The sequence below is a fragment of the Epargyreus clarus genome, unplaced genomic scaffold (genome assembly GCF_041222505.1).
Source record: "Epargyreus clarus isolate Ecla_fem2 unplaced genomic scaffold, WU_Ecla_fem_2.2 ptg000011l, whole genome shotgun sequence".
NCBI lineage: Eukaryota > Metazoa > Arthropoda > Insecta > Lepidoptera > Hesperiidae > Epargyreus > Epargyreus clarus.
In genome coordinates this window covers 366,147-509,811 of record NW_027332219.1, presented here as the reverse complement: position 1 = coordinate 509,811, position 143,665 = coordinate 366,147, and the positions used below count along the sequence as shown (strand labels likewise).

Genomic DNA, 143,665 nt, shown 5'->3' with positions numbered 1-143,665 from the left:
ATTGATACAATACTTATATCTACTGTAGACTGTGATTGAAATAGAATTTGATAATGGTTTAAATAAATGATTTGAACTGTGTACTGATTTATTATTTACAGTTGACAGTATTTTTATTATTTATATTAAATATAGAAGAAGCAGGCGAGTATGCAGTCCACCTGATGGTAACTGGCTACTGCTGCCCATGGACATCTGTAATCAACCCAGATAGGATTAGATATTCCTACCTGAGATCGGCCACAGACGCACCGCTACTCCTAAGGACTAAGCTGGAACGCCTCGGAAAAGTCTGTCTCCCTTACCACACCCTTCAAACCGGAACACAGCAGCGCCTAACACTGCTGTTATTAGGTAGAAATAGGTGTGGCGGTGGTGCCGCCGGAGTCGAACCACAAGGAGTTGTACCATCTTCATAATTCAAATGGATTCAAAATAACCAAGTCCAATATTACAATTATTAAAGTATTAAACTATGTCAGTTAACTAATATTTATAATTATAATAAATCCTCATTTGACTTCTGACCTGAAAGTTATAATTTATACCGCTGATATCCACGTCACGAAGACAGCATGATTTGATTCATAACTTCCATTCGCCAATTGATTTTAGATAAATCTTCCGATATATGATAGCTATTTGAGATATATGACGTGTTAATAGGAAGAGCCTACGTACTTCTGTGTGCGGGTTTTCGAGTTTTACTAAAGAACCCTGCATAATTACAAATTGTTAGGTAGCGTATATTATTCTCAGTAAATTAAGCTATCTTTGTGTGAAAATTTCACCAAAATCGATGCAGCCCTTTTAGAGATACGCCTATACAAACATACAGGTGGTCAAAATTTTATTACTTTTTTGTTTTGATGTCATGCAAATAAGTTTCATTAAAAGTTTTAAAATCACAAATAGTTAATACAATTTTACTTACTTCTTTTAAAATATTTTCATTATAAACTTTTTAATTAATTTAGATTTTTAAATGTTTTTTTGTAAGTTATGTTTATATGTACTTGTAGTTCATAATAAGTTTATAATCAAGTTAGCTTTTATGTTTTTTTTACATACCTGCATATAGGAGTAGCGGACAAGCATGTAGTCTAGCTGATGTTAAGTGGCTACTGCCACCCTCGGACGTCTCTAATCAACCACAGATATATTTAGATTGCTACTTGAGATCGGCCACCGATGTATCGCTACCCCCTAGGACTAAACTGAAATGCCTCGGAAAAGTATGTCTCCCTTACCCTTCAAAACAGAACACAGCAGCGTTTAACACTGCTGTTATTAGGCTGAAATTAGTGTGTTGTGCGGCTGGACTCGAACCACAGAGGGTTTTACCTTTCTACGTTCCTACCACCTTCAAATCTTTCATCTTCAAAAAAACTTTCACCGTGTTATCGATCCTCACAATATTTGCTGATAAACAATAGTTAGATCCGTGTAGTCTCGTGCATGTTGCAACATTCTGAATCGTGCGTAGAGATATTGAGCCGACACGAGTTGGGAGATTCTGCGAATACAACGAATCATGAGACTAAGTTAAAATAAAAATAATTATTTAAAGGGTTAAGAATGTTACTGTTTCTTTTAGGGTTCCGTACCCAAAGGATAAAAATGAAACCCTATTACTAAGACATCGGTGTAAATCTGTCTGTCCGCCTGTCTGTAACTGTACTGTAATAGATAGACACATGATTTTTTACAGAAAAAGAAGCACTTTCTATACTCACAGAGAATGTATAACGGAGGCCGCTATAACAACAAATACTAAAAATAAAAAACTTGAATACAAGAAGTCGAATCATACTCACTCTACCAGCTCTCTCGCTGAAAATGCCCTTCAATAACTTACCGTCACTTTGCAAGGCTTCTTGTTTATTGAGAAGATGCGAAGGAATAACAATCACACAATCAAAATTCACATGCACACACATTAAAAATGCATACAGACATAATAATGTAAATACTATATAGGTACATACGGTAAGAAAAGATTTACGAAACGTCATCCCTTAATTTATTTGTAATTTAGGAATGAACTCTTGTAATTGAAATACAATATTAACAACTCTATAAGTATCCTTAAAGAATTTCATACTTTTAAAATTAATTCATTAGCATTCTTTCACACAAAATACTATCAGAATGGCCTCGTATTACTCAACAACGCATCCGACTTAGCGCACTTTACATTTCTAGATCTTAGTGCCAGCGCTGTAAACTATCCGAGAATTTGCCTATAAAATGGCTAATCTATTTCACACAACACAAAATAAGTATTACATTTAAACGATTCTGAAAAAGATTGGATGTCGGCTGACTTACATATAAAAACACCATCTTAGTCCTTAAAAGCAATGTATCTGTGATCGGCTTCAAGTAGAACCTTTGCACTATTTGAGATTAGTATGAGTTGTCTAGATATCACAGGTTAACCCACCTTTCTACCAATACGAACTTGGCCAACGCGGTGGACTATTTTCTTATAATATAGGAGTAGCAGACGAGCATGCAGTTCATCCGATCGTAAGTGGCTACTGCCGCTCATGGACATCTGTAATTAACCCCAGATAGTTAGATATTTAGTTAAATATTCTTACCTGAGGTCGACCACAGCATTCGACACAAACAAAGCTGGAACGCATCGGAAAAGTATGTCTCCCTTACCACACCCTTCAAACCAGAACACAACGGCGCTTAACATTGCTGATATTATGCAGAAATAGGTGTGACGGTGGTGCCGCCGGAGTCGAACCACAAAGGGTTCTACCTTTAAACTATCACTATGGCCTAATCTGTCTCATTCTGAGAGGAGATCCGTGCCCAGTAGGACAGTAATGGTTTAATGATGATACAAAAATAAAAACGCATTAGGCTTTCAAACTCCAGACTTTCATTGCAGTAAAACTAACACGAGGATCTATTTACCAACACGAACAGTATGGAAATACTTTCGCAATAATAACTTTAAGTACGAACTGTGGATTGCAAATCGATACCTATAATCGATCATCGGCCCTACGATCATTACACCGATCTTCTTAACAGCTTCAACCTATTTTGAAAGTAATGGCTTGGAATAAGCAAATCTAACAAAAACTATTATGACTTCGTGTAAGTAAATATATTATACCTACAAATTATATTATGGTTAGGTGTGTCTTAAGTGGTGATAGTCTGCTAGTTTTAAATTCGTTCTCCTTAGGTTTTTTTATAATATAGGAGTAGCAGACGAACATGCAGTCCACCTGGTGGTAAGTGGCTACTGCCGCCCATGGACATCTGTAATCAACCCCAGATAGGATTAGATATTCCTACCTGAGGTCGGCCACAGATGCGCCGCTACCCCTGAGGACTAAGCTGGACCGCCTCGGAAAAGTCTGTCTCCCTTACCACACCCTTCAAACCGGAACACAGCAGCGCCTAACACTGCTGTTATTAGGTAGAAATAGGTGTGGCGGTGGTGCCGCCGGAGTCGAACCACGAAGGGTTCTACCCCCTTCAAAAATAAAAAATAAGTGTGACGGTGGTACCTCTCCGACTGAACTCACCTTTCATACCACTACAAACCGAACTTCATATAAAATATAGCCTATGTTACTCGTGGATAATATACTCGTAGCTTTCGAATGGTGAAAGAATTTTTAAAATCGGTCCAGTAGTTTTTGAGCCTATTCATTACAATCAAACAAACAAACAAAGTTTTCCTCTTTATAATATTAGTATAGATCTAAATATTATCTAATTCATATATTTGATATCTTAGTATTTTGACATGTACATTGTACAAGTTATGATATTAAAATTGCAACGCTAATCATCGATGGTGTTTGATCGAGCGAGCACCATTACGAGCGAGCAAGTGGAACTGATAGCGAATTCGTGCCCGAGGAAATTATGAACACTCAGTTTGTGTTGGTACAAGTTATATGTTTCGAGCGGTTTATGTTTTGTATTGAAATTCAAAGGTCTGATTTCACTTTCAATGAATATCTGTAAATTATGAATATCATTAATTCTGTTAAAAATGTAGATTAAGGAAATACATTATATATGCTTGGGTTTTAATTGCACCTCTCAAATAAAGCTAAGTTTTACATTTTACCAGTGAAAATCTTAAAACTACTAAGTAGATTTGATGTGGTTCCATTGTAGCTATCCAAAATTAAAATATTTTTAAAGACAATGGTTTGGAAACGAGTATCCAATGCATAGTAAAATATTCAATAGTAATTTCAGGTGGCTAGTTTCTGCAATTCATCTAGAGACGGCGCTTTCTGAATCACGCAATCAAAGTTTTCTCAACATTTTGCATATATACATTTATACAAACTCCGAACCGAGACTGTTACACCGTTGGCGGGAGCTCCCTCCCGTTTGTAAAGTACAAGTCACATTAATCATGACTCGTTCGCTCTTATACTTTAGGCCATCGATAACAAATCGATAGCGGTGCAGAGATGACAGCGCATATTGTGCAACAGACGAGCTGCTTGGACTATGGCAGTCGACATCTGTTAACGCCTTTAAACGTAGTAAAATTTGTAGCTCGACTGCACCTTACTTCTGCATTTTTGATACTAAAGTAGTCCACCATGTAGTCCATCTGATGAAGAGGTTACCTGTGGTGCAATCGAGAGATGTATTAGGTAATGATTGGCCAAGTACGTTTCGAACTCGCAGATGGATGGTTCCGTGCCACAAAGTTAATTATTTTATCTAAATATATATAACTCAAAGGTGACTGATTGACAAAGTGATCTATCAACGCACAGCCCAAACCACTGGACGGATCGGGCTCGCTCGATCGGGGAAAGGATTTTGTTCAATTCTACCCCCAAGGGGATAAAATAGGGGATGAAAGTTTGTATAAATCTTCTTAGTTAATAATATTACTTTGTAACGCGAGCGAAGCCGCGGGCAAATGCCCGTTTTTAGTATATGTACATTTTCTTATTAAGTAAGACATAGTAATAAAATCCAAACTATATAAAATTTAAACTTCACTAGCGCAGTGGACTATGAACTAATCCTCCTAATTCTGAAAGACAACCCAGCAGTGGGACAGTAATGGGTTGGTGATGAAAGGTGCCGCCGACCGAATACCAAGTGGCCGTTTGCCCAAATTTATTCTAAGGGCTAGATAATATAGTTGGCATAACCATCTGTGGTTCGACTCCGGCGGCACCTCCGCCTCACCTATTTCTACCTAATAACAGCAGTGTTAAACGCTGCTGTGTTCCGGCATGAGGGTGTGGTAAGGAACTTATCCGGGGCATACCAGATTAGTCCTCAAAAGTAGCGGCGCTTGTAGCCTTCTTCAGGTAGGAATCTAATCTTATTTGTTGACTTTGTCCATGGGTGATAGTAGCATCTTACCATCAGGTGAATCATGCTCGTCTGCTACTCCTATATTATTATAATTAAATAGACCAAGCATAGTCGTGTTCAGGTTTGCTACTCGCTTGTGAAATTGCACTAGTTCTGATAAATTTCACAATATGTAACTTGAGCAGATTCACGAAACTCCGAGTATGGCACGAGGATATCAATCACAGTTTGCAGAAACAAAGATTATCTATTCTAATGTTTAGTAACGGGAAAGTGGGGACGAGATATGGCTGTCATGAATCAGCTGTAAAAGGTAAGTATAGGTGGTAGAACACTTTGTGGTTCAACTCCGGCGGCACCACCGCCACACCTATTTCTTGAAGGGTGTGGTAAGCGAGACATACTTTCCGAGGCGTTCTAGCTTAGTCGTCAGGGGTAGCGGCGTATCTGTGGTCGGCCTCAGGTAGGAATATCTAAACTGGGCTTGATTGCATATGTCCAAGGGCAGTAGTAACCACTTACCATCAGGTTGATTGTATGCTCGTCTGCTACTCCTATATTACGTATAAAAGATGATGTGTTGATTTGGAGGGAGACACATTTCAACTTAGTCCTAAGGTTCCAACTTAGCGATGCATCTGTGACCGACCATAGATAGGATTTTAATCTTACCTGGCATTGATTATAAGTATAAGTTCTGTAGTCACTTACCATTATGTGAACCGCATGCTCGTTTGCTACTCCTTCTAACATTAGCTAACTATCTGCAAAAGCCCCTTCAAAATCGGCCCAGTCGTTTGGTAGTTAGATAGACAAACAGACAGACAAAAAAAATCATGATATTTTTTTGTTATAATTATCGTACGAGTAAGTATATACTTTTACCGGCAAATAAGTATAAAGCCGTTATTTTGACATTACAAACAGACATTTCCATTTAATTTATTTGTTGAGGTAGAGTTGAATACAGATGTCCATGTCTAACAGCGACAGACCATCAGATGGCATTACGTTTGCTATTTTGCACAAAATCATACGGGCACATACGTCACTCCTCAGTTCCAACCCACAAAAATCGAGCAATTGACCATAAGGTCTGTGGTTACCTAATTAAGGTCACAGCGATGCATATTGCATTGCCGGAGGTCAGTGGCTCTATGTAATCATGGATTAAACAATGATCGTAATTATAACACCGATGGTTATCATCTGATTGATTTGTTGTAGGGATGTACCCGTTTCTTATACGTATCGATAAATATTAATTATTTTTTAAGCATTTTTTAAACAAGCTTTTTTGTAAAGTCATTTTGTATTTCGTAATCTACTAAGAAATCGTTTCATTTAACACCCATATTATGGAGACGCATAAAAAATTGGTCCACCATATAGGTGATTAATTTATCTAATCTTGTATTGTCATCGAAATGAAAAGTGTATGCGTAAATTTAAGTTCATTGGTTGGAATTAACTGGTTTAAATCTCAGTTGTAAGATTTAACTCACACACATATGAACGTACAAGGCAAGTTAAATGAAGGTTCTAAAGAATAATCGTCTCAGTTAGAAATTGGTATTTCCTCGTTTCAAATGTCTCAATTAATTATATTTATAAATGTCGTAATTAACGTTTAATTTATCGATAAATTTAGTTATATAAATAAAAAAAGCACATAATATTTTGTCTTATTAGATAAAGTATTACATAGCTAATGTGTCAGTAGTATTTTCATATGGAGTAAATTTCACTAATTTAAGTATCTAAGATACGAGGCCTACCAAGTTAGTCCTCAGAAAGTAGTGAATATATGGCCGACCTCAAATATGATTATGTGTATCCATAGAAGGATCCGGTACATACCGCTGCATTATTTCTTAAAAAAACATTACAAAATCAAAACTAAACTAAACTAATCTATCGATAAATCGTTACACAAACTCGATCCGTAACGCTATTTTGACAGGCGATTAGAATCCGAGCGATAATCGATCGATCGGTCGGCGAATTGGGGCAAGGTTGTGGCCGAAAGAAAGGATGGGTGTGCACGAATTCGTTGTTACATCTATCATCTGCATTATGGAAGTACTATTAATTTAATGTTATAGATTTTCTATAAGAAGTTGTATTAATCATTGTTACAGTTTTATTGTCGCAGGCAATTTGAAGGTAGAAACCTTAGTTATATAATGCGTCGGGATGCAGCAGCCAGGATACAGAAAGACCGAATTACTTATATATATGTATTTAATCAAAACAGAATATTACATGTTTCGGATTAAATCTAACCTAAATTAAAACTAACTATCCTAAGTGACTTGCTGGGGCAATGTTCGCGCCCAGAGTGAATTCCCACGTTCGGGACTATACGGTGGAAACGGAGCGGTGGTGCGGAGTCAGCGTTCCCACGGCACGGCGGCGGTGCAGGATCGGATGTCTTCTTCATAATTTTGTATACGGCGAATTCCTAACTATGGTGATTAAGGCCAATATATAACACCTTCATCAACACCAACCCATTTATGTCCTCTCTTAATGAGAAGGTTTGGGCTTCAAATACCCTTGAAAACATTTTATTTAGATTTCTTAAGTATGCAGATGTGCTCGCGATGGTTTTCTTCACGTTTTAAAAAGTGAACAATTATTTTTTAATATGCACATAACTTTGAAAAATCAAAGGTCTGTTATTTGAACCCGGGCCCTTCGATCAAGAGAGTTTCTTAATCACTATGGTATGGTATGGAGTTTCTGTATCACTGCTAGTCACGCCTATTTCTGCCTAATGACAGCTGTGTCAAGCGCTTCTTTGTTTCGGTTTGTAAATAATTGAGACACACTAATCCAAGACTTTCCTACGTTGTTTTCAGGGGTTTATCATCTTTTGTTAACCTCAGGTTGGATACTAATCTTATCGGGGGTCAAATATATATGTCTTTGGGCGGCAGTAGCCACTTACCATAATAAGATGGTGGTAGAACCCTTCGTGGTTCGACTCCGGCGGCACCACCGCCACACCTATTTCTACCTAATAACAGCAGTGTTAGGCGCTGCTGTGTTCCGCTTTGAAGGGTGTAAGGGAAACAGACTTTTCCGAGGCGTTCCAGGTTAGTCCTCAGGGGTAGCGGCGCATCTGTGGGCGACCTCAGGTAGGAATATCTAATTTTATCTGAGGTTGATTACAGATGTCCATGGGCGGCAGTAGCCACTTACCATCAGGTGGACTGCATGCTCGTCTGCTACTCTTATATTATAAAAAAAACAAGAATAGATTCCTACGTGAGGTCGGCCACACATGTTCGCTACCCCGGAGTTGAACCACAGAGGGTTCTATCAACTTAAGCACCCACACAACTCAACCACGTGTTGCATCATCTCTCAATACTTTGGATAAAAATATTTTGATTTCATTATATTCGATTTATTTCAATGTTCTATGTCCGACTTCAGGTAGGATTCATGTTCAATTAACTCTTGATCCCGGAAAACGATCTTAAGTTAAGGATCGAACCACAGATTACATCATCTGACAGAATATATTTGATCATGTTATTGACCGCTGATGTAACAGAATTGAACTAACTATGGATTAGTGATTGACAGAATAGTAATTATTATGCTAATGTTAATAATTATATTGTGAGATATACTTATAGGAGGCGTTCCTACTTAGTCCTCAGGGGTAGAGGCATTTGTGGCTGACCTTAGGTAAAACTAATCCTGTGTAGTGATTATATAGATGTGGTCAAAGCTGGTAGAACCCTCTGTGGTTCGAATCCGGCGGCACCACCGCCACACCTATTTCTGCCTATTAACATCAGCTTAATATTGATTGCGTTCTGTTGTGTTCTGGTTTGAATGGTGTGGTAAGGGAGACATCTTTTTTCGAGGTATTCCAACAGTTCTCAGTGGTAGCAGCGTAGCTGTGGACGACCTCAGGTGGGAATTTGGTGTTGTCTGACGTTCATTGCAGATGTCAATGGACGGCAGTAGCTACGTAACATCAGGTGGACTGCATGCTCGTCTGCTACTTAATACTGCTACTACTACTGCTTAATACTGCTGTGATTAGGTATTAATAGGTATGGCGGTGGTGCCGCCGGAGTCGACCCACAAAGAACTCTACCACTTTTGAGCTTTCAGAAACAACCTTCAAACTGTAAAGTATAACCTAATAGGTGTATAAAGTAAGATGTATACAAAATTTAACGCCAAAGGAAAAGTAGGTCGTCTATATATAATTAAAGCTCTCAAAATTACCGATCCTCCGTGAATTCTTACGAAATTGTATTACTGTTTAAGCTTTATCGCCTTGTTCTATGCACTGAGAGAAAACGATAAGCAAGATGCTATACTAGTGTAACGTGACAATGTTACTTAGCTCTGTCAGTTAGAACAAGACAAAAAATTCCGTACCACTTATTTTTACAAACTTTTTAATTTTGATGTGAAACATCTATAGCCGCACGTAAAACCGATTTCTGGCGTGCCGACGCATGCCGTGGCGACGTCGATGGTATATATATACAGTCTATATGCAGTAGTGTGTACGGTGTGGCGACGCGTCGCCATGCGCAATAACTATTACCGAAGTCACTGATTAAACGAATTAAGTAGTCACGATTTGAAATAAATTCGTAATTTTTTGTATTTAATGAAAATAAATGTTTATTCAATAAATAGTCATCGTTATCTGGAAAAAAATCGTAATATTTTATTTTATCATTATGACATATTTAGTTCCTATCACAATATGTTCTTTTCTGCATATTACTTTTACAAAATAATGTCGATGTTTCACATCTGCCAGGCGTCCCGTGACGACTCACATTTTTTTTTGTATTTGTTATCAAAGAAGTCATATGAGGCAAATTAGGCAGCAGGAAATTAACTGTGAAAATTTAAACTGTTTAACCTTTTACGGTTAATAAAAGCGAAAAATGGCGAAAGGTAGCGGTTTCTTGTATGGCGACCCCCATTTATTTTAGAAACACTTTCAGTATTAAAAAGTTCTAGACATTTTTTGATTTGGAGAAATGTAAATTAATAATATGTTATGACTTTTAATTCATAAATTACAGTATTATTAGGGTTAATAAAATAAAGTAAACATGACTGAAATAGAATACAGCCAAAACCTCATCCAAATTGGATGAGTAGTTTTACAGAAAATCGCGGACATACATACAAACATAGCACTCGAATACAGAACCATCCTCTTTGAAGTCCGTTAAAAATTAGATATAATTTTAGCAATAAGCAGACGTAATAATGTATTTCTCGTTCATAGTTTCTCGCTTCTCTCCTCTCTTGTACCATGAAACAAGTCCTTTCGTTTCGGATTTGATCACGACTTGTGATGACAGTGTCGTGTGTCGGTGTCGGTGTATCGGGATTAATCTCAGAAATGTCCTCTGATCGAACGTAGGAAGTTTAAACGTTTTAGTAACTTTTCGTGAGCGTTTAACATTCTTGATGTTTCAGTTGATATTCTTTGTATTATGTTATAATAGTCTTTTGTCAGTAACGCTTCGTGGTCTTACAAATTAAATGACTCTTTCAGTCACCAATTCTAAACATGAGTCGAAGGTATAGAACCCCTTTGTAGTTCGACTCCAGCGGCACCTCCGCCACACCTATTTCTGCCTCATAACAGCAGTGTTAACCGCTGCTCTATTCTGGTTTGAAGGGTTTGGTAAGGGAGACATACTTTTCTGAGGCGTTCCAGCTTAGTCACCTGTGGCCGACCTCAGGAAGGAATATCTAATCCTATCTGGAGATGATTACAGATGTCCATGGGCGGCAGTAGCCACTTACCATCAGGTAGACTGCATGCTCGTCTGCTACTCCTATATTTTATAAAAAAACAGAAAATTGTGAGACGAAAGGTGGTAGGACCAGACGGTTCGACCGGGAAGGTACCAACCAGTGAAGTAGTTCTGCGTTTCGATGGAAGAGGAATGATCATCGACCAGTGACGACCATCTTAGTCCTCAGGAGTGACAATGCATTAATCAGCTTCAGGTAAAACCCCTGTTCTGTATGGTATTGGTTACAAATGCCCAGATGCTGTGACTTCAGCAGTTCTGACTAATAACAGTAGTGTTAAGCGCTGCTGTGTTCTGGTTTGAAGGAAGGTTACGAAGACATACCCGAGGTCAATAAAATCTTCAAGGGTAGCCAACCTCAGTTAGGAATCTAATCTTATCTAAACTTTATTATAAATGTCCATTGGCGGCAGTAGCCACTTCTGGTGGACTGCATCCTCGTTTGTTACTCCAATATTATATAAAAAATAGAAGACCGGTGCCCAGCAGTGGGACAATAATAGGCTAATGATAATGTATGCCTTATCTACTGTACCTTTTTATTTATTTTTAAAATGTAAAAAATACTTAAAAATAATAATTTAATTTAATTAATTTTGAGTTAACATTGCCTTACTTAAAAGTTACGATCTAGGCCGGGGGCTATTCACATCGGATTATTAAATTAATTACATTTCGATAAATCATTTGCCCGTCAAATAATCGTAGAATCGGATTTAATTGAGTGTATTGGATCAAGGCTTCGACGTATATGGCGAATCTCTCAATTATCCACTTATTCATATTTCGACATCCGAAGAACTTTTATAGAGATTATGGCTGACTGATACTAACCGACGATATCGTCATCAATGACCCATTACTGTCCCACTGCTGGGCACGGGTCTCCACTGAAAATCAGAAGGATTAGGCCATAGTCCACCGCACTGGCCAAGTGCGAACCGAAGATAGATTACGTTGATTCAATTTACTTTCAATGGATTTTGTTAAAATTGTAGTAAGTAACAAAAGAGATTTAAAAATAATCAGAAGGTTCTAGGTTCGAATTGCAGGCACCTTTCATTTTCACAGTTATGTGGGTATTACAAATGTATTATCATTTGCTTAAAACGGGAAAGAAAGAAATTGTGACGAAATATGCGGGGCTGAGAGACACAGAAATAAAAAACAAAAGTTTTCAAGGCGTTGTGAAGTTTACCAATGCGCATTTGGACCTAAATTCTGTCATTATGAATGGAGATAAGCCCAGCAATTATGGCACATGAATGGGTTAATTAATTTGCTCGATACAAGTAATCAAGTAATTTTAAGGTGGTAGAACCCTTTGTGGTTCGACTCCGGCGGCACCACCGCCACACCTATTTCTACCTAATAACAGCAGTGTTAGGCGCTGCTGTGTTCCGGTTTGAAGGGTGTGGTAAGGGAGACAGACTTTTCCGAGGCGTTCCAGCTTAGTCCTCAGGGGTAGTGGCGCATCTGTGGCCGACCTCAGGTAGGAATATCTAATCCTATCTGGGGTTGATTACAGATGTCCATGGGCGGCAGTAGCCACTTACCATCAGGTGGACTGCATGCTCGTCTGCTACCCTTATATTATAAAAAAAAAAAAAAAAATCCGGCCATCTAGTATTGGTCATATACTCGTACATAGATTTATCTAATCAACATCTACTATAGTATGAAAGCTACGTTAGGTAGATCCTAACGTGGTGCTTCATCAGGAGGACTGCATGTTCATTTAATTAAAAAAATCTACCATCAAAATAAAATAATAGGTTAATAGTCTTCTATATAAACGCACCCGCAAAACAGCATACATACGGAGCAAGCAAACAATAGGGAAATTTTACTTTAAAGGAAATAATAGTAGAGTAGGTCTAAACTCCAGTCTTGTTTCAGATGCCTATGAATTAGAACAATTTGCTTTTACATTGTTTTATATGCGTTTTGAAACGGTGCAACTGAAGAATTCGTGAGAAAATTTGTAGTTACTCCACCTAATTGTAGCATGAAGCTCTGTATTAAGGTTCTGAAGGTGGTAAAACCCTTTGTGGTTCGATTCCGGCACCACCGCCAGACCTATTTCTGCCTAATAACAACAGTGATGAGCGCTGTGTTCTGGTTTGAAGGGCGTGCGATGCTTGCTATTTTAAATGTTACAATCATTCTATTATTATATAAAAAGCAGTGATAGCCTAGTGGTTAAGAAACTCGGCCTCTCGATCGACGGGTTCGAGGTTCAAATCCCAGGCACGCACCTCTGATTTTTCAAAGTTATGTGCGTATTAGAAACTAATTATCACTTGCTAACGGTGAAGGAAAACATCGTGAGGAAACCTGCATACCTGAGAGATGTATAAAAAAACATCTCAAAGGTATGTGTAGTCTACCAATACGCACTTGGCCAGCACGGTGGACTATGACCTAATTCTTCTCATTCTGAGAGGAGAGCCGTGCCCAGCAGAGGGACAGTAATGGGTTGATGATGAAGATATCAGTCTGACCGGGGATCGAACCCGGGACCCTGTGCGCCTCAGACCGGTGACCGCTCCACGCGGATCTTAACAACCATTACACTAGTTATTTCCCATTCACTATCTCGAATAATTTTATGGCACTTAATTAATATTAAGTCCTTCCTCTGATTGATCACGATCCACTTACAAATAAAATGGTCATAATACATAATAAACGTGTAAACCCAATAATATTCCCTATAAGTAATCAACATTTAATTAAACAGAAATATTTCATAGAGATGTCACGCGCTGTTAAGGACTTGCTTGATCATCGCATTGTAACGAATTTTCCAAAGTACATGCTTATTAAAAACTAGCCGACCCGAGCCTACTTCGTTGGATCCTTGGTTGGTTCCTTGGGTGTTAATTATATTTTTGTGATGCAATTATGTTGTGAGAACTAATAGAGAACATTTTTTAAGAACATTATTTTCGTCTATATCGAGACGTTTAGTCAGCGCACGCCGGTAAAGCATCACATTTTGCCCAATTTCCGCTGACTTGATATACATATGCCATTATTTTTCTCTGAACAAAATGTTCAGTCACAATAAAACATAGCCTAAAGTTCTCCTGAATAGTGTAGTTTTCTAATTGTGAAAGAATTTTCACGATCGGTTTAGTATTTCCGAAAATTGGCCCTTACAAACAAACAAACAAAGTTACGAACATTATATCTTTATAATATTACTCGTAGTATATTAGATTAATTATCACCTCATTTAACGATGGAGGCAAATATCGTAATAAAATCTATACAACTAAAATTCTCAAAAAACCTTTCTGAATTCATGTGAAATCCAACATTCTGAAATTCGCCACCATGTTTTTTAAAGCTTCGAGTATGCAGTCTACCTGATGTAAACTGCCGCCCATAGACATCTACAACTTTACATAAAACAACAATTCCACCTGAAACCAATCACACATGCGTTCCCACTGAGGACAAAAGTCATCCATCATAACCGAAACTCCTGATGACCTAAACTCATTGAAAGAAGAACCTTTCCCAGAAGTGGGACTAAAATGACTTGATGATGACAACTTTTTAGCTAAAGCAATAAAAATATACTACTTAAGTACTACTTCATTTTCAACAATCGTTCATAGCTTATATTTTATTCGCTCTCGGTGAAACATGTAAGGCGTAATCGTTACACATACCGACTTGAATGTTACGTTTTTTGCTCGAATATAGGTCAAGATGAGGTGATAATTATTATGTTAAGCGTTAACTAATCATCGTTGGTATGAAATAGTTAAAAATATATTAAGTTCGTCACGCATTTGGTTGTAATAGCTTAGTGGTTGAAAGTCGGTTATATATTAAGGTGTCCAAGGTTCAAATCCCAGGCCTTGGATTTTCAAAGTTATTTCCATTACACATTAATTACCAATTGACATAACGGTGACGGAATACTATCATTATGAAAATTGTACGTCTAATTCTCTTAGTCACCTGATGGTAAGCTAATGCCGCCCTGGGATTCCTGTCTATTAAAAGCAGTATTTGATACTGCTGTGTTCTGGTTTGATGGGTGTGGTAAGGGGTACATACTTTTCCGAGGCGTTCCATCTTAGTACTCAGGGGTAGCGGCGCAATTGTGGCCGACCTCAGATAGGAATCTTATCTTAACTGGGTTTGATTACAGATGTCCATGGCGGCAATATCCACTTACCATCATGTGGACTGCATGCTCGTCTGCTACTCCTATATTATACAAAATAGTGATCTTACCAGTACAATTTGAGTATTGAACCGTTCCTTATCATCTCGTGAGTCCGTGATGTAGAGCACGCCTCTTATAAATTTACTTATAAATTACTTAATAACACCTTTGGAGGTTGCTTTAGTTAGACTTAAAAGGAAAGGACTGCAATACTTGAACCTTATACGTAGAATGTTTGCATGTATGGAGATTAGAAATGAATTATAATAATTTATTTAGTAAAGATTGAAGATGGTAGAACTCTTTGTGGTTCAACTCCGAAGGCACCACCGCCACACCTTGTTCTATTTTATAACATCAACGATCTTTTGCCCGCGGCTTCGCTCGCGTTACGAAGTAATATTTTCATCCCCTATCCCTTTGGGGGTAGAATTGATCAAAATCCTTTCTTAGCGGATGCCTACGTCATAATATCTACCTGCATGCCAAATTTCAGCCCGATCCGTCCAGTGGTTTGGGCTGTGCGTCGATAGATCACTACGTCAGTCAGTCACCTTTGAGTTATATATATGTATTTAGATTTAGATATAGCTTTGTTGTGTTCTAGTTTGAAGGGTGTGGTAATGTAAAATTTATATGAGGCGTTCTAATTTAGTCCTCACCTTTTCTGCCTTACAACATTCACGTAACCCTATGTTCTAGTTTAAAGAGTGTGGTAATGGTGAGAATGGTGAGCCGTTCCAATTTAGTTTTCAGGACTGGCACTGCATCTGTGATTGGCCTCAGATAGACCCTCGGTCTATATTAAGTTGGTTACAGATGTCAGTGGGCGAAAGTGGTCGCTTACCATCAGATATAGTCGATGCCCATTTGTTTCTTCAATGTTATACAAAAGAATATCATTGTAAATAGTTTATTTACATATTAAGATGTACTTGTTATATATTGGCCTTAACCAACAATAGGCATTCACCTTAACTAAATTTATCAGGAAGAAATCCGATTCCTCACCGCCGTGCCGTGGGAACGCTGACTACGCACCTACGTTGCCACCTCATAGTCCTGAACGTGGGAATCACTCTGGGTGCTAATATTGCCCCAGCAAGTCACTTAGGATAGTTAGTTTTAATTTAGGTTAGATTTAATCCAAAACATGTAATATTCTGTTTTGATTAAATACGTTTATATAAGTAATTCGGTCTTTCTGTATCCTGGCTGCTGCATCTCGACGCAATACATAACTTACGGGTTTCGTAGCTTTGTAGTCTAGTGGTGTAACTTCAGCCTATTCTACAGGATTCAAATCCTTCCACACACATAGGATAACTTAGATCGGTCACAGCATCCAATGAAAATATTGTGTGCTAGTTAAAAAAATGTTATTATTTTATGATAAATTATTACGCTAACTTATTTATACTTATCGGAAAAGTTTTAATACATACATTTTTCTCACAGATGTGTGAAATGTAAGTACATTTTGTAGAATACTTTCGCTCCAAACATTCTTATTCTCAAATCCATGCCCAGCAGTGGGACATTTTTTTCTATTAAATGGAATTAGCGAAGGAGTATTTTTTCCACCTGAAAGTATATCACCCTTATATAGCCCTTTGACATCTTTAATTAACCCTTAATAGAAGCCTTAACTGAGGTCGGCCACAGATGCGTTGCTACCCCTGAAGGCTAAGTTAAAATACCTCAACTAATAGTATCTCCCTTAACACACCCTTTGAACTAGAACACAGCAGCCCTTTACTGTTGTTATAAGAAATAGGTGTGACGGTGGTGCCTCCGGTCGATCCACGAAGGATTCACGCCAATTGTCTGAAAATTGATGGTACAGGCAATCGAAAAATGCATATCAAAAGGTAATAGAGACTCAATACTCTATGTAGAGCAACATTCACTCACGAGTAAGCAGATGCGTCTAATGAGTGTGTCGGTATAAAAGCCTCCTCGGCGCTTGTCCATCATCAGTCAGATAGAGCCTCCGATACGAGCAACTTGGTAGAAAGTGGTACAAAAATAGGTAGAGTTTCATATATAGAATTTGATAGATATTCAAATTATCAATGTTATTGTTTATAGAGATATAAATAGTGTAGAAGATTGAGGGATTGAAGGTTTAAAGAGTGGTTTAGGCTTTCAAGTATTTAGAAAAAAAAATTGGCGTTTATTTATGTACCTACATAAATATGTGTAATATCAGATAACAATTAAATTGATTCTAACATATTGTAGATATATATAATAAATTTCGCTCATTAGTATATATGGTATATCTAAATAATTTTACAATAAATAACTCAAAAATATATTACTTTTCAGGTATACGACAAATTTTATATAAACTGTAAAAATGAAGGCAAGTATTTATCATTCAATTCCTAACATCATAATAAGTTTTTTAATTGTTATTAAATCAATCATAGACAACACAAAAAGATAATATTGTAATCCTATTTCAGTTCCAAATATTGTAAATAATATTAAATGTTTCATGAGTCTTATTAATAAATAAACTAAATAAAAGTACTTTAATAACTTGTTATAAACAATTAATTTCAAGAACAACATAATATTATAATCGTATTTCAGTACTAAATAATGTAAAATGTTAAATTACTTGTAACTAGAAATAATTATATTATATCCATATTACACATTATATGATGTGTACCATTAATTGCTTAGGTACTTACTTTAATATGTGATATTTTTAAATTGGTTTAATTTGTTCAAACCACTTTTCAGATCCTGATAGTCAGTGCGTTACTGGTTGTGGTCATCGCCGAACCTCCCGTCAACAGGTAAGTAAACATAACATTGTAAGTCTAACAACACTGTAAGATATATAACAACTGTTGTTGTAACATATCAAACATTAATAAGTGATGCTATTGAAGTAGAATTTGGTGCTGTTACCTCTACTTATTACATGGAAGGTGGTAGAACCCTCTGTGATTCGACTCCGGCGGTACCACCGCCACACATATTTCTGTCTAATGACAGCAATGTTAAGCGCTGCTGTGTTCTGGTTTGAGAGGTGTCCTCAAGACTAGCGGTGCATCTCAGGTAGGAGATCTTAATCTCATCTGAGATTGATTACAGATGTCCATGAGCAGCACTATCCACTTAGGTTTTGATCCTTGGCTACCCAAATCTATTCTTTTCAAAACACGTCTGTTCTGTGTGTTGATATCTGAGAATTTATCTTTGAATATGGTCCTGTACCCTTACCAGGAGTTTTTACGTCTCCACAAATATGACTGTTTTGGTATTTGTTTACGTATTTGCCCATACAAATTCCAATCAGCGCCCCTAGCGGATTGTGTCAGAACTAGGAAATCGTATTGGCCCATACGTAAACAAATACCAAAACAGTCATATTTGTCGAAACGTAAAAACTCCTGATAAGGGTACTGGCATCCAAATGGGACTTTGGGCATAAAAAGCGCCTTATGTAGTGATTTATATTTTCGTTTCGCAGCTACCTACCTCCCAACCGCGGTTCAGGTGGTTTTGGACCCCCTTCAGCTACCTACGGTGCCCCAGGATTCGGAGGTCAAAGACAGACTAGTGCTTCATTCGGGTAATAGTTATATAGTTTCTACCATAACCATAACTAGGAGACAATATCTAATATTCTCATAATCAATATCTCTAATAATCTCTTATCTAATAATCTCTTATTTTTGCCAATTTGACAAATATTGCGCCATGACATGGGGCTCTGTAAAAAGACCCTTTCCTTCAAAGACGGTGATGCATTGGCGACTCCTCTGGTGATGCAAATGTCCATAGGCGACGTTGTCTACTGTCCGTCAGTTAGCACGTCTGCTTTTTTGTTAGGTTCAACCTTCGATCACTAAAAAGATCCTATTAGTGATCGAAGGGTTCAACTATAAAAAATAGAAAAGTGACTTCTGTAGTCAACTTCAGAGTGACTTGAGGTCGGCCACAGATGCATTACCCTTCAGGACTATACCTACTAAAAGGTCTCTTCATCACCGCATCTATTATATTCTATCTCGAAGCGCGAAGCCTTCGGTTTATGTAGACCTCAAATCTACAAAAATATGCAACATCAGCCGCTGTCCGAAGTTGGATGGGTGACCGCCAGTGGCATATAATTTTACAGTATATCACTGGTTTCGGATTCGATACCCGGCCAGACCGATAAGTCGATAATGAATTTGGATTTCTGTTCAGGGTTTGGGTGTTTGTGTATTCGTCTGTGTGTGTCCGTAGCACGCACGACACAAGGAATCTTAATGTGGGGCTGTGAGTGTAGAAAGCTACTATAAAGGTATATTTTTATATTTTTTAGTGGTCGTCCATCCTCATCATATGGAACGCCCTCTGCTGGCCGCCGATCACAATTCGGCGGATCATCGCAATTCGGATCACAATCCCCCTCGCAGCAATATGGTGCGCCATCTCAGCAATATCGCACGCCGTCGCAGCAATATGGTGCGCCGTCTCAGCAATATGGTGCGCCGGGTCAAGGTCAGGGCTTCGGCTTCGGGTCTGGACAAGCGCCGTCAAGTCAATATGGAGCGCCCGCGGGACCTTCTCAGCAATATGGTGCACCTGGATTTGGATCTGGTGGTATGTTTTTTTTATAATAATTGTGACAAACTACCATGCAGTCAATTTAATGGTTAATGGCCACTCATGGACTTTTGTAACCAATTCCATATAGAATAGGTTTTCTATCTAAAACAGATCATAGATACATTGCCACTTTTGAAGACTAAGATGGCCTCATGTGTAATTCAGCGAATGCTCCTTTCCACGGAAACGCAGTAACTAAGTACTTGATGCCAGAAATAGGTGTGGTAATACCCTAGTCATTCCTAATACTCTTTCTACTTCTTCGTTCTACCACCTTTGGAACACCTAGATTTAAAGAGAATCTCGTATTGAGGGTTTGTATCCCAAACATCTCTAATTTTTGGCTAAAAATTGATTATATGCTTTAACTGTGGAGGCAATTGTGAAGAGTTCTTAATGAGTCTACCAATATGCACTTTTCTATTGGAGAATGGCCTAGACCGTTCTCATTCTGTACCCAGATGGGTAGATGATAATGAAGATAGTTGCAAATTTCAGGACTTGTTCTTCCAGGTGGTTCCGGAACATCAGGATACAACGGTGCTCAAAGCAGACAGTATCTGCCCCCTGGTGGCGGACGAGGCAATGGCGGCTATGATGATGGTAGCACTGGTGTAAGTAAAAAGAATAAGAATCTAAATAACGATGGTAAAACTATTCAAGCTTCTATTCATACTGTATAACAGTTTAACACTGTTTTGATCTAGGATGTAGTAACCTACAAGGTACCCAAGTTGTACCCAGGTAGCAAGTAGTATAAAGATAGCTACTCTGTTCTATTTATACAATCTATATGCCTTAGAATTTTCTTAGCGAGGTTAACTATGCATTAATTCTACTAAAAGAAACTAAAAAGACGCAATGAAAAGTAGGTTTCATTTTTAGGACTTGTTCACAGTCGATAGTCGATACTCACAATTTCATAAAAATAACAAAATATGTGGCAATTTAAAGAAAATGTACCTTTCCCTCTTACAGGAACCAGCCAACTACAGCTTCGAGTACATGGTGAAGGACGATGCATCTGGTAACGACTTCGGCCACCGGGAAGCGAGGCAGGGCGACAGGGCTGAAGGGCTCTACTATGTGCTCTTGCCTGATGGCAGGAAACAGGTAAGGACATGTAGTCCGATTTTTTGGATTTTTGATAATCGTAACTGATCTATAAAGTTAGGCAAAGTGAAGCAATTGACAATTCGATGTATAATTGGTAAACAGATGAAGGCAATATCAAAGAAGGTACACCACATATGTTTTAGCGAGAAGTAGTTATATGTTTCGATGAAAGGGTGAGCATGCCGGCTGCCATACATATGAGGCGACCATCTTTGTTCTCAGGTGAGGTAACGCATCTGTGATCGGTTTCAGGTAGAAGCCCTGTTCCATGTGGACTTGGTTACAGATTTACTACTTTAGTCTTATGAACAAAAACTGCTAAGAAGAGCTTAGGCCTTAGTCCAACTCGCTGGCTAAATGTAGATTGGTAGGCCTGAAGCCTATTTGAAGTTATATGGAGTTTGATATCGATGTCAATGCGCAACAGTAACCACATACCATCAGATGGACTGCATGCTCAATTATAGCTAATTTTTGATGACATTTTTTTATTTAAAATCTTCCAGACGGTGGAGTACGAAGCTGACCAAGGCGGATACAAGCCCAGGATTTCGTACGAAGACACCGGTTTAGGAGGAGGGTACGGTAGAGGAGGTCAGGGCGGTTACCAGGGTGGTCAGGGTGGATACTCCAACGGTGGTCAGGGTGGTTACTCTAACGGTGGTCAGGGTGGCTACTCTAACGGTGGTCAGGGTGGCTACCAGTACTAAGAATGTGAATTTGTTAAATCAGGTAAAGTAAACATTGTCCTTAATTATAATTACTTAATATTAGCACCTATTTTAGCGGCTAATAAATGAGCTAGTATTATAGCCTAGTGTAATACTTGCTACAATCTTAGTAAAAAGGCAATAATGGTTTGTTTTTCTACGTTCAATAATTAAGTTATTATTAAGTGATTATGAATAAGGAATCTATAGAATTGGTTTGGATTTAACTGATCTTAAAAACAGGTTTGGAGGTCAATCGCGAAAAACTGTCAATTTGTTTCTCTAGAAAAATAATCTTAAACTTAACATTGATAATATAACTGAGGTCATCTACATAGACCAAACTATATGGGAAATCGTATTTTTTTGTTTTAAACTAATGCTACCTCAAATTTTTTAATTTATTTTAAATTTGAACGTAATAAGGCTCTGAGACGCAATTACTCGATTAAACTTCGACAGTTGTCAATCCCACCAATCCACTCTGGACTAGCATACTGGACCAATGTGTCCATACATCCCTTAACTACTTGGTAATAATATACGGTTTAAAATCTTAACCGATTTCTATAGAACAATGTTTGTCTTCAAAATTTAGCAATTTTATTAACACGAGTCTTAGCAACTTTCGGTGTAAATTCTAATAAAAGTGTAAATTATTTTAGCTAAAATGTGCTAAGTTGTATAAAATAACTTATTCTTTATGTTTTAACGACGACTTTTGCCATGTTTAAGGACTTTGAGCCATATTTAAAGACTTAAGTTAAATTAAGTGAAGTACAAAATCGGAAAATGATTTTGATTCCAAATGCGTTTTGGTATTTGGGAGAGGATGACGTTTTTCCCAAATCGATTTAAGTTTTATTTTTTCATACGAGCGAAAAAATGTTTTATTAAGAGATACTTCTGATGTTGCTATTTAACGCTCGTATGAAAGTATATTTAAGGATTTAATGGCCAGTACTGCCAAATGTCTATAGCTTCTAGATTCTATATAATTTCCTTCTTCATTTCTTATGCTAATCTTGCCCATTTCGCTTATCCAGTACTCATGTATCACCGAGTGTAAATAATTATATAATAAATCATTTAATTTGTATCTACTTATTTTATTTCCGAAATTATCCACAACAGTATAATAGATGGCGCCACCCGTCATCTAAATCACGGTATTGATGTTTTTTAAATATCTTGCATTTAAAAACAAAAGATGGCTGCTTTTTTGACATGATGTCGTAGATTGAAAGATCTTTTTTGATAAAAAGAAAAAGAAGAAGTCATCTATTTTATAAAATTGAAAACTAAACACTTCTTCATAAATAAAATTACTAAAACGCTTTATTCTAAAATAAATTAAAATTAATCAATGAGATATGGCTGACTTACATTTGAGCAGACCGCCTTGGTTCCCAAGTGGTACGGCTTCTGTGTCGACTTCAAGTTTTTTTTTATAATATAAGAGTAGCAGACGAGCATGCGGTCCACCTGATGGTAAGTGGCTACTGCCGCCCATGTACATCTGTAATCAACCCCAAATAGGATTAATTATTCCTACCTGAGGTCGGCCACAGATGCGCCGCTAAGCCTGAGGACTAAGCTGGAACGCCTCGGAAAAGTCTGTCTCCCTTAACACACCCTTCAAACCGGAACACAGCAGCGCCTAACACTGCTGTTATTAGGTAGAAATAGGTGTGGCGGTGGTGCCGCCGGAGTCGAACCACAAAGGGTTCTACCACCTTCAAATACTAAAACTAGAACCTATTCTATAATAATATGGAACTGGTTACAGATGTCCATGGGCGGCTATGACCACTTGCTACTTTAGGATTTAAATACGTTGTTACAATCTACTTATAACCATTCGAAGTAACGTAATCTAGACATATCGTGTAAGGACTTGTTTTTTATCGAATGCTGTCCACCCAATCGTAAGTGGTAAACATAAAATCTATTTTAAAGCACAAAATATAATCTTACCTGATATTTGTCTCAAATGATTCTGTTCTTACAATCCTTCAAAAGAGAACACAACAGCGTTTAACACAGCTGTTAGAAATAAATAACAATAGTGCCGCCGGAGTCGAACCACTAATTCTACCACTAATTAATTATTTAAATATCAAACCAGAGTAAATTATACTTTCATCACGGAAAATAAGTATTTACAATACAATGCATTAGTTAATGCGCTGCAAATCGACAATGGTCATTGTTAATAATATATAAAGTGAATATAGGTATTTATATTTAGTCAGAACAGAAAACTTTCCGTGTCAACTTCAGAGGAATTTTTATATCAAAAAGCCTCACAGCATCAAAATGAATCTGTTTTTAATATTTTTCACGATTTTCGCGTGTGCGGTAAGTAAAAATGTCCTTGATTAAGAAATAATTTCTTATAAGCTTTTTTAACTTGCTTTGTTAGTTTGTGAGGATCGAATATTGCAACTGAATTTTCAACCAGTTAACCCCAAGTAATTAAACTTTTTACATACATTTGGTTTCAATGTCAAAGCGTAATTAGTTTAATCGCATTATTTTAAATCCAATATGGCGGACGTTCCAAGATGGCGGACCCATTATTTTTTATGTTCCTATACATTTAATTTGACACGCAATTTCTGAGGCAAATACTTCTATATTTGTTTTTAAAAACCTTTTTTAATATACATGTGTTTTACTTAGATGGGTTTTGTTTAATATTGTATTAAACAATTACCAAACAAAGTCATAATGAGACATCGGATTATATGCAATTGCATATGCAAATGCATAAAACACCACTTTTTGGCGTTATTGCATATTTTAGTACTTTTTCTAATTATCATAGTTATATGTAGTATTCAGTATTGTTTTTATGCTTTGTTACTGTAAGATTACAGTAGGGTGATGCCCCATTTATATTATTTCCCGTCCAATAAGTAAACTTAAGTAATTGTTGCGAAGAAGTTTTAATCCTAACTTAATAGTATGGATTTCCGCAAATCGGACAATTAGCTATATTAAATTAATATTCATTGTATGTTTATATTTTAGTACGCGTATCCCGCTCAGGACGAAACTAGAAGCAATATTGAAAAACGGGATACTCTCTTAGATGATGACTCGTGGCTAATAGACCTAGTGACCACAGGACTGAGTAAGTAATATATCTAGAAATAATTAAAATCTCTTAATGTGTCGACTCCGCTTTTCGTCAAGAGTTGGAGCTATTTCTGAAACACGCTATCGAAGTTTTCTCGGCATTCCGTATATATACAAAGGCCAAACTGAGACTATCGAATGGCCGTTTCCGAAGCATGGTCATCTAATCTAGCATACTGACATACTTATATAGGCCTCCCTAACCAGGTTTTGTCAGTCATCGCATAACTGTGCGACTACAGTTGAAGAATAACTTTAAAATACTGGATTTCATACAATTTGCTTAAGATCGTTCAGTTAGAGTATTGGAAAGAGTGTAACTACTGCCGCCCATATATCACATAAGTATGCAGTCCACCTGACAGTCGCTTCAGCCCCCAATCAACCTTAAGTAATCAACCTTAGATAAGATTTGATTCTTAGTGAACTCGATTACGGTTCGGGTTGAAATGCTTTGTATCAGTGCTTCTCTCCTACCACACCCTTCAAACTAAAGCACAGCAGTGCTTAACACTGCTTGAAGGTGGTAGAACCCTTTGTGGTTCGACTCCGGCGGCACCACCGCCACACCTATTTCTACCTAATAACAGCAGTGTTAAGCGCTGCTGTGTTCTGGTTTGAAGGGTGTGGTAAGTGAGACATACTTTTCCGAGGCGTTCCAGCTAAGGAGTAGCGGCGCATCTGTGGCCGACCTCAGGTGGGAATATCTAATCCTATCTGGGGTTGATTACAGATGTCCATGGGCGGCAGTATTATGTAAAAAAAGGACTATTAGACTACGCCCTTCAAACCAAAGCACAGCAGCGCTTAACACTGCTGTTATTAAACAGAAATAAATGTGGTGTTAATTCCTCCGGAATCAAACCACAAGGATTCTACCACCTTCCAAATCTTTGAACCTTTCATTCTTTGTTACAGAGGTATACCCTCTTCTAATTTCAGGTACTGGCCTGTCTACCTTAGATGATTACTTGCCCGGACAATTACAGGAGAAACTGAAGATCGCTGGCAAAGAGCTTACAAAGTCCCTGCTAAAGTATTACGCTGCAGGATTATGAAGTACTTAATCGTTTGAACGTATTATATTGCTGCAAGCCTTTTTTGTGTTTTATTGCTTCATACTACCAATCCTTCTACCCTGCTTCAGACCTACTGCTGGGCACGTGTGTCTACTCATAATTTTTCTTAGTATAGAAAGTAGCCAACAAAAATGGCGTCAATGTGATTGTTTAGAATAGCAAGGTAGCTAGCTAAGCTAATATTAATTTAATTTGGCCTACGGTCAATAGATGGCGTTGTACGAATTTAGCTTATTCACTGATTCACGCTGTTAAGATCGTTTGGCGGAACTATAAGGGTCTCCGGTCAGTTCCACCAGGCATTGAGCTCTCAGTCGAATAAAACGTATTCCCTAGAGTGTTATTTGTGAGATTTTTTGGGAGCTATCTGTATACTGATTTTAACTGATAACTGTGCATTTTTATCAACCAGATAAGGCAAAAGTGGTTCCTGAGGTCGGCTACAGGTACATTACTCGTTGCTACTCGTAAAAACTAAGTTGGATCGCCTCGTATCATCTGTTTTCATTACCACACGCTTCAAACCAGAACACAGCAGTGTTAGACACCTAAACCAAAGAGAATATAATCACTACGTGACCTAAACCTACACTTTCTTCAGTAAAAGCCCCATACAGTAAAATTAGCATTATTCTTTTGTTATGCAGGTCATGTATACACACAAAGACGAATTTAGATTTATATTATTTAGATTTCTGTCATGGGTCTGTGTCTATCAGAACCCACTCATGTCAGACCGGTATAATAGATATGGCAATGGTCCCTCAAGAGTCGAACGAAGGTTTCTGCCATATTTGAAGAACATGGAGTAAGCACTATGCTGTGAAAACTTATTTGACGTTATAAAACATTTTAGGTATGTTATATCGTTCCATTATTTGAATATAATTAGAACGTTCCTGACGGGGGTTTCCCATCACAAACGTTTTTAATGATAATACAATAATGATGGCAAAATGGCAAAGACAATGTTTAGTAAAATTAAATAAAAAAAAATCAACGTCCCTATGTTTCAATTCCGTAATAATGAAAACAATAAAAAGAGGTACATAATGAAACAAAATTTGAAATGTTTATAATTAATTAACAGTATGTCTTTTTTTGATAATTATCGTTCAATTATTACAATAACAATACATATTCAGGTGTGGATCTGTTTCACTGATGCAGCTCGGCTCGTTGTTATATCTGAAATAAAATATATAGGTGTTTTAGTACAATTAACATATACATTTACATTATACATTACGTATTTTACAAAATAGTTTTGGAGATAGAAACAGCCAACTGTTATTTATAACTGTTATAATATTCATTACAATAGTTATACCGTTATGAAATATATTTGTAGCAATTTAATGTTAAGTAGTAGTTGCCATCCTTTGACATTTTAGCTTACTATATAGTATTTGATTACAGATAGGTACATTCCTACCTCTTAAAAAATAGTCTATAATAAAAACCCGACTGCCTGTATAATAATATGTTTGCAGAGACGAATATAACGACAGAATATGTTAAAATCCGATAAGCCGTTTGGGCTGCAGGGCGTCCCAAAAAATGAGACTTACATACATACGATCGAATAACGCTACCATCCGCAGAGAGGTAAAAAGGTATCATCTATACATATGAATAAAATAGGAGTGTCTGATTTTAATATAGAAATAACCGCTTTTTACTACATGAATATGAATGAAAACAAAAAAAAATTGGTGTATGTATGTACAAAACTTTTTTAAATAACATTTTTTTAATTTTTTGTCTGTCTGTTTGTTCTGGGTAATCTCTGAACCGATTACGACGGGTATTTTATTGGCACGTAGCTGATGTAATAAGGAGTAACTTAGGCTATATATTTTAGAACTAGCTGTGCCCCGCGGTTTCATCCGTGTTATTTCTTTTTAACGCGGGTGAAACCGCGGGGCACAGCTAGTGAGGAATATAATTAAACTAAAACATAATTAAACTAAAACATAAAACATAAAGATAAAATATCAAATATTGATAAAGTGCTAAATCCATACTATTCGATAATATGGGGTATATTATCCAATAGTATGGATTTAACACTAACATTTTAAATATAGTAGTAGTTGGTACCGTGGTGCCATAAAATAATATAGAGTACCCACGCATTAATCCTAGAGATGTCTCTGCTATCAATGTGAAATTTGTTCTGCTTTACAACGTACATGAGTGAAGCTTCGTACACACCTCGACCGGGACCCACCACTATCTGTAAAGAATACCCTCTTTCAATATAAACATTTATTTGAAGATAAACCCTTGTGATTCGATTCCGGAGATATTCCACCTACTAGTGGTCTGGTTTGAAGGGTGTGGTAATGGAGACATACTTGTTGAGAAGTTTTAACTTAGTCCTCAAGAGTAGCGGCACATCTGTAGTCATCTAGTTATATAATAATGTAGGCAAAAAATAAACATCTGCTCCATATCAAAACAACTTGCAAAATGGTTCTAGATGTATTGACGATCAAAAAGAGTTCTGTAAAGTATTTACTTTGAATAACATTATTTTGATTTGATTAGAACACTTTTAACCTTAATCTGATAATTCTCGTTATCAGGTTGCATTTTGTTTCCGAATTTGCCGACATAGTTATCTTTATCCCTCGACGCTACAAATGAGAGAAGTCCACTGTTCGGCCTCTGACGTGTCACCCATTCTATTGATGTTAATGTTCGGGGAACGCATTTTGATCTGAAATATGAAAAAATACTGTATATTATGTTTCCTTGCATCATGAGTGTTATAGACTCACACATAAACGATTATATTAATATTTAGATCAATAACAATACGTATTATTTAAAATGTAAATTATTGTTTGGCTAACGGTTATTTATAACTGTTATAAGTAGCAGTTATTTTATATTATTATTATTTGACTATTATGTTGTTGAAACTGTTATTTTTATCAAGTTATTGTAAGTAACCACAATACTCATCCTACCAATACAACTGAAGATTACAAATAAAAGTATGAATCATAATTTAACTACATTTAAGTCCACAGCAAGTTACAAACTAATATATTTTGTACTAAACTAAATCAAACCTGACAATTTCAGTGAGTGAGTTGATGTAGTCCAATAAGGCCTTTGCAGTACGATCATACAACGGCTCGGAGCTAGAGACTTGCTGCCACGATAAACAGGCACACCAGGGTGGTTCTACCCCCGCTTCGCTGCAAGACCGATTCTTAGGGATCTAAGAAATTAACAAGCATACAAATTGAAGTGAAGGAAACAGACTCGTGTATATTGAAAGGAGTCTAGATTTAACGATGCCTTTATTGTAAGTAACTTAATATTAATCTAACACTAACTTATATTAGGGTGCCTTAGTTCCACACAACATAATAATAAGGCAATAAGTAATTGTGGATTCCAATAGCGTCAGTCCTCTGGAAAAATTGTTAAAAATTAACGACGTCATCAAATTCCTTGCTTATATAATAAATGAACCAGTTCCAAAAACGTGAGATAATACACCATGCCTTATACAACAAAAATATCGATTAAAATGAAATAACGAATCCTATAATCTAAGTTAAACTATATTTGTATTTTTGTACATAAGTAATCACGAAAATTACCCCTTCCAAAAGCGTCAGTCCCCTATTCAAATCAGCTCCAACAATCTTATATGGATTCCAGTATTTCCTTAGACCTACCACGTCTAACAAAGTAGCGTGTATGTCATGAGGAGTTGTTAGTACTTCTGCGTTGGATTCTAGAATGTTCTGTACTTCTGGTCGGGACTTCTTCAATGATTCAGGTAATAAAATAGCCATTAGAGGCAATCGTTCTTCCAACTTGCCTTGAACTGTGTCTCGGACTTTCGCGTATCTAGAGAAGAAATCCACTGACTTTACTAAACCAATTATAAATATGATATATATGATAATTTGAGTTTTTTATAATAGCTATAAAATTGTTATTGTTCAGGAATATCATCATAGAACTGTAAACATGGGTTTTCTCTTTACACATGATATATATACTCTTCATATGATTTACATAGCATTATATTATGAAATTAGGAGTGTAGTTATCCACACGACATTTCCCATTTAAAGTAAATTGATGATTCATTAAATATATTAAAATACACACAGGATTTTGAAAATTCAACTTGTTCGGGAATTTGAGAAGAGATATAAAATCAGTAGAGATTCATCAGTATATTGACCAGATTCAAATTACCCATTACCTAGGTCCATGGTCTCCCATGACCACTAGAAGAGTGTCCTCTGCTCGCCCAGACTGTTTAAATGTCTTCAGAAACTCTGCGACGTCGTCATCAGCGGTAGATATTACATTAAAGTCGTCATGCGTTATGTCTGCTATGAAAGTGAAGCAAAATCGTTTTCCATTTAAGTTCAAGAACTGGAAAGGAAAACTGATCTTTACTACGGACCGTTATACATAGGTATAGTCCGCGTCAAACTGCTAGTCCGCTCTGAAGTTGTAAAGCAGGTGTAGTTATACAATTTGCTATTGCGACGCGATTCATTTCTATATTCAGAGCGGACTAGCAGTTTTACGCGGACTATACCTAGATTCTGATTTTAAATATAAGATGGGAAGAAATAGCTTCTGCTATTTTCCGATTTTATATGTCTATATGAGTGGCAATTGTTTTTCATTTGTGTATGTTATTACGTAACACTCCAAATCCACTATAGGTGTATTGTTACCTCTAAAATTTACGTTCCAAACCTTCTACATGAATCTCCAACCATAAGCTTGTTTAATCACAGCCATTTCATTGACTTCGCGCAAAAACAGCGCTATACTGTTATATACATACTTTAAGAATGGTATAAAACATATTTTAAAAATATTAGACACTCAAATATTCTTATTACATTTATATTGGACCTGGCATATCATTATATCCTGGATGGAGTCATTGCCTTGCCTGATCAGTAATATTAAGCATCAGCTTATACTGTGGAGTATCTCCAACACAGTACTTATCCTGCTTCCCCGTCAACCATTTCTTGCCATTGTTAGATTCTTCCAGATAGAATGCTCGAAGGTAATGGTCAGCTGGCTGTCGGAGGAACCCATTGAAACGGTACTGAAAAGTGCCTATCCAGGGCATATCTTCGAAGTACGCAGTACGGTACCTTAAATGAATAAATATTTAACAGTAAAACAAAATTAATTAATAAACTAACTTCGGTAAAAAGAGGTCTTCCCCTAATCGCACCTTTTTTTTGTTGACGAGGGGAAACCATCAAAAGGTACGCGTACTACGCCGTGGGAGCGGCACGGGGTTATGTGTGATTCTTACCGCACTAAAACCCCCCCCCGGTGGCCGTCCTCGGCGCTGCGTAGAGGACTCCGGGATCTCCAAAGGAACGCAACCGGAGTCCACTTGGCGCGTTGCCCCGTCGGGCTCCGCCCAGGTGAGCTTGAAACTCACCACACCATCTGGTGTTCACGACTGTATGCGACCACATATACCGCCGTCGATACCGGGGTTGCTGGCCGAGTGAGCTGGCTTCGAGCTTCCCACTCTTGCCATCCGCAACCCCGGAAGCCCCCTTTTAGTCGCCTCCTACAACAGGCAGGGGATACCGTAACCCTATTCTAGTACCGGAACTCCAGGGACAAAGCACCTATGCCTGCATTAAGTTCGACTTGAAGTTTGTATATAAACGCTTTCTACACTCACAGCCCCACACTAGGATTCCTTGTATCGTGGGCCCTATACACACAGAGACAAATACACAAACATCCAGAAACAGAAACCTGAATTCGTCATTTAGAAATCTGTCTGGCCAAGGATCAAACCCGGGACCCTTTATGCGTCAGATCGGTATGATGACCGCTCCGCCACGCGGGTCGTCGGGTATATGAGCCAGATGTTTAGAAAACTCGTGTAGCACTATCTGTTGCCGAGTTGCAAAAATTCGCCCTATAACTCTTATATCGATTGAAAGAGAAGAACTATTATTATTGAGTAGTAACTCACCCGTCATCCCTCAATTTGTAGAATATAAACGGCATGGAGTCTATATATCCTTTATATTTGAACTTCCTAAGATCAGGAAGTTCCAACTCAGTCTTACCAGTTAGTAAAGGAAATAACGCCGCTGGGGTACCATCGCCTACTATGTTGTACCTAAAATTAAAATATTTGATTTTAGCTCAACTTTTAAAATTTATCTAGCTCTCTAGCTATCTAAATATGATAATTATATCTGTCTCATTAGAGAAATTGATATGAAAAAATTATTAACAGATTTTTCTCTAAATACCTATGTATTTAAAATTGGACGCGTATAATGATTATAGATACAAATTAAAATAAAATTAATAAGAAATATAGATTATATTAAAAACCCTAAAGCCAAGAAGTATTTGGTATTTTAACAAACCCTTTAAGCACAGTAGCTTTTAACACCTCCGTCAGTACCCTGTAACTTTTAGGCATGCGTCGTATGAAGCCGTTACGAGATGTCGAGTCGAAGCCAAGAATCAGTACATTGAGGCTATGCTCTCTGCCTTTTGATGGTACCCTTGGTAATGTAGACCTGATCCCAGTACTATGACCTTCCCAATTTGACGTTACATTACTGTAATTGAGAATCTAAAATAAAAAGCAGAACTATAAGGAAACACAAATAATTACATTACTATTACATTAATAATCTCCATACTTTGAGTATAACGCAATATTGCATAATTGTTGGTGTGATGTGAAATATGATTATTTTATATAGATTTATGATGGCACTAACAAATGCCAGTTAGAATATTTTTCTTATAATTTTCTGAATCGAAATATGATGTCAGTTTAAAAGATACTACTAAAGGTATTACATTTTTAAAACAATAGAATATTTATATAATTTTATGCCACAAATTATATATATTAATTTGAAGCTGGTAGAACTCTTTGTGGTTCGACTCCGGCGGCACCACCGCCACACCTATTTCTATCTAATAACAGCAGTGTTAGGCGCTGCTGTGTTCCGATTTGAAGGGTGTGGTAAGGGAGACAGACTTTTCCGAGGCGTTCCAGCTTCGCCCTCAGGGCTAGCGGCGTATCTGTGGCGGACCTCAGGTGGGAATATCTAATCCTATCTGGGGTTGATTACAGACGTCCATGGGCGGCAGTAGCCACTTACCATCAGGTGGACTGCATGCTCGTCTGATACTCCTATATTATAAAAAATATATATACAGGGTGAATTTTTAAAACGGGCCTTCAGGGCCAAATCCGAAACTATAAGGATTAGCGAAAAATGCTGAAAGGAGTTACGAGGCCGATTTTGATAAAAACTAAAACTGCATCATTAGTTTTTTTTAATATTTTTTTCCTTAGCCGGGAATCGAACGAGTTCATTTTGAAAAAAATGACACCTCTATATTATTCCATAATCTGATAGTGTCGCTTATAAGGATCAAATTCTGGGAAGTAATGTTATGTGACAAATTAAAGGAAAAGGAAAATTTTGAAGAAAATACATACATTGCCATACTTATCCTTAAGGATTATACATAACAAATGATTTATGTATAATTCTTTAGAAATAGACATAAGTCATACCATTGAAGAATTTGTTGGTTTATCAACTAATTATTCGATGTTATGACTATGACATACGGCTTAGTATGAGAAAGTAATAGTTTGGCAAATAAATTACCGCCGTTTTTAGGATTATTTTTTTAATGAAAAAGGATAACTGATTAAATAATAAATTCTTATTGTTTGTTGTTTACAACTTCGTTTCAACGTTAAATATGATTTTCTATATTTCTTTTTTTAGTAATCACTCGGATTTGACTCTAAAAAGTAATTCTCGCAAATTGTCAACTTTACATCTGTATTAAACGAAACTCCGCCCATAGCAAGTAAATCTATTTTATTGGTCCTAAAAATAACCTTAGCTAAGTCGGACATAAAAATATAAATTATTGGGAAACAAAACGTCCATTTCGAATCATTAGAAACATTGAGCCAAAAAAAATGTTAATAGACGAAATGTTTAAATTAATGAATGGCGGGAACTTAAATGCCAAATTAATATGAAAAAATATGTATGTATAAATAAATGCTTTCACTCTGTTTTTGAACCTGATTTAGACACCACGCAGATGTCTGATTGCAATACCGTTTCTACTTCTACAATCATTAGCTCCATTCAATTTTCAGTAGAGACCGTAGATAAGTATTTAAAGGACTTAGATATAAACAAGGGATCAGGCCCAGATAATTTACCACCAATCTTTCTGAAAAAATGTCACAATAATTTATCTTTACCTTTGTTCATTCTGTTCGATTTATCTTTGAAGACCGGCAAGATGCCTCAGGTTTGGAAGCAATCCTATGTAACTCCGTTATATAAAAACGGTGATAAACAAAACATTGCAAATTATAGACCTATTTCAAAACTTAATTCAATAGCCAAATTGTTTGAAAAGATTACATAGGTCAACAATTTTTTAAATTTTTTTTGTGCATGAGTTTTACTTAATATATTCTGATAATATAAGCAAATATATATAAAAAAATGAAATTACAAATCGAAAATATTTGCTTTTATAGAAATTAGAGCAATTTAACATTTTTTTTATTTTCGAGTCCAATAAAGTCGGTCTTGGCGCATTAACGTTGTCAAAAGAGTGGCAAGGGGGCGGAGTGTAGTGTTTCTTGCATCGCTCCTTGTGTACGAAAGTAAGTGATTGCTTATTTCAGTGGAATAAAGTAATTCATTTTTTTTTCATTGTATCAGTCTGTACAAAATGACTTCGAGAAGTTGTAAACGAGACGCCGACTCATTTCGTTATATTTGTGGCGAATTTATGAAAGTATGAGAGAAAAAGTACGATTTATGTACAAATTTAGAGATTTCCGAGGCATACTAACTTACTTCCATCTGTATACTGTATACCTGTTAAAAATCGAGATAAAATATGGGCCTCACATATTGTGTCATGTAACACTTGCAGAAATATTCTGGACGGTGAGTTTATATTTTTTTTTTTTATTTTAATAATTATTTTACAATAACTTTAATTAGGTTATAATACGGTACGTTTTATTGTAGGTTGGTATCGAGGTGGAAAAAAAAGTTTGCAAAAATTTGAAGGATCCTCAGTGATCATCGCATAGATTCTTATTTTTGTATTGTGAATTCACTAAAATCAAAGAAAACATGCTATCCGGATCTACCAACGACTGTTCATTAATAAATACTTGGATTCTATTTTAAAACTTCTATTATAAGAATGTTTATGTTTAATTAATTGATGTTTGTGTATCTTTTAATAAATCAACTGTGTCCATTTTTCATGTATAGGGTCTTTCATTGAGCATTTCCTATCTTTAAAATTATATAAAACAAATTGTGTGTGATATATTATCGATTTTTTTATTCGTTTGAAGGACTTATTGCTGCAATTATGTGTAGAATATAACATCGTTCAAATGTCCGCACGGCTTTTATGGTTATGGTCTGCAAAAGGCAGAGTTCTTATAGGCGACGGGAAATCGACTGTCTCAGATTCTATTGCACACTCTCACGGACAGCGGCGATGTTTTCGGCAGATCTTCCGTTTCGTTGATATACGGATGTTAGTCAATCATTTACTGACCCAGTAGACGTCAATTTATCCACCAGATTGCGAATAGTCCTTTCGGTAGGACGATTATGGCGACCACGCGGTAGCGGACGATTGTAGCACGCGTTGCCCGAACAGAATAGCTTTTTTATACAAAAAAAATATTATTTGTTCGTGTTGTTGAATGCTATAATCGTTCATGGTAATGTGTCAATACAAACTGAATAACTTAAAACTAATTTGACAGATGTAGCTACAATAAGATGACCGTTATCAACTTTCAAAGTTCGGAAGTCCTTGGTAGGAGACCCTATATTTTCATTGATTTGAATTTTCCAATTTGTACACATAAAAGTAAATTCAGAACAATTTTCTGGCCTTTTTCTTATTTCTAGGTATAAAAGCAATAAAAATAACGTGTGTATAACCCATGCTCAAAAATTCTGTAGACCGGTGTTATATATGACTGTATCTTTCCATTTTTAAAGCCTATAATTATTGATCAGCAGCATGGATTTATAAGTAAAAAATCAACAGAGAGCAATGTGTGTGAATTTGTGCATCACGTTACCTCCGCCATGGAAAGTGGTTTTCAGATGGATACTATATATACCGATTACTCGAAGGCATTCGATAAAGTCAGACACTCGGTCTTGGTACGCAAATTAGAATCAATCGGTATACACGGAGATCTCCTACGCTGGATTGCTTCGTATCTGCGCGAGCGAAGCCAAGCCGTGGCAATTAAAGGGTTTTGTTCATCTTTTCTCCCTGTCACTTCCGGTTTGCCTCAGGGATCTCATCTTGCTCCACTCCTTTTTAATTTATTTATTAATGACATAATCAACATATTTAATCACTCCAATATTTTATTGTACGCAGACGACATGAAATTTTTTAAAACAATTAAGAACCTCACTGACTGCAAAAAGTTACAAAAAGACCTTGATAAATTTGTAATATATTGTAAAAATAACTATTTGGAGCTAAATGTTAAGAAGTGCAACATAATAACTTTTACTAGAAATCGAAACTATGTAAAATTTGATTATAACATCGACCATGTCACTGTAACTCGTGTAACTGAGAACAAAGACTTAGGGATAATCTTGGACAGCAAGCTGACATTTAATGAACATTTAAATTATACTATATCCAAAGCCCACCGTATGCTAGGTTTTATTTTAAGAGTCAGTCGAGACTTTAAATTAAGTTCAACACTTTCGCGCCTATTTGACTCATACGTCAGACCTCTGCTTGAGTATGGATCTGTCGTATGGAACCCGCAATACAAGGACCAAGTAAATAGAATAGACAGAGTTTTTAATTTATATTTAAAACATCTTAAGTTTAGATTCAACAATGTGCCAGTGCTTACACCCCTTACCCTTAGACGAATTGAGAGAGACCAAATGTTTTTGTACAAAATATTAAATAATTATATTGAATCCCCTTTCATGCTAAGCACTATTGGTTTGAGATGCCCCCGAATTCATTCTCGTTGTAGAAGTCTGTTTCACGTACCGTTGTGTAAAAAGAAATACACAAGTAATACTTTCATATATCGTTCCTCAAACTTTTATAACAAACATCTACAAGAATTGGACATATTTAATTGCTCAATACTTGCATACAAGCGGGAACTGAAACAGACTCTTGAAAATTGCATTATGTAACAAATTACTTTTTCCTTTCTTTTTTTTTTTTACTTGTATATATATTTTGTTATTTCAATATACCTACTCCTAACAGTGTAAACAATTACATTTATAAACCTTTATGTATTATTTATTAGTGGAAACTTTGCTGATTTTTGTTATGTCTGTGTGAAAGTTACTGTATGTATTAAATATTGTATGTTTCCCAAATAAAAATAAAATAAAAATAAAATGTATTTTCTTAAAATTGAGGCTTTTCCTTTAGTTTGTCATTTAGCATTACTTCCCAGATTTTGATCCTTATAAGCAACACTATCAGATAGTGGAATAATATAGAGGGTGCATTTTTTTTCAAAATGAACTCGTTCGATTCCCGGCTAGGGAAAAAGTTATTTTAAAAAAGTAATGATGCAGTTTTAGTTTTTATCAAAATCGGCCTCGTAACTCCTTTCAGCATTTTTCGCTAATCCTTATAGTTTCCGATTTGGCCCTGAAGGCCCGTTTTAAAAATTCACCCTGTACAAGGGACTCACTTGTTCCTATGTTTTCCAATACACACCACCTTCACGTGGTCACTCTTGATCAACGTATAGCCTTCGTCACCACGCACTTCAACTGGTTCGGCCAGAATGTACTTCTGATCACTCTGATATATAATATCGCTGTAGGCACACACTATACCCTTCATCGTTTTTAATATTGATTTCACCACTCTACACTCCGAATTCTGTTACGAAGAAAATTAATTTTATTGTACCTATGACATATCACACATCACATAACACATTAGCTTATATTATCAAAACACCTACCAGTAGACTGTTTATTTTAACTATTGCCGCAAGCTTGCCAAACCTCCACAAACCGACACAAATTTGAATGTGCAGACAGAGCGTTTGACTGTAAGTTTTTAATCGCTTGTACCCATTCCTATTGAATGTCTGTTTTTTATTAAATAAAAAGGAAAAATGCCGCAAGCGTTTGTGACTTGTCCACACGTTTATAGATGTTTTTATTTTGCGACAATTGCTAAACGAAGAATATTAATGTTTAACAGCCTGGTTACTATATAAGCCCGTAAGATATAATTTTTATACCTACGTAACATTTCACCCAATCAGTCCCCTGGCACACAACTTTGGGCATTTCCCTGTCGAATTGCATCACTTCCTTTGCGAATGGGTCTAACCTAGGAATCTCACATCCAGTGCCTATATCCTGTTTTAAAGCGTCTTGTAATCTCCGTTCTATATACCTGACAAAATAATAGTATACCTCATAGAAGAACAATACTACAGTATACCTACATAACAACTGACAAATATAATATGACATTTAACAAAGACTATATTATAATATAGTTCAGTACAAAACATTTAATTGCAATCATAACCCCTAAAGGGGTCTAAAGTTTTAAAGAAATAAAAAATCAAAATTACTTACTCAATAACAGATTGTCTGAAACGAAATTAATTTATGTGCGTTAATTTATAAAGTAATGAAAAATATGTGTAAAATCGACAAAATTTACCACATTTTTTAAGTATTTAACATTAAATATTACAATAATTATTAAATCATTTTACGATTATTTAATTATTGGGATTGTTATTATTTAATACATTTTTAACGATACTGCACAAGCACTGGAGTTTCTGTCCCTACTTTTTCTTCATATCAAAACTATCCGAAGCGGTGGTAGCTTTGTGTAGTTAAAAAAAACGTATATATGAGGTTTCTCAATTCAACCGTATATATATACGAACGAATTGAGAAACCTCCTCCTTTTTGAAGTCGGTTAAAAAGAGTTCTATATAAGTACATTTTGAATAAATGAGATTTAAATTGAATATTAAGACGACGTCGATACAAAACTTACCTTTCATTGATGTCCAGCGTATGTTCTGTATTTAAGTTGATTAAACACAAGTAATACAACAAACACAACAAGATGGTAAATAAAATACACGCTATATTCATTTTCGATCGAATCCATAATTTTAGCATCATTATTGATCTGTAGAAAAGAAAAATTCAGTGATAGCGAATAACTTTTAACTACTTTTTAAGAAGTAGTAAGTAAATGATGGTAAGTGGTTACTATTGTCCATGACATCTGTAACCTGAAGAAGAATTTAGATTTCTTTGGTCAAAATAATAAAATATTTTCTTTATGCATTCAAACTAATTTTAATTTAGCAAATTACTTCTAACAAATTATGTGTTAAATCAGGGTACGCAACTCCGTGCCACACTAAAACACAACAACACACAAAGCAGAACTTTAAAAATATTATATTTTAGAAGTAATTTATTAATTGGTCTTTTACCGAATTAAATTTGAGACAGACAGGTACTGTATTTAAATAAAGAAATCTTTTAATATAGTTATTATTTATTCAAATTACACTTACAGTTTACATAGGAAACTTCACTTCAACTTAAAATTATATTTAACATTATGACTTCTTATTATATTCTTACACTCATCGAGTATTTATCTAAGCTCTTGGCCAGTGTTTCTCAACATGTAGGTCGTACCCCTGAGAGGATGGGGGACTCAAGAACTTTAATTAGAAAAATGCTAAATGGTTTAAGAGCAAAAATACTATTGTATTAACTTTGTACCCGTATTAAAAATACTTGAACTAAAATTAACTTCCATATTCATTAAATATATATTTTTTAATTATTATACTAAAAATAAATAGTGTTCTTAACATGGTGACAATTCGCGTTCAAATTGAAATAAAATAATTTGTTTTAAAATATTAAAACTTATGTACAAATAACTTACACGTATTTATTATTTTTCTTTTCCCCATATCTCGACTCATATGAACCCCTAGGGGGTCACAAACCACAAATTTAGAACTACTGGCGTGTAACATCGAAATATATTTCAAATATTTCCATTCATTCAAGCATAACGCAATAAAATGCTTATTAATCGCGAAACTAAACTATTTATTAATAGTGCGTATAAAGATTTCCTGCCTACTTATCAGCAATTAGAACATTATGTGATTCAGAGATTATTATTTTTATTTGACTCATTCTGAAGAAAAACAGCTAAAGTAGTTATATAGAGGCATAAGATTTATAAAGGGAATAATCTCTGATATAGTCCGCGCCAAACTGCTAGTCTGCTCTGAAGTTGTTGCAAGCCGGTTATGGCGACGCGATTCATTTCTATATTCAGAGCGGACTAATAGTTTTACGCGGACTATACTACTAACGTCCGTTATTAAAAATCAATCTATCTATGTTTTGCCTACTAAGGATCGCAATTTGAAAATGTCTAGTATGTCAAATGGCATGTATGGGATTGGAAATGTCAAACGACTTACTTCGATAGACAAAACATTAGATAGATAGATAATTAATAAAGTTAATAACACATTAAAGGTTTAATATATTAAAGATTTCGTACAAGAAAAAAATAGTAAAATAGATTATGTTATATCTAATGAATCTTATTAGTTCGAAATCTCACTATTTGCAAAACAAATTACAATGTATCTATGTTTGTAACAACAAAAGAACAAAACAATGTACCAAATTTTAATTAAAGTTGATGTTTACATGTGTTAAATTACATCTAAATATATATAACTCAAAGGTGACTGATTGACATAGTGATCTATCAACGCACAGCCCAAACCACTGGACAGATCGGGCTGAAATTTGTATGCAGGTAGATGTTATGACGTAGGCAGCCTCTAAGAAAGGATTTTGATCAATTCTACCCCCAAGGGAATAAAATAGGGGATGAAAATATTACTTCGTAACGCGGTCGAAGCCGCGGGCAAAAGGTCGTTCTTTATAAGCGATCATACCTTATTGGGCCCCTTAGAGGATGAATTTACATAAATCCATTAATGACGCTGTCTATATAAAATAACAAACTTTCATTCCTTATTTGGCCCCTCAAGGGATGAATATTCAAAAATCCATATGCAGCACTGTCTTCGTTATATATTTAATAATTAATCGGATTTCAATAATCAATCTGTTTTACTAATATCGACCTTTGGTAAGCAAAAAGATCAATTCTATTATTGATAATAGGCAAGAGCCGATTACTTTCTATATATCATCATCATCATCAACTGGGCACGGGTCTCCTCTTAGAATGAGAAGGATTAGGCCATAATGTCCCGCGCAAGTGGGAATTGGTAGACTTCACATACCTTTGAAATGTTTTATTTTAGATTTGTCAGGTAAGCAGGTTTTCTATATATACTGACTGACTGTTTTTATCGTTCTCATGAAAGTACTTCAAGTTTTAAAGTTTAAATTAAATTGAATTTCGATTGAATATTGAAATAAATCGTTTAATTCACACTTAATAGGCTTACAAAGCTTGCATTTGTTTCAGAAATCTGTTTACTAAAAATTTTCATACACGATGCTACATACATATTTAAAACTTATGAATATATTTATTCAACGTCATTTTTTTCATTACATATAACTTACTTAAAAATGCATAAATACTTCCGTTTTTTTACATCTTAAAACGCAAACCTGTATTACTTTCCAAATAATATTTATGCGCGATATACTTTATCTAAATAATATTTACATAAGAAATATACGATACAAATATATAATACACTAGCTGACCCGGCAAACGTTGTTGCCATATAAATTAAAAAAAATGTTAGGAATGAACAACCCTTATCACTTAGGGGTATGAAAAATAGATAGTAGCCGATTCTCAGACCTACTGAATATGCATATAAAATTTGGTGAAAATCGGTAAAGACGTTTCGAAGGAGTACGGTAACTAACATTGTGACACTAGAATTTTATATATAAGAACCTTTTCCTATGGACTAAATTGTAAATCTAAACCATTCTCGAGTCCCTTGAACACACACAACAAATTTCATCAAAATCAGTCCAGTCGTTTAGGAGGAGTTCAGTGACATACACACGCACATAAGAAATATATAAATATATAAAGATTCAAAATTTCAGCTCAATCGGATACCGGGGGGGGAAAGGGTCAAATTTACCAAAATTTTCGAGACATACAAGTTAACTAAAATAAAATCCTTTAAAAATGAGTCAAGTTTACAATTTATGTAATTTTAGATATAGGTTAAAGCAAATTATAATGTCATGAGATTTTAGTATATAAAAATATAATTTAATCTAAAAATTACATAACACTTCACTTTCTTACACTTCTTTGGCGTAATAAAGAAAATATTTGACGCATTCAAACAAATTTTAATTAAACAAACATCCAATGGACGAAAGTAACTAAGAATAAATTATGTGTTACATCGGCTCTCGCAACTCCGACCCACGGTAATAACATACAGTCTGATTTATTTTCTTTAACGTACCAAAAGAAGTATAACTTCAATGAATATATACAATTATTATAATTTATCAACTAACACATAAGTAGAATAAGTACACAATATACTTTGAAAGTAGACCCCTTTGTGGTTCAATCAAGGGCACAATGTTATGAGGCAGAAATAAGTATAAAGATCATACTTATTTCTGCCTCATAACAGCAGTGTTAAGCGCTGCTGTGTTCTAGTTTGAAGGCAGACATACTTTTCCGAGGTGTTCAAGCTTAGTCCTCAGGGGTAGCGTCGCATCTGTGGCCGACCTCAGGTAGGAATCTAATCCTATCTGGGGTTGATTACAAATGTCCATGGGCGACGATTACTTACCATCAGATGGACTGTATTTCCGCCTACTCCTATTATAAACAATACTGTTTAGTTTTATAACAAAATCTTATGAAAATATAATATAATTAAGAAATACCTAATTAAATGCACAAATTATATTTCTATTTCTATATCACATATTCTTTGTGATCCATATTCAAAGTTCGATCTATTTTGAGATCTGTCGCTCTGAGATTTAAACCTATATTTTCTCACATTATTTTATTAATAATTTAAAACAATACTTTTAGAAAAAAATACCAAAAATATTTTTTGATGATTTTTACCTAATCTCATTTTTCATATTTTCGAAAATCTCATTTTATTATCAACAGTTTATTATTTAAGTAGCGAATAAGCTGATCAATTGTATTAAAGTCACACTTTGAGAACCATTGCATCTCTCAGACATATCTTACTAATACTAACACTTTGAGAATATTATGTTATCTCTCATACAGAATTCTTCATCACATTTCCTTTACCATAAAACGCAAAGTCAAAAACATACACAATTTTGAAAAATCTTATCCGAGAATCGAATCCCAGATCTCACTCCTCTGAACATTCACACAATTTACTTACTAAATACTTTCGCTTTGTCAAATTTGTATTATTTTTGGTTTAAACCAGCCACGATTATATATTACTGGACTAGAAAGTTACTAACTAAACTAACTTAAGTTACTTAACTAATTAACTTAATTCTATTCAATCGTTACAATAACAATACATATTCAGGTGTGGATGTGTATCACTGATGCAACTCGGCTCGTTGTTATATCTGAAATAAAACATATCAATTTATTAGTTATTTTTAATAAATTTTATGTATATAAATATTGGAATCATGTTAAAGTTGAGCTAACCAAAAAAATTAGTTAAGTATTTATTTTTATCATGTTTAACTTAACCTAGAAAAAGTTAGCACGCATTTTAATATGTATGTATAGCAATACAACATTGCTTACTATAGTCTACTACTGCTGGGGCCAACTTATTTATTTATTTATTTATTCAATTAAGGCTCACCAACGCAGAAAACACAATAACAATTCACAAAGATAACAAGTAGAGAATAAAAGGTCGTGTCCCCACAATTATAGGTGAGCACGGCATATGTAATAAATAGACGCCTTAAAAGATTATACAATACTACTAATAGTTTAAATTTACACAAAATATTGAATCAACTTAAGTTTCTCTATACAAAATGATATAATACAAAATATTAAAACAAATCATACATAACGTTATTCAAAATTAAATAATTATTCAAATTATGTATATAAAATTAGATTAATATATTTTTTTATTAAAATATACACGTGTTATGCAATATATATATTTAAACAATAAAAACAATTTTTATTATAGATTTATTTTAAATTTAAGTAGTGTGTCCCCAAATATGTCTATGGAATCTTTAGAGGCCGAAAGTGCATTGTACTGTCTTAGCAATCTGTTAATAGGTGAATTAGTTCCCAGTTTCGAATAAGTGCGGCTTGGTTCAAATAATCAAACTTGGTGTAATTTGATTTATAGAGGGAAAGAGTGAGAGAGTATAAAATTTTAAAATATCTCCCTTTCACTTCGCCTCTCATACACACGCCCACACGCACAGTAATAACGTAAACTGTTAGTTTTAGATATTTTATATTCTAAACATGTAGTTCTAAAGAAAGGTTTACTTTTCACTCCAAAGAAAATTTTAAATTTTATTCTCAACAATGAATGAATTAATTCAAGGTGTCCTTTTTTAAATATATAATTAGCACTTACGCATTGGTTCTGGAGATGTCTCTGCTGTCGACTCGAAATTCATTCTCCTTCACGAAGTATGTGAGAGAAGCTTCATACACACCCCGACCGGGACCGACCACTATCTGTAAACAATAATATATTAACTTATAACTTCCTTTTTATAATATAAGAGTAGCAGACGAGCATGCAGTCCACCTGATGGTAAGTGGCTACTGCCGCCCATGGACATCTGTAATCAACCCCAGATAGGATTAGATTTCCCCCGCGGCCCTTACACAGTGCAGACGTGTTTTCTGTGTCAAATAATTTCAAAGTGACAAATAATAAACTCAAAAAATTCTTATGGACTACCAGGAGTGCATACTGTTAACAGTGCTGTGTTATAATAGTAATAGTGACTGTGTAAGCGAGAGCGCTGCCGAGATAATTGCATGTGAGTTGGCCCCTCTCATTAACGCAATGAACAATTAACACCAATCCCAGGACGATCTCCGATTATCGCACTCGCTCATCTATCATCTGTCCTTGTTGTGCGCATACGCCGCTTCTAAGTACGGAAGCCACGCCCCCATCGTTCAAATCAGATCATTTAGGCCTAAGCAACGAACACTCCAACGATGTCGGTGCAACGCTCTCCACCGAGTGCTACTATAAGAAATTTAAACCCTCCAAATGCAACTACACACTATAATTCAGATTCAGCGCTTGATATTACAAGCAAAGCAGTCTCGGAAGAATTGTACCTAAACGTAACAAAACGTCAAAAACGTACGTTCGAAGAGTTTGATTATCCATCGTCATCTTTGCCTGAAATTAAAAATCTTTTCTTGAACATGAGAGACCAGCAAGATCAGAAATTTGAGGTCTTAAATAACGCACTAATGACTATAATGACACAAAACCAAGACATCAAGAATTCTATAACTACTTTAACTCAACAGAACAATCAACTTCAATTAGAAATAAAAGAACTCAAAGATGAAAATAAACAATATAAAACTCGTATAAATAAATTAGAAATTCAGCTTGACATGATTGAAAAGAAATCGTGCTCCACAATGATCGAAATTCACAATTTGCCAATAGTAAATAATAATAATAAAAAAGACCTAATCTCCGTTGTTCAAAACATTGGGATGTCCATAGGGCTTGATTCTCCAATTCAAGAGTCGGAAATTAAAGATATTTATCGAAGAAAGACTGAGGCTGTTGTAGTCGATTTCACCACGACCATTCGTAAGGAAGCGATGTTAAAATGCTACAAACACTTCAACAAATTAAAAAGGGAACAAAATCTGCCGCAATTACAAACGGAACATATTAATATACTAGGTCCTTCACATCATATTCGTATATATATATATCCGAATACCTTACAAGTAAAACGAGACAATTATTTTACACTACTCGCCTAAACGTTAAAAACAAGAAAATATTTGCCACTTGGACTTCAAACGGTAGGATTTTCGTGAAGAAGTGTGAAGATTCAAGCCCTGTTCGTATTACTGAAGAATCTGAACTTAACAAACTTTTATTGTGACTAGTATTTCAGTTACTTACAGCATCAAATTACCTATTATTACTTTTAATCTTCTTTTTATGTTTTAGCATGCATGTTATTTTTAAACTTTTTATTTTGTGTCTTTTATCTAATAATGATTACTACCACAATAACTTAAAAAACATACGAATTACTCTTAAAATTCATACACTTCATTATTACCACTTAATAAATCATAGTTTATCTCCACTGTACTCATTTTTACAATCACACACATATATCCACCACAAACATAACTTACAGACACTTAAATCACAATATCACTTCACAAAACATTACTTAAAACATATACACACTACAATTACACAACATTTATCAATGCGGAGCAAACATACAGTACATAAATACTTCCCTCAAAAAAGACATCAATCCCAATTACTATCAATTCTTGTTATATTTCACGTTACGCGGCCCAGTACTTACCAGATCCAAACTTATTCACTTATAAAAACCCTATCGTCACATGTGTTTCGTGACGACTTGTACAATAAATATACTAATCACTCCTACTGATAATGTTAGATGTTGAGGCACTAAACATAGATCTGGACCAAGTACAGACAGCCGAACACGTGAATTGTAACATCGAAGATGTTCAAAAGTATATACCAAAAAATAGCCGTCTTAACCTCATTGCCCAAAACATACGTAGTATTACATGTAATATGCCCAATTTCATAACGCTTCTTGCGAGATCTCAAGTTACATGGGATGTAATAGTTCTTTCTGAATGCTGGATCCCTACCTCCAAATATATACCCCATATCCCCAACTATAATTATATTACTACAACTAAACATAAAACTCAGAACGAGGGGGTTGTAATATACTATAAAAGTAGTCTTAACATTACCTATGAGGAACCAAACGTTAATGATGCCAACTGTCTACTATTAAAAGTGAATAATGAAATATGTATCATAGGAATATACCGCCCACCAAGTGAAATAAATACTACTAGCTTTATCAGTTCCTTGGACTCTCTGTTACTAAACCTGAAAACATACAATTCTATTTTAATTTGTGGTGATATCAATATAGACATTACACCTATAACTACCGATAAGCGATCCAATGAATATCAAAACATGTTGGCTAGCCATTGTATTCTCCCAGGCCATAATACCCCTACCCACGGACGCACGTGCCTAGATCATATCATGATTAAAACTAAGTCAGATGCTATATGTTTTGTATTTGAAACATCGATTACTGATCACGAAAGCACAGCCGTTAGTCTTAACCATAAATCAAGCGTAGAATACACTAGTTGTATAGGATATCGTATTAACTATGAGAAGTTAGACCTCGCTATTCAAAATATAAATTTCCAAACTATATTAGACTGCCATGATACTAATTCAGCCACCGATCTACTAGTAGGTTCATTATCCTCGGCTATCAAGAACAGTATGATTACGAAAAAAACCCCAAATAGAAAACGAATTTCTAAACCATGGATCACAGTTGGATTGCTAAGGTGTATGAGGCATCGAGACAACCTTTATAAAAAATTAAAAAAGGTACCTGGCAATGAAGTTCTATTATTAAGCTATAAACGCTATCGTAATTACTGTACATGTTTGCTAAAAAAGGCAAAGAGAAATTATGAGAGGGAAGAAATTGAAAATTCAAAAGATAATAGGAAAAGACTGTGGGATACAATAAAAAAAATCAGTGGTTCTAACCGAAAAACAGATCACTCCAATTCTTTGTTACTGCCTGGTCAACAAGAAAGAAGCTTAAACAGTGTAAATAGTTATTTTGTGAGTGTTGGTAAAAAGCTTGCCGAAGAAATTCAGACTTTTTCTCATTTAAATACTACAAATAGTAATATAAATTTATCAAACCCAATTAATTCCTTCGCCCTATTTCCCACAGATGGAAAAGAAATTTATAATATCATTTTATCCTTGAAGGATAATTGTGCCGTAGGTGCTGACCAAATTTCAGCTAAAGTACTAAAGAGATACCTCCATCTTCTCATCTCCCCTATCACCCATATTTGCAATCTGGCTCTGTCATCAGGTGTATTCCCCTCAGTTTTTAAGTTAGCTATCATAAAACCTATTCACAAAGGCGGAGAGAGGAATAGTGTTAACAACTACAGGCCTATTTCCATCTTGCCCACAATGTCAAAGATCTTGGAACGCATAATAAATCGTCGTTTTATAAAATTCCTAGAGAAAAACGCTCTCCTTTCACCGGCCCAATTCGGGTTTCGACAGGGAAGGTCCACAAATGACGCCGTGCATGTACTGGTCAATTCTATTATTAGTTGCCTTGATGAGAGAAGCAAATGCCTAGCGATCTTCTTGGACATCAGAAAAGCATTTGATACAGTGTCCATTCCCCTCCTTCTGGCTAAACTAGAGTCTTTGGGAGTACGGGGAATCCCCCTAAAACTTTTAAAAGATTATCTAACCTCAAGAAAACAACGTGTTATGATCAATCACATGCTTAGCGACGAACTGACGACTGAATATGGTATTCCCCAGGGTAGTATAATCGGTCCAACCCTATTTTTAACCTATATTAACGACCTGTGTCAATTGAATCTCCGTGGTGGTAAAGTTATTACCTTCGCTGACGACACCGCCCTCTTCTTTCGAGGTGTTACTTGGGATGAAGTATTTGAGGCTGCACAGTTAGGGCTTTCTAGAGTTAATAAGTGGTTGCAAACTAACCTTTTGACTTTAAATGTTGAAAAAACTAAATATGTTACTTTTGTAAATATACCAAATCTACTTCCCCCGGAAACTCAAACAATCACTATCCATTCTTGTTGTAGTGGCGTACCCAATTGCACATGCCCAATCCTCCAACGGGTAGACAATATTAAATATCTAGGAGTAATAATTGACCAGACCCTAAGTTTTAAACCACATATTGATGCCTTAGTTCCAAGACTACGTAAGTTAATTTATATTTTTAGAACCTTGCGACACATAGCAGACCGCCGCGTCATATCGATGGTTTATCACGCCTTGTGCCAATCACTCATAGAATATTGCATAACTACTTGGGCTGGTGCGGCCAAGACTCACCTAATAGAGGTGGAAAGAGCTCAACGTGCTATATTGAAAGTCGGTGCAGGACATCCGTACCGTTATCCTACTATCGAGCTTTATAAGAAATGGGATTTGCTAACAGTTCGTCAAATCTTTATCCTTAATACCATACTCAGACAGCATTCCCAGCTGGTATATGACCCAGATTTAGTAAGATTCAAACGCAGAAAAGGAGACGTTGCACCTACTAAATTATTCCACACTAGCCGATCCCGCAACTTCTTTTGTTATCTTGGCCCCTTTCTATACAATCGTCTAAATTCAAAACTCAATTTTTACCCACAAAATTCTAATAAATGTAAAAAAATCGTTACTAGTTACTTAAAAACTCTCTCCTACCAAGAAACTGAAAATCTTCTACATACCATAATTTAATGTGATCTTCTTTCTCCTATTAGCAAGAGACTTTCATTTATCTCATAATTTCTTATTCCTTACGCTTAATTCACGTACTTTAATGTAAAATCCATCCATACATGCACTGTTAAATGCACAAAAACCGACACACACCCGCACACACATTCTACCACATATGTAAACATACCCATCATACCCATCATACACCCATTCATACACTCACACACTTACATGTACACGTACACACACATATGCACTTCTACACACACGTCTACTTGCATTCACACAAATTATTTAGTCTTCCGCGGGAGGGCACTGGTGACCTGTAATTCAGGTATTTTTTACCTACAATAGGCACCAGTCTCTCACTACGTAAGGTTTAAAATATTCATATGTTGTAATCATGCAATTTAACATAAGACCTTTATGTGAGAGAAATAAACTATTTTCATTTCATTTCAATTTCATTTCATTTCATTTTCATTTCATTTCATTTCAGATTTTCCTACCTAAGGTCGGACACAGATGCGCCGCTACCCCTGAGGAATAAGCTGGAACGCCTCGGAAAGTATGTCTCCCTTACAATTAAAATTAAACAGGGTGTGCCCTTCAAACTAGAACACAGCAGCGCTTAACATTACTTTTATTAGGTAGAATGACTCCACATACCTTTGAGATTTTTTTAAAATAAATCTCTCAGGTATGCAGGTTTCCTAACGATGATTCCCTTCACCGTTTAAGCAAGTGATAATTAATTTGCAATATTATATAGTATTGCACATAACTTTGATAAATCAGAGGTGTCTGGGGGTCGAACCTCAGATCCCTCGATCAAGAAGCCCAGTTTCTTATTCACTAGGCTATCACTGCTTTTTAATATACACATTAACTCACCTTAATCTGATAATTCTCCTTATTTGGTTGCAACTTGTTCCCAAACTTTCCCACGTAGCCATCAGCATCTCTCGCCTCTACGAATGATAACACCCCACTGTTAGGCCGTTGTCTCATCACCCATTCTATTGAGGTTAGTGTACGGGGGATGCATTTTGATCTGAAAGAAATAGTATGTTTAGTTATTAAAATGTTATTTTCTATAAATAATATAAAATCAGATTATGGAGTGTATGTATTGTATGAAATAATATTTATCACTTTTGTATGCATCGCGAATAATATGATAAAAGAAAACGATTAGTAATAAATTATCTGTTTGGGTAATCATTATATTTCAAACATAGTGTAGTTTATACTCGATTTCATTTTAAAAATTTCTTATTACATTATATTTGAATATTGTTACAGTATAAAAAAAAGCAATTGTGAGTATAAGTATAATGAGAATCAAATAGAATGTCTATTCCATATGAAGTTGTTTACAGATGTCTCTGTTGTTGTTTAGAGTTGTTTACAATATCTCTTTACCTCAAAAAAATATTTATGTCCAAAAATTTTCGAACACATACTATTTTTTTTTATAGTTGGGCCATGAAAAACGTGCGACCTGAATCATAAAACATGACGTCAAAGGAATGTGACAATGCCGCACAACTCGATATCGATAAAGCTATAAACGACGCGGTCGTAACTAACTATATGAATTTAAGTTATATAACATTTAATATATTGTTTTTTAAAAGCAGATATTAGATATACATCCTAAAAAATATCTTGCATTATTTCCTTAACAAAGGGTAATCATGGAAAGCCATGATTACCTGATATTGACCATCGACAAATCTCTTTGTTGTTACACACAACACTAGAAGTGCGAGCGGGAGTTCCGAATTGCCTATAAGTGTGAGCGAGAGATCTGATAAAATGATTTATGGTTCAGGTAGCACGTTCGTAATGTCAAAACTATAGGTATTACCATTTAATTATATATACATACATACCTAACAGGTTCAGTGAGTGAGTTGATATAATCCAACAGAGCCTTCGCAGTGCGATCAAACACCGGTTCTGATATAGCGACTTGTTGCCAAGATAGACAGGCGCACCAATGTGGTTCTACACCCGCTTCACTGCAAGAACGATTCTTGGGAACCTAGAAAAATATACAAAAAAATATGATTATTATAAAAAAGCTGCTTAAATTACAGCTTACTAGCATTAAGCCTGAGCTTCTTTTTTAGAAATTAGTTATCACTTAAAGGGTGAAGGAAAACATCGTGAGGAAACCTGCATACCTAAGAAATCTTAACAAAAAAGGTATGTAAAGTCTACCAATATGCACTTGGCCAGCGCGGTGGACTATGGCTTAGTCCTTCTCATTCTGAGAGACCAGTGCCCAGCAATGGGACAGTAATGGGTGGGACAGTAATGATGATGATGATGACGATGATAAAAATTACCGGTTCATACATACATACATACATACAAACATACATAAGCTCGAATAACATTACCCTTTTACCCTCCGCGTATAAAATACCAATAAAGTGTAATTAGGTGAAGTTTGAAGGTGGTAAAACCTTTTGTGGTTCGACTCCGGCGGCACCACCTGTCACACCTGTCACACCTATTTCTGCCACTACATCAGTTTTAAGCGCAAAAACCATTTACCATCAGGTGGAATACATACTCGTCTGCTACTCCTATATTATATTAAAAAACAAACATGCATACACACATACAAACATACGAACGCTCAAAAAACACTACCATATGTATATAAATACACAAATAAACTATAATAATTACCGGTTCCAAAAGCGTCATTCCCCTGGTGAGATCTGCTCCAGCTATCTTATACGGGTTCCAATACTGTTTCAAATCAATCACATCTAACACCGTCGCGTATATATCGTGTGGAGTTGTTAAAACCTCTGCATTCGCTTCTAGAATACTTTGCACTTGTGGTCTAGCCTTTTTTAGGGCCTCAGGTAATACTATGCCCATTAGTGGCAATCGTTCTTCTAACTTGCCTTGGAGTGTGTCGCGAACGTTTGCGTATCTGAAAGTAAATAGTATAGTTTTGTAAGTAAATAGTATAATTAAAAATTTATTAAAAGTGTTAAATAAAGTATTTAAACTGTATTCGCTATTTCATTAAAAATAAGACCAGTCATTATTATAAAATAATCAACACTTTACTTAAAAATCTATCGTTAAAAAAATATTTGACAAGGTAATGACGAAATGCCGAATCTGTTTGACATGGTAACGTGGACGAAGTGGCTATTTATAACAATGTGTATTTGCAGGGCAATTACTAACTCTCCGACAACTTAATAATAAGGATATGTTTATAACTGGGTTCAGTACGATATATTATACAAAATATTCTATTTATCTCTCAATAATTTTCTATATGAACGACCTTCTATATATAGAAATATCAACACACATATTAGATTACAATATTTATTGAACCAACTCATATATTTTTATAATTACCTTGGTCCATGGTCCCCCATAACTATAAGCAGAGTATCCTCCGTTCTCCCAGATTCCTTGAAAGCCTGCAGGAACTCCGCTGTATCGTCATCAGCAGTTGATATCATATTGAAGTCATCGTGTGTTATATCTGCTATGAAAGTGAAGCAATACCGCTTTCCGTCCAGATTTAGGAACTGAAATATGAAAATATTTTGATATTAAAAATTCCTGAATTATTTAGAGGTAGAACCTATGTGAGATTCACTGAAGTGGTATAACCGTCGTATCTTTTTCTAACTTATAATATCGGTATAGAGGTACTGTGTTCTTGAAGGGTGTGGTAAGGCGTTCCAACTTTATATTATATTTTTAATACAGATGTTTAAGGGGAATATGACCATTTAACAGTCTTTCTTTGTTAAAAAAATCAAATTGTGTTTTGTAATAAACGACTCACAAATTTCAAACTAATCGTTAAACAAACATACACACATTAATACATACATGAAAAATATTTTAGGGCTATATTGTAGAACTTAACAAAAAGTTAAATAACTATACTGTAGAACCTTATTTGGACTAATGATTATTATTATTCATTAATACTAATTAATTACATTCTTTAATAATGTGTTCTGATTTTATGCTCTCTAGATTTAACAAATTCTAGATTACGGAAGCAGATACACAACCATAAAACTTAACCCAACATGTCAACCACGACATAGGTTTAAACTTTTATTACCTGATCAGTAATATTGAGCATCAGTTTATACTGAGGAGTGTCTCCAACACAGTACTTATTGCTACCCTTCCACCACTTCTTGCCACTGCTAGACTCTTCTAGATAGAACGCTCGAAGATAATGGTCTGCTGGTTGTCGAAGGAAACCATTGAAACGGTACTGAAATGTACCTATCCAGGGCATATCTTCGAAGTAGGCTGTGCGGTATCTGAAAAATATAAAAAATAAAAATAAAATAGAATTCCTTTATTTGAAGCAACTAAAGACCATATGTGTTTTGTAACAGATTACTTAGAAGTTATATTAGTATTATAATCTAATTCATTTTATATTAAATTAGCTAATAATTAATTATCATGTCGTTGTCATACATTATTATCATTAGAATTATTTGACCGAAAGTGAAGATGCTAGAACTATTTGTGGTTCGACTCCGTAGGCACCATCATCACACCTAATTCTGCCTAATAACAGCAGTGTTAAACGCTGCTGTGTTCTGGTTTAAAGGGGCACACAATAATCTGAAGTATTCCAACTTAGTCCTCAAGGATAGTGACGCATATATGTGTGTGTGTGATTTAATTTAAGTTAGTCATATTAAAGCTATCAACCCAGAAAGACCCATTTTACTCGAGGATGGATACACTTTTATATTTACAGACTTTTACAGATAGGATTATAATCTTATCTGGGTCTGATTATAGATGTCCGTGGTCGGCAGTAGCCTATTACCATTAGGTGGACTGTATCCTCGTTAACTACTTAAATACTACAAAAAGAGTGCAGTGCGATGATTGGTTATATTTAACTAACCACAAATAATAAATACACCAAATATGTGGGTTGGAGATTTCCACTATTTATTGATTATTCTTCACTAGCCTTTAGGAGCGCTAAAAATATAATATATTAAAAATGGATGACATACGCAACAAATTTAAAAAATTGTTATAACTTACCCATCATCCCTCAGTTTATAGAATATAAACGGCATTGAGTCCAGGCTTCCGTTGTTTTTGGACTTCTTCCTTACATCAGGTAATTCCAGTTCAGTTTTGCCAGTTAGAATGGGGAATAGAGCCGCTGGTGTACCATCCCCTACTATGTTGTAGCTGAAATTAAACATTCATTTTTTTATTATAAACGTTTCGTGCATTCATAGCATTTGAAGGCGGTAGAACCCTCTGAGGTTCGACTCTGGCACCACCACCTATTTCTGCCTCATAACAGCAGTGTTAAACGCTGTTGTGGTCTGGTTTGATAAGTGTGGTAAGGGAGACATAGTTTTCAGATGCGTTCGAACTTAGTCTTTAGGAGTAGCGGCGCATCTGTTGCCGACCTCAGGAATATCTAATCCTATCTGGGTTTGATTACAGATGTCCATGGGCGGCAGTAGTCACTTACCATCAGGTGAACAGCATGCTCGTCTGCTACTCCTATATAAAAAAGAGTACCACAATAGAATGTTTCTTGTATTTGTTGTCGTAGGCCATAGACACACAAAGATAAATACACTAAGTTTTGTTAATATCTTGCACATATACATGATCCGAATTGCGACTAGTAAGTCACAGCCACTCCTCAGTCATTGATTCTTCCTAGCAGGAAATCCTTTGCAAAAATTACCACCTTTTATTACAAAAAAAAAAATATAAACCCCAAACATACCCATTGAGAACAGTAGCCTTCAACACCTCCGTCAGTACCCTGTAACTTTTGGGCATGCGTCGTATGAAGCCGTTACGAGATGTCGAGTCGAAACCAAATATCAGGACATTCAAACTATTCTCCCTGCCATCTGGTGGCGTCTCCGGGGAAATTGTAGACCTGAACCCAATGCTGTGACCCACCCATTTCGATGGTAGAATACTGGAATTACATAAAAGTATTTTATAACGTTAAGAAACGAAGGAATGAGGATTGGAACCGGAAAAATAGCTTGGTCTCTCTGTAGTATGAGCCGGCATATACACGAGAGGTCAATGAAAATGATTTTGTTATTTTTTTAGTGAGTGAAGCGAATAGAAGTAGTACCACAACTTCTTAGGGATAGTGTAATTGTTATGTACATTGTTTTTAAACGCGAATTGAACCGCAATAGAATAGAAGTATTGAAATATAACTGTGTGTTAGTGAAGTGTAAACCTTTGTTAGTTTAACTGAAATTTCTATCGCACCTTTAATATTATCATAATAATAATAAAGCCATTTATTTCCCATCACCTAAGAGTTACATGTATGTTTAAATGTTGAAAAGTAATATATGTATATTTTTTTTCTTATTATTTTTCGTACGTTAAAGTTATACACTATGAATGTCAGGTTTTTCTCTTCCTTTATTTGTCTTGTTCGTTTGGTGTATTATCGTTAATAGGAACCCCTATGTGGGCATAGGTCTCCTCCAGTATTTTCCATCTTTCCCTATCTTTAGCTTTTTTCATCCACTCCTTTTTTTTAATATTAGATAGACGTAAATGCATAGATTCGTTAAACTGACTTACGTACAAAAATACTTCAAAAGGTACCATATTACAATGAAAAACTGACTCTCGTGGAATTACCGTGCCTAAATATCCACTTAATGGAAGTAGTTTTAATGTGAGTGACAGAAAATTGCATACAACAAGGTCGAATCAAGTGCAATGTATTTGCGCCTACGTCATTGTAATATGTGACATTCATATCCTCTTATAACCAAACCCGAATCTGTTCATATTTTGAACAGAAGTGTTACTTCTACTGAAATTTATTCACAATTTTTGTTAATCAACTACTTCATTATCCTTTCTTACACCACTACTTAAATTATTATAGAAATGTGCATGAAAAATTTTGAAGGATATGCCCGAAACAAATTAGTAAGTCCACGGCAGGAATATTTACAGTAGAACCCATGTAGCTACTATACTACAATAGATTAACCCCGTCTTGAGTTTGGTCTCAAAAACTACTTACGACTCTGTTGACCCGGTACTGAAATGTGAAGAGGTAATTTAGAAATGAATAAAAAATTTTGAAAAATGTTTATCCTACTGCAGCGGGCAATGTTTTTCGAGTTTTAATGTGACATTCTTTGAAACGCCCTCCAACACGGCTTCACGCATTTTGACTATTCCACTTTGATCATCTGGATGATCATATTTCACTCAATAGGTCAAATTTTATCACCCAGGTTTTGGGACAGGTGATCAAAGTACACCAATGAATGTAAAATGATCACCTAGATATCATGCAGGTGATCAAAGTGAAATAAACCATTTTAACATCCTGTCGTTGAATTCGACTAAATTGTCGAAATAACATTGGTTTTATTGTTAAGAAAACGTTGTTTTCTCAAGTTATTTAAAGATATGCAATCTTGTTGTGTGCTAATGAATAAAAATATTGTGATTGCAACAACAGAATGTGGCACATTGGGGGCGTAAACAATACGTACGTATAAATGTTTTATGAAGAGTAAAATCGGATTCATACGGGATGAATCATGTTGCTTAATATTTTTTTAATATAATGTAACGATATCTCGAAAATAGATTATTACAATTTGCGTATAAAAATATATATCAGAAAAAAATTCAAATTAGATTTACATTGTAACTGAACAATTTTCAAAGTAAATATCTGCCTGATATTAGCATATAGACTATTATAGACGCTTCAGAGAGCACGGTAATAGTCGGTTCCGGTTATCACAACACGATGTAACAATTGTTAACCATTCTAGATGACTTTTGTGTTCTGGTTGAAAATTAACTACATATAACTAATATGGCACCATAGACACTTCACGTTGAAGAGTTGAAGTTGAAGAGTATGTTGAGGTAAAAACAGTAACTTGTATTTTTTAGTTAGTTTTCAATAACAGTAACGCATCTGCGATACACGTGAGGATAGACAGAAAAAAATATCAATAACAGTGTTTCAACACTATAAAGTAGAAAAAAGAATATAATACTTATACTTTTATACAGACTTAGATCATTTCGATCCCATTTTAAACAAAAACTACTTTATCAGTATACTTGACAACTAGTTGCAACACTCACTTGTTCTTATGTTTCCCAGTACACTTCACTTTAACATGATCACTTCTTGTCAAAGTGTACACTTCATCGCCTTGCACTTCCACCGGCTCAGCCACTATGTACTTTTGGTCGCTCTGGTATATAATATCGCTGTATGTACACACAATATCTTTCGTTGTTTCTAAAATTTGCTTAACAACTCTGCATTCTGAATGCTGGAACAAGAATCCTCTCTCAGATGACTTATTTTCATAATTATCGGTTCATAGATTTCTTTTACGTGATATTTAAAAAAAATAACAGAGAATACCTACCACTACAAAGTAAAAAATACATTGTTTTAGTGAGAGCATGTAATACTTGAATGATGAGGGCATGATATATTCTAGTAGTTAGCACTTAATAACTAAGTTTTCAACATACTATATGTAGATACTACAAACCTCGCTTGATTACGATATAATTTGAGTTTAAGTAGCTCATTAAAACGCGTGGTATTTTTCCAAAAACTAAAATCCTTCTCAAAAAGAACTAGTGTCTACAAATCTAGAAGTAATGTCTGAAACCTACGTAACATTTCACCCAATCAGTCCCCTGGCATACAATTTTCGGTAGGTCCTTGTCAAATTGCGTCACTTCCTTCGCGAACGGGTCTAACCTGGGGATCTCACATCCAGTACCCTTGTCATCTTTCAACGCTTCTTGTAATCTCTTTTCTATATACCTGGAAACATGAACAGCGTATTTTTTTCTTAAAACGTAAACAATAAAAAACTTTTTTGTATCTAAAAGCAGGCAGCGCGTACCAAATTCTGATAGAGCCTACTTATACGCAAATTAATTAGCATAGCAATACATTAATAAACCGTAAAAATAATACAAAAACATTCCAAAATTCAAGCGTAAGCGCTAAAACTGCATACGAACCAAAATTCAAACTACTTACTCAATAATAGATTTTCTGGAAAACGGAATAAAAAATATGCATTAATTCCAACTGTACATGCGACGAGTTGCAAAAAACAATACATTCAAAATATTAAAACAAAATCAAAATACAAACATACATATATTAAGGATAAAATTAAATGATGCTGAAAATATGGACATGCGGTTAAAACAAACATAAAATAAATTGTAAATAATAGTAACTACGATAAGGATAAACGATAATTCGTCTACATAATATTTAAGGAACACAAAAATTATGTACCTATATGAAATCTTATTTCCTTTTTGTACATTTTGAACATATATTGGCTATTTTGAAACGCTTGATTAGGCTATTTATGCCTAAATATAACATAAAAAATAGGTATTGCTGCCACAATCGAGCCACGAACTTAAAATATAATAAAATAGTTTATGAATAGTAAATTTGCTGCTGTCTTCCCTTAGATAGTAACGATATTACTAGAATCTTAGAGTACGCCATGAATCTCGAGGCTACAGATTATTTAACATCAGATGAACTTCACAAATACTTATCATCAATATTTTATAGGTAAACATAAAAATAAGTTAATACTACCCAGGAATAACAACTACTAGCATAACTACTCTTATAAAAACACGAATAAATATAGTGAACATTTTTGCTTAGCGGAAGAAATTGTTGAATCTTCTAGAATTACAGGCCTGAAATGATAATACGCCTAATAACATAATTATACGCGAAAGCAAGAAGAAAAGTCGAGTACTTAGACAGCAGCATATGACAATAAACATGACTCTTACCGAAACTTCACCCGTTTCTGTTTATGCGAAAAATAATCTGTCATTTTTACATAAACTATGGTGTTATTGTGAAAGCTGTAAAGCAAAGATTATTATTCGTATGATGATGATATGCTTTAGCGTGATGGGAAACATACTTGAATACGTTCACATATACTATAACGCTATCAAGCAGAGGAGAATAGTGATCGTGTTAGAATATACGTGATAATATACGATGCAATATATATATATTGTTACTTAGCGTTATTATAAGCTCGTGAGGAAATAATATGCAATGAATAAAAATGTGACACAAATAGTGCGTTCAACATTAACTCACAAAGATTCTGACCTTCAGTACCTACTATCGTCTCACGCAAACATGAATATATAAAACCCGAAACCGTACGGACTGTGAATAATATTAAATTTTCTTTCAAACAGTCAAATCAATGTAGATTACTTTAAATGAGAATTGAGATGTCACTGAGGACATCTGTAATCAGCTCAAAATATAATTGAATTTACACTCAAGATTTCAATTGTTTACTCCCCAGGGAATTGATAATAATTAATTATAGTAAATTGGTTTTATCGCGTTTGTTTTTATGCTGTACAAAGTAAAAACAAAATGATAACTATTAATTATAATATTATAAACAAAGAAAAAACGAAGCATAAAATCTAAAAGGGTAATTTTTTTTATCCGTGCAACAAACAGGGTACTGAAGATTTTAGGCATTGCTAGTTTTTCACAATTTCTTAGTTTTTAATTAGGATTAATTATAGAAATAGTACAGCCTTTATCAACTAAACTAAACATCAGTGACCGTTTTAAGTTAGTGAGCCTTCAATAAATTGTTTTGTTTAGATGAAAAAACCTTGTGTAATAATAATTGTGTGATGTAAATACTAAAAATCACTGACCGTTCCAAGATAGATACATGAAAGACACAAAGATGACAGGATACCGATGATGAAATAAAGAATGAAAGCGAAAGAATGTAACCAAATTACCTGTTGTTATAATTAGGCACGATGTTAGGTTCGATCCAATCCTTGCGTGCAATTAATGTTCTTTTAGTGGTGGTACTATGCGTTTCAGAGCTAGGCGGGTCTACGCTAAAATAGCAAAGGAATAAGCCACTACAAAGAAAAACTAATTACGGTAAGTCTATGCATGAGTAATTATGTACCCCACGACCGAAGTTATAAGTTATGTGACAGGAAAAGATAAGCTAAAACTACTGTGCTATAATAAGGGCCTGTTTCCTGTTACACGGGTTTGACTGCGTGCGAATCGGGTCATCATGCGTACCACTTTCATCCTTTTGAAACAGCCTTTTGCATGCTGTGCTATTTATGCATGCTTCACACAAATCGCGAAGACATTACAATGATTTTATTCCCGCTAGAGGTGAGGCGTATTTATCATAACAGATAATAAGCACAGGTAGTAGGCAGATAACAGATAACAGTTGTTCTCGCGGTTAACATTATCAGTTCTCAAAAATATCACTCTCTCACTCAATCTATACTCTACGCTCAAATAACAATCGCCAGACTGCTCAATATAACACGAATTATACTGGTTAAAGCGAGACACACCTAGTATCTTATACGAAAAAAACAATTGGCAGTTATGCACGAAGAAACCATCTTTAACAAATGCCTCCTAAATTTGGTAGTGTAATCTGTTATTACGTAGAAAATATTACGTCTCGCTAGAAGCACCTAGTATTTTATAATCCGGCAAATACAATGACTAGCTTTACTTGAAGAAATTATCCTTAAAAAGTGACACCCGTTTCTGGTAGTGTGCTCTGTTCGGAAACAAGTAGGAACAATTGTAAAAAATATTGTGTAATTCATATTTTACAATGTTGAAACAATTAACGGCTGATAAAATAAATACACTTATGTATAAACAACGCACAATAAAACTATCAATAAATAGAAATTTTGAATTACACCTATTTTTATTAAATTTTTATTTGGCAAAACGCAGCCATACAAACGTAAACAGTAGCGCGTATCCGACCACGTTTACTTGCATTGATGCCATTGGTCCAACGTCATCAATGGAAGTAAACGTCCATGATTGGTCACAAAATTTCCAATACAAGCACAACTTTAGGATTAGAGTAATAGAGCCGAAATTGAATTGAAACATGTCGACTGATGTTTTCGTTGATATTTTGGTTTAAATTTTTCGGTAATTTCTTTCAATTTTCCGTTTACTTTCGAAAACATAAACGAAAAAAAAAATGTTGTTTTTTTGTTTATCAGTGCGTAGTGTTCGTTCTTTTTGTGTATATAATAGTGTTACTAGGTATAGATAGTTATAGTTAGTTAATAGTTTAGTTTAGCTAGATAGTTTAGGTTTATTTTGTAAATATATCGATTTTAAGAACGCAACAGAATGGCTAATAATGTAAATAAAAGAGTGAGTGTAGTATGGGATCATTTTGTTGACGTCGGTGGGTACTATGCGACCTGCAACATATGTAAGGCCAAATTATCATTTAAGTCCTCAGTAACAAATTTAAAAAAACATATTGATAAGAAGCATCCTGCAGTTCGTGTGATTAGCAGGTCTGCTACTTCAACTGCCAGCAGCCAGCTGTTAGTAGGTGGTGAAACGTCGGCTGAGTTACCTCTGCAAGTACCATCACCACTAGTCGCGCTGCTGCCTGATGTACCGTTACCGTCGACTACATCTCAGACGGTACAGCCACAGCCACTTGTCAGAAGGACATATGGCCATCAATCGATCACCAACTTTGTGTCCAGACGTGGAACTTCTAAATTAGACATAGATAAAAAGGTAATGAACCTTTTTACAATGGATTTGCAACCGTTTCGTATTGTTGAGGATCGTGGTTTCCGAGAGCTAATGTCATACGCCTTTCCTAACTACACCATCCCCACACGAAAATATTTTGCCAATAATATGTTGCCGGCAATGTATGAAAGGACAAAGGCGGATCTAAAGGAGCATATGCACAAGCACGTCCAATCAATTTGCATAACTGTTGATATTTGGACTTCCCGCGCAAACGACTCCATGCTGGCTCTCACTGGGCATTTTATTGAGGAGGAAGAATTTAACTTAAAATCGCTTTTATTAGATTGTGTTCCTCTGCTAGAGAGCCATACAGCAAAAAATATAGCGGAATGCATTAAGCAGATATGTGAAGAGTGGGGTATAAGTAATAAAATCCTCCTGGCCGTATCGGTTAACGGTGCAAACATTAAATGCGCCATCGAGCGAGAACTTGGTTGGAAACATTTCTCCTGTTACACCCACACCCTAAATTTGAGCGTCAATGATACACTAAAGGAGAAAAACATTGAAGAATTAGTCAGCAAAATAAAAGGGATTGTCCGGCACTTCAAGCAAAGTAATTTTGCTTGGGAAAAATTAAAGAAGTTCCAAGTGCAAGCGGGGGCCACGCCCAAACGGCTTTTGCAAGAAGTCCCAACCAGGTGGAACTCTACGTTTTACATGATAAAACGATGTGTAGAGCTAAAGGAACCATTAAACAGTGCAATGGTAAACCTAGGCCTGGATGGAATATCTGGGTACGAGTGGTCCATCGTTGAGGAGTTGTGTGAAGTTCTGCAACCTTGCGAAGAAGTAACACGGGAGCTAAGTGGCCAGAAATACATCACCGGGAGCCTAGTAATACCCATAACAACCGGATTAATAAAGGCTTTAGAAAATTTAGGTAGTCAGAGAAATTTCTTGCCATTAATAGATAAACTGCGTGTTGATTTAATTGGCAATTTAAAAAGAAGATTCATGAACTTAGACCGCAGCAAAACATTTGGTAACTGCCTATTTCTAGATCCTAGATTTAAATTTTATTTTAGTGATCCAGTTTTTGCTGATGAGACCAAACGGCGAATAATTTCGTTGGTCACAGCCCAAGATTCACGTCATAACGCGAATCTTCCACAGTTACAAGAAGAGGACCCAACACCTGCACCCACAACATCAAGTCAGACAAAATCAATTTGGCAAGATTTTGAGGAAAAAATGCAGGGTATCCAGCCGGAGGGTACAGCTCAATCACGTGCCATTGTGGAGGTGCAACGGTACTACGATGACAAAATCATTGCTAGAACCGACTGCCCTCTCAAGTGGTGGAGAGACCACAGAAGCATTTACCCCAACTTATACAAAATAGCAGCAACTAAGCTCAACGCAATGGCGTCCTCAGTTCCCTGCGAGAGGGTATTCTCAGCTGCCGGGAACATTCTCAATGAACGCCGAACTCGATTAGGGACAAGGAAGCTACAACAGCTATTGTTCTTACAACAAAATAGTTTGTAAATACGTTAGGTTAGGTAATATTATTGTAAATATTTGTAGGTAGGCTAATTTAGTGATGATGTGTAAATAGGGATAATAGTTATGTACATAAAATGAATTGAACACTTCTAAATGCGCCAGTTCGAGGAATGAGATAAGTTAATTAATTTGTATTCTCAAATTCAATCAACTGACAGTCCTAAGCCTGTTACAAAGCCACAAGATTTATTTTGCACCGTATTGTGTGGCTTTAAAGCATGAAGGGAGGTGTTCATTTGACATAACAAAATGGTACGCATTGTATAACAATTACCTCATCATACTGGCAAGCCTAGAAAAATAACAGGCTGTTATTAAATAACAGATATTCAGAATTGTTATTACTACGGAGCAGTAACAGAAAGAACAGATATAGCAATTGACCTGTTATAACCCAAGTCTAATTCCCGCATGCATGCGTGAGATACACGTGCGAGCGTACACCCGAGTGACAAGAGACAGGCCCTTAATATTATTAGTAGAACGAGGAATTCTCGAAACCTGAAGATTTCAATAATCATTTGTTAAAAGCAAGTGGTCTTCAAACATTGTGAAGAATATTTTTGTGTGTAGGTTTCTGACCAAACAATTTCCACATGCATAAGAATCGAGCCACAGACCTCCAGTATTAAATATATCGGTCTTTGTATATTTCAGAAATGCTGACTTTTATTAATTATAGAAATAATATGAGAATTTAATCAACTACGTGCAAAGAAAGACTAATATTCTCACTACGTTAGAAATAACGCAAACCATAAAAAGTAAATGAATATGAATAATTAATTGCATAAAACATGCATTACATAATTTAAAATAAAATTAACCTCTGCCATTAAATAATTTTAATGCAATTATTTTATTAACTAAGTTAATATCACACACTTGATTTAAAACAAAATAGAAAGATGCACAAATTGCATAATTCAAAAATACAAAGTACAGTCAGTACCCTGCGCAGTTTTCATTCATAAATAAATAAAAGTTAAAAAGAAAATAGTAATAATTTAAAAAACCAAGCTTTTATCGTATTCTCCTCAGGAAACCCTTTATCATTATCCATTTAATAATTAATTATTGAACTGACATTAACATTGTAATTTTAAATCATAAAAAAATAAAGTCATGTATTATTTCTTTTTTTTATAATGTAACAACTAGCAATACTGCAAAATAACGATACATCAGTTCAATTAATTTTATCAATTTTAAATATCAGTACCATGGTTTATCAACTTTATCATTTTTGTTGCCAAATATCATCAGACGTCAATAAATTAATTTTAATCGAACACGTGGCATTACAATATACATCAAATTATCAGCGAGATAACAAAACACAACGATAAGCTTTTTCTACTCAAATTCAACGATAACTATTATAGTTTAGGATTGATGGTGCATTTACACCCGTTATTACAGTGGTAGAACCCTTTGGTGGTTCGACTCCGGCGGCACCACCGCCACACCTATTTCTACCTAATAACAGCAGTGTTAAGCGCTGTGTTTTGGTTTGAAGGATGTGGTAAGGGAGACATACTTATCCGAGGTGTTCCAGCTTAGTTCTCACGTTAGACGCGGGGCATTTGTGGATTTTCAGGGAGGAATATTACGATCATCTTATCTGGGGTTGATATAGATGTTCATGGGCAGCAGTGTCCACTTACTGCAGATGGACTGCATGCTCGTTTGCTACTTTGAACATTATAAAAGAACCGATATAAAATATTTTTTAGAAATCCGTATCCCATATTCAGACCCGAAATTTCTAATCCATAACTACATCCCGTGTTCCAACCAATTAACCATATACCTTATCAGTGAATCTGTTTCTCTTATCACTGTATGTTTGTGTGAATCAGTATCACACAAACGAAGCAAATATTGATTTAGCTTACAGAGACGTGTTTAAGTATTAAAGCAGGTAATACACATAATGACATTGTATGACGTTGTCGGTATTCATTGATAACCTATAGCACCTACTAATAGTCAGATTGTTATAGTTTCTTGTTTTTTAGGGTTAAGTTCCTAAAACGAAACCCTATTAGTTAACCTCCGCTGTCATTCTGCCTGTCACAGGGTTCTATCTCTGGATAATATTTATCTATCTATCTTTGGTAATAGATAGACACTTGAAATTTTCACAGAATATGTATAATGGTGGCCGCTATTTGGACAAGAGATAGGATTGGAGTCCTATCTATGATCAGCCAAAGATGCGTTGCTACACCTGAAGACTAAGTTGGAATGCCTCGGATACTTATGTCTCCATACCTACTCTTCAAACCGAAACACAGCTGAATACTTTTGGGGGCGGAACCAGTTTTGTATATGTGTTATGAAATACAAATAGTTTATTTACCAAAACACAGTTATTAAACTTATGTAGATAGTTTATTCCAGTGGGTTCTATCTGTATAAACTTAGCATAATACAAAATGATTAGGTATGTATTAAATTAATTACAAATTACATACTTGATTACAAACAGGACGTCATTATGTTAAAAATAATAATATAATATTGAAATCTTTATTATTCTACAACACATAGCGACGGCATCCCGTGCGAATTCGCGCGACGAATTCATTCACCACAAAACCGCGCTACGACAAATAATTCGCCAGCGATCTGTATAACCGCACGAAATGTCCCTCCTACACGAATTGAGTACGGAATATTATTCGCATTGCCGTCCCCTCCCCACCCCTCTTCGCACCGACGCACGGAGACACAGTCTGTGTCACACAGACAGACGGCAGTCGACCTCGAGTCGCCGCGGAAATATGTCGGCAGACCAAGCGGATGTCGACGCTCTGATCGCCGCAGTAGAAAAACGACCGGCTATATGGAATAAGTCCTCTGAAGAGTATTCGGATAGATTGCTAAAGTTGAAACTATGGGAGGAGATTTGCGAAGAAATCGTGCTGAATTGGAGCGAGCTCAGCTCTGTGAAACGGCGGAATGTTTGTGAGTATCGAGCGTATAGCGTTGCGACGCGAAGCCGCATCGCGCGCCCGAGCGTTCAGCGTTACGTCACCGCGTCGCATAGCGGGTGCCGTAGCGTGATAGGAACTCACGAAGCATTGGCTCGGCGCGCGGACGCGAAATTTCTTTTGTTTTGAAAATTATGTTTGTATGAGAACCCGCATATATTTTTAACTTAAAAATCAAAATCAGACGGACAGCAGAGGCTTAGTAATAGGTCACACTATACCCATTGAGTACGGAACCCTAGAAACAGTAATTCCATGCGCAGACGCGGCACCGCAACTGGACATAGAAATATGAAAGCGTAGACAATTGACAAATGCTGTTCCGCAACGCGACATATTTTCCATTGAGTCGCGATTATCCGCTGTTTCCGCTGCGACAATGGGCAACACCTCTATCATCTATCTCTTTCTTTCCTTTTTTTATATATATTTGAGCCTAACAATAAAGCAGACGTGCTACCTGATGGAAAGTAGTCAACGTCGCCTATGAACATTAGCAACACCAGGGGAGTCGCCAATGCATCGCCGGCTTTGAAGGAGAGCTCTTTTTGCACCTTTTTTGAAGAGCCCCATGTCATAGCGCTCTGGGAATAAGTTCTACGCTTATTATTACTACTACTAATAATAAGTTATACACTTATTATTAAATAGCATCACAAATTTCCGCTATAGTTCTGGTTCATAACATTAGCATTAAAACTGGTTTAGAATAGATGCATTGAATACGAAATCAAACATTCTCCTATGACAAAAACTTGCATCACAGAATTGCCGCTAATTTAGCCAAGTGTTAACTTAAATGCCTATTTTCTATTGCAGGTACAGAACTCCAAAAGAAATGGCGAAACCTCAAAGACACATTTAACAAAGAACTGGCAGCTCAGCGGAAAAAAGACGAAACAGGCCAAGGAGCGAAGAGAAAAAGATTGTACATACATTTCCAGGCGCTTTCGTTTCTAGCCTCACAATCTCCAATTAAAAGAAGATCCAGCAACGCATCACATAACTCCGATGACAGCGAGAATAGTGAAAAAGAAATCGTATACGCACTCAAAAGAAAACGTGTAAGCAAAGAGCGGCCAGGTATGAACGAAAGAACTGATATACATGATAACGATAAAGAAATAGAGATGCCGAGCCAATGCCAAGAAACCACGACTTATGATGAAGATGTTAGTTTTACAGAGATGCTGATACCGATGTTGAAGAAACTGAACGATGATCAGAAATTGTACGCGAGAATCGAAATATTGCAAATTATGAACCGTGCTAAGTTTTATTGTACGCCTGATTATATAGGCGTGTAATTTTTTTTTTTTATAATATAAGAGTAGCAGACGAGCATGCAGTCCACCTGATGGTGAGTGGCTCCTGCCGCCCATGGACATCTGTAATCAACCCCAGATAGGATTAGATATTCCTACCTGAGGTCGGCCAGAGATGCGCCGCTACCCCTGAGGACTAAGCTGAAACGCCTCGGAAAAGTCTGTCTCCCTTACCACACCCTTCAAACCGGAACACAGTAGAGCCTAACACTGCTGTTATTAGGTAGAAATAGGTGTGGCGGTGGTGCCGCCGGAGTCGAACCACAAAGGGTTCTACCACCTTCAGTTATCATTCATTATCATTCAAATTCCACCTTCTTATTGTAGAACTAAGTGTGTACTGAAACTAGTTTTAGCCTGTATGTTAAATGTGTTCCTCTATTGTTTTAATGTTAAGTTAACAATAATAAATTATAAATTAATCCAATTTGTTTCATATGATATGATATTAAGAAAAAATGTTCAACTTTGTTCCTCCCAATTTCTCATACTAAACGCGCCTTCACCGCTATATATTTTTTATTGTTAAATATTTTGCTATATTGTGATAATTAACAAAAATATTATTGTTAGTTATAGTATATTTTTAAATATTTTTTCGATACAAAGCCCTAAAAATCGTCCAATTTACATTTTACCTAGATTTCTTAAGAGTGCTATCTGGATTTTAAAATACTATTTCTTTAATTTGGCAACACTAATGACAACATCATATAAAAACATATCTTAGGATTTTATTAATAGATAAACACTTAATAAATATCTATTTGGTTTCATCTTCTACGTTACGATCATGCTAACAGTCCTAACACTGCAACTAAAATATCTAACAGAAAATTAAAATCGCGCAATAATGACACTGACTGTACTTTGCTATCAAAAACAATACCATAGCCATAGCCAACAAAACAATAGACTTACCTCCTAGTGATGTCCAAATTCTTTTCTCTATGCAAGTCTTCGCTCAAGGATATGTAGTAGACCAAACAAAGGAAGATGGCAAACAAGATGCAGGCTATGTTCCTTCTGGACCGGTACCATCGTTTGGGCATCTTTTTATTTTTCTGTGGACAAAAAAGACGTTTTTATACAGAAGTAGCAAACGAGCATGCAATCCACCTTACAGTAAGCCCATACACATGTGTGTATCACAGATGAGATTAGAGTCCTGCCGAAGGTCGACAACAGATGCCTAGGTACTCCTGAAGATTAGTTGGAACGCTTCGGATAACTATCTATCTTAGAGTAGCAGCGTACGTTGGTATTATTGATCGAAGAATCGAAGATCGAAGATCTTACCACGCCATTCAAACCGGACCACAGCAGTTCTTAACACTGCTGTTATTAAGCAGAGATAGGTTTTATTTATTTTATTTTTTATTTTTATAATATAAGAGTAGCAGACGAGCATGCAGTCCACCTGATGGTAAGTGGCTACTGCCGCCCATGGACATCTGTAATAAACCCCAGATAGGATTAGATATTCCTACCTGAGGTCGGCCACAGATGCGCCGCTACCCCTGAGGACTAAGCTGGAATGCCTCGGAAAAGTCTTTCTCCCTTACCACACCCTTCAAACCGGAACACAGCAGCGCTTAACACTGCTGTTATTAGGTAGAAATAGGTGTGGCGGTGGTGCCGCCGGAGTCGAACCACAAAGGGTTCTACCACCTTAACTCTTATAGGTGTCGATTTCTATCTTTTTTAACACTTTGCCACTGATATTTTTTTAGTTTAAGATTACTTTTAAAAAAACTTTTCGCCAGTAGACAAAATTTTGATTACATTTCGATTTTCCTAATACATTTCATAGACTTAAATTCTTTACATTAAATAATTTATTTAATTCAATTTCGGAATTATGACATTTGGTCGTTTTTTTTAATCATAAATACATACCAAAAATATTATATTTCCTGTAATCTTATTAAAAAGAACCATAAACTTTGGAACACTAAATACTAGAAAATAACGTTTGAAAAGCCTTGTCAAGAATTTTCTTTTACCCATGACCAATGTAATTCCTTTACGCAGGTAATAAAGTAGCAATAAAATACATAACTGGGTTGTAAATTTATTTATGGCATGTACACAAGGAAGATTTAATACCTACTTATCGATAACTAGCTTCAAACTCGAATGGTTTTGATGGCTTCAAAAAGATCTAGAAATTTTAGAGCTAGTATGCTTCGACCGGGGAAGTACCACCGCCAGACCTATTTGTAGAGTGAAGGTTAGTTTCGGTGGAAAGGTATGGATGTCTTTTTTTTTATATAATATAAGAGTAGCAGACGAGCATGCAGTCCACCCGATGGTAAGTGGCTACTGCCGCCCATGGACATCTGTAATTAACCCCAGATAGGATTAGATATTCCTACGTGAGGTCGGCCACAGATGCGCCGCTACCCCTGAGGACTAAGCTAGCACGCCTCGGAAAAGTCTGTCTCCCTTACCACACCCTTCAAACCGGAACACAGCAGCGCCTATCGCTGCTGTTATTAGGCAGAAATAGGTATGGCGGTGGTGCCGCCGGAGTCGAACCACAAAGGGTTCTACCACCTTCAGTCATGTCTTAAGCTGGGTATCGATTAAGTTCGCGAAATAACTCTCCGTGCATCTACAGCCGCTCTAATGGTAAGGGTAAGGCCACATCCTAGCTCTGCAGGAGCACAAACGTATCCACTATGTGGAGCAGTTGCAGGAGCGTTGAGCGCAGAGGTTCGCGAACATAGTGGATACCCGGCTTTTCGTATGAGGCGATCATCCTAGTCTTCGGGAGTAACAACGGATCTGTGATCGACGTTAGAACCCCATTTCTATATGTTACAGATGACCATATACGACAGTGACAATTTACCATCAAGTGGACTGCGTGCTCTTTAGCTTCAAACTTAAATACCAAAAAAAATAGTAAACAAAGTTTTATGGTGAAGGAAAACATCGTGAGGAACCCTACATGTCCGATTTTAAAGATGTTCTCATATATTCAAAGGGATTTTGGCCATAAACCACCGCGCTAGTCAAGTAACAATTTGTAGACTTTACACCTTTGAAGAAATTTAACGCAGAGTTTCAACCATTTAATTTCAAGTGTCGTTATTTAAAAAGACCTTTCGTACCGTTTAGTTTTCTATTATGCACACAAAACTAAACATGTTACGTAAGACTCCCACAGTCCCACATATTGACAATGGACTAATGTAATATTTTAAAATATAAAAGAAACAAATTTGAATTTTAAATTGTCTAAATCGACACGCAGCCGACCTTATGTTGAAACCTTATGACTAGTGTATTAAAATAACTTCAGACTTCAGAACAGAAACATTTGCAAACGCTTTAAAATCTTTTCATAATTAAGCATCTATTTCTGCAAATAATAACATTTTAAATTTAAGTTTGATACAAGCATGATTTGCATCTAATACGTGATAATACGTGATCTTTTAAAATATAAAAACATGTCGTAGTGCTACTAACTCTAGCAAAGCCAGCGTTGTAACGTGGGGGGCACAGAGGATCTTGGCTACGGGCGGCAAATTGCAGGGGGGGCGGCAACAGCAGCTTATAAACTCAATTTACCACCCCGAGCGGCACATTTAGGGCACGGCAATAATTTTTTTCTCGGACAATCCCCTTATAGGAACTGTTCAAAACTTAAATAAAAAATCACTAAAATATTTTAATAAAACCTTCACTTTTTACATAGGGGAGTGAAAAATAAAAGTAAGTAAATACTATGTTACGAAACTATAATAACAATTTACCCAAACATCACCTAGAAACAACCCATTACTGTCCCACTGCCGGGCACGGGTCTCCTCTCATAATGAGAAGGATTAGGCCATAGTCCACCGCGCTAGCCAAGTGCCTATTGGTAGACTTCATATACCTTTGATATTTTTTCTTCATCTTATTTAAACTCAATTTGCTACCCTGAGCGGCACATTTAGGGCACGGCAATTTTTATTTTCTAGAACAATCCCTTATAGGAACTGTTCAAAACTTAAATTAAAAATTCACTAAAATATTATTTGAATAAAACCTTCACATTTTACATAGCGGAGTGAAAAGTAAATAAATACCTATAATAATTATTTACACAAACACAAATACCACAAACAGTCGTCCACACGTATAAACCGCAATCACAAACAACCAACTGGCATATTTGTAGAATAGCTAGTGCCACACGCTAGTGCTTATGGCTTATCTCGAAGATAAAGATTGGATTTATTGGTAGCATGTTTAAAAATGTGTGATTTTAAAACAGCGATAAAGAAATGTGAGGGGATCATTTTGTGATAAGTGAATAAGAGGAGTGAACAGCCACTATCAGTATAAATTCTTCTGACTCGCACGGATATAAATGAAGACTGCGAAGACACAATTGCAAATTAATTACAGCTTGTTGAAAGGAAACATTGTAATAAACCAGCATAAGTTCCTTCAAAAAGTTCTGAAAGATGTAAATAAATCATAGGGTTGCAACGGTTAAGAGACAACGGCAAGTTGTGTTTTAGTTTTACTATACGAGTTGCATGGCCTTTTATTAGCTTTACCTGTATGTATGTATGTATGTAACAGATTCTTTGATCTCGATTTTTACCTTCTTCGAACGGTACGATTAATTTAAAATTTTGAACACTTATCAAAAACAAATATAAATATATAACACTTATAAAAACAATAGATGATTTTAATAATTTTGTCCCATTCTCCTCATCAGGATCGTCAGGATAACGATTTTAGCGTGGTATTTAGTTTTTAAACAACTATAATTTTATGTTTTAAGAAGAAATACGACCTTATTTCAAAAACAGAATATTGTTATAACAGCAGCATTAAACACTTTTCTATATTAAAGGATTAACAAATGAATATGCCCTCTACCCGACGGTAAGTGGCTACTGCCGCCATATATCATCCCCAAATATGATCCCATCACCCCAAATATAAAAAAAAATAACAAAAAATACAACCGACTTCTATGTCACTACAAAGTAAAAAATAATTCAAATAAATGTTGGTTTAGTACATATTTCTGAAGTCGGCGCTCAATATATTTCGTTAGATAACGATGTAAACAGCGTGTCTAATATGAGCAAAATTATATTATATTGTATACACACGAAATTAAAGGCATAAAATAGGTTCATAAACGGCGAAATTATGGCTGTTATATTTACATGGGTGGAGGAGTTCCCCTCATTTTCTCCAGAACCCATCGATGGATCCTAACCATATTTAAATGGGACCAACTTCCAGCTCGTCTCTATACAATAAAAAATAATTATTAAAATCGGTCCACTAACGGCGGAGTAATTCGTGTACATACATAAAAAAAAAAAGATACCGGCCGAATTGATAACCACCTCCTTTTTGAAGTCGGTTAATTAAAGTCCCACTTGAAGTCGACCACAGCAGCGTTGCTACCCGTAAGGCTTAAATTTAATCGCCTTGGGTAAGTCGTTACTAACCCATTGCTCTCCCACTGCTGGGCACGGGTCTCTCATAATGAGAAGGATTAGATCATAGTCCACCGCGCTGGACAAGTGCGTATTGGTTGACTTCACATACCTTTGACATATTTTAAATCTTTTTTTTAAAACTCTCAGATATACAGGTTTCCTCATGATATTTTCCTTCACTTAAATATCAGAGATGCATGCCTCAGGTGCAGAGTTGCAGAGGGATTTGAACCTCGAGGCCCCTTGATCGAGAGGTAGAGTTTCAATCACTAGGCTATCTAGGCCTGGATAAATATGTCTACCTTATGGATATTTTTTTTTATTTTTTATAATATAGGAGTAGCAGACGAGCATGCAGTCCACCTGATGGTAAGTGGCTACTGCCGCCCATGGACATCTGTAATCAATCCCAGACAGGATTAGATATTCCTGTCTGAGGTCGGCCACAGATGCGCCGCTACCCCTGAGGACTAAGCTGGAACGCCTCGGAAAAGTATGTCTCCCTTACCACACCCTTCAAACCGGAACGCAGCAGCGCTTAAGACTGCTGTTATTAGGTAGAAATAGGTGTGGCGGTGGTGCCGCCGGAGTCGAACCACAAAGGGTTCTACCACCTTCATATGTTGAATACAGCTGTTTTGAAAGGTTTATTTCAAAACAGCTGTATTCAACACTGCTGTTAGGCAGAAATAGGTGAGACGGTGGTGCCTCCGGAGTCAAACCACATGGGATTCTACCACTTTCATCTCTACCGAGCAGGTGCCTTACTTTATCGTTATAAAGTAGTAACCGGTGTGGTGATTCATAGAATTTGTACATTTGATTCATATCTCAGGTTTTCCAATGTCATGTTCATATTACACATTATCACTCATATTATGAAACAAGGAAAACATTGTAAGAAACCTATGAAACTGACTTTTCTATGTGTTTATATATATGAAATATATTATGCGCAATTCATCCTCATAGATAAATTTAAAATGTAAGTTTGATGAGAGACCTGTGCTCAGGACCGCGGCAGTAATAGGTTTATGATGGATGATGATGATTTATACTGAATTGATAAGCAAATTTTATTTTGTTTATAATTAATTTACAAAAGTAACAAATAAGCGTGCAGTCCACCTGATGGTAAGTGGCTACTGCAGCGTATGGACTTCTGTAATCAACCCAAGATAGGATTAGATATTCCAACCTGCAGTCGGCCACACAAGCGCCGCTACCCCTGAGGACTAAGCTGGAACGCCTCGGAAAAATATGTCTTCCTTACCACACCCTTCAAACCAGAACACAGCAACGCTTAAAGTCATTGTTAGGCAGAACCCTATTTCATAGCATCACCATCACACCTATGTAATGGTGGTGCTGCTGGAGTCGAACCACAAACGGTTCTACCACCTTCAAAATGATTATAGTGCTACCTAACGTTCGCCACAGATGTATTGCTATGCCTAAGGGCAAAGATAGATTGCCCAGCATAAGTACTAACCACAAACTAAAACACAGCAGCACTTAACACTGTTATAAGGTAGAAACATTTGTGACGAAGTTGCCTCTGAAGTCAAAGAACAGGTAATGCAACCTTAAACTATTCAAACACATGTTGAAAATAGAAATACCTACAAAGGAAATTTAAAAGGCACATTCATATTATGAAATAATATATTCTTAACATAAGGAAAATGACAACATTCTATTCATTATGCATAAGCTATAAATACAACGCAAACAAATTCACAGAAATAACTGAGGAATATATGAGGAAGAAACATAGTTTATCTATGATTTCGATGGCTATTTCTTATCCAAACTACCAATACTTATACTGCCATACTCGAAAACAGGAGAAAATCTTTAACTATATTTAAATTAAGGACCATGTCCATATCTATACATTGAAATGTCAGGCGCATACTGTGGTAAACAAATTCATATTATTCCACCACAAATATTGTAAAAGGAGTATTAAATATGATTTTGATGGCAATTTTTGCCCCATAGCTGTAATGCAGATGCTACTATATTCAAGAGTATAAGAGCAACACATACTTCATTAATTATAAGGCCATGTTTTGAATTTGTCAGGCATGGAATTGTTAGACGGACGGACTTTAAATGAATATGTCAGACCTTGAACAACAAATTCATATTTTTCTATATGTTTTGATAAGTGCGGCTTTAATTTCCACAAATGAGGTTAAAAAAAGTTAAATTTTGGTGTATAGCCTGAACATCTAGGAGTACATAGGGCTCATAATCAAAAAATAATTATAATGGGTGTCACTTGCAATTTTAATCTATTCATAATATACAAGAAGGTGGTAGAACCCTTTGTGGTTTGAGTTTGAGGGGTGTGGTATGGGAGACATACTTTTCCGAGGTGTTCCTGCTTAGTCCTCAAGAGTAGCTGCGCATCTGTGGCCGACTTCAGGTAGGAATATGTAATCCTATAAAGGATTGATCACAGATATCCATGGGTGGCAGTAGCCACTTACCATCAGGTGGACTGCATGCTCGTCTGCTACTCCTATATTGTAAAAAACAAAGAAAAAATGCTGTCACTAAGGTAATATTAATTCATTATTAATATAAATTCAATAAATTATTTAACATTGAAGTGATTTACATTTAAAGAATAATAGTTTAAAAGCTGTTTTAATGGTTATTGTATGAGCATTGTGTCATTGTATTTACTTATAATATTTTAGTCATGGCCTTCATAATAAATACTACAACTGGTTTAAATATTACAATGGTTGATTTGTAATGACCATTCATGATTTAAAAAGCAGGGATAGACAAGTGGTTAAATAAACTCAGCCTCTCGATCGAGAGGTCCGAGGTTCAAATCCCAGGCACACACCTCTGATTTTTCGAAGCTATGTGTGTATTCAAAATTAATTATTACTTCCTAAACGGTAACTTGCGCGGTGAACTATGGCCTAATTCTTCTCACTCTGAGAGGAGACCCGTGCACAGCAGTGGGACAGTAATGGGTTGATGATGATGATGATTAATGATTTTATTACTTCCAATTAAATTTGTTTCACTGTGACTTTTTAAGCTGTAATGAAATGTATTTATTTAGTATAAGCGTACATAGGCTTAACTATATAGAGTTCAAGAAGAGAAAATATCAGTAACAATATTTTCTTTATATGCTTCTACCCTACCAGAGCACAATCTCAACTGGAAAGGTCCATCAGAAATACTTAAATTTTTCTAGCATGTAGTTAGAAAGATGAGATGTTCTAACTTATTTCTCAGAAGTAGCTACAAATAAATAACTTACTTCAAGTGGAGTCTAATCCTGTCTAGGGATTAGACTCCACTTGAGGACCACTTGAGACCAGATTTCCTTAGATGACAGTTACAACTTTTCATCAGGTGGACAGCATGGTCATTTGCCACTTCAGTAATATGAATAAAAGTGCTAAATGGTTGTATGGCTCTCGCTCTGATTCAGTTAATATCTCCAAATGGAACATTTCCTTACCATAATGTTTATTTGACTCACCAGTGATCAGATGTATTTATGTGGATGTTCTAAAGTTCTTTTATTTTTAACTTTCTGTCTAAGCTATGCAAAATTTTCTTTACAAACTACTTTTTTTAGCATGAATGTTGTATAATCACATATATTTCATGCACAAAATGGTACCTATATTATATAATTACAATACAATATATATTTAATACAATAATATATTTAATCATTTACATCTTAGTATCCTTGAATATTCGAGTTTTTGGAAATAATACGCCATGTGCGCGAACATCTGATAAAATATCGATTATAATAGAATTTGATAGATAAACTCAATGAAGATTAAAAGATAAAGATTAACCATATGTCATCTATTCTCTATTTAAACACACTATTTTAAAGATAAATTAATGTGATTATGAAGAATAAATAATATTCTAAGTAATAATTCCACGTTTTTCTATTTATAACATAGTGGTAAGTGTCTTAAGCTAAAAATAATTATTAAAATATATATAAAGTTGAAATATGTATTCAATACAAGTGTCTTATCTAAATCAAATAAATAAACAAGTTTTTTTTCTATAAATATGGAAGGAACATTCGGAATTTGAATCAAAGTACTTACATGGTATAAAAATAAAATACCGCAGCGCACTTTTACTGACAGTAACACAAAACACTGCCACAAACGACACTGAATTATAAATTATAATCGTGCACCAAGTAATCAGCAATATAAATCGTTAACATATGCGCGGTGCGAATAATTTGATTTATTTTAATAAAATTCGTAATTTTAAATCCATGCACACATTAAACAATTTAGTACAACGGTGTGAACTGTACAACATATACCATATACATACTAACATGTATATTATAATACTCTATGATACATACACAATAGTTCACAATACGTCTGGTCATTATCATCATTGTCAACTAGGGATGGACGTGACATAGATTAATTCAAAAATCGGTTTGAAAAGAGACAGAACATCGATAATATATAATCGATACCAAACACTGAATTTATCATGCCAGAAAATCGACTTTAGTTTTTTTCTGATTAGGTATATTATAGTTATGTACGTATAAACTTTCTACTTTTGAATTTTGCATTTCGTTTACTAATTTCTAGGTCATAAGCACGAGATTTTATTCGCATATTCCCATGGCAAATAGTAATCGAAAAAGATTGATCGGAATCGAAATGGAAAGAGATGAACCTTCTTGGCTTCAATATGGTTCTATTCGAATTCCAATATAAATCGATTTAAAATCAATCTTTACTGGAAAAATCACTAATTGTCAATATTCAATATTGGACTATTAGCTGAAGCTGACAGCTGTATTGTCGATGACAAGGACATAACGAAATTGTTGCCAGATGTCTTGGCCGAACAAATAACGCTGTTTACTGGGAAAATATTGTATCCAATTTTATATCATTTTTTTGTGTAGCGTTCTTGTATAATGGGGCCGAGTCAGGAAGGTGTTTAGGGTCTATATATTCTTTGGAACACGCTGTAACCTCAATAACTTAATGATTGAACTTATGATATGTCATTTAATTGAGTACTGAATATATAAATTAAAAACACGTTGATGTTAATTAAGTGCACGCAGTGTGGAGTGTGCGTAAAGTTAGACATAGCAAGTGTTGTTTTCTGTGATTACCACATAATTCCTACTACGACTAGTCGACTACGATGACTTACTGCTGGATGAATGATTCTTCTTATTTAAACGAAATTAAAATAGAATATTCGTTTACTAGTTTGCACGTTTAAAAAAACGTCTCGTCCATCTACAAATATTTAACTAATAGCCGAATTCACTTTTAAAACCATGTTGGAACAAAATAAGTCTTACCTATATACATTTAAGATATAAAAATGTTTATGTTTTAGTTTGATAGTAGCTCGGGAGTTTTACTGGCTACTGTCCTCTATAGACTACTACTACTCTACTGTCCTCTATATACCTGTGATCAACCACATAAGATTATATTTGTTCTCATTAGTCAGAGCTACTCTTAGGACTAAGTTGGCAAGCAGCGGATACGTATGTCTCCATTACCATACTCTTCAAAGCGGATATTTGATGACATTTTTGCGCCAAACCCTTGTTATTTTTTCAACATAACACTAGACTAAATTACGCCTTATAACATTCAGATAACTGACTGTGAAAGCCCCGATCAGAATCAGTCCAGTCGCTTTGAAGATTAGCTGAAACAGACTAAAAAAATTGGAATAAAATTGATGTTTTCTTAAACACCGCACACTTTCATAACAATCTATTTAGTAAAACGCTGTTATTTTGACATAATAAACATTTTTTTTTATTAGTTTAGGTTCGAATATATTTTTTTTATTTAATGAGTGTCATACAAAACTATGGGGCCAACTATCATTATCATTAGGCCTAATTATAAGTAATCAAAAACAATCTACAAAGGAAACAATGACGATAAAGTGGAGTCAAGGCGTTTGACCTTTCGCCCTAGAAACTATGAAGCACGTTCAGTGGGAGCCTCTCAGCTGTGTGTTACTGACGTTTTATGTTCCCTGTGTTTAAGTAAGTCAGATTTTTAATATCGTCATAATTTACTATGTAAGGAATAAGTGATGATGTAAGTGTTTTTGTTCCATTATATCGATATTTTGACTTAGTTCCGAAGATCGTGGTAAAGGAAGCTTTAAGTTTCAAGTTTTTGTATTCATATCTATACCATATATAAGTAACCAGGTAACTTTCAATTAAAAATTGTAGATACTTCATTCGAACTATTTATTACGATTATTTATGTGGACTCTTAGATTTTTCTTTTACTTGATGTTAAATAGCTCAAAACTTTAAAAATGTGCTATTAGATTTTCTTAAGAGAAAGGAAAAAATTACAATAGCAAATTATTCTGTACATTTTATTATAATTTATTACCGGGAACTTAATTTACGTTTGAAAAATATTTACTTGTACCTATATTGCTGCTATATGTACAGCAAAAATTGATCTGTGGGTGGTGAAGCCGCAAATAAACGTAAAATTCTACCACCTATCACAAGTCACTCGATTATTTATTAAGAAAATATCCTTAATAGTACTATTTTTAATTTTCAGAATTACAGATGAAGCCTCTGATAATCTTCCCACTGTTATTTCTACTAACATCAGCGGACAAGAGATGTCGCGGTATATACTTCGATGACAAATACTACAGCGTGAACATAATAAAAGATGGCGTGAACAGACTACATAATTTACTCTACAATCGTAATGATAACAGAGTTTATTTCACCTTTGACCAAATCTCCGATAGGCCGACAAGATCGCTCGCTTACCTTAACTTAGATACGTATACAGCTACTGTCATAGATGGTATACGTAATGCTACATCAATAGCTATTGATCAGGCTACGAATAAGATATTCGTGGGAAGTTCCGACGGTCTTTTTAAGATAAACGACAAAATGATTCCCGAAAGACTACCAATCCAAGATAATATTATAAATATGCACTATAAGGATGTTTTATATTTCACCAATGCGAAAAGAGAAGCGTATATATTTGAAGATGGCTACGCAACATTAGTTCAAGAATTACAAGGATATGCGGTGGACAATTTAATACTAGATAATGACAATAATATCTTCTTTGTCGAGAACAAAAAGTTGTTCAGAGTAAAGCTAGGTACCAGAGCTGTAAACATTCACGAAAGACATATAGTAGATGCCATAGCAACCGATATCCATTCAAAAGCTTATGTGTGTTCTAACATGGGTGTTTTTGTTTATAATAAGTACAAGTATGTTCTTGATAAAGTAGCTGGTATAAATAAGTTAAAAGCGTTAACTTTTAATAATAATAATGAGCCTATTTATGCTGTATCGGATTTGATTGTGAAATTAAAGTACAATGAAGTGCCATGCTTTGAAGATTAAATTCTGTTTTGACGACAATTTTTTTTTTCAAAATTGAGATCTGCAATTTGTAAATGTGACGTTTAGATATTCGCCGAGTATAGACAAATAATAAGTACGCATTTGTAAATAAACTAGGTAGGTCCTTCGATAGTTTTCACAGCGCGGATCAAGAATATTATTTACATGTATAATTAACCTTTAGGCCTTTTTTGGACCTCTCTTGAAGCACCTCGTGTCATAGCGGAATACCTCGGGAGGAGGTTCATTTGCCGCCTGTATGTACTCGCGTTGCCGTTACATATTCGTCACTGTTCGCCGAGTTACTCGGCCGAAATCGGCATAAATCTAAATGCTTCATAAAGATACAAACACAAAACTGGTTTTCTTGTTATGTTTCTACATATTGTTATGTTTTTCGTAGCTACATAAAATTGTTATTCTGTTTACACATAGTACTTCTTTTTTATTTTATCTTATCAAAAATTACCACTCAATTAATATAGATAGAGTTAATATAATAAATTCGAAGATTTCTATTATCTTTTTTACGGCTTAGAAAATATTTTATCTATTTTAAATTATATCTTTATTATAAATTACATGGCACATATTAATTTTATCTTATCTTATATCGTAATAAATATTTTGTGTACTTATGACTTATCGTTGTGAGGTCATCACATAAATTTCGAACCTCTACTCCCATATATATAATTAATACATCAAATCAAATTCATTAATATAAATAAATACTCTCAACCCTATGTAGATAATTTAAATCATTTCAATTTTATACTTTACCAATTACTTACCACTTTTGTGTGTGGTAGTTCCCTTCAATTCAGGCGAATCCAGTGTGACAACTCCTGTGGTCAAATTACAGACCTGTATCTAATTATTATTAGATATCTAAATTAGAAACAGGTCTGTGGGTCAATCTATGATCATTATTTGAAGCCTTAAGGTGCCTTGAAGGTGGTAGAACCCTCTGTGGTTCGACTCCGGCAGCACCACCGCAACACCTATTTCTACCTAATAACAGCAGTGTTAAGCGCTGTTGTATTTTAGTTCGAAAGGTGTTGTAACAAAATCATTCAAAGCCGGGTGATTAAAATAAAAAAAAAATGAAATAGCTTCTCGAGGATGATCTGCTTGAATAGAGTCCATTATAGGTCCTGGCTGAAAATGAACTAAAATAAAAAATAATAATAAAGTAAATGGCTTCTGTCATTATTATGTCAATTATGGTCCTTATAATATAATTGTTTCTATTAAAACAGTAGGTATAGTTGTAAAATAAAAGTCTGACCATGGAAGTTAAGTGGAGATTTGTGTCGATTTTCTGGAAGGTAATTTTCTAAATAATTAATTCATTGTCCTTATTCATTTCGTATGCTAAGAGGCAAGAGTAAGGCAGATACACTTGTAATAGCTAGAGGATCTAACTTAGTCTTTAAAATAGTAACGAACAAATGCCCAAATTATTAATCTATCTAAAGTTTTCTCTACCAAAGATTCATATTTGACAATTTCTTCACACAAAACCTTATCAAATTTGGATCTTTGGCAGACAAAAATAGGATAGATTGATTTTCAGTGACGAGCGTATGACGACTATGTCAAGTGTCGATCTTTGGTTACTCAAACAATGGGTAGATTGACTATTAATAATTATGTTATTCAGAGTAATTATTATTTTATACTCTGAGGGCGTAAGACTGTCTCCGAAACGGATGAAATATAATCTGTTAGAAATCTATTCAAAATATTTTATTATTAGTATTATTTTAATAAGCTATTTTGTATTTTCATGATGTGTTGTATGTTGTTTTATAATACTTACTAAGTTTTTATTTATATAGTTACTGGCAGGTACGATTGTATGAGTTAGCATAAAAAAGGAAAGGAACGGTCTTCGTGTTCGAGTTGTATTTTGCGCGGGAAGAAAAAAAAATGGACGAAGAAATAGTTTTATTCTTTTAAATCCAAGATTTTTTTACATCCTTTCCCAGTTATCACTGATCTTGAAGAGGTTGCAGCACCGCAACAGACGGTACCAGCTGTACGTGTGTGTGTGTTTCCTTACGTTCTGTGCCACCAGCCTCTATTTGCTGCTACTTTTGGACTACACCGTGGTGCCGGAGCGCGCTGTATCATTCAGGCAAGATTATTCTGAAAGTTTTAAGATTTAAAGATTCTTATTGAACAAAAGCACGTTATAAACAATTTTTGAAGTGATAGTTTTGAAGGTGGTAGAACTGTTGTGATTCGATTCGGGGGTTACTGCCGTACTAATTTGCGCTTAATAATAGCAGTGTTAAGCGCTGCTGTGTTCTGGTTTGAAGGGTGTGGTAAGGGAGACATACATTTCCGAAGCTTTCTAACTTAGTCCTCACTATTTCATCATTATAATCAATACATTATTGTCTCACTGCCGGGCACGGGTCTCTCTCTTAGAATGAGTCGGATAAGGCCACAGTCCATCGTACACTATAGTGCTTATTGACTCCCCTTTTCTTTGAGAATTTTTTTGAAGATCTCTTACTCGTAGGTATTCACTTTTCCTTTACCTCACGATGTTTTCTGTCACCGTTAAAGCAAGTGATAATTTTTAATACGCACACTTTCCTGGGATTCGAACCTCGGACTAGTCGATTGGGAGACAAATAAGCTATCACTGCTTAGCACTTTTAGGTAGTTAGGTACAATTCTCAACAGAATCATACAAAAGAAGCTGCAAGACAGCATGGAGACCAACCAGCTTGGGACAGGCTGCGAGTTCCCGACCCTGGATCCTTTCTCCGCAGAGGCGACGAGGTTCAACCAGGACATGCCGAAGGTTGTGTGTGAGGGAGTGGACTGGGTTAATTGCTATGTAAGTCTTTAAGTTGTCAAGTTTTTATAAGCGCTTTTTACTTAGCTTGTTAGTTCGTTTGTAAGACTTTGATAAGTAAAATAGAAAGATACTTACCGTCTTGAAATTGGATGAAATTACAAAACGCTGAATTAAGAGTTATTTTTTGAAATCTTGATAAATTAAAAACATTTTTAGAGAAAATGTGAGTATAAGTAACAAATACAACGTAATTTACGAAATAAATAAATAAGTATTTCAAACAATTTGGGGTCATTTCAGCACGGAGACGTGGCAACACTTTATTTACGCAACAAATTTAATTCTCAAAACTGGTTACATTTTCTTGTTAGGAGTATCTATATTGCAACGAAATTTAAAATTGAACTGAAATTTTGCGTATCTACACGTTTCGCTTGGATAAAAATGCATGATTTAATTATTGACGGCGTTGTAATAAAATATGGCGGACAAATTACTTTTCATGCACTGCCATAATGATGGTTTATTTTTTAATAATACCAAAAAGTTTAGATATAGGTCTGTGCCAAAAAGGTTGTTTTTAAAAACACTTTTTTTCTCACAAATGTACTATTAAAATGTTTGTTGTGTACAAAATTAAAGCGTTGAAGAAATAACCGCTTAAATATAATTATCATCGAATATTACCTAAACCCGATATAAAAAAATGTTTGTGTGTTCTAAGTAATTAAGATATCTATTGATATTTTTTACGGAATATATGCGTCTCCATATCTAAGATAGACATCGAAGTATTTAACAATATTTCACCATAAAATAATCTTATAAATAAGTTTATGTTGTATACATTTTATACTAAATGGAAGAAATTAAAAATTACAATGGTTTCAGGATGCTGATGGGACTATCAATTTTAATTTTCAATTTTAATTTCAATTTCTTTATTTACATAAGAATAAGGTACATAAAATGATCTTAATTTATAAATTACATCGTCTCTTATTCTACCTTTATAGGGTGTGCAAATTAACATTATATTCTTACAAAAATAATGTCATTTTTACAATGAATTTATTAAAATTTATTATTGTTCAAATAGCTTAAAAATATATATTAAATTTGTATGTCAATTTTACTTATTTCTAAATATTCATTTGTGGTATAAAAACATCTGTTTACTAGCCCTTTTGTAATTTTGTCTTATTATTTGTCTTTTGACTTATATGTATTATAAGTCAAAAGTTACTGTACTGTAGTGCGTCAGGGATGTGATGTAAACTGTTTTTACACCATAATGAGAAAAAGATGCATATCCCTGATGTACCGTGTCCGGGATAACTCCAACAGCATCCTGGAGATGATAAGCAATAGAGTAGACTGTAGATTTATTTCTCATTGCAGTTTTCTACATATAAAATTGTAATGTAACTTAAAATATTAATTGTTATTAAAAATAAAAAGACTTTGTTACTTGAAATAAACAATTAATTAAATTAAATTATACTAATTACAGAAATCGGAATGCCAAGTGACTAAAGAAATTATCGAGAAATATCGTAATATTGTTTGCATTTATAAGGACATTGTTTATGTGAATGATCAAAAACACACTATTGGCGCTCCAATTAAAGTTATTGGAGAACAAAAATATTATTTGAATAGAAGTGATTCTGTTAAAGTATCTTGCTCTGGATTTGATAAAAATGGGTAAGATTTTTTATTTTTTTTGGTTTATATGAAATAGAAAACAATGCCATCTATCGTGTATTGTTGTAAATAAATGCTTCTCTTAGAGTTTTGTGATGTAGCGTACAATGTAGTTCACTAAGTTTCCGATAGATGGCAATGTAAGATATACAACGTATAACGCTGTCTGCGCAATAAGAAATTATATAGAATCATACAAGTCTGATAGAATTATAATAACCTATTTATATTTAATTGTAGAAAATATAATTACCTAGCTATAATAATAACTTAATTATAATCTATTTGTAGAAATTAGGTAGGTAGGTAAATGTCTAACGTTACATTTAGAATTTTGGAATTAACTTATAGATTTTATGAATACCTATTGCATTCGTTGATTAAATAATAATATATGGAATTGTAACCTTATACGTAATGATTAATAATAAATACTTCAAAGATACAATATTATCTTCTTCGAGATAAATCCCAGAGGTTATAGACCTTTAAAAAAAAAAAACCATTAGGCACATACTTATGTTTTAAGAGTCTACTTGATAAAATGTAGGAAATCATTATTTATTTTCAGTGATTGCTAAGTAGGTATTTATTGTAGAAAATTTATTAATCTGTGGTAAGGCTTTAGGTATAAATAAAAAAAAGCACCCAGACCCACATGACGAAAAAAAATCTAATTTGAAAATTGCTTATTCGAGAATCAAACCCGAAACTCTTTAAGACAACAATGACAATACTAGTCAGCTAGTAATCCCATAAGAAAATAAATTAGAACCGTTAAAATGTATATCAACAAAGTAATTTCTCCCGATTGCAAGGAAAAGTCAATTCGGGAAGACATTTGCTGCCGAAAAGATACGAATAGTTCCCGCAGGATGCCATTAGCCGAGTGATAAATGTTATAGTCACGGTATAATTAGGTGATCAGGACTTCGACCTAATTCCTGTGAGAATTGCAATGTTCTATACCTACTATCGATTGAAGTTTGAAGATTACTAATGAGAAATTTTGATTTTGCTTTGGTCTGTGTGCAATTGTGCATGGGTTCGTGATATTCGTAAAACACGTTCACGTTAGTTAAGAAATATGTTTATTTATTTATTAATGTATACAAAATATCTAAAAACACAAAACTTACAAAAAATATTTAGCGCAAAGATATTTTTTATTACTAATGTGTGAAAAATTCGAAATAAAACATGTCTTTAAGCAATTTTTAGGTTAGGTTAGGTTAGATTTCGTTGTTGAATAATTAGGGAATCTTGTTGACTAGTAATTTTGCAGCTTTTTATTAAAAAGGCATAACATTATTAAAGTTAACATTATTGTAATGACAAGTGTAGTACATGACGAAATAAATGTTCCTTTCATTCTTTCTACACTTTCTATCTTTTCTACATCTTTCTATCTTTTATTCATTTCAGCCTAGGTCTCGTATCCTCAAGATGGTTTGGATACAAGTCTGGCTTCCGACCGGTCACTACAGTCGTTCCTCCGGGCAGAGAAGGCTCTTTGAACGTTTTGATCCTGGGTTTTGACTCCACCTCTCGTAACGGCTTCATACGCAGGATGCCCAAGAGTTATCAAGTTCTGACTGAGGAGTTACAGGCTACCGTGTTGAAAGGGTGCGTTAATAGTAGATTTATTCATGTATCGATCGCAATTCTTTCAATGATGTGCCTATTTCAATATTATAGCAGTATATTAACCAATTTAGCAAGACTTCCCATGGTTTTTAACGGCCTGCAACACCGATTTCTATCTTATTACTAGCGCTCTTATGTTCATAAGCTTCATGCATAATTATATTGTATTAGTTCAAAAGATTGCAGTAATCTTTAAACTTCATCGTAACGTAGTCTCATCCAAGGCACTAAAGTTATAATGTACTTTGAAGACGTATGCGTAGATTATTATCATTTATTTATTTATGAGTTATGACGTAATGGTGAACAAGTTGAGAGGACTTTTACGTAGTTTAGAATTCTCTGTAATGATTCCAGTCAATTTAGAATAGATCGTAGTTATTTACATTATATTTTCCAATTCAAGAATAGGTCAGTAATACGCTAGGTTTATGATGAAGCAAAACAACGGCAAAATACTAAAAGATATAGCAGTTCATTTTTATTTCGTAGATTCCATATTCTTGGAGACGGCACCCCAACAACGCTGTATCCTCTTCTCTCAGGTAGATCGGAACTCGAACATCCTGATGCCAGGAAGAAGTTCGCTAAGGGGAAGTTTCTGGATCCAAAACTGTTTATATTCCACACGGCGAAGGAAGATGGGTAAATTTTTATCTCCATTTTATGTGTTACATTTTTGTGAATAACTCCTGGTAAAATTTAGTTTGGAGGGTGTGGAAAGGGAAACATAGGTACACTACAATTTCTATGTAATAATCAATTGGTGCAACAAATCTGTGACAGATCTTAAGGTAGACTTAATCTGTTTTTAGTAAAGACAAGATAAAGTGTTTAAGTTTCTCTTTTTATTTTAAGTAAAGCGAATCTTCTTTTTGCCAACTATTGTTCTTATCATTCGAGATAAAAAGGGACAAAACATCCAATATTTAACATATTGCTACAAAACCTTTTTTTAAATATTTTTTTTATATCTTTTGGGTGTTTGATTTGAATTTTTTTTTTTGCTTTGTCAGACAACAATTAGTTGACGAAGATTTATATTATTACCATTTCTATTCCAGCTACCACACAGCCTACTTCGAGGATATGCCCTGGATTGGTTCCTTTCAGTTGCGCTACAACGGCTTCAGCAGTTGTCCCGCAGACCACTACCTTCGGGCCTTCTTTCTAGAGGAGACTTCGTACGGTGCTAAGTGGTGGAGTGGTTCACAGTCTAGATATTGTGTTGGTGCCGTGCCACGGTATATGATGATGCTGAATCTTACGAGACAGGTGAAGTGAAAAATATACATGGCTCTTAATATTCATAGCTATGTCAGGATAGACCATCATGGGCTACAACATGGGTACAAAGGGCATAAGGGGTTCTGGGAATGCGAATCTGTTTGTTTGGCTGAGTTTCGATGCCAGGAATCGTATGTAATTGTGAATTTTACTTAGTAGTACTTTTGTCGTATTTCACGAGGATTTATTGCCATGCCATTTTTAGGTGGTTGATTATGGTTACACCTAAGGTGGTACTTACTTTTTGGTAATATCCCAAATTCAGTCCTCAAGATCAGCAATGTATTTGTAAGCGACTTTTCAGAATGCCTGTTCAATCCAAAGTTCTTATAGGTGGTTCAACAATATGTTATAAATATTCTATTCTATAACGGTTCTAAACTGCCGAAATATACTACCACAAACAGTTTGCTTTACCTTACCTTATTAATACATAACGTACAGGCAACATCTGTTGATTTCTGAGACATTTTAAAACAAATTCTCTTTTTTAAATATTTGCAGTTCATGGATATCGAAGGAAAAAAGTTTGCCTTCAACTTCATATCGGACATATCACATAACGACTTCAACATGATCAGTACCGCTGATGAGGATTTTGCGAAATACCTGAAGGAACTGAAAGATTCAGGGAAACTGAAGGATACTCTGCTAATAGTCATGGGAGATCATGGGTCCAGGTGCGAAGTTAAACTCAATATAATACATGAATCAAAAGTAATTCATCTGAAACCTTTGAACGTTGTATCACAGGTTAAAAAGATATTTTGCTTGTGATGATAGCAAAAGCAATTACAGAATTATTATAACAATAAACAAACCCGACTTCATAAAAATCAAGCCTCATTCACAATTTAGACGAATTTAAGCTGTTCCAACGATACCTTAAAATCCGTCAGACCGTTTAGGCCACAGGGATTATAGTGATAATAGTAACTAAAAAGTAAAATTTTAAAATAACGACATTGATGACCACACAAATTATCATGGTAGTAAAATAAATACAGAAATGTTTTTAAATTTTAGATTTTCACCAATCCGCGAGACGTACCAAGGTAAGATCGAAGAGCGTCTCCCACTAATGGCGATAGTTTTACCAGAGACGTTAACAGAAAGACGTCCTGAGGCTCTGTCAGTTTTGAGAGCAAATGTCGATGTTTTGACCACTCCCTTTGATGTCCATACCACGATTCTGGATGCTATGGGATTGAAGAAATTAGCGAATGATTTCACAGTTGCAGGGTCGGATTTACCAAGAGGAATGAGTTTGTTGCATCATGTAAGTAAAGTTCTTTGCTAATTGAGGGTTGAAGGTGGGTTTTCAGGTAAATGATGTGCTTGTTTTGAAAATAAGATTACATACTCGTAGATTATAAGGATGTATACGGACATAGTTCTCCATTTATTCGATTATCCCAAATTTAATATTTTTAACTTCTTTTCACTGATTTTTTTCATTAAGAACTTCCGAAGCAGTGAGGTTCAAAAATAAATTAAAATTTTTACATATTATTATTTTATTAGCCTATAAGCGGCAGTAGCCACATACCATCAGGTGGACTGCATTCTCATTTACTACTTCTATATTATAAAAACTATATGTTATTCAGACAGTAGTCGTAACGCAATACAGCTCGTTTGTAGGCATAAAATGCCGATGATAAAAAGCAGCTGGTCTGCTAGTGCAGTTGCCGGATCGGTTCCTGCAACTTTCCCTTTGACAATTAGTGCGAATGGTCTTTATTAAGCGATATTCGAGCGCTGGCCTGAGGGCAATCCTTTTATCGTGTTCCATCAGATGCATCATCAAGCTCTCATTAGGGATGTGACCAGTAAAAAATCGATTAATTGATAATCGAATTATATTTTTGTATAATAAATCGATTAGTAAAAAATACGATTATCAATGACATATAGATTATACATTGACTTTTGGAACAGAATTCCAAATCGAATGGCGTAAAAAAGTTGTCACGATTTTTTTAAATCGATTATTAAAAATCGATTTGTACAAAAAATAGATTATTATATAAATCCATAATTTTTCACATCCCTACCTCTCATTACGTCTGGTTCCGATCTCCTAAAGAAAGAGATGAGTTAATGATATAGACCACAGCGCTAACAATGTACGGATGGTAATTGGCGCAATTTGCACACGTTTGAGAACTTCATTTAGATCTCTCATGCTTGTCGATATTTTCCCTATTCCCTAATTTAAATGTGTACATTGATAGGCGGTAGAAGCATCATTATATAGGGAGGGACCAACCTTACCTATTTATACCGTGAATCAGTTCTTGCGGTTCGGTGGAAGGTTCTTTACATATGAGACTAACATTTTGGTCTTCAGGAATGGTAACACATCTGTGTTACCATGGTAGCACATCTGTGTTACCATTCCTTCGGACTTTCGGTACTTTCGGACGGCGTGCACTTGCTTTAACTGTGAAACCATTGTGAGGAAACTTACATACCTTTCTTCAATCATCAATAGATCTTCAAAAAAGTTATCATAGGTATGTGAAGTCTACCAACACGCCCTTGGCCAGCGCAGTGGACTATGGCCTTATCCTTCTCATACTGAGAGGAGACCTGTGTCCAGTGGGACAGTAATGGATTGATAACGTCTAATATGAAATGAGGATATCTTTGTCTCCAGATCCCAAATTCTCGCTCGTGTGGGCAGGCCTCAATACTCAACCACTGGTGTGTTTGTACCAAGTGGAATAATGTGTCTGTTACCGATCCCCTATACAAGAGATCGGCCAAGTATTTAGCAGATGCAATCAATAGTATCATTCAAGAAGTAAGGTAAGTTAAATGTGGTTATCTGAAGGCATCACTTTCGTATCTATATTTATATCAACGTCTTAAAGTGTTGATGTGTTCTGGTTTGAAGGGTGTGGTAAGGGAGACATACTTCTAAGGTATTCCAGCTTAATCCTCAGGGGTAGCGGCGCATCTGTGGCTGACCTCAGGTAGGAACCTAATCTTATTTGTGGTTGATTATAGATGTCCATGGACGGCAGTAGCCACTTACCATCAGACGGACTGCATTCTCGTCTACTACTCCTGTATTATAAATAGAAAAAACTGCCTATAAATTATTTTCAATATATAGAAGCCTATTTATGTATATGTTTATTTCTATGGCTAGATAAATTAGCGGACTTATTCCGAACAAGTGTTCTTGTTGAAGCTGACTAATGAGCTAAAGAATTGAAGTTTTCAAATAATGCAGAGTTTCCCAAAGTTTGTTTGTTAAGGCAATGTTTGGGAACTTGTGAAGCACTGTTGACGCGTTTAGTCAGCGCTTTTTATAATTGGATTAGGTTGAAAGTTAATTCGAAGCGATCTGGATTTACTGGGTCTTGTTTGGGCTTTGATTGATGATTTAATAAAAATAATTTAATAAAATTTTTAAGACGTTCACATTGTTATGGTTTGCCTTGTATTAAAATGTATTCATGCCTAATTTTTATAAGCTTTGGTTAAGTAGCTGCAAGTAATTTTGATTATGAAAATAATTCAATATCCAATGGGTAACTCTAGTGTCTAAATGATAGTGTTAGTGTAGTGTCTCACTTTAATGGGTTCCCAGGGGCCTTTCAAAAGAAGCCTCTCTCTTTATGAAATACTAGCTGAACCGGTAAACTTTGTACCGCCTCAAAATCTATTTATCAAATATATTTCATATAAAATATAGCCTATGTTACTCGTGGATAATGTAGTCGAATGGTGAAAGAATTTTTAAAATCGGTCGAGAAGTTTTTGAGCCTATTCATTACAATCAAACAAACAAACAAACAAACAAAGTTTTCCTCTTTATAATATTAGTAGGTATAGAAGTATAGAAATCGCACAACATTTTTTTAAATGATAAAATCATTTTTTTTTATTGTTTTTATGTCCCGAAATAAATCTAATATACCTTTAATTATCAAATAAGAACTGTAGGTAGGTACTGTAATAAATAATAAAGGTAAAAGACGCACTCAAAAAAACTTTATCTTACATTTCATTTTTGGCCCTATCTAGAAATAGCTAGAATTTACCCAATATCCAGATGACAGCAACTACACCTTAAGTACTGTAATAAAGACTATAGGTAATAGACAATAGCCCGTAGATGCAACACGACACAATCCTCGAATAGCTCGCTGCCAACAATCCGTTGAATCGATCCGGCGCGCCTTGGCACTCGGCCATACACTGTTGTATCTTGCTATTATCACCTGGAGAACTGGATACAGCGATAGAATTAGAACATAGATAACTTGTTTTACTCGTATCAATGTTCTATTAGTAGAAGATCCGAAGCTAAATCGAACTGGACCGAGCTGATAATAGAATGAAACTCATTTTATAACGAAATTAGTACATTGGGTAATACATTAAAAATGGGTTTGCTAAAAAAATCCTGGACAGGATAATTATAATTATTTTTTGAAAAATTAATTTTCATTTTGCAGACAACCCTATATCAACGTGTTCACAATAAAACAGCGCTTCTACTGATATAAAATTTTATCTATTATCATCATGAGTGAAAGTAGTTGACAGCAAAATACTTGTTTATACCTGACCACCCAGTAGTTCGTCCACGTAAATAATAGGCAACCCAAAGCCTGCACATTCTGTATGTTTTTAACATTCACTCAGAATAGAATTTTCTTATTATCTTGATGTTGCAAAATTTAATTTTCAATTAAATTTTAATTTTTCAAAAAATAATTAAAATTATCCTGTCCAGGATTTTTTTAGCAAACCCATTTTTAATGTATTACCCAATGTACTAATTTCATTATAAAATGAGTTTCATTCTATTATCAGCTCGGTCCAGTTCGATTTAGCTTCGGATCTTAGACCATATTAAATATAACCCTTTTATAAACCAACGGGTATGGTGTTGAATATTTTGATAACAATTGACAAAGTAAAAAGTGAAAATGTATATAAATGTCATTTATAGGGTTATTTTAACCTATTTATATTGTAGTGAAAGGAAATGTAACAAATAGGTAATATGCAAGGCGTTAAATATTTTTTTCGTAAAATTTGTAAAAATGATTACTAAATGTCATGTATAAAGTTATTTAAATCTTCTTAATCAATTAAAATGAACTTAAGCAATAGGTAATAGACAATATTCCGTAGTCGCAACACGACACAATCCTCGAATAGCTCGCTGCCAACAATCCGTTGAATCGATCCGGCGAGCCTTGGCGCTCGGCCATACACTGTTGTATCTTGCTATTATCACCTGGATTACTGGATACAGCGATAGAATTAGAACATAGATAACTTGTTGTATCAATGTTTTAATAAATGTAACCTTTATATAAATCGATACGTATGGCGTTGGATATTTTTTTGTAACAAATGACAAAAATGTGTACTAAATGTCATTTCTAAAGTTATTTAAATCTACCAATTTAATTAAATTGAACTTAGCAATATGTAATAGATAATAGCCCATAGTCGCAACACGACACAATCCTCGAATAGCTCGCTGCCAACAATCCGTTGAATCGATCCGGCGCGCCTTGGCACTCGGCCATACACTGTTGTATCTTGCTATTATCACCTGGAGTACTGGATACAGCGATAGAATTAGAACATAAATGACCTGTTGTACTGTTAAGTATATTTTTGAAGTGAAAACTTCTTTAGTGGCGTTGTGCACTTTTTGTGATGTGTAAAGAATGTTAAATTCGTGTCAGGACACGTGGCCTGATCGAAAATTCGTAAGACCGTAAAGCAAACTGCAAAAGTTAAGCACTCCCGAAGTGCAACCCGGGGTGGATGGTGTACATGGGTAACATTTATGGCCTGATTCCTATCTCAGATATAAATATCGAACGACGATCGACGAAAATATCTATAAATGGGAGTAGACACTAAGCATACGTCACCATACCCATTTTTGCCTTATAACAATAGTGTTAAACACTGCTGCGTTTTGGTTAGACAACAATTATACCAGACAATGTACCTTAGTTGAGAGGTGTAGCAACACATCTGTGGCCTACTTTAGGTATAATTGAGCCCTATTTGTCATTGATTACACAATTACACCCGTCTAAAACTAGCTGTATTTGTTATTACTATCGGGTTGGCTTTATTTTGATTTGCTGTAAAAAAAAAAACAAAACATTTTAAACATCTCATTTTATAGCTCCCGTATAATTTTAGACTAAAACTATCTAAAGTCATTTTACTAGTTGACGGGTACTAACGATATGCGGTTTTTTAATTTCTTTATTGCCGATATTTCGACCCACTTGCATAGATCGTGGTCGCGGCGTGGTCACGTGGTCACGCAACTGCTACCAGTTACATAGTAAAATAAAGCACCCACGTTTTTACCAATATTCATAAAATTTCATTGGGCATTGTAAAAGTTGGTTCGGAAGACCAAATGTATATAAGAACACGTGATTGCCATCGTCACCTCTTTTACCACGGTATACTCCGCGTTAAACTTCAAGTCCGCTCTGAAGTTGTTGCGCGCAGGTGTAGTTCGAGAGCCAATGCGGTCGAACACAACTACAAGCATATACTCCGTAGCAACAAAGGGCACACTAGCTGCGCTGCGCTGTCCTCGACCTGTTAATATCTACAATTTGCTGTTGCGACGCGACTCGTTTCCATATTCAGAGCGGACTAGGAGTTTGGCGCGGGCTCTACCACGGTAACTACTCTGGTTACCCCGATCACTTCTTACAGCCATCTCTGTGTGCGAAGAACTCTCACATCAATAGACTGGGTGCTACGTCAGGGTACCAATGAGGATGTGTTGAGATTTAGACGAGGTATGGAGGAGGAGGGACTGTTCGCAGACTTTGTCACCACTTCGCATCTGGTGAAACCTGACAGTGAATACTATCAGGCTAAGGTAAAGCATTACAGCAGTGGTAGCCTAGTGGTTAAGAAACTAGGCTCAACAGATCGAGGGGTCCAAGGTTCAAATCCCAGGCACGTACTTCTGATTTTTCAAAGTTATGTCCGTATTAGAAATTAATTATCACTTGCTTAAACGTGAAGGAAAAAATCATGGGAAACCGGAAAACCTACGAAATCTCAAAAAAAGTTTTCAAAGGTTTGTGAAGTCTACCAATATGCACTTGGCCATCGCGGTGGACTATGGCCTAATTCTTCTCATTCTGAGAGGAGAGGAGGCCCAGCAGTGGAACAGTAATGGGTTGATGATGATAATGATGGACATTATGCTCGTCTGCTACTTCAATATTATAATTAATGTTATATATCGATGGGTCCTGTGTATATGGGCCAAACTAACAATTTGGCCCCGGGAACTCCCCGTCCCGCGCGTTTTTTCTATGGTTTGGACCAATCAGCTAATTTGACACTTACACGTTGAACGGAGCAACTGCCGCACTGTGACGAATACAAAATGTAATTGTTGTTTTTGGGTTACAATTTAGTTTAATAAGCAAAATATGGCATCCAATTATCGCGCTAAGTTGTGTAGAAGTCGGAATTTAGTGAATTTGGCATTGAGAAATGAAAATAACAGTGCACAGAAAAACGATTTAGGTTATGAAAACGACGATGTTATAGAAAAAAGCGATGATAACCTTTGTAATTACTTCAAATTTTATGGGTAAGAAATAATAAAAAAAATATATACTCGATGCTAATTAGAGTAATACGCGTATAAAGGTCAATATGACTCATTGGCCCTTTTAGGGTGTTTTTAAAGAAAAATAATTATAACAAAAACGAACGTACAAGGGCCAATGTGACGTAAAAAAAAAACTATATAAATACTATAGTATAAATGAGGAGGATAGTTCTCTTAGCAAACAAGCAAAGATTCTTAAATTTCAGTTTTATCAATTTGAAGTTATACTTAATTTAAAGTTTGGAAGCCTCTCCTGTAAAGTTGTAATTTTGCATTTTGGCCCATATACATAGGACCCATCGATATTGTAATTATAGATTGTCATGACGCCCGGTCGAGCTGTGTTTGAGGGTACAATGAAGTTTTATCCAAGAGAGAATCGACTTGCATTATCAGCGGAGGATATTTTGAGAATATCTGCGTAAGTATAATATTATTATTGTATATTTCTGTATAACATATAATATGTATATTTTTGTTTTATGGCCATTTTATGTTAAGCGCTGCTGTGCTCTGGTTTGAAGGGTATGGTAAAGAACGGTATGAAGCGTTTCAACTTAGTTTTGAGGGGTTGCAATGAATGTGGCAGACTTATTGCAAGGCTATATTTAATGTATCCGTTGTCTACCTCAGGTAGGATTTCAATCTCATTTTAAATTGATACAGATATCCGTGATAGTGAAGACTTACCGTCATTTGCATCTATTATATTATAGAAAAGTAGGAAATAATATAATCATCATAGTATTTATTTCTTATACATATATAATAAAAAGAAATAAGAAAACCATAAGTGGCTACTCGTATCTATAAGGGTACAAAAATTTTTTAACAGAAAAATACAACCGACTTCTATGTCACTACAAAGTAAAAAATAATTGAAATAAATGTTGGATTAGTACATTTTTCTGAAGTCGGCGCTCTATATATTTCGTTGCGTAACGATGTAAACAGCATGTCTAATATGAGCGCCGACTTCAGAAATATGAACTAAACCAACATTTATTTCAATTATTTTTTACTTACTACTTGTACATACATAGAAAAAAAAAGATACCGGCCGAATTGATAACCACCTCCTTTTTGAAGTCGGTTAAAAAGATAGAGCCCTGTGACAGACAGACAGACAGACAGCGGAGGCTTAGTAATAGGGTTCCATCGTTACCATTTGGGTACGGAACCGAAAAAAATAACATTTTAATCTTTATTTCAGTTACGGAGATGAACCAATGTGTGTGAGCGACACGCACCCACACTTAAACAAGTTCTGCTATTGTTTTAACAAAGGGTTGAATAGTACTACGATAGTAGTACGATAAGAATATTACGCTAAATAATTACTACAAAAGCTTATAAGAGAGAAAGTGTGTATTTGATGTTATTATTAATTAAATTAATTATTAGAGATTGTAATTAGCGAGATACTGTGTATTTTACGTCAGTGTTAATTTAGTTAATTATTCGATTACTAGATTATTATTAAATAGAACTAAAAAGATAAATATATAAATGTTTAAAAATATCGATTTTTAATCAAACCTAAAGAATCTCTGTCGGTGTCACGGAAACACAAATACATAATATATAGTCCGCGTAAAACTGCTGATCCGCTCTGAATAAAGAAATGAATCGCGTCGCCATAGCAAATTGTATGAATACACCTGCTCGCAACATCTTTAGAGCGGACTAGCATTTTGGCGCAGACTATACACAAAGATCCAGAACAGAAAACTGAATTCACTATTTCGATGTCTATGATCAGTACCCTTACCATGAGTTTTTACGTTTTGACATATATGAGTGTTTTGGTATTTGTTTATGTATTCGCCCATACCCTTTCCAATCAGCGCCCCTAGCGGATTGTATTAGAACTATAGTGTCAGTATTAAATGTCTAAATTGACAAAATGGCACTTTATGTTTTGTCTCTCTTTTTTGCGAACATGTGAGGCAGATAAAAAGACTTGAGCACTTACTTATTGTTACGTTTACTCAGTCTACTGAAGTAATCGTAACAGAATAATGGATTGAGTAAACGTAACGTAAAATTGTGGGATTTTTTGAAAACGCATGGTAAGGGTACTGCTCGTAACAACTTCAGAGCGGACTAGCAGTTTGGCGCGGACTATATATAAACACCCAGTACAGAAAACTGAATTCACTATTTCGATGTCTATGGACGGTGATGGATTTCAAAATCCATATATTACGTTGCGCCCCTTAGAACTAGAGTTGTTTGTAATTTTGGTGTGAGAGGCGTTGTAGGAGGTTTGAAGGAGGAGATTTGAAGGTGGTAGAACCCGTTGTGGTTCGACTCTGGCGGCACCACCGTCACACCTATTTCTGCCTTATAACAGCAGTGTTAGGCGCTGCTGTGTTCCGGTTTGAAAGGTGAGGTAAGGGAGACATACTTATCCGAGGCTTAGCTTAGTCCTCAGGGGTAGCGGCGTATCTGTGACCAACCTCATTTAGAAATATCTAATCCTATCAGGGGTTGATCACAGATGTCCATGGGCGGCAGTAGCCACTTACCATCAGGTGGACTGCATGCTCGTCTGCTACTTCTGAATTTTAAAAACGGTACTTACATGTGGCGTTCTAACTTAGTCCTTAGGCGGTACTTGTTTATAGTTACATCTGGTATGACTATAGATATAGGATGTCAGCGAAGAATTTCTATATCTATGGGTATGACTTATTTTACTTGGAGGTAGGATAAGGAGGCGTCAGTGACAAAAACCATTAATAAGGTGGACTGCATGTTTATTAGTTATTTCTATGATAGAAAACTATTCAAGCTTTAAAACAATATTTGTGATTTTTTGAGAAATATTTTATTACGAAAAATTACAAAAATCTTAATACTAAGGGCGTGGACACTCATTTTAGAAGTGGTAGTACTATTTGAGGGTAATATAGGGGTGCTACGTTGTTCTTATACATTTTTGATACTTCTTACCTATTTCAATATTTCATTATAGTCTACAGATGTCCATGGGAAGCAGTAATCAGTTATTATCAGGGCTATTTGATTCTTATTATAAATAAAATAATAAATAAATATTTTCCTTATCGATACAAGTTTATGTTCTATTTTCTTATTTATAAGCTTCTATCTCTTATTTTTTAGAGCATAAACTTTCAAAATTTCCTTGGTTTTCATCTACGTTACCTATAGATTTTACAAGCCTGTCTCTCAAAAAAAAAATACTTTTACGTCCATTAAGAAGATATGTTTCAATGTACATAATTACATTAAATTAAAATAATTATACAGCTATAAGTATATGTATAATTGGTAATATCTAACATTATTTAATACTAACATATTTGCAAAAACTTAAGCTCTTTCCAAGGTTAAAAGTCATAACATTATTTTATACTAACATCATCTAAATAACTTAGGCTCTTCCCAAGGTTAGAAGTCCAGCGAGTATGATTAGTGTGAAGGCAGGTACAAGAGCTGGTGCTTCGGCGGCGGGCGGTGGTATTGGTCTGCCGAGGAACGCCCTCATGTGTGTGATGACGGACTGCTTGGCTGCTTCCAGCTCTAGGGTTTCGTTTTCACCTGTTGGTCTGTAAAGCAACTTGTTTAAAACTGTTTTACAAGGTGGTAGAACCCTTTGTGGTTCGACTCCGGCGGCACCACCGCCACACCTATTTCTACCTAATAACAGCAGTGTTAGACGCTGCTGTGTTCCGATTTGAAGGGTGTGGTAAGGGAGACAGATTTTTTCGAGGCGTTCCAGCTTAGTCCACAGGGTAGCGGCGCATCTGTGGCCGACCTCAGGTAGGAATATCTAATCCTATCTGGGGTTGATTACAGATGTCCATGGGCGGCAGTAGCCACTTACCATCAGGTGGACTGCATGCTCGTCTGCTGCTCCTATATTATAGAAAAAAAAAACTTTGAGGATGGTAGAGTCGTTATTCTGGTGTAATATGTATCCAAGTTCCATTTTTGGGTCTACAAACATATATTTTTTATAGTTGAACCTAAAGATAAGGCAGACGGGCTACCGGATTGAAAGTAGTCACCGTTGCTTATAGACATTTGCAATACCAAATGTCGCGTCAATGCATGGCCGGCCTTGAAGAAGAAATTTTTTGCTCGTGAATGAAAAAAATCCTGATGAAAAATATTCCATTCAGAGGAGAGTTTCGAGATGGGAAGTGGGATATATTTCGTGCTTTCGTGGAGCCAAACCACGAAGTGTTGCACCACCTATGAATAAATATTGCAGCCAAATAAATCAACCCAAACAAATTTAATATCACTCCTTATAATATTTCCACACCTGGGACCTTTATATGAAAATCGATTGTAAAAAATAATGTAAACATCTCTCTACGAGTATGTATAAAGCATTAAAAATGTTAATTGAAGATACCTGATAGCTCTACAGTGTGACACATTAGGCACAACATACACAGGCGCGAGGGGGGTCGCGTGTGTTACGTTGGGGCCCATCGGGGACCAGGGGTCCAGACCCCCCGCCACCGACACCACGTTGTCCGGCAAGAAGGTTAGGCCAGCGAAGAAATGGTTGGTTCGAGCGATGCCTGATCTTAGCAGCTCTTCGTTGAAGCTGGGAATGGAATTGTATGAATGAATTAATGAAATAGATGGACAGATAGATAGATGGAATATCCTTAGAACATACTTCAGTAGATTGTAACAATAATACACCGTTATATAGGTTAATCTTACGTACAGTGACGATTTGACGGTGGGAGAACCCTTTGTGGTTCTACTCCAGCGGCACCACCGCCACACCTATTTCTGCCTAACAACAGCAGTGTCAAACGCTGCTGTGTTTTGCTTTGAAGGGTGTGGCAAGGGAGACATACTATTCCGAGGCGTTCCAGCTTAGTCCTCATGGGTAGCGGCGCATCTGTGTCCGACCTCAGGTAGAAATATCTAATCCTATCTGGAGTTGATTACAGATGGCCATGGGTAGCAGTAGCCACTTACCATCAGGTGGACTGCATGCTCGTCTGCTATTCCTATATGATAAAAAAATGTCCATGGTCCATGGACTGCATGCTATATAAAAGTTGCATTATTATTGCATTATTTCTGAATGTATTATAAAAAAACAGTAGAATAGAATAGAGTACAAGAGCTAAGATTAAACAAAATTGGCACAAAAACAGAGCAAAATCTCAAAATTGAATTAAAACGTATTGTAATTAGAAATTAACTATCATGTACTCAAACGAAGGAACAAATCGTGAAGGTCGCTTTCTACACTCACAACCCCACACTAAGATCCCCAGTGATCATTGTTTGTCTGGCCAGGAATCGAACCCGGAATCCTCTGCACGTCAGAACTTCTTGGCAACCGCGGTTCCTCAAAGTAATTGTTTAACAACGACACCCAAAACTTTGAAAATCAGGGCATCGCTTCGAAACTTGGATTATTTAATTGAGAATTAACGGTTCCACCATACTTCTTAGACTAATTTTTTTATAGATATTTTTGTATCTCTCTGTTATTTCAAGTGTTGCAATTATCCGAATAAAATGTTTCTTCCCTTCTTTCTTAATGGTGTCATAACTAGGACTTTTTGATAACTTACTTGACACCAAAGAAGTCCTTGCACATCTGGTGGAAGTACTCCAAGGGTACCGCGTTGAGGAAGGGATGCCGGTCGCTGCTCGTGGTCTGGTACCACCCGTACTCCACACACGTTTGGTAGGTCCAGAGACGCACTGGGGAAAAAACGTACTAAATAAACACTATCCTTGAAGGTAGGACCCTTTGTGGTTCGACTCTGGCGGCAACACCGCCTCACCTATTTCTATCTAATAACAGCAGTGTTACGCGCTGTGTTCTGGTTTGAAGGGTGTGGTAAGGGAAACATACTTTTCCAAGGTGTTCCAGCTTAGCCCTCAGAGGTATCGACGCATCTATGACCGACCTCAGGTAATAATCTAATCCTAACTGGGGTTCATTACAAATGTCCATGGGCGATAGTAGCCACTTGCCATCAGGTGGACAGCACGCTCGTCTGCTAGATGTGGTTGTGGTGCCGCCGGAGTCGAACCACAAAGGGTTCTACCACCTTTACCCTTCTGAAATTGTAGTGTGGAAACTAGCCAAAGTCCCTTTAATTGTGAATGGCGAGCAACATGAGCTCACAGGTACAATAATGGCTTGATAATGAATCGTAATGGTTACGATCGTAGAGCCGCAGCCGAAATGCTAGTTACGAATTCATCTATAAATAACAGCTGGTAGATAAGGGCTTTAACACATCTGCGATTCGATATTTGACAAATGATCCTATTTAAAGGTACGAATATATTCGCATTTGTCTTTCAACTTTATGGCCCAGATGCTTACTTACTGTAATCAAAAAGTATCTGTAAAATACTATTTAAAGTTACTATTTAAACTTCTCCTACTACTCTTCAGGACTTTATTATAATGGCGGAGGTATTAGAACACTTCGTGAATTGCATGCTCGTATGTTTTATTTTAAACAAGAGTAAGCCTATACTTACATACCGCCTGAAATAAATTATTTCCTAAACAATGACATTTTCTAACTTTTTTATAATACAGAATAACATGCAGTCTCCTTATGGTAAGTGTCTACTGCCGCCCATGGCCATTTCTAAACCCAGATAAAATTAGATTCCTTCCTAAAGTCAGCCACAGATGCGTCGCTCGCTACCCCTGAGGACTAATTGAGGACTGCCTCGGAAAAGTATGTCTTCCTCACCAGACCCTTCAAACCAGAACATAGCAGCGCTTAACACCGATTTCATACGTAGCGTAGCTTACTTCTTGATATCAACGTTTTAATAACAGTTTAAAAAAATATTTTTTGTGAAGAATATGTATTATAATATATATTCGTCACTAAAAAATGCACCTCTGTTACTACCCTTCTCAAGTATTAAAAGCGAAATATTCACGCTACGAATAACTTAAATAACGAAGCTTTGACAACTTCTAACAACGAGCCCAAAACACAAATTAACTTGTAAATATTCAGCCACTAGCGAGAACGGATTACAATATGGCCGCTCGGAAGTAGTTTGTGATTTGTTTCGGGAATACGGATCGTGATTAGGTACAGCTGTACAGGTGAATTAAATGAGAATTCTGTTTATTTGCTCGAAAATTTTGTGTTATTTCGTATGTCAGTCAATAGGTTAATCTTAGAAATATACATTTACTAATAGGCCTGCTTATCTTAGATCGCCTCGTATACATTATTACTTATTTTTATGCGAATTATTTTTATTTTCAATAGCTTTTTTGTGAATATTCTTTTTGACATTTATAATAAAATTTATTATCAAATTAACTATCTTTCCGATATTTGTCAACTAAAGATTGAAATTTGACAGTTTTTAATCGCGCCTGTTATTATTACATAATCGATTTAATATTATTACCTACCATAGACAGTAATTTTTAGTATGAAGAAATTGTCAAATGTAGATAAGTTTAGATGACTATACTGTATTGATCACGTGTATCCTTGTGGAGACTTTTCACAAGTCCTCAATAGATAGCGCTTCTAGGATTTCTAAATCACGCTATCGAAGTTTTTTCACATCTTGCATATATACAAGCTCCAAGCCGAAACTACCGGAGCTGGACATGAAATATCCCTTTGTTAAATGTCCCTTGTGTAGAAGAGGGTACTTACTAGTGACATCAGGAGCTCTGAAGCTTGTGTTGGTGTGTGCGGCTACCACTTCGGTATACCTGGTCTCGATGCACGGTTGCGGCCAAGGGTGAGACGTTATCCAGTTTGCTAGCCTTTGGACTGCATCCGCTGTAATTTGATCAATTATTTCACTTAAGGATATTTTCGGAAGAGGATAAACTAATTCTAACCATCACTAATCCATTTATACAAATCAGGTCTGAGTTTACGAGTCAGTTCAGGATTAAATTCGAATGATTGTGACTAGTTTCAATACGACAGTATCCTCTGGCATTTAACATTGATGTTAATGTTTGTCATTACGAGTACATTGGAAAAATAACTGTCAATTTTTATGTAATAGATAAAATGGACTCGACACACATTTTGAATCACAAAAAATTACATGAATTTATTTTCTTGGATACGTTAGATACGAGTAGGATTTATCATGGTTTCGAATCATAGATAGCATTTAATTAAACATTACTACATATAACAATAGATCTGTGAAATCTACCAATTCGGACTGGGCCAGCGCAGTGGACTAACCTTAAATCCCTCTCACTCAAAAGGAGACCCGTGTTCAGCAGTGAAACAGTAATAGGTTGATGACATAACAAGACAAGATACACATTCACTCACGAACAGAGGTATCAGTGATGACACGGCAGGCGTCCGGGATATCTCCAGGCGTGGCGTACTGCACCAGGTACGCGAAGGTCTCCGTGATGCCGTACCAGAAGAACGTTGCGACGTCCAAAGGCACGCTCGCCTGGATTTGAGTGCAGGTGCTGCAAAAGACGGTAATCACTGCCTAAGATATAGCAAACCTAATTTTGTTTGGTATCATTACCAATTTTTTTAATTATATTGAAGTATCAAACGGGAAGTCCAGTTCATGTTAAGTGGGTACTGCTATCCATGGACACTTGTAATCAATCCCAGATGAGATTAGAGTCCTACGTGAGGTAGGGCACAGATGCGTCGCTACCCTTGAGGAAGTTGGAACGCCTCGGCTAAATACATTTTCTTTACATACTATGTAGTAATATCGATTCTTATATCTAAAATTCCTTACTTGAATAGATTAGAAATCGTAGTAGCTCCAGCAGGTTGTTCCAGCATGGCCGTCATGCGTTCCACTGCCTCCGCAATACTCGCCACACACTCTTCACCGCCCTGGCTGCGGAGAGCTTCTGTGATCACTTCCAGGTATTCTGAAAGAAAAGTTACAATTTAAGATAAAATCGCTGCATAATGTGGCTTTATTGAAATACCTAGTCTAACTTGGAACAGGAAATTGGACTTTGGTTTGGAGGATGTGGTAAAGCACATAATAACTGGTGTTCCAATTTAGGTTTCTGGGTTCTTCACTAATGAACTTCGGTTAGGTATCCTTGATTCGAAAATGTCTAAAGGATATTGTCTACTATCTTCATGTAGATTATAGTCCAAATAGATTACAGTCCAAAATATTTCAGTACATTCAAGAGAAATGTATATTTGCCTTCCTCAATTGAAAAGTGGAGGAATTAAGAGGAACATTTCTATCAAACCTTTCAAACGTATCGATAAATCCTTTAAAATAAAAGTAAGTATTTACCAGGGAAATCCTCCTGAGCATGCAATGGTCCACTATCAGAGAAGACAGCATCCACGAGGTGAGGGTAAGCGAGCTTCATCCAAGTCGCCATACTGCCCGCGTAGGAGCACCCTACCAGACCCACTTTACCATTCCTGGGGAAAAGTTTTTTATAATAAAGGTGTAAACGAGCAGACAATACATCTGATTGTAAGTGGCTACTGCTGCTGGACATCTGTAATGAACCCCAGATAATATTACATTCCTACCTGAGGTCGCCCACAAATACACCGCTAACTCAGAGGCCTAAGCTGGATAAGTATGTCTTCCCTACCACACCCTAGAAAGCAGAACACAGCAACGCTTAACACTGCTGTTATTAGGCAGAAATAGGTGTGGCGGTGGTGCCGCCGGCGTCGAACCACAAAGGATTCTATCACCTTCAAATTAAGGGTCTTATTAAGGCAAGTGTAATAATACCCAGGGTAGGTAGACTTAGATTCAAAATAGTCTAATTTTGAATCTCTTGTAACATTCATGGTGCAGTATAGCTTAGTGAATGCAGTGATAGCCTAGTGGTTGAAAAGCCTCTCAATCGAGGGGTCCCAGGTTCTAATCCCAGGCACGCACATCTGAATTTTCAGTTATTTGCGTATTAGAAATTAATCATCATTTGCTTAAAGGTGGATGAAAATATCGTGCAGAAAAAGTACCTGAGAAATCAATTTAAAAAAAGCTTCATAGGTATGTGAAGCCTACCAATTTGCACTTGGCCAGCATTCCAAGAGAGCCAAGTCTGTCTACCAATGTAATTTCGATAAGAATTATTTAGGTATTCTAAATTGAATATAAGCATTTTTTCAACCTCTAAAATTGCAAGAAAATTTTGGTCAATATTAAGTAAAGATATATTTAGTAATTGTATGACTATACCTGCTCGCAACAACTTCAGAGCGGACTAGCTTTTTGGCGTGGACTATACAATAATAAGCTTACTTGTATCTCCCTCTCTCAAAGTCGTCGCTCTTCACGTACTGGATGAACTGGGCCAGGTCGCCCAGAGCCTGGTCCACGGTCAGGTAACGCAGTTCTGAGCTTGCAGTGTTCCTGAAATCGGTAAAACTTTAATACACACCCACACACACACATTAATTGTTAAAACATTACTAGCAACTATGATACCGTGATTACACACGTTATCGTCATCTAACAATTGTCCCACTTCTGGACATGGGTGTCCTTTTAGAAAGAAAAAGATTACAAAATGCAACGCAGTGACCAAGTAATTGGCCAAGGGAATTCAAATTTCAAATACTTTTGAAATTTTTTTCCAAACTTTGAGACGTGTATGTAGCGAATTCCCGCTGCTCGTCAAAAGATGGCGCTGCTGAATCACGCTATCGAAGTTTTCTAAACATCTTGCCTATATACAAGCTCCGAACTGAGACTGTCGGAGCACAGCTCCCCGGGCATGATCACCATTCGGGATCAGAGGTTCAAATCCCAGGCACCTCTGAATTTTTTAAGTTATGTGCAAATAAGAAATTAATGATTGCTTTAAAAATAATTATAGTTCAAAAAACTAAAAAACACGCTTTTATGATAAAATCAACTAAAAAGTAGAAAATAATTTTCAATCTAAGAATCAATTAAGGAACAGTAAATAGTATAATTGTGGAAAAAGTGTGGGGTGCTTTTCGAACCTGATAAATGGAGCGAGAAATTATTTATTAATTTTTAGTATTTCTCGTTATAGCGACCACCATTATTTATCGTTTGTAAAAAAATCAAGTGTCTATCTATTACGATTTAAGAGATAAAGCCCAACGACAGACGAACAGACCGCAGAGGGTTTCGTTTTAACCTTTGAGTACGGAATCCTAAAAATCATTCTACAAGAGGGCATTATAGATATGTTTCAGAACATTTGAGTTATAGGGAAATAACATTATTATTTTCTAAACTAAAAATCACGATATAAAAGTTACGCCTATTGAAACTAAATAGCAATAATTATTATTTGCAATCTAAAGTTGCGATGAACTTTGCTGAAGGTGTTTGAAAAATCTCGCCTCGAAAATCGTTAATCCAGAGGATGTTGATAAGGACAATGGTACAAAACTATTAATGTTTAAAATATTGAATTGTCATCGGTCCTTAATAAGTATGCCAAATTTCGGGTTAATCCGACGTTTTGAAGGGGGTTAAAATCATGTTGAAAGATTCCGTTACATACTAACATACTAACATACCAACATACCAACATACCAACATACATACGTCTGAAGCTAATAAAAGCGTGTTAATTAAGGAAAATATCGTGAGAAAATCTGCATGCCTAAAATTCTAAAAAAAAGTTCTCAAGAGTGTCTGAAGTCTACCAATTCGCACTTGGCCAGCGCTGCGCTATGACCTAAACCCTTCACTCAGAGAAAACACCCATGCCCAGCAGTGGGACTATAATAAGTTGACAACAAAAAATCGAAAAATCAGAAGTGTGTGCCAAGAGCTTCAACGTCAATCCTTCAGATTTAAACAAAGCTACAATAACATATGAATGGTATTAGATAAATAGTGCCTATAGTTGAAATTGCATAATTCGAACAATAAGCTACAAGTGAGTATGGGCAATGACCACGCCGGTGGCAACGCTCGTGTCATCATTTGACTCCGGGGTTATTCGGGCGACGCGGTTAATTCGCGGTCATAACAGGGCTGCCACTCACAACTTTTACGTTAAATTATTATTATATATCGACTTACTAATAATTAATTGCTTTTTAACAACATGTGGAAACGCTTATAATACTTAGGAACTTTTTTGTTAACAGTACGTATAGTAAGTCACCCTTTGATATGAATATAAAAACGCAAACTTTACTTAAATACTATATACATCTACTTAATATACTACTTAATATGCATGTCTTATACACAACAAATAACGACAAATCGACATCTATATTTACAAGTATTATTATTTAACAACACGTTTAACATAATAAATAGATAGAACAAAAGCTTTAAACAATATATCACATACAACCTTGACAATTTTACGCATAAATTGAATTATCAGTTGAATTCCTTCGCACTGCACCTACGGTGTTCATACACTCTACATTTAACTCTTATTTTTTTTTTGCTTACTCATTCTCATACTACGAGTACATATTTATTTCATAATGTAGCAGAGAAGAATGCTGTCAATCAGATGGTAAGTGACTACCGGTAGTAGTCACTTACCATTAGTTGGTCTGTTTTGACTCATGAACATCTGTCAACCCCAGATAGGATTAAAATTAATTTTATAGGGTAGGGTAGGTTAATGATATCTTTTGGTATTTTATTATAGAAAAGAATATACCTACCTTACAACATCTATTTCTTATACATTAAAATATTCACAAGTTGTCAACCCTGAACACTAGTTTCATTACTAAGATCGTTAATACAGCGCCCACGCCTCAGATTATACTCGCGTCAGATTTTTAACTTTAAGGCGTTTACAAAGAGATATTTTTCAAAATAACCAACGTCGTGTGAACATTTCGTGTTGAAAACAGGATGCTTACAATCACGGTAGAGCTATTTACTTCATAAACTGTTTCATTGTGGCACAGGTTTCACAAAATGGTGGTTAATTTTACATTTAGATCATAGTTCTTCGTGCTCTAATGTAAAGTATATTTTAGAGGAGGTTTTTATCTACTTTATTTTCTATCTTTGTCCTATTTCAATCTTATTAATGTAATTTAATTTAAATTAGAATTACATGTGACATATTTGCATACTCTTTGGGTTAGGAGCATAGAACTTAAGTATTTCACATATGTATTCTACCTTATTGTGCTATAAATGAATTGAATTTTTATCTCTCGGAAACGGTATCTTTTTAGCAAACAAATGAACTCCTATTGACGATATTAGTTGAGATGCGATTGGTAGATAATAGTAGATTTCTTAGGCTTTCAGGTTAATACACGATCATAGGTGGAGGTATAGCTTTGTTAAGGTAGGTAGGTGGAAACAATCGGCTGAATTAATTTTTCGCTATACTAATTGACCGGAATAAATACCTTTTTAATATTTGTCTGTGAAAAGCAAAAACGTCTCGGTCTCCATTTTTGTAGTTTCGGCTATGTAAAGGGAGAGCGGTGTCTGTCACATTATCAGATGTCCTTGGACGACAGCGGACACTGGCAGTACTTACCAACAGCTGGACTGCATGCTAGGTAGGACTTTATAACTTTCGTTCAACATCTAACGACCTACAAAGTATTACATTGAAACACATTGTAGAATGTAAGCTACATTCGAATTCTGTACCCTTAGTATGAGTTTTTACGTGTTTTGTATTTGTTTACTTATTTCCCATACATTTCCAATCAGTTCTGATACCGTCCGCTAGGGCGCTGATTGGAAATGTATGGGAAATATGTAAACAAATACAAAAACAGTGGTTTTTTGTAAAAACGTAAAAACTTATACTAAGGGTACTGTGCTGCAATTTCAATTCAATTACCTTTTAAAAACATAATTTGGGCTTCATTTACAACTTTTTACCCAAAAATAAGACAAGTCCTAAGTAGGTAATTCCATATATATGCTGAGTATAATGGCGCGGGAATGAGCCAAGTGTGAAAGGGGCTGCCAAGTACTTTGATTGTGAAATGAAACATGATAACCGGAAACTGGGAAAAAAACAGAAAATGGTCAAGTGTGATACGAAATTACGGAACTGGGTTCAGTAGATTTATTGTTCAATAAAATTCTCATTTTAAACGTCTGCTTTATTATCCCCTCAAATTAAAACATTGTATGTTTATGCAATTTCATACAACTTACACCATAATTATTAGAGAAAATACTTTTGATATTAAATTGTAATAACTTTTGATAGTGTAAATCGATTTAAAGAATATGTCGTTAATGCATTGAATTTGATTTTAATTTGATGCCATTTTTAACAGTCAGACAAACATACAGAAAAAATCCAAGAATTATAGAAATCTTACATATTGTCAGTGAACTCTTAACTAATATTTTGCAAGCACGGTCGAGGTAGAGACACACAAAACTTACATTCTGATTATCCGTATCACAAAGCTATGTGATCTGTTTAAGTATACTACAGATGTATTGTGATTTGTGAATAAATTGTTTGATAAAATTAAAAAGGTGGTTAAAAGCAAATATCTGTTGTGGAGACGTCACCGCGGGAACTACATTTTGTCATCAAATACTTTAAAATCTTACAAGACATTACGTTTAAAACCTTTTATCGCAGACAGAAGCTTAAGAATACAAAGAGTACTTAGTACAAATGTCAGAACTACAATAGGGTTCTAACGATAGAACCCAAAGCGCACTTGGCACCCGTTCAACCTGCATGTGACACGGATTTGGCGCGAAATAAAGGAATGTGACAATCCATATGGTGTAAAGATTTATAGTTTTAAACTTAGGTTTTATTTATTTTGCCACTTACAGGTTTGAATTTTTAATTTTAGGATGTACGGAACCCTAAAAATCAAACGCTGCTGCTATACAACAAAAATCATTTGGTTTCACTGCGGAACTAAGACTTCTGTCATCAAATATTTTAAAATCTTATAAGATACAAATATTAAAATAATAAAATAATATAAGATAACGTTTAAAACCTTTTATCGTAGAAGCTTAAGAACACAAATAGTACTTAGTACAAATGTCCGAACTACAATAGGGTTCTTACGATAGAACCCAAAGCGCACTTGGCACCCGTTCAACCTGCATGTGACACGGATTTGGCGCGAAATAGAAGAATGTGACAATCCGTATGGTTTGTAGATTTATGGGGTAAAACTTAGAATTTATTTTACCACTTAAGGTACCATTCATATCTACAGATCAATATATCGTGTCAGATAAAGATATGACTTCAATACAGTATTTGGCAGGCACGGCCTGTGTTTAAGACAATATGAATACGTTGATATTATTTTGTCTGCGATTGCCCGTATGTGTATGTAAAGGATGAACTGAAATAAAGTTTGACACTATCAAACTATTTCATTTTTGTGAAGAAAATGTAGCAGACGAGTATGTAGTCCCACGTGATGGTAAGTGGTATAGTCCGCGTAAAACTGCTAGTCCGCTCTGAATATAGAAATGAATCGCGTCGCCATAGCAAATTGTATGACTACACCTCGCCACAACTTCAGATGGGACTAGCATTTTGGCGCGGACTATACGGCCGTCCATGGACATCTGTAATAAATCCCAGATAGATTAAGATTCCTATCTGAGGTCGGCCAAGAAGCGCCGCTACCTCTGAGGAATAACCTGGAACACTTCGGAAAAGTATGTCTAAGGTCTAACTAACATCGTCATCCATAACACTTTAGGATATACTCGTATGTTACTTACGCTGTAGGCCAAGTCTCCCCATAGTACCGATGCTCAGTATAGAACAGTCCCGCTTCTATGTCCCTAGCGAGCTCGAAGGCCAGGCCGGTCCGCAGCCAGCCGTCCGAGATGGCCCACTCACCACCCACGAATATTAGTATATCGGCGTCATATAGTCGCGCGAACCTTCCGTTGAAGAGGTAACGCTGAGAAGAAAAGAAAAATATAGTTTAAAAAACTAAAAAACACGCTTTTATGATAAAATGAACTAAAAAGTAGAAAATTATTTTCAATCTAGGAATCAATTAAGGAACAGTAAAGAGTATAATTGTGAAAAAAGCGTGGGGTGCTCCATTTATCAGTTTTCGAATAGCGTCCCACGGTTTAAAAGATAAGAGCCCTGTGGCACACGAACAGACAGCGGAGGGTTTTACCCTTTGAGTACGGAATCCTAAAAATCATTCTAGAAGAGGACATTATACATGTTTCAGAAAATTTGAGTTATAGGGAAATAACATTATTATTCAAAATTAAAAATCACGCTATAACAGTTATTGAAACTAAAAAGTAATAATTGTTACAATCTAGTAACTTTGCGATGAACTTTCTCTAAGGCGCTCGAACAATATCGCCTTTGAAAATCGTTAATCCTGAGGATGTCGATAAGGATAATGGTACAAAATTATTAAAATCGTGTATTGTCATTGTTTTTTGATAATTCTTCAAAATTTTAAATTAAACTGAACGTTCAAAGTGAATAGAAATCGTGTTCAAAGATTCCGTTACTTAGTTACATACATACATACATACAACCCAAGCTAATAAAAGCGTGTTAAAAATAAACTAACGATACCGACGTATACCTTAAAATCTCAATTAATTTGGTGGTAAAAGTCAAATTTCATTTCATTTCCTACCTAATATGGGAAGTGTGACAGATTCTATTCCTGAGATTAAGTTTAAAGTGCCTTGTTCAAGTGTCTTTCACTTAATCTATACTACGAGTAGCAGTGATAGCCTAGTGGTTAAGAAACTCGGCCTCTCGATCGAAAGGTCCGAGATTCAAATCCCAGGTACCTCTGATTTTTCAAAGTTATGTATGCGTATTAGAAATTAATTATCACTTGCTAAACGGTGAAGGAAAACATCGTGAGACACCCTGTGTACATGAGAGATTAATAAAAAAAAATCTCAAATGTATGTGAAGTCTACCAATACGCACTTGGCCAGCGCGGTGGACTATGGCCTAATCCTTCTCATTATGAAAGGAGACCCGTGCCCAGCAGTGGGACAGTAATGGGTTGATAATGAATACTACGAGTAATATTATAAACATTGTAAGGGCTAATTTTCGGAAATACTGAACCGATTATGAAAAATCTTTCATAATCAGAAAGTTACTCTTCTGAAGTACTATAGGCTATGTTTTATTAGGATTGAACAAAAAATCAGAGAAAAATAATGGCATATGTATATCAAGTCAGCGGAAATTGGGTATCTAAACGGTTCGGTATAGACGAACAAAATTTTCATAAAAAATGTTGCTCTCTATTAGTTCTCACTGCATAATTGCATAACAAAAATATAATTAATGCGCAAAGAAGTGGGCACTGGTCAGCTAGTGCTTTATAAACATAAAATTAGCCTAGCCTAAAACTACTTTTTAAGTCAGAAATATATTCCATGATTTGCCTATTAAAGACCAATGTTTGATATTTTTTGTAGGCAATACGTTATATAGATTTATTTATACATAATGGACGATAGAGAGACTGATGGGGACAAATACAAGTTCTTTTTAAAATTCAATGTACTTGGCATTTACGGCGTAAATATTTTAAAGCTTAGCTTACTTGTGTCTTACAGACAGACGTCAATTTGATATACATATAGAGATATAAGACCGTCTGGTTGGACACCTGTTCACAATTTTACCATTCAGTACACGGAGTTGGTTCCGGTGGAAGGGCTATATATCGTCGCATCCCATTCTATCTACGCCCTTGGTTGACAAAACGATATTTGTCATATTATATTATAGACCAGTGCCGAAGCCTTTAAAAATGGTAAAAAATGAAAAAAAATCACAATAGAATGAAACCCATTGGAAAAGGAGGGGAATATGATCAAAATGAAAGGAAAAATAAATTACGGTCGATCCGAGTTCGGGAAGTGGGAGGGGGTGAGTTTTTAAGGGTAAAAATGGTTTATCTTGATTTCCGGCTAAACTACACGTCCTATGCGAAAAAGTTCAATGGCAAAGTTGTAGGTAATAAAAAGATCTACAACTTTTGTATTTGCAATTTTTTCACATAACCTCAAAATTTGGGTGAAAAATTCAAAAAACCAAGTTTTTGGTTTTTTATTTATATCTTATTCAAAAAATTTTTTATTTTTACAAAATTTGGTGAAAACTTACCTTATTATGTCCCAAATACACTGTAATTTATTTGATTAAAAATATTTATTTTTTCGCCTTATTTTCACTTAATATCAAAAAAGCACCCTAATTTTCAATCGAAAATTCTGACGTCAAAATATCAGCTTTTTTCAAAAAGTTTGGGGGCTTTTTGTTCGTTGAAATATCTACTTTCTGATGGTGTAAAATAATATACATTACTATAGGAAATGTTCTCAGAAAATGCAAAACCCCAATTGTATTTATTGTCGATTCTCTTCTTGCTAGACTCCACTAAACGATTCAAAGCTGATTTTTTTATTTCATACACTTGCTTGTCATCTGACTTATTGCAGATTATACAACCAGATCCATCCATACTGATAATCTGAAAAGACAAAATTAAATTAATAATGCCTTCAAAGTTTTATCATGAGTATAACTAAATTTGTTTGTATAAAATAAACGAAATTACTATTTTTTATTCTTGTACTAAAATATCATTCAATTTTAATTTTTTAGGTTATGTTATGTTAAACATACTATTTATCAAAGAAAATATTACTATTTTTATTTTAAAGTTGATTAATATAGATTTAAATACAGATTGTATTTACCTTGCTATGTAGATTCCAAACGATTTTTTGAATAAAGTAAATTTCTCACAATTCACTTAGAGTAACTGAGCCTGCACGTGTATTTTTAAAAACGATGTTGTACACTGCTCTGTATCTCGAATACTGGCTAACGGTTTTTACAGCTGCTACGAAATAGCAGGTATGTAGTAAGGCCCAGACCCTCCTAGGTCCGTCCCCACTTCTCTATGAAATAACTTACAATGGGCTAAAATTTACCGTAGGTCACTCAGGTATATAAATTATCTTAAAACAGCAGTAAATAGACATCTACAAATATTATTTAAATAAGATTCTACAACTTTTTCAAAATATTGTAGATGTCTTATTAAATATTAACTTTATTAACTTATTTGTTTGTTAATTATTGAAGCATATTTTAATTTGCAACTTTTTCGTTTATCAATAAAACATGAAATCTTACGTTTTTTGAGTAATTAAAGTGTAAATTTTAATAAATACCTCAAAATTGTACATAATGATAAAAAAAACTTTTTCGAATTTGGGTTTTTTTCAATTTTTTGCATTTTCTGAGAACATTTCCTATAGTAATGTATATTTTTTTACACCATCAGAAAGTAGATATTTCAACGAACAAAAAGCCCCCAAACTTTTTGAAAAAAGCTGATATTTTGACGTCAGAATTTTCGATTGAAAATTAGGGTGCTTTTTTGATATTAAGTGAAAATAAGGCGAAATAATAAATATTTTTAATCAAATAAATGACAGTGTATTTGGGACATAATAAGGTAAGTTTTCACCAAATTTCGTAAAAATAAAAATTTTTTTGAATAAGATACAAATAAAAAACCAAAAACTTGGTTTTTTGAATTTTTCACCCAAATTTTGAGGTTATGTGAAAAAAATTCAAATACAAAAGTTGTAGATCTTTTTATTACCTACAACTTTGCCATTGAACTTTTTCGCATAGGACGTGTAGTTTAGCCGGAAATCAAGATAAACCATTTTTTACCCTTAAAAACTCACCCCCTCCCACTTCCCGAACTCGGATCGACCGTAATTTATTTTTCCTTTCATTTTGATCATATTCCCCTCCTTTTCCAATGGGTTTCATTCTATTGTAATTTTTTTTGGTTTCAAAAATTATCGACCCTGGTCTATTATGTAGTAGACTCATCTCATGATTTTAGGTGTATCTGTTTTAAATCAATAATAACTTTCTGATGTTATGTCTTTGAAGTAATGTGCGTATTAGAAAATAATTATCCCATGCTTTAACGGTGAAAGAAAATATTGGAAGGAAACCTTCATCTCTCGAGAAATCTTTAAATAAAGTTACCAGAGACAAGTAAAGCTTACCAATTCGCACTTTGCTAGCTCAGTGGACAGTGGTCTAAATTTCACTCTCACATGAGACCTGTGCTTAGCAGTGGGACAGACATGGGTTGACAATACCTCCCTAACTATTTCTTAACTAAACTAATTCTACCATGTTTTTATAACGTAGGAGTAGCAGACGAGCACGCAGTTCATCTGATGGCAGTGATGATCTGTAATCAACCCCATATAGGATTAAATTCCTACCTGAGGTCGGCCATAAATGCGGCGTTACCCCTGAGGACTAAGCTGGAATGCCTCCTAAAACTATATATCTCCCTTACCGTTACTACAAACCGGAAGCATAGTAAAGAAATAATAGTAGCACAGCTTCATACAAATTGGCCTCCGCCGGTTTGAATGTGTGCGTAAGTAGAACGAAACGTAAATGTGTGCGTAAGGCTGGACCGATTTGGCTAATTTTAGTTTAGAATAATTGTGGAAGTCCATGGAAGGTTTAAAAGGTGAGTAAATATGAAATATATTCTGTGGCAGTAAAAAAATGCCGGGTCAGTTAGTATTTAACTAAAAATAAAAGTGACAACCCTATGCATCACTGCAACAGTAGGTAATTATCTCGTCGAGAGGCCTTAGCTAACCTACTATTCTTTCTTTACTATGCCGGAACACAGCAGCGCATCAGTGGTAAACTGCTGTTATTAGGCAGAATTAGTAACTAATTCTAGCAAATCAAATCAAATCAATTTTTTATACAAAATAAGTCCTTTACAGAGCACTTTTTGAATGTCATTATATCTACCACTTTACAGTGTTTTGTTACGGAGAAGAAGCGGCGAAAGAAGATCTTATCATCTTACCATAGGAAATGTTTCAGTATTAGAAGCATCGAAGTGGTTTAGTCGGACCCGCAACCACCCTTCATCAATGTGAATGTGGTCCTCTGATCGGCTGCTCGGGGCCACTGGCTCGAAGTCCCGTATCGCCAACGCCGAGGTTATGAAGATCAGCAACCACCCTGAAATAAAAGTAGTTTTGGAACCCATATTTTAAACATTTGATAAACGAAAGTATTTTTTTCTGAACTCAGATTTTTAAAATATGATAAACGAAAGTATATTTTAAATCATATTTTTAAAAATGGTAAACGAAACTATTTTTTTAATCAAGATTTCCAACATTGATTTTTTAGACTATAAAAGTGGCAGACAAGGATGTCACTTTTATAGTCTAGGATATAGGATGGAGGACAAGGAGGAAGGACAAGTCTGCTAGCTAGCTACTGCCGCCCGTGGACATCTGCAGCAACACCAGGTAAGATTAGTTTCCTGCCTGAGGTCGGCCACAGATGCGTAACTACTCCTGAGGAGTAAGTTCGAAAGTCTCTCCTAAGTACATCTCCCTTACCATACCCTTCAAAACAGAACATACTGTGGTCGAACTATATTATTAGCTTAACTACAAGCACTGCATTACTTAGTTTAAACGAATGGTAGAGCATCTATCATAGCCTTCAGGTAGAACATGTTCTTTATGGCAAATGGATGTCTAAGGGAGGTAATGAACACTAAAGTTGTTTTCCACCGCACCCTCACCGAGCCGATACCGAGAACGAGATTATTTTAGGGCCCATTTTAATATGTCGTGACGGCGATAGTTTGTCCACCGCGACCGATGTCAGCGGTTTATTTTGATCCAGCTGCCACGCATGTGACAGCAGTATATGGACAAGTTCCAACGTGTTTTATATTGGTGGCACATCGGCCCCTTCAAAATCTCGGCGCCGATCTAGCGGTCACGCCGACTTACTCTTGTAAGGTGGTAGAACCCTTTGTGGTTCCACTCCGGCGGCACCACCGCCACACCTATTTCTACCTAATAACAGCAGTGTTAGGCGCTGCTGTGTTCCGCTTTGAAGGGTGTGGTAAGGGAGACAGACTTTTCCGAGGCGTTCCAGCTTAGTCCTCAGGGGTAGCGGCGCATCTGTGGCCGACCTCAGGTAGGAATATCTAATCCTATCTGGGGTTGATTACAGATGGCCGCCCATGGACGGCAGGTGCCACTTACCATCAGGTGGACTGCGTGCTCGTCTGCTACTCCTATATTATAAAAAAAAAAAAAAACTCGAAATATCGGCGGCCGGGATGTCGGTGCTCGGGTGACGAGCGTGCGGTGGACAAGCTGCTATAGTACTAGTATGTAAGCTACTTCGGCGCCGTCATTAATTATCGGTATCGGCTCCGTGACGGTTGCGGTGGATAGCGTAACCATCAGGTGAATCGTAAGGTAATTCTCTTCTCTATTTCTGTAGGAAACACACATACCCGAGCCGCTCTAACTTAGTCCTCAGAGGTAGTGAAGCGTTGGTGACCGCCTTAGGCGGGACTCTTGTCTTATCTGAGATTGATTACAGATATCCATGCACGGTAGTAGCTCCTTACCATCAGATGAACTGCTAGTTTTCTACTCCAATATAGAAAGCCACAAGGCGCCATACACTTCTATGAAATATTACTCAACTATTAATTAATATGCTTAATAAACAACAATATTGTATTTGACGTCAAGCCTTAGGTGTCATATTGGTTTTAATCTGTTATTAAAATACGCTAACCACAATATTTTCGAAATAAATTATTTTTCTTTGAATTAACACTTTGACGTGTTTCGATAACTTACTTTTGTTTATTGTTTTGTTTAATTGACTAATTAGTTCGTGATTTTGCTAAAGTTAGTTTGAGTAACTTAATATTGTAGTATTAATAACAATGTATTTTTTTTAATTAGCAAATAAGTATATAGGCCGCCTTATGGTAAGTGCCTTCTGACTCCCATGGACATCTGTAATCAACCCCAGATAGGATTAGATATTCCTTCCTGAGATCGGCCACAGATGCGCCGCTACCCCCGAGGACTAAGTCGGAACGCTTCGGATCAGTATGTCTCCTTTACCACACCCTTCAAACCAGAACACAGCAACGCTTAACACTGCTATTATTGAACAGAAATAGTTGTGCGGTGGTGCCGCCGGAGTCGAACCACAGAGGGTCCTACCACCTCTCAGCTATACATCTCAGGTTAATTTATTTTCCTTACGTCTTTTTAAAATTTCTTATCTAAAACACTTACTATCTTTCACAAATCTAAAGGTATTTTAAGGTGGTTCGACTCCGGCGGCACCAGCGCCACACCTATTTCTGCCTAATAAGAGCAGTGTTGAGCGTTGCTGTGTTCTGGTTTGAAGGTTGTGGTAAAGTAAACATACTCATCCGAAGCGTCCCAGCTTAGTTCTCAGGGGTACAGATGTCCATGGGTGGCGGTAGCCACTTACCATCAGGTGGACTGCATGCTCGTCTGCTACTTTCATGTAATAAAAACATCTAACCTTAAATATAGAAATTCATCTACCGGTTTGGATGATATTATGAAGAATATAAAAAAAATAACAAAACAATTTCTATGTCACTACAGAGTAAAAAATAATTCAAATACTTAAATGTTGGTTTAGTACTTAGATCTGAAGTCGGCGGTCAATATATTTCATTGGATAACGGCGTAAACAACGTGAACAATATGACCAAAGTTTTTTCCCATTCGAAAATAGATTAAATTAATGGTTTACTTACACATTTTATTCAATTAAAACACAAATGTTTCACTAGTACGCACACCGCATAACTAGTAATCAACAATAAATTATATTGATAACGCTTATCACTTTATCAATGTATTAGAGGTGATAGGCAAAATTATGTAAGTAAAAAAATATATTAATCACTAAGTTTATTTATACACCTTGTTCATCAACATCATCATAAACGGCCCATTACAGTCCCACTTCTGGGCACGGGTCTCCTCTCATAATGAGATGGATTAGGCCATAGTCCTCCGCGTTGGGCAAGTGCGTATTGGTAGACTTCATACCTTTGAGATGTTTTTTTATAAATCTCTCAGGTATGCAGGTTTCATCACGATGTTTTCCTACACCGTTTAGTTTACAAGTGTTATAATTAATTTCTAATACGCACATAACTTTGAAAAATCAGAGGAGCGTGCCTGGGATTTGAACCTCGGACCCCTCGATCGGGAGGCCGAGTTTCTTAACCACTAGGCAATCACTGCTTATACACCTTGTTATGGTAAAAGAATTACAGTGGATCTTTGATCCTTATACGAGGTATTTCAGCTTAGTCCTTACGGTTAGCAATAAATATGTGACCAATATCAATTAGCAATCTAAGCCTATTTGAGAATGTAATATATCTATGCTAATATTATAAAGAGACAAAGTTTGTGACTTTGTTCGTTTGTAAGGGCTAATCTTCGGAAAAACTGAGCCGATCATGAAAATTCTTTCACAATCAGAAAGCTACAGTATTCAGGAGTGCTATAGGCTATATTATTAGGACTGAACAAAAAGCAGGCGAAGCCGCGGGTACTACTAGTAAATAAATAAAATAGATGTGTCTGTGTGTAATGCCAAAATAATGGTTTTTATATAATACTCATCGAACTATATACGATACTTGTATCAAAAAAATAATTAAATTTTTTACTTGTCTGTTTGGTCTGGCAAATGTCCGAAACGGCTGGACCGATTTTGACGGGAATTTCACTGGTAGTCAGCTGATGTTACCATAAATATCTTAGGCTAATTTTATTTTAGAAAAAAAAATAGGATTTCGCGCAAACACGAAGCGAACACGAAATCTCCAGACTATTCCCATGTTTAAACGTGGGTGAAACCGCGGGCCACAGCTTATCTATACTAATATTATAAAGAGGAAAACTTTGTTTGTTTGGTTGTAATGAATAGGCTCAAAAACTACTGGACCGGTTTTAAAAAATCTTTCACCATTCGAAAGCTACATTATCCACGAGTAATATAGGCTATATTTTATATGAAATATATTTGATAAATAGATTTTGAGGTGGTACAAAGTTTGCCGGGTTAGCTAGTATACAATATTACTAACTCTTTTCACGGTAGGTACTAATTTACATTTTTTTGTCCGAAAGTAGTAACATCTATTAATCACATCTACATATTATAGCCATAATAATTATAAACTAATTCAATTACTTTACCTCGAATATATTATGTCATTCATGGCAATTTGAATTAATTACGCTATGAGACATGCCACAAATTAAATTTACTAAACCTCGTGCGAAATTCTACGTAATTGTTGGTATGTAATATAATTAGCTTTCATGTATTTGTACCATAGGTTCAGAATATATTGTCCCTGTAGTTCCGGGAATAGAACAGGGCTACGGTATCCCCTGCCTGTCGTAGGAGGCGACTAAAAGGGGTCTTCCGGGGTTGCGGGCGGCAAGAGTAGGAGCTCGAACCGTCCAGCAAGCGACCCCGGGAAGGACGGCGGTATGTGTGGCCGCATACCGTCGTAGACACTACATAGTGTGGGAGGAGCGAAAACTGCTCCCTCAGGGTAGAACCCGATCGGGGCATCGCGCTTGGAGGGCTCCGGTTGTGTTCCGTCGGAGATCCCTTAATTCTCCAACAAGCGTTGAGGACGGCCACCGGGGGGGCTTTAGTGCGGTAAAAATCCTACCTAACCCTGCGTCGCTCCCACGGCGCCAGGTACCTTTTGAAAGTTTCCCCCTCGTGAACAAAAAAAAAAAACAAAAAGAAAGGTTCAGAATATATGAATTTATCATATTATAACCAAGTGCATAGCATATTATGGCCAAAGTATCTAAGCTCTAGGCTTCCTTATAGCTATAGCTAGGCAAAGAGAATTTGAAAATAGATTAAGATGATAGACTTTTTATTGTTCCACGCCTGAGGTACCACCGCCACACCTATTTCTTTCTAATAAAAGTGGTTTTCTAATAAAAGCGTGGTAAGGGAGAAATATTTATCCGAGGCATTTTTTTAGTCCTCAGGAGGCGATTTATTTCCCTTTCGTCAGTTACTAATACCTATCGTCAGTTATTAATAAAAGTAAATAAGTAGAAATCTCAATTTCGTTCTTACATAGTTTTACAAAAAGCGGTAATTATTAGGGAGTTATCATTAACCGTTGATACTTCAGGATTACCCTGATACGGTAATCATAGATACATTCGAAAAAAAGATAATAGAAATATGTAAAACAAGGGCAGATTAGAAATAAGTTACCGTTTTTATTTTCTATGTTATTTTTATCCAGGAAGGTAATGTTTTAGACTCCGGCGGCACCATCACCACATCCTTTTCTGCCTTATAACAGCAGTGTTAAGCGCTGCTGTGTTCTGATTTCAATATTTATCCGAGGTATTCCAGCTTAATTCTCATCGGTAGGGGCGCATCTATGGCCGACCTTAGATAGGAATCTTATCTTATCTGGTGTTGATTATGGATGTCCATGGGAAGCAGTAGCCACTTAACATCAGGTGGCCTGCTCGCTCGTCTGCTACTCATCTTTATATATATATTTCTTATGTGCGTGTGTATGTCACTGAACTCCTTCTAAACGACTGGACTGATTGTGATGAAATTTGTTGTGTGTGTTCAAGGGGACTTGAGAATGGTTTAGATTCACAATTTAGTCTGTGGGAAAAGGTTTTTTTAATAAATTTTTAATTCGTAAGTAGTTATAGAATCGGAAACTATGCATTTGATCAAGTGATGATCTTTAAAGTTGTTGTCCAAGAGCCCACAAGGGTTTGGGAGTTGGTAAGACCAATTTTCGACAGATGGCACCACTGTCATTCCAATGCAGGTACAAATTTTCCGTTTTATGTATGTCATATTATTTCTTTAAAATGCAGGCGAAGCCGCGGGCACCACTAGTATATTACAGAAAGAATAAGTTCTAACTAAAAAAATTAAAAGGATTTCCCTTAGTCATTTCGGGTACGGAACCCCAAATAAGGAGTACAAAAACGGCTACAAAACCCTCCGAATATTACGAAATAGTTTCTCAAAAAAGCAAAAACTTTTTCTCATAACAAGTTTCATGGGAGAAACTTCTCACACCAGAGTTAAACGTAAAAGTTAGTTTGACTTCGCCAACTTAGTTAAATTAGTTAGTGAACTCGATTTTTTACGCGGCATCCCTTGATAAGTAAAATAGATAGAAACTTCACCGCCTTAAAATCGAATGAAGCCACAAAAGGATGATTTATCTTCTTGACAAATAAAAAACATTTTTAAGAGAAAATTTACGAATAAATAACTAATGCTACGTAATTTCAGTTACAAATAAATAAGTATTTCAAACATTTTAGAACGGAGACGTGGCAAAACTTTTACGCAACAATTTCAATTCTCAAAACTAGTTACACTTTCTTGTTAGGAGTGATCAATCTATGTATTTTACTCATCTCAGACGGGATCTCTGCTAGAAATTCTTTTGTTATGAATATATGAATTTTGATAACGATAATGTAATTTTATGGTTTGAATTTTGTTTTAAAAGAGAGCTGTTCTACGTCTTGTTACTTCATGTTATTCGTGAACCCATTACTGTCCCACTGCTGGGCACGGGTCTCCTCTCATAATTGGAAGGATTAGGCCATAGTCCACCGCACTGGACAAGTGCATATTGGTAGATTTCACATACCTTTGACAACTTATCTTTATCTCTCTGGTATGCAGGTTTTCTCTCGATGTTTTCCTTCACTGTTTAAGTAAGTGATAATTAATTTCTAATATGCGCATAACTTCGAAAAATCGGAGGTTTAAACCTCGTTTGAGCCTGAGATTTGAACCTCGGACACCCTTATCGAGAGACCGATACACCATTATGATGTGACTGCTTTTGCTTGGCTATCAATTCTTTGAAGGATGTGGTAGAGAACATGCTTAAAGGCGTTCCAAGTTAATCCTCGGAGGTAGCAACGAATCTTTGGCCGACCTCAGGTAGGACTCCAATGTTATATGGGGTTGATTACCACTGCCTACGTGCAGCGGTAGGAACTTGAACCGTTTGAAGGTGGTAGAACTCTTTGTGGGTGGACTCCGGCTGCACCACCGCCGCATGTCTAATAACAGCAGTGTTAAGCGCTCCTGTGTTCTGGTTTGATGGGTGTGGTAAGGGAGATATACTTTTCCGAGGCGTTCCAGCTTAGTCCTCAGTAGCGGCGCATCGCTGGCGGATCTCAGCTAGGAATATCTAATCCTATCTGGGGTTGATTACAGATGTCCATGGGCGGCAATAGCCACTTACCATCAGATGGACTGCATGCTCGTCTTGTACTCCTACATTATAAAAAGGATCAGATATAAAATTACCCCTTCCGACCAAATTAGTCCGCTAGAGAGTAAAAAAAAAATAATATGTAAAAAAGCGTACTATAAAAAGTAAGTGATTATTTGACTGACAAAACGGTGTGGTCTGAATTAGCTCCAGCTCCACATGTACCATTACGTTAAGTTGACATTGTCAAAAACATTTTTTTTAAAAGATGTGTGTTATGGAGTTTCTTTCGCCGCTTCTTCTCCATAACGAAACACCTTGTGAAGTGGTGGTAGTTGTATTGACATTCAAAAAGTGCTCTGTAAAGAACTTATTTTGAATAAAAAAAATTGATTTGATTTGATTTAACATACCATCAGGTGCACGGCATGCTTGCCTATTACAACCTTACATAAGGTGTGGTACTGTGTTCTGCTCCCCGCTACTCGCTGTGATTCAGTGAGGTGCTTATTCATCGTGGTTTCGAGACCGCGCCGCCGATTGGGTGCTCTATGCATAATAATTGTGGTACAGTCATATGGATTTACTAGATGTGACTCGTTTGCTTAGCAGTGGTAGCTTAATGGTACAGATACAAGTACAAACATGAGGTATTAACCTCTTGTTGCGGATGTAGGGCGAACCCAACACATCCGAACCATTGAAGGTATTGGAAATTCATCATCATGATGGTTACCAAAGTAAAATGTCTCAGACTTTCCAAAAAAAAATCTGATAGATTTGTAAAGGTTATGAGTCCGCACTTAGCCCGTGGAGGGCTACGGCCTGGGCTTGGACAATAAAGGGTTGATGGTCATTACCTCGCAAGAATCTGATTTTCTTAGACAGGCTTGGATTAGCCTTAGACTTAGATTAGAAGGTTTAAATTAATTGTTATTTTACAAACTATAAAACAAAGTTAAATTTATATTATTGAAGATGCAGTAAAAACTTGTTTTAAAGAGTATTATTCAGTACTAAAATAATGTTTTATTAGCCACACGTATATAAAACATAAGTAAATAACTAGGATAGTGCTACTGTAGCTGAAATATAAATTCTATGTATAAAAAAGTAGTGTCGTTGAAATCTAAAAATATAGTACCTACACCAACTCCGCTCAGGCCACATCTAGCCACCCTATCTCCACAATAACATTGGCACGTGTGGACTGAGTCATGCAACACGTGATACGTTGACAAATAACTGACTACTGCAATACGTACGGTGTCTTGTACCGTAATTAGAGGGGTCCCCCCCTGTCAAGTTATTTGTATTTGTTTTTATTCTATTGCAGAGGGTAATGTTTTTCGAGTGTATGTATATTGAAGAACACTTTGTGGTTCGACTCCGGCGGCACGAACGGCACACCAATTTCTGCCTAATACACTGTATTACTATAACACAGCAGCCGTTTATCTTACTTAATCTACACTAATATTATAAAGAGGAAAACTTTGTTTGTTTGGTTGTAATGAATAGGCTTAAAAACTACTGGGCCGATTTTGAAAATTCTTTCACCATTCGTAAGCTACATTATCTACGAGTAATATAGGCTTTATTTTATATGAAATATGAAATTAAAACTCTCAAGCGCGCAAGTTTCCTTACGATGTTTTCCTTTACCGTTTAAGCAAGTGATAATTAATTTATAATATGCCCATAACTTTGAAAAGTAAGAGGTGCCTACCTGGGATTTGAACCTTGAACCCCGAATGAGAGGCTAAGTTTGTACCCACTAGGCTACCACTGCCCTACTAATTACCGCAATTGCTCCCCGTATATCCATACCTTAATTGGCAAATGAGCCAACTCCACTATTTGTCAAAATTATTCTTTTTATTTATTTTGATTTCGTTTAACGCCATTTACTATCAAAATAAATAAAAACAAACATTCATCTTATTTCAATTACAATTATATAATTTTATTATTACGTGTTAAATTTAATCTTCTGCATTGTTTTGTGTTTTTAATTGATTTGCATTTTCTTAATTAATTTAATTACTCTCAGTTTAATGGTGTAGTATAGTTGTATATTTTTAAGAACGTATTGCTATGTAATTATTTTATATTCTTATCGCATCTTATCCGATTGATGTACTCAATTGTAGATATTAATGTTTTTAATTAATTTGTAATCTTGTAATTTAATTTTCTATTAGCTCTTACTTGTTTTCTATTGCATGCCGTTTGCACCTATAAATGAAGTGACACTTATTGCTCATATACATATAAAGTGTACAATGGATTTGTTAGTGATTACTTCGTTGGTGCAACTTTTAATAAATAAATAAATAAATAATGATAAAAAAATATATACGTTTTTTTTGACATGACCCATTCTCAACTAACATAATAAAACCAAGACGATATAATTTACGCTTCTAAAACTAATAATATCCCCTCTTTACGCCTATAGCAATAATTCCAATAATTCGTAGTATTTACTATACTTCCTACTCACTATTAAACCGGTCCCAAAGCATCGTGAATGGACCAAATCTTAAATGACTCAGAGGTCACGATACTTGATTTAATTAACCATACCACAGAATATCTACTTGTTTCCTAGGATATAATCTGATGACTCGTTGGAATTCCTTGAATATACGTTGTGACTTTATAAGGTTTAAATGGCGTTTGGTTTCTTATACGGTGATTGACCGTGGATATTATACTCTTACTTTTTAAATCTTTTATCATACATATGTAGATACTGCGTTGTATTATATCTTATATATAAAATTCTCGTGTCACAATGTTAGTTACCATACTCCTACGAAACGGCTTTACCGATTTTCACCAAATTTTATATGCATATTCAATAGGTCTGTGAATCGGCTACTATCTACTTATTTATAAGGCAACACAACGTTTGCCGGGTCAGCTAGTATTTTATATCAATATAACTTCCATACAATAATACTTATTTTTTTTAGTTGAAGTATCCGACGAGCATGCAGTCCATCTGATGGTAAGTGGCTACTAACCATGGAGATCTGTGATCTACGCCAGATAAGCTTAGATTCCTACCTGAGGTCAGCCATAGACGCGCCGCTACCCTTGAGGACTAAGCTGGAACGCCTCGGAAAAGTGTGTCTCCCTTACCACACCCTTCAAACCAGAACACAGCAGCGCTTAACACTACTGTTTGGCAGAAAAAGGTGTGGCGGTGGTGCCGGAGTTAAACCACGGAGGATTCTACTTATTACATAAAATAAAAGGTTAAGTAAATCGTGAGAAAACGTGAGTCTAATAGCATATATATGTAATTATTATTGTTTTCTGTATTTCCGCGTGACAATCTCCGTTATGGCAAACAATGTTTTGAATTTCTGCACGTTTTTCTCATGAAGTAACGTTCTGTTGTGCGTTCTTTGTGCAAGTTTTATGTAATTGGTGTTTTTATAAAATTTATAGTAAACGAGAATGAAGTCTATCTGACGGTAGGTAAGTAGACACTGCCGCGCATAGAAATCTAAAATCAATCTTAGATAAGATTTGAAGCCTACCTAAGGGTGACATTGCTATTTCTGAGTACTAAGTTAGAATGATTTCTGTTAATGTCACACCCTATATAACAGCCCTTTATGGTCCCTTAAACCACTGCTGTTATAAGGGAGAACACGAAAATACCCTTTCAATACACTTGTATGACAATTAAATGGTATTTAATTCTAACACATTGCTAAACCTGGTGACTAAATTAAAACGCGTATTATAAGGGTATCTGCAACCCACGCCCTTTCACACAACCCTTCAAACAAAAACACAGCAGGTATAAGACAAAAGTAGATTTGACGTCGGTACTACAGCAGTGGAACGAAGAAATTTAGTATTTTTTTGTATGCCACATATTTCAAGGTGTAATTATTTTTATTATAATAAAGGGAAATTTAATATATTTTTTTACCTTTAATGCGATTACAGCAGTATTAAATAGTCATTTTATATTAAGAAATTAAGTTTATTAATTTTATTTTATCCTTTGATCCATATAACCGTAAATCAAAAGATTAAATAAGTTATTTAAATTTAACAAAATTAACTAACAATATTCATTTTCTTTTCTATTTATTTTTACTGTTTGTAGTGAAATTGTGAGCTAAATATATTAACAGTTCAAAAATATCAATCCTACCATACCATAATCCATAGTAATTGTAACATTGTGTCATTTGTGTCACCATAAACCTACTAACACAACTCCCATTAAGGTCAGCGGCTTAGTCACCATTGGAGCACGCAAAGAGAATTCTTATCAAGTTTCTAAATTAAATTTGTAACGCAATTTCTATTTATAATCTCGATACATATTATTTTAAAGTTACCGTAAAATAACAATTTTTGTAAGTATGTAAATTATTATTAAAATGTTTGTGTGTGTGACTGTACTTCTGAAGGTGGTAGAACCCTTTGCGGTTCGACTCCGGCGGCACCACCGCCACACCTATTCCTACCTAATAACAGTTTTGAAGGGTGTGGTAAGGGAGACATACTTTTCCGAGGCGTTCCAGCTTAGTCAGCCGGGTAGGAATATCTAATCCTATCTGGGGTTGATTACAGATGTCCATGGGCGGCAGTAGCCACTTACCATCAGGTGGACTGCATGCTCGTCTGCTACTCTTATATTATAACAAAAAAAAGAACATACTTTATAAAGAAATGATAGTAAATATTATGCCGCATGCTTTTTATTGAGAAAATAAAAGTCCATGTCAATTTATTACTAGATGGCGTTGTTTTTACTAGTCTCAATATGGCGCAATGAGTGCAACTCATAATTTAAATTCGATGCAGTGTTTCTTATTTTATAATTATTTTACTTTTTCTTAAAAAAATATAATGTTTTTAAATTGTACTTATGTATTATACTTATGTATTATACTATGTACTTATGTATTATACTATGCAATTATTATAAGAACAGAAAATGGTCATTCCCACAATTTAGATAAATCCAACGACAACTCATATGTAAAACCGTGAAGCGTGAAGTTAGAGCTGTATACCATTTCAAAGAATGAGACATACACATACATACATACATACATACATACATACACAAACATACATACATAACTAAAAAAACATTACCCTCCTCGGACGAGTAAAATTAGTCAGCAATAGGGTACCCCAGTCAAATCACAAAGGGTTCTACCAAAAAAATATAAAAATAAAAATCTTTCCCTTACATAATACGTATAAAAGAGCAATGTTAAGGGTTGAAGCGAATTTCATAGCACTACTTGTTCCTTTCAGGGTGATTTACAAAAATCCTCCGCTGAGAGGAGTTATTAAGCTAAGAGCTTTATTATGCACTTTACTCAATTAAATCAAGAGGATTAGTTTTGGGTAGGGTTGTCGACTTCGCATAAAATATTATTATTTTTATTGCATGTTACTTTTATCGATAATGCAAAATAAACTTGTCTATGGCACATATTTAAGGTGATTTTTGAGAATGGTAAAATTAATAATTCTTGTTACCTTAATTCCTTTTAGTTAGACCTTGGTTCAATCGATTTTATATGCTTCATTAAACCAAAACGATTTTAGTATTTCAGTATTATTACCTGGCTTAATTCAAAAATCTACACCATTTTCCAAGAAGTATAACTTTAAACAATATTTATAGTTACTATTCAAAACGATTACTAACTATTAATGATTGCTGTTCAACACAAAGTATTGCAAATGAAATTGATATCTATGAAACACTTTTAAGAAGTTTAACGTCTATTGATGTGAAACATCTATAGCCGCACGTAAAACCGATTTCTGCCGTGGCGACGCTATACGATGGTATATATATACAGTCTATATGCAGTAGTGTGTACGGTGTGGCGACGCGTCGCCATGCGCCAGATTTTATGACATATTTAGTTCCTATCACAATATCTGGAGGCACGGCAGTGCCTCCGCCAAGTCGAGCCAAAGCCAAAAAAAGCGGCACGGCCGTAGCATACTTTTCTCGAAGCAATTCGGCCCATTTTCGACCTCCTGTAACTTCGTTGCATATGAAGCTAGAAGCCTGAATTTTCAGGAGCCAAGCAAGCATTGTGTAGACACGGTATATTTCAAATTTCATTAAATTTGAACCAGTAGTTTAAGAATTACAAGTAGTCAAAGTTCGTAATTTTGTCACTCACTCACTGACTGACCGATCATCAAAAGTTTAAGGCACTTCTAGCAGACATAGAAGGTTGAAATTGAGAATACAATTAGTGTTTAGTATATAACTCATGGGAAAACTAAAATATTTTGCAATTTCTGTCCAGTTATCTAGATACACCAACTACATTAAATAACTTTGTATCCTATATAAGTTATATAGGATGACAAAGTTACATTTGCAGTTAATGAATCTGTGTTTCTGTCCACGAAATGTAAGAGTAGTAGGGGAGCCGATGATGTTAAATGGGTAGAAACTCGAGCGCCGATAGGTCCTATACGATTGTGTAGATTACACGTTAGAGTGAAGAAAAGGTTGTGTGATATTTTTCGATTCACCGTGGGAATAGTGTCTAGATGATTCGAAAGATGTTAAAAGCAGAGTCAGACATACTTAAGGCGCGGCAGGTTAGTGATAGAGTATATATCTCTGATGCCGGAAATATGTTTATCTGCTGGTTTGGGACAGTCATACGAGAGGTAAAAATGGAAAAAAAAGTAACCAGCGCATTAGATTTTCAAAGGGGATATGAAGCTACCTCAGATGAGTCGCCCATTCGAAAAACTGACGATTCGATTCGAAAGACTGTCAGTGACTCTTCGAAGATTATTATACAGGATAAGATTATTATACAGGAAATTCCAACTGATGTTTTACTTATCATAACCCTTCATCTGACGATTTAGTGGAGGGGTTTTTTATACTGACGATTTGAAAAAAAAATAGAATGAGAATGTATGAAGAATAATGTATTTTCCATAAAATTTGCCTTTTCCTTTAGTTTGTTATACACCATTACTTTCCAGGGATCCAAGCTAATAAATGGCGCTATCAGATAGTGCATATTTTCTAGCATTATTTCCTTTATATTAAAAAAATTACCGCACTCGAGTATGTCCAGGTATAGATTTTTTTGCAACCTTATTACTCCCTAACGCCGCCCTCAAATCATCAGATTATAAATTTATTGTTTTCAGAATGTAATTAAGCTACTATAGATAATACAATTTTTTATTAATAGTCTGATGGACTTCCCTGGTTGAACCCCCCAAATGGATAGTTTAAGATACTCTATAGGATGTAAGGTATCTCCCATATCTTAATCTGCCGCGTTCGAGTCACTCTCGAAATCCCGTCTTGGGCTCCCCTACTATTATAGGCGACGTCAATTGTTTTTATTCTCGAGACAAAAGACGTTTTCAATTCCAACTTCAATTTAAATTCAATTCAAATAATGGGTGAAGTGCGAATCGAACTCGTACACTGAGGGTTCCGTACCACAAAAACATTTGTTTATTTTATTTTTATTTTTACTAATTGATATTATAGCAGCCATATAATGCATTGTGAACATTTCAACTGTAACATCTATTACGGTTCAATAGATAAAATGAAAAACGCCAAAAAATAGCAGGTCCTTTTATATTTGTCCCTGTAGTTCCTGGACTAAAAAAGGGCTTCGATATCCCGTGCCTGTCGTAAAAAGCGACTAAAAGGGGGCTTCCGGAGTTGGGAGTGGCAAGAGGGAGCTCGAACCGTCCAATAAGTGTCCGCGGGAAGGACGGCGGTATGTGTAGTCGCATACCGTCGTGAACAAAGTGTTTGAAGGTGATAGAACCCTTTGTGGTTCGACTCCGGTGGCACCAACGCCACACCTATTTCTACCTAATAACAGCAGTGTTAGGAGTTGCTGTGTTCCGGTTGAAGGGTGTGGTAAGGGAGACAGACTTTTCCGAGGCGTTTCAGCTTAGTCCTCAGGGGTAGCGGCGCATCCGTGGCCGACCTCAGGTAGGAATATTTTATCTTATCTGGGGTTGATTACAGATGTCCATGGGCGGCAGTAGCCACTTACCATCAGGTGGACTGCATGCTCCTCTGCTACTCTTACATTATAAAAAAAAAAAAAAAAAACACCGGATAGTTTAGGAGGAGCGAAAACTGTTCTCCCAACGCAGAGCTCGATCGAGGCATCGCGCTTAGAGGACTTCGGTTGCGTTCAGTCGGAGATCCCGGAGTTCTCCGACAAACGTTGAGGACGGCCACCGAAGGATTTTAGTGCGGCTAAAGTCCCACATAACCCGGCGTCACTCCCACGTCGTTGAGTACCTTTTGAAGGTTTCCTCCTCTTCATAAAGAAAAAGAAGGTCTTTGTATGGCAACTCTCCTTTATTTGAAAGTTTTTCTTTTTACTTTTATTACTTGTTGTTAAAGCGGCCACCATTATATATATGCCGTAAAAAAATTTAAGTTTCTATCTATTAAGGATCCAGAAATAGAGCTCTATGTCAGACAGACAAACGGACAGCTTAGAAATAGGGTTCCGTTTTTACTCTTTGGGTATGGAACCCTAAAAAGTTATATAATATCAAAAACATTCCGAATTTCTGACAAATGTCATAAGAAGAAAACTAGATGTTACGGCTAATGTGCCTAAATCAGTTAAAACGCAGATTAGCTTGTCCATTACCTAAAGTACAAAACGAAGATTGTATCAATTTTTACCCCTTGACGTCGACCCATGCATGCTATGATGCGTCGTCGTGTCATGAATTTACGACAAACTTTGTATATTTTCACGAAACAATATCGCTTTGCGGCACGATGTCGCTATGTATCACACTACGTCGTCGTGTCGTAAAAAGGCATGTGTTTTAGTCCTAAGAACAAGTCTGAAAAGATGTTTCAAATTTTAACTACATAGTTAATCTGCATATTTTCTAGCTAATCTTAAGACTGCCTAGTTAATGTGTATGCTAACGTATTCTACAATCTAACGGCAACATACACAAAATACAATAACTGTCGTGAGGTAAAGCAACTGTCACCGTATTATAAAATAATAATAAGTTTGTTTCCAAGGAAACAAGTGTTTAGGCAAATTTCGGCCTTATTGCGCATAAATAAATGTCTATGAAAATAAGCTTACATATAAAAATTTACAATGTTCACAATGGAAAATCCCTAATAACTTCTAAAAGGATTACCCTAATTACACAATTCCTTTTGCCCTATCCGTTTTAGACCTAAACCTACCAAATGGCATTAAAGACAAACCAATATATATACGAACAAAAAATCATGTTTTCAACTTACGTAATATTAGGTACCTAACATTTCAACGCAATATTACAAAAATTTAGTTATATTCATTTCAAGTGATTCGAAATAGGAAACTGTTATATAAATCGAGCTTAGATAGCCACTTTATAACATATTCTTGCCATGATCACCAAAAATATCAGCTCCTAGTGGCTTGATAATTGATAGCTATAAAAAAAACGAAAATCCACAGTTTAATGTTGAATTTAAACAACCGTCCATTGCACAATTAGGGTATTTTTTTTGCTCCATTGCTTGTACAAAACAGTTACAAATGCGTGTAAGAAATGAACTGACAGTCGCGCACGAGTCGAGTCGAGTCCCCCCGAGATAACTAGTCGGTAAGTGGTGTCTATGTGTGCGTTACTCCAGCCCACTTTGTATGAAGATTGACTTCTGTTAGTTTTTATTTTGTGGTAATACCTACCCGGAAAAAACGTGGAAACTATTATAAGAAACCTTTTTAATATAAATTATTTGTAATCTATAATAGCTATATATAAAATTATATTGTACGGTGAGTTAAGTTTTAAATAGAAGTGAATAAAAATATAGTCTAGCTGAAAATATGTATTATTAATATACTCTGCAAATAATAATTCTAAAAATAACTACAGTTGAATGCAAAAGACAAATGCAGACTAATAATTTAAGTATGAATTTGTTAGCGGTGAGTAAACTTATTGAAAAAGGATTTACTGTTAATTTCTTGAAAAACGGTTGCACTATTAGTAATTCTATGGATAACATCATCGCAACTGGCCACAACGTACATGGTATATATAAATTTAAACAATTTGTCAAATCACCGATATGATATTTGACAATGTCAAATAAATATTGGCATAGAAGACTAGCCCATATTAATCCGGAATATAAGAATATTATGACCGGGCTTGATGATGTGAACATTACGACGGATATGACGACTAGTAAGAAACCATTTCCAAACCTCTGAACGCGAACGAACGATATACTGGAGATCGTACATACAGATTTATGTGGTCCCATGGAAGCTACTTCACTCAACGGTTCAAGGTACGAGTACATGTTATTATTTATCGACTATTATTCACGAATGACACATGTTTATTTTCTCAAATATAAGAGTGAGTATTTACGAAATTTCAAAAATATAAAGTGTTGAAATGGGAACTAGCAAGTCGAACAAATGTATGAGATCAGATGGATGAACGAAATTTTGTAATAGAGCTTTCAATATTTTCTTATCAACAAATGGAATTCTACATCAGAAGGCGATGCTGACGAGGCAATCGTACTAATGTTACCTGTGTGATGCGATATGATAAGATGAAAACACAATGTGACTTGCAGTACGATTGCCACGTTAATTTATTTAGAACATAAAAGATTTTTAATATTGGTATGGTCCCATGAGATGTTGTTAGGTTAGATAGTGAGATAATACCTTAAGACAGAAGGTCCCTTAAGTAGGGACTGCATACATTTACCGGCTTGGTTTTACATAGATCTCAAAACTTTTTACGGTAGAAGAACTGAATGGCGAGACTTGGATCTTTTTACAAGCATTGTTTTTGATGGCATGTTCTTTTCTGCATATTACTTTTACAAAATAATGTCGATGTTTCACATCTGCCAGGCGTCCCGTGACGGCTCACATTTTTTTTTTTTCAAAATATTCACTATACTCGCCAACCCTGCCAGCATAGCGAAGCGGTGCGGAGAGGCCGTATCCACCATAAGCCAGGCTTACTATGATTTAGTGCCACCCTTTGGAATATTAACGTGGCTCTGGATTAGACCGGTTTAGTATTCACATGCGCATTTTTATGTGCTTTAGGGCACATTCAGCAATCCTATTATTATGAGGTTAATAGTCCAATAATGGATATAGTTTAGATTTAAAGGCGTAGAACTCTGTGGTTCGAGACGAGCATGCAGTCCACCTGATGGTAAGTGGCTACTGCAGCCCATAAACCTCTATAATCAAGCCCAGATAGGATTAAACATTCCTACCAGAGTTCGGCCACGGATGCGCCGCTACCTCTGAAAACTAAGTATGTACGACTCGGAAAAGTATGTTTCCCTTACCACACCCTTCAAACCAGAAGTAGAAATAGATGTGGCGGTGGTGCCACGGGAGTCGAACCACAAAGGGTTCTACCACCATTAAAAACTTTTTAAAAGCTCTCTTGTTTTTCTTATAAAGTTCACACACCTTGAATACTTTTTTAAAGTACCATCAATAGTGCTTCACTATGTTCTCCTTTACCGTTTAAACAAGCGATAATGAATTTGTTTAAATCAGGCATCACATATCCCGAGATTCGAACCTCGAACTGCCAAATTTCTTCCGAATTGCCAAACCACTATACTGCCTACGTGTTAATGCTACTTACAATGTAACTCTGTATGTATTCCACGTGGGTACTGGCTCTCGATTGCATTATGCTACTCACATCGATATTCTTGTGAAATCCCTTCATACAATGACATTGTTGTCGCCGGAAGTAACCATAGTAGATCTATGGCCATAGTATATCACAAGGTAGGTTTTATAATATAGGAGTAGCAGACGAGCATGCAGTCCATTTGATGCTAAGTGGCTTTTGCTGTCAATGGACATCTGTAATCAACCCCAGATAAGATTAAATTTTACCTGAGGCCACAGTTGCAATGCTACTCCTAGGGACTAAGCTGGAACGTCTCGGCTAAATATGAATATAAAGCATATCGCCGTCAACCCCATTATTAACCCACTGCTGGATACAGGTTCCTACTCAATAGGGTTAAAGCTATACTCCACAAGCTTACCAAGTGTGAATTGGTAGACTTCACAATATTTCACGTACCTTTGAGAACATTTCACGGTTTTATTCTGAATGTACCATCGTCACACCTATTTCTGCAATAGAAGAAAACAGTGTTAAGATTATAATAATAATAATTATTAGGAGTTATTAATTGTTAAGAGTGATGAAGAGTTATATCCGAGGAGTTATAATTTAGTCTTCAGGGGTAACAACGCTGCAGTGGCCGACTCTGATCCTTTAACCCCGAGGTTGATTACAGATGCCCTTGCGGCATTGGTTACTTTGAAGCTGTTAATTTTAACTGTTACAATACGTTTATCACGAGAAGGTACATAAATAAGAAAACCACTGTTTCGGCAGGTCAATGCCCCTATTGTTTACTTGTTAGGTCGATCAAGGTTAAACCATTTAGCGTTCTTGATGTAAGTATCTGAGTATGTAGTAGTACAAATAGTAGACTACCGGATATTAGTTGACGATTGTGTTCATGGAAATCTGTAATTGACAAATTGAATAGTTTTGTCATAGATATTTGTGAGTATTACGTAAACACCCAAGGGGTCTTTGATTCGACAAATTTACGCACCTTGTCAGAAACTTCTGACCGATCTACAGATTCTATTCATTCTATTGGACATAAGACGAATTTAAGGTGAAATATACGGCTTAGCTCATCACCACAAAGAATTTCATCCTAAGGATTAATCTTCGGATTCAATCTGAAACTTCGAATCAATCTACGGATTCAATTGAAAACATCTGATAAATGTACAGATTAAATTCAAAATTACGGACGAAATCTTCGGCGTTCATCCGAAACTTTGAACGAATGTAAGGATTCAATCCGAACTTCGAACAAATCTGCGGATCCAATCCGAACTTCGAATCAACGGCTTCGATCCGAAATATCGACGGAATGTACAGATCGAATCCGAAACTTCGGACTAATCTACGGATGTCTTTTGAAATTTTGGATCAATCTTCAGATTTTCACCGAAGCATCTGACGAATTTACGGATTTCATCCGAAACTTCAGATCAATTTACAGATTTCATTAAAAACTCGGGATGAATCTCTGAATTGTCTCTGAAATATCATCCGAAGTTCCGAGTATCTACACCAATATACAATACTACTTGAGTTAATTGTACACATTTCAACCACACGAACTATGACCCCTTATTATTATGATCACACATAACAATAACAAGATAGCGTGTTCAATTCGCATAAAGGGGTGTATTTCCCCCAATAATGTGGTAAATTTAATGTTCCCGATTACCCGCCCTCGCTCCTGTGGGAATTTAAAATGAAGTATCGATCCCGTTATTACTAGTTACGTGGTTTTAAATTTTACATTGTGGTAATTTCGCAATCAATATGGTGATGTTGTTACGAAAAGAGCTTAAACTCTTTATATTAATGAACCAAATGAAGTAACAGTTCTGATGTTTATGATATAGGAGTAGCAGTCGAGCATGCAGTCCACGTGATGGTATGTGGCTACTGCCGCCTATGGACATCTGTAATCCCTTGTGGCTCGACTCCGGCGGCAACACCGCCACATCTATTTCTACAGCAGTACTTAATAACAGTGTTAGGCGCTGCTGTGTTCTGGTTTGAAGTGTGTGGTAAGGGAGGGATTTGAAGGTGATAGAACCCTTCGTGGTTCGACTCCGGCGGCACCACCGCGACACCTATTTCTGCTTAATAACAGCAGCGTTAGGCGCTTCTGTGTTCCGTTTTAAAGGGTTTGGTAAGGGGGACATACTTCAAGGCGTTCTAGCTTAATCCTCAGGGGTAGCGGCGCATCTGAGACCGATCTCAGGTAGGAATCCTATGTGGGGTTGATTACAGATGTCGATGTGGTGGACAGATTCAGACAGATTCAGGTGGACTGCTTGCTCGTCTGTCACTCCTATATTATAAAAAAATATTTTCCTTACAGTTAAATACGCGCTTCAATGGCTAAATGGTAGGTAGAGTCATCTATTTACATTATGTATAACCAAATTTGGCATACCTTAATAACCTGTAGCAAACGATGCGTCATCTACATATTTATGTATCTAAACAATAGACGTATGATTGTAATAAGAGTCATCTTTGTGCGTATGACGTTTTAGAACTTGTGTGTTAAATTAATTTGTTAGTATGTATTTAATGTATTAATTAAAATATGGACTATGTCTGAGTTAAATAAAAAATAAATAAATTATAATATGGATGGCTTTCTGACATTGATTAATCGAAGAATTGATTTATCTTGTGAACCAATAATCGATTTTTTAATCAATCTCCAGTAATAGATCGATTCAGCGAATCGATATTTCCCTGGAAAATCAAAATTCGAGTTTTCGAAGCAGATTGAATATTAACAAATGTGTTATAGTAAATTATTGCCGAGGAAAACGTATTTCAGGGTCGTGCTGACGACTTTTTTTTTCGTTAACTTCACTCCTGAATCTGAAGATCGATTTTTGGAGAATCGATTCATTAGGCCTCGATGTTTTCAGACTCAATTTATCACACATCGATTCGAATCGATTCACGAATCGATTTTTTTCTGAAGGAATCGCCAACCCTAATTTATAATTGATGACACTTATGACATTTCGAAAGATACTAGAGCTGCCATGATTCATGAAGAGGTACCACCGTCACACCTATTTCTGGCATGAAGCAGTTCTGGGCGATGGAAGAGTGTGATTCCGGCTCACTTACATAAGAGGTGACCATATTAGCCTTTGTGCATGGCAACGCATCTGTGAACGGCTTCAGGTAAAACCCGTTCTAAATTGAGTTATGGCGTTAGTTACAGTAGTGACTACTTATCATCGGACAATCAAGGTTGTGATAAGAACAGCTTCCACGAGTTGTTCTAATCCTCAAGGATACCGAAGTATCAATGGCTGATCTTAGGTAGCTAGTAGTAATCTTAGGTAAGAATCCTAGTTTTCCCTGTAGTTCCGGGACTAGAATAGGGCTATGGTATCCCTTGCCTGTCGTAAGAGGCGACTAAAAGGGCGCTTTGGGGTTGCGGGCGGCAAGAGTGGGAACTCGAAGCGCCCATCCAGCGGCCCCGGGAAGGACGGCGGTATGTGTGGTCGCATACCGTCGTACGCACCAGACGGGGTGGCGAGCGCCAAGCTCACCTGGGCGGAGCCCGACGGGGCAACGAGCTAAAAGGGCTTCAGTTGCGTTCCTTTGGATATCCCGGAGCCCTCTACGCAGCCCCGAGGACGGCCACCGGGGGGATTTTAGTGCGGTAAGAATCCCACATAACCCTACTTCGCTCCCACGACACCGGGTACCTTTTGAAGGTTTTCCCCTCGAAAACAAAAAAAAGGTAAAAGTCCTAGTAGAGATCTTAGGTACGAATGCTAGTTGTCCCTGTAGTTCCGGGACTAGAATAGGGCTACGGAATCCTCTGCCTGTCGTAAGAGGCGACTAAAAGGGGGCTTTCGGGGTTGCGGGCGGCAAGAAAGGGAGCTCTAACCGCCCGGCTAGCGACTAGCGTCGGCTAGCGTGGGTACCTTTTGAAGGTTTCGCCCTCGCTCGAACAAAAAGAAAAAAATAGGTAAGAATCCTAGTAGAATCCGTATGTAAGAATCCAATCTTATGCAAAGTTAAATACATTCAGTAGTGACCACCAATCATCAGGTGGATTGCATGTTCATCTCCTACTACAATTTCATAACAAAAAAAAAAATCGAATTAAGAATGTCCTTCTATTTCAAGTAGATTTAAAAATGTCTTTTGAATCAGTTCAAATTATAGGTAGTTGTAAAATAATATCGAGTATAATTTAATACTACATTCCATATATGTTTGCGTAATGACGCAATTTGCGTACGTGTATGATTCATTGTTTTGATGGAAGCTTGCGTGGCGTTACACGAGGGGGTGCGGTCAGGTGAGCTGGAAGATAAGTGGAGTCGGCTAATACGAATTGGAACCAGTAAATATAGGTACTGTTTGTGATAGTACAATAATTCAAATATAACTTGTTCGAGGTTAAGTTTGAACATTGGTTTGATTAGTGCGTCATAGTTCCCGATAAGTCTACGTAATTACGCATAATATGATCTTCTATAACACTACCAGAGAAAATCAAAATTCTCATACTAATTCTCTCATTGTCTAATATATTCCTATTTTCCACTTATGTTCATTTTGAGAAAAAACACAGTTGTATTATTTCACCATCGGGTAGTGTCGCTTGTAAGGGAATCAAACGTAAGTAATGATAAATGACAAACTAAAGGAAAAGGTTCATTTTGAAGAAAATACATTTTCATACTTATCCTTATTTAGTTCTTCGATACGTCCATTATTTAAGGCTTGGTAGGAGAAATAGGCTGGCGACTAAGGTCCCGCCATTTTTTTAGTTTTTTTTTTTAAATATAAAATAACTGATTAATCTTATTTGAATTTATTGATATACATAGGTCGCAATGACCACTACATGTTTACAACTTCCGTCACTATTAAAGTTGACTAATAGCTCTTCACAGATCAACTACCTACATAATTATTTTCCCGCTAAAACGCAGCTAGTTCTGAGAATGAAGCGTGACTCATACACATACACATTACACACATTAAATGCGTAAACATTGACGTATGGTGTAACACGTATATCACCAAAAACATTTATGTAAGAAAGCCATAATTACTATACAGTAAAATTGTGATATCAAAATAACGGTTGTTGTATGAATTGTCTGATATTTTCTATACTAATATTATAAAGAGGAAAACTTTGTTTGTTTGTTTGATTGTAATGAATAGGCTCAAAAACTACTGGACCGATTTTAAAAATTCTTCACCATTCGAAAGCTACATTATGCACGAGTAACATAGGCTATATTTTATATAAAATATATTTGGTAAATAGATTTTGAGGCGGTACAAAGTTTGCCGGGTCAGCTAGTATACAATACTTATAACAAAGTTATTTTTTTTTATTTGTATATTCCCAAACGGCTGCACCGATTTTGACGGGACTTTCAATGACAGTTATCTTATGTTGTAAGGAGTAACTTCGGCTACTTTTTATTTTAGAAAAAGAATTAGGGTTCCGTGTAATCCAGAGTTAAATAAAACATAAAATTAAATTTACGCATTTAAACGCGTGTAATTTGTGTAAATAATTTGTTTCTATAAATATTATAGAATCATTTTTAATTATATTTGTACTAAGATGTTAAAAAATAAACTTTATACCTATTCTTTACCGAAAATCCCAAATAAGATAACATTCCTACCTGAGGCCAACCACAGATGCGTTAACAGATGATCAAGCTGGAATGCCTTAGAAAAGTACGTCTCCTCTACCACACTTCAAACCAGAACACAGCAGCGCTTAAAACTGTTGTTAAGAGGCAGAAATAGGTTTTACGGTAACGCCGTAGTCGATGCACAAAGGATTATTGGATCTTTAATCGGTGTGACGGTGGTTAAACAAAGGGTTCAAACATTTCCGTTCAGCCAGGAGTTACGTACTTGTTATGAATGAACATGACGAATCTGAAGATGTTTACACAACATTTTCTCGGAAGGTGCTCTCGGAGAATAGGATGTGCGTGGATTAATTAATTGTGGTGATCATTCCATTGACATTGACCTTCAGTTCATTGGTGCAGTTGGAGCTTCCTGTGAGGAACGTGGGATTGATAGATTTAAAATAAAAGACCAAGTGCGACTTGTACGCGGAGAGTTCCGTAGAACCAAATTTTCATTTATTGGTTAATTTATTTTATTATCATAAGTTATCATTACATATCAAAAATTGTGGGTTCTTGTACGACCACCCACATTGATTTTTTGTATTTCTTTTTTGAGGCCACCGTTTATGCATACTCTATAAAAATGTCAAGTGTCTATCTATTACGGTTCAAGGGATAGAGCCCTATGACAGACGGATAGATGAACAGACAGCGAAGTCTTAGTAATAGCCGTTTTTACCCTTTCGATACGGAATCCTAAAAAACAATAATAGCCTAGTGGTTGAAACTCGGCCTCTCGATCGAGGTGTCCGAGGTTCAAGATTATTACATTTGCATGACATTATACACAGTCATACCATACTGATTCTACCACCTTTCAAATTTCGAGGTAGTACATTATAATTGATTATTTTATTTCAGTTTATTAGAGAAAATGAATATATGCTGCCTACACTTACAGATTAATCTTTTACTCGTAGATATCTGTCTGACCGGGGATTGAACCCGGAAGTTTGTACGTGTAAGATAGGCATGGTGATCGATCGGCCATGCGGGTCGAGTAGCGCCCATGTAAAGTAGCCAAGTAGTTTAACATGTAGACTTCTAAAACAACTTCAAATCCGACGAGATTATTAGAGATCACTCATAGATGCGTTGCATCTAAGAAATAAGTTGGATTGCCTCGTATCTCCCTTACCACACCCTTCAAAACAGTACACAATACCTAACACTCATTAGACGTAAATAGGTACGGCGGTGGTGCTTCATACAACGACAAGCAAATTTCAATATTTTGCATTGTAACCTAAATATGAATTGGTGTTGTAATGTTACAATGTAAAACCATTAGGTATTTCATCATGAACGTATTACAAGTAATTGTGGTTTTTCATTCATATAGCGTGTAGGTAAATGACAATAATGGTACCTATAGTAAAATAATTAATACGGGAAATACCTGATATTATTTAGGTTACACATGTTTTTGGCACATCTTATATATAAAATTCTCGTGTCACAAATCAATTTTATTTTTTTATTCAAAATAGGTTCTTTACAGAGCACTTTTTGCATGTCAATACAACTACCACCACTTCACAAGGTGTTTCGCTATGGAGAAGAAGCTTAGTCACAATGTTAGTTACCGTACTCCTCCGAAACGGCTTTACCAATTTTCACCAAATTTTATATGCATATTCAGTAGGTCTGAGAATCGGCTACAAGTCGGCCACAGATGCCCTAGGCCTGAAAACTAAGTTAAAACACCTCGTATAATTGTCTTAACTTTACCACACCCTTCAAACAGCAACACATCAGTTCTTAACACAGCTGTTATAAGACAGAAAAAGGTGTGACATAGTGCCTCCGAAACACACAACTTTCTACCAT

The 143,665-nt window shown here is 35.8% G+C and overlaps 7 protein-coding genes and 1 long non-coding RNA gene across 15 annotated transcripts; 5 read left to right on the top strand and 3 right to left on the bottom strand.

The window, feature by feature from the left end:
* The first annotated feature begins 19,541 nt into the window (after nucleotides 1-19,541).
* Nucleotides 19,542-22,109, top strand: LOC140745741 (uncharacterized). Its single transcript, XM_073077635.1, has 5 exons — nucleotides 19,542-19,564; nucleotides 19,682-19,962; nucleotides 20,482-20,582; nucleotides 20,947-21,081; nucleotides 21,591-22,109. Exons 1-5 carry the CDS (start codon nucleotides 19,542-19,544, stop codon nucleotides 21,792-21,794), a joined length of 744 nt encoding a protein of 247 aa, XP_072933736.1. The 3' UTR covers nucleotides 21,795-22,109.
* Nucleotides 22,110-30,260: 8,151 nt separating this feature from the next.
* On the bottom strand, nucleotides 30,261-38,820 carry LOC140745740 (uncharacterized). Its single transcript, XM_073077633.1, has 6 exons — nucleotides 38,816-38,820; nucleotides 38,386-38,539; nucleotides 37,818-38,011; nucleotides 32,437-32,634; nucleotides 32,031-32,180; nucleotides 30,261-31,179 (listed from the first exon to the last, which is right to left on the bottom strand). Exons 1-6 carry the CDS (start codon nucleotides 38,818-38,820, stop codon nucleotides 30,957-30,959), a joined length of 924 nt encoding a protein of 307 aa, XP_072933734.1. The 3' UTR covers nucleotides 30,261-30,956.
* Nucleotides 38,821-42,512: 3,692 nt separating this feature from the next.
* LOC140745777 (uncharacterized) lies at nucleotides 42,513-78,099 on the bottom strand. 8 transcript variants are annotated; one of them, XM_073077673.1, is made up of 16 exons: nucleotides 77,880-78,099; nucleotides 69,212-69,354; nucleotides 60,627-60,731; nucleotides 58,837-58,851; nucleotides 58,461-58,614; nucleotides 57,912-58,105; nucleotides 56,821-56,838; nucleotides 55,534-55,734; nucleotides 54,825-54,977; nucleotides 53,866-54,073; nucleotides 53,139-53,314; nucleotides 52,443-52,695; nucleotides 51,635-51,786; nucleotides 50,631-50,790; nucleotides 44,766-44,869; nucleotides 42,513-43,767 (listed from the first exon to the last, which is right to left on the bottom strand). In XM_073077673.1, exons 2-16 carry the CDS (start codon nucleotides 69,340-69,342, stop codon nucleotides 43,695-43,697), a joined length of 2,097 nt encoding a protein of 698 aa, XP_072933774.1. In that variant the 5' UTR covers nucleotides 69,343-69,354; nucleotides 77,880-78,099; the 3' UTR covers nucleotides 42,513-43,694. The 8 variants fall into 8 exon arrangements, with proteins under 8 accessions (XP_072933774.1, XP_072933776.1, XP_072933775.1 ...); XM_073077675.1 differs by lacking the exon at nucleotides 60,627-60,731 and adding an exon at nucleotides 59,628-59,702; XM_073077674.1 differs by lacking the exon at nucleotides 56,821-56,838.
* LOC140745779 (uncharacterized) lies at nucleotides 66,725-68,589 on the top strand. The gene is made up of 2 exons (XM_073077681.1): nucleotides 66,725-66,939; nucleotides 67,785-68,589. The coding sequence occupies exons 1-2, from the start codon at nucleotides 66,756-66,758 to the stop codon at nucleotides 68,270-68,272; spliced, it is 672 nt and encodes a 223-aa protein (XP_072933782.1). The 5' UTR covers nucleotides 66,725-66,755; the 3' UTR covers nucleotides 68,273-68,589.
* LOC140745780 (uncharacterized) lies at nucleotides 69,426-70,351 on the top strand. Its single transcript, XR_012102698.1, has 2 exons — nucleotides 69,426-69,648; nucleotides 69,976-70,351. It is a non-coding gene; the product is annotated as an uncharacterized LOC140745780 (long non-coding RNA).
* Nucleotides 78,100-79,680: 1,581 nt separating the features above from the next.
* LOC140745776 (ommochrome-binding protein) lies at nucleotides 79,681-83,364 on the top strand. The gene is made up of 3 exons (XM_073077672.1): nucleotides 79,681-79,837; nucleotides 80,382-82,533; nucleotides 83,197-83,364. The coding sequence occupies exon 2, from the start codon at nucleotides 80,390-80,392 to the stop codon at nucleotides 81,200-81,202; it is 813 nt and encodes a 270-aa protein (XP_072933773.1). The 5' UTR covers nucleotides 79,681-79,837; nucleotides 80,382-80,389; the 3' UTR covers nucleotides 81,203-82,533; nucleotides 83,197-83,364.
* Nucleotides 83,365-83,905: 541 nt separating this feature from the next.
* Nucleotides 83,906-97,778, top strand: LOC140745739 (uncharacterized). Its single transcript, XM_073077632.1, has 11 exons — nucleotides 83,906-84,059; nucleotides 85,534-85,727; nucleotides 87,153-87,353; nucleotides 87,867-88,019; nucleotides 88,439-88,649; nucleotides 89,166-89,341; nucleotides 89,688-89,940; nucleotides 91,324-91,475; nucleotides 95,394-95,562; nucleotides 96,630-96,733; nucleotides 97,526-97,778. Exons 1-11 carry the CDS (start codon nucleotides 83,931-83,933, stop codon nucleotides 97,629-97,631), a joined length of 1,848 nt encoding a protein of 615 aa, XP_072933733.1. The 5' UTR covers nucleotides 83,906-83,930; the 3' UTR covers nucleotides 97,632-97,778.
* A 1,884-nt stretch (nucleotides 97,779-99,662) lies between these two features.
* LOC140745738 (putative serine protease F56F10.1) lies at nucleotides 99,663-117,332 on the bottom strand. Its single transcript, XM_073077631.1, has 10 exons — nucleotides 117,147-117,332; nucleotides 111,979-112,163; nucleotides 106,564-106,674; nucleotides 105,589-105,722; nucleotides 105,064-105,202; nucleotides 104,628-104,776; nucleotides 103,983-104,111; nucleotides 101,895-102,027; nucleotides 100,703-100,900; nucleotides 99,663-99,887 (listed from the first exon to the last, which is right to left on the bottom strand). Exons 1-10 carry the CDS (start codon nucleotides 117,330-117,332, stop codon nucleotides 99,713-99,715), a joined length of 1,539 nt encoding a protein of 512 aa, XP_072933732.1. The 3' UTR covers nucleotides 99,663-99,712.
* Nucleotides 117,333-143,665: the final 26,333 nt, after the last annotated feature.

What these genes read in the sequence shown, in the direction of transcription:
- LOC140745741 (XM_073077635.1), top strand. Translation starts at nt 19,542, where the DNA reads ATGAATTTGGATTTCTGTTCAGG. An exon ending in AATTTGGATTTCTGTTCAGG is followed by an intron (nt 19,565 to 19,681) that starts GTTTGGGTGTTT and finishes TATATTTTTTAG; the next exon opens with TGGTCGTCCATCCTCATCAT. An exon ending in ACCTGGATTTGGATCTGGTG is followed by an intron (nt 19,963 to 20,481) that starts GTATGTTTTTTT and finishes TTGTTCTTCCAG; the next exon opens with GTGGTTCCGGAACATCAGGA.
- LOC140745740 (XM_073077633.1), bottom strand. An exon ending in CTGATTGGGTGAAATGTTAC is followed by an intron (nt 38,012 to 38,385) that starts GTAGGTATAAAA and finishes TCTTCGTAACAG; the next exon opens with AATTCGGAGTGTAGAGTGGT. An exon ending in AAAGCTACTGTGCTTAAAGG is followed by an intron (nt 32,181 to 32,436) that starts GTTTGTTAAAAT and finishes TTTTAATTTTAG; the next exon opens with GTACAACATAGTAGGCGATG.
- LOC140745777 (XM_073077673.1), bottom strand. Translation starts at nt 69,342, where the DNA reads ATGCCCAAACGATGGTACCGGTCCAGAAGGAACATAGCCTGCATCTTG. An exon ending in TATAAACTGAGGGATGATGG is followed by an intron (nt 54,074 to 54,824) that starts GTAAGTTATAAC and finishes TATATTTTTCAG; the next exon opens with ATACCGCACAGCCTACTTCG. An exon ending in TGCTCAATATTACTGATCAG is followed by an intron (nt 53,315 to 53,865) that starts GTAATAAAAGTT and finishes TTCATATTTCAG; the next exon opens with TTCCTAAATCTGGACGGAAA.
- LOC140745739 (XM_073077632.1), top strand. Translation starts at nt 83,931, where the DNA reads ATGGAGACCAACCAGCTTGGGACAGGCTGCGAGTTCCCGACCCTGGAT. An exon ending in TGGACTGGGTTAATTGCTAT is followed by an intron (nt 84,060 to 85,533) that starts GTAAGTCTTTAA and finishes TACTAATTACAG; the next exon opens with AAATCGGAATGCCAAGTGAC. An exon ending in AGTATCATTCAAGAAGTAAG is followed by an intron (nt 91,476 to 95,393) that starts GTAAGTTAAATG and finishes CACTTCTTACAG; the next exon opens with CCATCTCTGTGTGCGAAGAA.
- LOC140745776 (XM_073077672.1), top strand. Translation starts at nt 80,390, where the DNA reads ATGAAGCCTCTGATAATCTTCCCACTGTTATTTCTACTAACATCAGCG.
- LOC140745738 (XM_073077631.1), bottom strand. Translation starts at nt 117,332, where the DNA reads ATGGGTTCCAAAACTACTTTTATTTCAGGGTGGTTGCTGATCTTCATA. An exon ending in TTTGAGAGAGGGAGATACAA is followed by an intron (nt 105,723 to 106,563) that starts GTAAGCTTATTA and finishes ACTTTTCCCCAG; the next exon opens with GAATGGTAAAGTGGGTCTGG. An exon ending in ACGATTTCTAATCTATTCAA is followed by an intron (nt 104,777 to 105,063) that starts GTAAGGAATTTT and finishes CGTCTTTTGCAG; the next exon opens with CACCTGCACTCAAATCCAGG.
- LOC140745779 (XM_073077681.1), top strand. Translation starts at nt 66,756, where the DNA reads ATGTCGGCAGACCAAGCGGATGTCGACGCTCTGATCGCCGCAGTAGAA. An exon ending in TGTGAAACGGCGGAATGTTT is followed by an intron (nt 66,940 to 67,784) that starts GTGAGTATCGAG and finishes TTTCTATTGCAG; the next exon opens with GTACAGAACTCCAAAAGAAA.